Source organism: Triturus cristatus, chromosome 7, assembly GCF_964204655.1.
Source record: "Triturus cristatus chromosome 7, aTriCri1.1, whole genome shotgun sequence".
Taxonomy (NCBI): domain Eukaryota; kingdom Metazoa; phylum Chordata; class Amphibia; order Caudata; family Salamandridae; genus Triturus; species Triturus cristatus.
The window spans coordinates 1,211,840,492-1,211,984,670 of record NC_140590.1 but is presented as its reverse complement, the minus strand read 5'-3'; the positions used below and the strand labels follow the sequence as shown (position 1 = coordinate 1,211,984,670).

Here is a 144,179-nt window from a genome sequence, read left to right as displayed (position 1 = left end):
TGTGGCCCCAGGGAAAATGTTTGTGAGGGTTCACTGACAGAATATCGATGTAATAAATATAGATGTAAAAAATATAGATGAAAAATTATAGAATGCAAAAATATCGACTCCCTATACTTAAACAAGTAAGTACAAAAATATCAGAAACAAAATATTGATGTTAGAAATATAGTTGCACAAAATATCATTTTTTTTTATATATATTACCTACTGGAGGTCGCCAGTAGGTAGTTATAGTTAGGACATAGTTACTATAGGAAAATGGCAACATTCTATTTGCAATAACTTTGGCGCCGATTGATGAATCTTCGTGAAATTTTCAAAACTAATTCTTTGTTGAGATCAGCTCCTATGTTGAAAGTTTGGGGGTGATTCGTCAAGGGGGTCAGAGAAAAAAGGGGTGTCCCAAAACGTGTTTTTTCAATGTTAATTTCCGTAGGAAACTTTAGACAAGGCCACAGGTCGAACGGGTGAACGGAATTACCCCAGATTTAGCAGGGAGAAGGGTCTTGGTCTAGAAAGCACGCTTTTGTTTATTTGGTGTAAATCCATTCAGTAGTTTTTGAGAAATATCGCAATTTACAGATATCGATATTTGGAAATTCTGCCATCTGATTGGCTGAGGCGTTACGAGCACGAGCTTGCTGTTGAGTGGCTGCGAGCGCTGCAAGCGTTTGCAACTAGGAAGTGTTGGCCGCCATTTTGTGATTCTGTTGGAGCGAGTAAGGGGGAAAAAGGGCAAAAAATGTGGGAAAGAGGAGGGTAGGAGCACTGCAATTTTTGTGGAGTGTTAAGGGTGTGCTATATAGGGGGAGAAAAGTGAACTAATCATACCTACCGGTGTGAAAGTTCTAGGCTATGAAAATTAAGTGAGGTATTGGCTAGTGTGTGATGTTTCTAAGGTGAGCTTGTGCGCGACTCGAGGATTAAAGCGTGAGCCCACACTGTGTCTTATGCTGTGAAGTCATGTGCCCTGGCCGCTGCAGTACAGTTGTGGAATTAGTGTCAGCATGTGTTTATACCTACTAGGATGAACTACTGACCCGTAGTGGTGTGAAAGTCCTGGGTACGGAAAATATGTGCGGTATTGTCTAGAGTCTCATGGAAGGAGGAAGTGTTGGCCGCCATTTTGGTATTCTGTTGAAGCGAGTAAGGGGAAAAAAGGGCAAAAAAAGTGGGAAATAGGCGGGTAGGAGCACTGTAACCTCTGTGGGGTGTTTAGGGTGTGCCATAGAGGGGGTGCAAAGTGAACTAATCATACCTACCGGTGTGAAAGTGCTAGGCTACGAAAATTAAGTGAGGTATTGCCTAGAGTGTGATGCTGCTAAGGTGAGGTGGTGCGGGACTCGGGTATTAGAGTGTGAGTCTAAATTGTGAAGTCATGTGCCGTGGCCGCTGCAGTACAGCTGTGGAAGTAGTGTCAGCATGTGTTTATAACTATTAGGATGAACTACTGTCTCGTACTGGTCTGAAAGTTCTGGGGTACGGAAAATATGTGAGGTAGTGTGTAGAGTCTCATGCTGCTAAGCTGTGCTGCTGCCGGACTCGGGGATGAAAGCATGAGCCCAAACTGTGTGTCATATGCTGTGAAGCCATGTGCTCTGGCCGTTGTCCCACATCTGTCCAAGTAGTGTCAGTATGTAGTTATACCTACTCGGAGGAACTTTTGTTTCGAACATTGTAACATGTGTATGGTTTAGGGGGTGTTATACAGGGAGTGCGAAGGTAAATTTGCGCCTATCAAATCAATTTGGTATTTGTAAAGTGCAAACTACTCGCTCCTATGGGTCTGATGGCGCTGGGAGCGTAAGCTGAGCTGCTGACGGACTCGGGGTAAAGCCGGTGAACTACTGACCCCTACTGGTCTGAAAGTGCTGGGTACGGAAATTAAGTGAGGTATTGCCTAGAGTGTCCTGCTGCTAAATTGAGCTGCTGCTGGACTCGGGGATGAAACCGTGAGCCTGTGTTTGCTATGCTGTGAAGTCATGTGCTCTGGGCGCTGTGCCACACTTGTCCAACTTGTATATGGTGCTTAGGTGGTGTTGTACAGGGAGTGTGAATGTAAATCAATATGGTATTTGTAAAACGCAAACTACTCACTCCTATGGGGGAGTAGAGGTGGTGATCAAAGCGAGAGCTCTGTGCAGCAAAGTCAGATGGTCTGGCCGCTGCATCACAGCTGTGTGGAGCATAAATTTTGGCAAGGGTGCGGGAGTTTCCGTTACCTGGCCCTAAAATAGCGGGCCTAAGTTGTCAGTTATAGGGTGGCTCTAAAAAGAGCCCTTGTGTTGATTAGTTGGAGCTACATATAAGTGCGAATGCACAGATCCAAGTTATTCAGGAAAACTCGATTTCCGTGATCTGTGAAGTGTACTCCATCACTTCTGTAGAGATCAGCCATATCAAAACATATGTTGTTGTTGTAGATGGACCCCATTTTGTGGTCTCTGAGGTATGCAGACACAGCTTTGTTGAGTTTCTTCCTAGATTTTTCAATCTGAGGACAAAATTGTTTTGACCATTTCCACTTCTGTCTTACAAAGACAGTTTGAGGGAAAAGTAACATCAATTGTCCAAAGGTGTCCTTCATAAGCATTTCCAAACCTACCCCAGTCAATGTGCCTATGTCGTTTCCTCCACAGTGCACAATCATGAGGTCAGGGTGTTGGAGATGCAAACAGGTTTTAACCAAAGGCAACAATTGGTGCCACTTCAATCCGCTCTGTGCAAACCATTTAATATCCACATTTTGTACACCTAGGTCTAAGTCAATACTTCTCTGTTCTGCATATCTCTTGCACCAGAAAATATAGCTATGTCCTACAATCCACACTATGCATTTTGAAGGTATGGCTGGAAGGTATGGAAAGATGTCTGTAGCTCATGCAGTTCCTTGGTAGAATAAGAGATATGTTTAAAGATGGGGAACTACTTTTTATTGCCGTACAAAACTATAAGCATTCTTTTTTAAAAGTAGGGTGCACATTCGTTTTGTGGAAAAGCATCTTTGTGATTGGTTAAGAAAAAGCAGTTTCAACGTGGAGTACATATCATAGGATAAAAGTTGTCAACTCAACCACACCTGCTACTTGCATTTGGAAGGCACTGTTCGAACTTAAAACAATCGTGAACTTTTAACCTGCACGTGCCTTTAAATGTTCAAGAAAATGTGGCAAAAAAATATGGTTACGTTTAAAAAGATTGATGAACTTTTAACCTGCACGTGTTGTAGAATGTTCTAGAAAGTGTGTTGATAGAATACTTTGCCCTCCTGACTTCTATGTGTTGTTGAATATTAAAAAAAACTGTATATATGGAAAATTAAAAAGAAACCAAGAGAGAGAAGTTAAGAAACCTAAAAGAATAGAGGAACTATTCTAATTTGTTCTTTACATGTATTTATGTGTGGAGCAACACAATTATAGACAGAACAGCACCAGGAGGAGTAAGAAGCAGGGAGTGGGGGCATGGGGGGAGATGGGCAGAATGGCAGACATGCACAACTAAATATAGCACAAGTATAGACAAACAATGGCCAAAATGAAATACACCAACAAAGAGCACAAGTCACACAACTCGCCAGCATCACACCAGTGAACGAGCATAGAAGTGAAAACCACGCTGCATTCATAGAGGATGTGTACAAAGGCGGGTCGTTGGTATTCTGGGATGTCTGCGACCGTGGTCATCATGGATGAGATGCCCAGCACGTGGTTCATGGGCGAGTTCACTGTCTGTTACATTGCAAACAGCTGCTCCTCCCTCCCATGAGCTCCCACACTTTTGTACGGTGCTGTGTTGTATCTCGTGCACTCATACGGCACACCATTGTAATGCCTATTTGCGCATGTGCTGCTGCATTCCAACTACACCATCACAGTGCTGTTTGGAGGTGGTGCATGCAACTTTACAACATCGACTGATGCGGCTCTTGTGGCAGGCCACACCAGAACACAGAGACACACTTACCGCACTTCCTGTACACGGAGATGTCCGAGACACACTGTTCCCGTTGTCGTATAGACACACCCCTGCGCTGACCTGTGTACTCTGGACCAGCACACGCCGGTTGTGCATGCAGGAGGATGCATGCGTAGCTACATGTCCAGGTTCACTGCCAACGCTGAGGTGATAGCACACTGTGATGTTGCAGGGCTGGTGCCTATCATGCTAACACAATGACCAGAGGGACACACTTGCTCAGATGCGGGTTTAGGGGGGCGTTGGCGGTCCCAGAGTTGGTCCGAAGCGTCTTGTGGCCCTCATGGGTATCCCTGTGTCATGCTCATTTATTCTATGGCACCTGTGGGTGTTCTGGTGTGGCTCATGGCTGTGTTCTCTTTCATGGTGCAGGTAGTCGTCCTGCTTAACACCATCAGAAAGCAGGTGTAAAATCCCAGGTGCTAACGAGGCTTATCGCCGGAATTTGTTTCGCATTGCAGTTGGTGTGAAAGTTGTGATGTGATTTTTTGCGTGTGTAGGACAATATATGAACTGGGCAGTGTATCTCGTCAAGATCCAGCACCTGATGCCCGATTCCCAATCAATATAAATACAATGAGTTTTCGTAAATGATTTTGTGTGTACACTGTGAGTGCAGCCACTACGTCAGTGCAATTCAATACACGATTTTAGTATTTAGAATAAATCGCAAAGGTGCACCTTGTGTCTTTTTGCACGGGAACGGCTAGTCTGCATTTCATTATCAGCACTTTAATGGAAGTAAAGTTGAGATAAATCTAACACACTATTCAGAAGTTGGTAAAAACTGCAGACATCACCAGTATTCCGGCGATAATTTTTTTTTTCAAACTTAATTTTTTTATTAACATATATCAACGATAAAGTAATAAACAAAATGTATCCAAAAAAATACAAAATAACTGTCAGGACACTGATTCCTCTGAGCTTGCTCGATGTTAGAAGGGTCCACCTCCAGGCAGCTCCAACTCTGAAATGTTGTAATGACACAGAGTGTTAGAGTGGCCAGGTGGGAGAAAGGGTAGTTAGGAAAGGAACAGCGGGGAAGGAGATCTGCAAAAAGAACACACATATGTTAAGCATAAAGAACCACTTTGTTTTCTGGCTTTTTACTGATTCTAACAACACCTTGAATATATTTATATATATTGATATTCACCTGTCAACCCTACTGTGGACCAACAGCTTGCACAGAGGAGGTACTACAAGATAGAAGCGTAATAATTAAACACATTCATCAATAACAATAATGTTACATCAATCTCTCTGTGATTCAAGGAATTATTATCATACCAACGCTGGCCTTTCCAAAAGATTTCTTATTTTGAAGTGTTCTGAAATTGCTGGACCAGCCACGCAACTTTTCAAAAGGGAAAGTTCTTTATCTCCAAAGATTGTCCTTCCTTTTAGATCGAAAATTCACCAGAAGTGCTCAATCGTTTTTCTATCTTTATAATCAGAATGTCAAGTTTCGTTTTTCCAGAAACGTGTTAATGTCCCCAAAAAGAATCAAACGATCTCAGCTCCTGTTTAAATGCCTGAGAGAAGCCTGAGAGAATAATGAGCTTTCCAAACGTCGCTGTTCATTAAAAGAGAGGCTTACCCTGATTCAGAAGTTCACCTGTTCTAATGCTTGACACCTCTCTGGCAGAACGTTCTGCTTCTCGCTGCCTGGAAACGACGTGCGATCTCTGACGCCCTTCACCGATAAAGTAGGATCAGGATTCTTGATGCAGGTTAAAGAATACTGAGCGCGCTGCCTTGGGTGTGGTTTTCTTTTATACTAGCGCCACACCCAAGGACGCGCTATACGTAAGAGACGTTTTCCGAAGGACCGCTTGAAACGTCACTTACACAATGCATGTGTTCTTGTAAACAAAAGCGTCCATCTCTTGTAATACCTACTGCGTGTGTTGGGAATGGAGTTCACCATTAAAGACAATGCGTGCTGAGCATATAACATCGGCACATTAGCGTAAAACTACAAACAGCGCGCGCGTGGCATAGTGTGAGAAATCATGAGAACAATTTTTGTATTAAAACAAAACGAAAAGGCAATACTTGTGCATAGATAAAGATACCATCAAAACAAAAGACAAATAAAAGCAATACAGTTGTACCACAACTATATATGTGAACAATGCCACCAATAGCGCGCTAACGGTTTAGCGCTTTGCATTTTGCCACATAAGATGCGAAAGCGTGAGCAGGAGTTTGTGCCGCTAGAGCCGCCGCCCAGAACCATGACAATAACAAGGTGGAACACTGCTGTGGGGACCATGGATGTGGACGACAGAGCCTGGAAAATAAAGCACAAAATAAGGACGTGTGTAATGCGCATATCAAAGGAGAGAGACATGGAGAAAAAGAGAAGGAAAAAAAAAAGCCAGAGAGAAAAAGAGAGGGAAGGAAAGAAAGGGAGTGAGAAAGGGAGAAGGAAGAGAGAGTTAGAGATAGAAGTAAAAGAAGGAAGAGAGAGGGGGAGAGAGAGAGAGAGGGAGAGGGGGAGAGAGAGAGGGGGGAGAGAGAGAGAGAGAGAGAGAGAGAGAGAGAGAGAGAGAGAGAGAGAGAGAGAGAGAGATACACTGCCGCCCATGCGCATCTATGAGCAAATAATTACCTGGTGCTACCAGAGTGTGCAGCAGTGGGCACTCCACATGCCTGTTAAAACTCCACGCATCCCGGATATGTCGCTGAGTCATGAATGGCAGAGACCACATCAGGTGCTTGACAGATCGCACAGATGTCGCTGAGTCATGAATGGCGGAGACCATATCATCTTCTCCACAGCCCGACAGATCTCACACATGTCACTGAGTCCTGAGTCATCAATGGCGGAGACAACATCAGCTTTTGGGGCCGCTAAGCCTGTGGAAGTTAAGTTTGTGCCACATGGTGGTAGGCCCCTGATGGCCATATGAGCTTCGGGTGGCACTAAACCTGTGCATCTGAAGTCCGCACCAAGGGGGTGGTAGGCCCCTGAGGGCTATACAGATTAGGGTGCGAGTAACCTTCTGCGGAAGTTTTGAAAGACTCTTTATGGTTGAGACACGTGGAGCGTCCGGCATCTAGTCAGCACCAGCAATAAAGGATGTGACGTTGTCGATCTATTATATTTGCGTGGTCACATGGCCTGTGACGCATGTGCCGGACGGGTGTGATGTGTGTGCAAACCTGCCCTCAGGGAGTGGGCGGGAGATGTGGAGAACTAGACCACTGACCTGCACACCAACAGCGAGTACTCCTGCGACAGGTAGCTATGTGGGACCATCGTCGGAACATAATCTGAGTGGCATGGCGTGGCGTGGCGTACGACGGAAAAGGGCAGGGATAGCTACAATGGCGTGGACAGCTCATAGTACTGCCACTGTGAGTGGAGTGGACGGGCCACAGTTGTCCCTCTGCGAAACTGTGTGCGTACTGTTCATAACTCACACTACATAAGTATTGAAAAAACATTTTGTGATTCAGTCCGTCAGCTAGCATTTGTCCGAGGTATTTTTGAAAACATATCGGAGTTCTTTCTGTGATAGATACCCCTTTGACGCTGCCCCTCCCCACATCAGCAGGTAACGCACCCTCTTCCCACATTACCATCATACCCCCAACAACCTTCTTGGACCCGGAAGTATCCCTGTGCGGTTGGACAAAGAAGAATCTTAGACATGTATAGATTTACATATAAAAAAAAGTATTTAAAGAAAAGAACAACAAATAAGACTGAAGGGAGTCTGGTGCTGTGGTTGCTGGCATGAAGTTGGGGTGACTGCCGTTCAGGATACAGGACACAGTTACTCATGTGGGATCGGTTTGTGTTAAAGAGGGTTAGTGGCATGACGTGCTGTTGGCCTTGCATATGGAAATATGCCTCACTGATCAGAGGGAGTCTGGTGTTGTGGTCGCAACCACGGACTTGGGGTGACTGCCATTCAGGACTCAGGACACAGTTACACATGTGGGATTGCCTTGTGTTAAAGAGGGTTAGTGGGAGTACGTGTCGCCGTCCTTGCATATCGAAATATGCCTCACAAATCGCAGGGAGTATGTTGTGTGGTTGCTGCCTCGGACTTGGGCTCACTGCCATTCAGGACTCAGGACACAGTTACACATGTGGGATTGGCTTCTGTTAAAGAAGGTTAGTGGCACCAGAAGTATTGAGAGTGTATGAGCCTGTGATGATGCTTGGTGTGGACGGGCCGCACTGGGAGCAATTTGTCTTGGCTATAGGACTGCGTCATGTGGAATCACAACTCTATCTGAATTGTGAGGCCTGCTGATCGTAGTGTAGGCCAGAGATAGCGGTGAGCAAGGGCCCACAGCCACGTGCATACGTTGGTGGCATCACCGGCCTGCATAGTGCAGGTTCAGTGGCACCACTTGTCGCCAGCCTTCAATATGAAAATACTCCTCACTAATTGAAGGGAGTGTGGTGGTGTGGTCACTGCCATGAAGTTTTGGGTCACTGCATATGGAAATATGTCTAACTGATCAAAGAGAGTTTGCTGCTGTGGTGGCTGCCATTGACTTGGGGTCACTGCCATTCAGGACTCAGGACACAGTTACACATGTGGGATCGGCTTGTGTTGGTCAGTGTTAGTTGGCACCACGTGTCCAAAAGTCAAATTGTGAGGTCTGCTGCCGGCAGTGTAGACTGCTGAGTGTTCATTTGTACTTGAAAATGAATTTGGTGATTGTACTAAAGGTATAACTGATATAAAAAATGTTCAAGAAGAAAGGATACTAAAAGGATATTATGTAGATTTGAGGCCTGTAATAGTTACTTGCCTAGTGACTCTGTAGTTAATGATTGAAGAAATAATTTGCATTGGGAGCCCTAGTGAGTGCAGTGTAGGCGTATGATGAAAAGATGAAATAAGTATAGAATACCCTGACGAAGTGTTGTATTTTCTGAGTACAATCTTGTTGTTAGAAATTAGCATTTAAAAATGGAATTGCGAGCTGTACTGCCTGCAGTGTAGACTGCTATTCCATTTTAGTTTTCATTTGAAGATTAATTTGGTCATTGTAGTAAAGCTATAACTGATATAAAAAAAAATTCTTGAAGCAAGGATACTAAAAGGATAATATGTAGGGTGTAGGACTGTGATACTTACTTGCCTACTGGAGTATGCAGTTGCATATGGAAATACCCCTCACTGATCATAGGTAGTGTGGTGGTACGGAGTTGGGGTCACTGCCATTCAGGACTCAGGACACAGATACACTTATGGGATCGGCTTGTGTTAAAGAGGGATAGTGGGACTATGTGTCGCTGGCCTTGCATATCGAAATATGCCTCAGTGATCGAAGGGAGTGTGGTGCTGTGGTCACTGCCACGGACTTGGGGTGACTGCCATTCGGGACTAAGGACACAGTTGTGGGATCGACTTGTGTTGAACAGGGTTAGTGGTAGTACATTTACATTCCTAGTTTGAATTTTATAATGAGTACGTCGGCAATAAATAGAAACATAGTTGGGATTTTCACCAGAAACTACTTTAAACTTTGCTATTTCTTTTTCAAACTTCAGAACAGTATTATCTTCCATTTGTTGATCAACACCGAGACATATCCAACTGTTATTTTCTGTACAGTTCTCTTGACTAGCAAAGAAACGTAAGTCTACATCATCACAAATTTGTTTTATAACATTTATATTAAAACTCGATTTCATGCCGCAGGAAACCTAGACTTATCCAGATGGTTCCTGTTGACTTTGAATATAAACTTACAGATATCTATCGATCCGAACATTGGTAGGATCCAATTTCTCGATGTGAAAGTATCTTCAAACTGAAGCTGTACATTTTTTTCCTGAGTGTCTTCTCCTGTGAAATTTCTTCCCACATTTCTTTCAATTCTGTCTTCTCAGAGTTGGTAATATATGATGTGACATAGTGAGAAACAGCAATTGAGTTATGTGCATCATATTGTATGTTCATATTTGCATTTCACATCTTCAAAATCTCCGTATTTTAATCATTATTGTACTTCGATGCTTCTGTTCTTTTTAAATTATAAGTATTTTTGGGTGATTTTTGAGTGATGGTATGTCTCATTGCTGACATAAAACTGTTCACTCTTCCTTTGGAAATTACTGGACGTGAAAAGGGAAATCGACAGTTTGTGTAAAATGTATCTTTTGCGTTAACTTTTCGTCTGCAATACTTTCGACATTGATGACTTTGATATGCAAATACGCCACACTAATCGAAGGGAGTCTGGTGCTGTGGTCGCTGGCAAGAAGTTGGGGTCACTGCCATTCAGGATTCAGGACACAGTTCCACATGTGGGATCGGCTTGTGTTAAAGACGGTTAGTGGTACCATTTGTCGCCGGTCGCCCACAGTGTAGGGCAGAGGTAGCGGTGAGCTAGGGTCCACAGCCACGTGCATACATTGGGGACCCAAACAAACCATGCGTAGTACTGGTTCAGTGGCACCACGTGTCGCCGGTCTTCCATGTGGAAATACCCCTCGGTGATCGAAGGGAGTCTGGTGCTGTGGTCGCTGCCATTGAGGATTCAGGACACAGTTACACATGTGAGATCGGCTTGTGTTGAAGACAGTTAGTGGTATCATTTGTCGCCGGTCGCCCACAGTGTAGGGCAGAGGTAGCGGTGAGCTAGGGTCCACAGCCACGTGCATACGTTGATGACCCAAACAAACCTTGCGTAGTACGGGTTCAGTGGCACCACGTGTCGCCGGTCTTCCATGTGGAAATACCCCTCGGTGATCGAAGGGAGCGTGGTGCTGTGGTTGCTGCCATTGAGGACTCAGGATACAGTTACACATGGGGATTGGCTTGTGTTGAAGACGGTTAGTGGTACCATTTGTCGCCGGTCGCCCACAGTGTAGGGCAGAGGTAGCGGTGAGCTAGGGTCCACAGCCATGTGCATATGTTGGTGACCCAAACAAACCTTGCGTAGTACAGGTTCAGTGGCACCACGTATCGTCGATCTTCCATGTGGAAATACCCCTCGGTGATCGAAGGAAGTCTGGTGCTGTGGCCGCTGCCATTGAGGACTCAGGACACAGTTACATATGTGGGATTGGCTTGTGTTGAACAGGGTTAGTTGGCACCACGTGTCACCGGTTTTCCAAAGTGTAGGCCGGAGGCAGCGGTCAGCAAAGGCCCACAGGCAGGTGACGTTGACTTGAGCTGCACAGATTGCGAGCATTTGGTCTTCTTAACCCATTATAGTCTCTTACACAATTTGCGTCGCTACTAATGTTGAATTGTGAACCATGTAACTCTAGTGTAGGGCAGAGGCAGCGGTCAGGATGGGCACACAGCCACGTGGCATTGAGTTGAGCTGCATAGTTAGTGGCACCTGGAGTACTCAGCGCGTGCGCACCCTGCGATGAGACGTGGTCCCGGCAGGGCCGCACTGGGAGCAATGTGTTTTGTCTAATGAAGTCTGCGTTGATAAGGCCACGTGGGGATGACTTTTGGTGCAGTGAGTTAGTAGCACCTGAAGCACACAGCGTGTGCACAGCCTACGATCATGCCTGGTCCGTGCGGGCCGCACTGGGAGCAACGAATGTTGCGAACTGATCTGCGACACCTACAATCGCCACTGCATCTGAATTGTGAGCCGTGCTGTCCGTAGTGTAGATCAAAGGCAGTAGTCGGTACAGACAAAATTCTGCGGTGCTGTGCCGCTGGGTTCGCAGGGGCCCTGTGTCGACGAGGCCACCGGTTATGGTGGCTGCCATGTGCCAGGGTGAGGGCTGTCATTCTGACAGACTCATTGGTCTTCCCACTAGTGAACCACGCCTAGGGCCTGGTCTATTTATTCATACTCCTACGCTGGAGTGGCGTACGTTGGAGCAGCGCACTCTGCTTCTGCTTCCAGGGGGGGACAACACAGCTACATGACCGAGATCTTCCACACTGCCTGAGGTAACATGGTTGCGTCCACTGTGCACTACAGTACAAGTATCAATAGTATATCTCCACATGGAGAGGTTTGTGCTTTGCATAGTGAGGTCTGTGCAGCACATGAGCATTACACTTGGCATTGTGTGCTTTATCAGTGATGGGTGACTTGCCTCCTTCATATATAGTTGGTTGCTCATCTCCCAACATTCAGCTATAGTGTGGGTGAGGGGCATGGCATTTTGGGAAGGTCCGTTGTTCTGTTTTGTGCTGCCTCAGTGGTAGTAGGGGGGGTGGTCGGGGAGAGGTTCTGGTGGTGGTGGGGCTCGGTGGTGTGGCGTTATTGGATGTCGGAGCTGCATGATAAGTAGCTGTATCACGTGTTGGTCTTTAGATGTGGCTGTGAGTTGGGTCGTAATAATGGAGTAGATAGTCGACCTCCTTAAACCAGTTAAAGGTTGATGTTAATTTATTGCTGCTAACTCAGCTTATCGCCTGCTTTTTGGATCGCATTGCAGATTTGGCTGGCCATTGAAAATATGGGGAAGTGGTGTTTTCGTGGTTTTTTTGCACGGGAACGCCTAGTGTGCATTTCATTAGCGTTAGATGTGGCTCTTGTTTGTGGCGATTTTGTTGGTGTACGGTATTGATGGAAGAGTGGTGAGATTTCCAGTTTTCACCAAGTTGAGAATGGGATGATAATTAAAAAACATAGAAAAAAAGATAGGTTTAACTAACGTTATAAATAGAAATTAGCATTTAAAAAACCTTTGAAATTCACTGGAACAACCATAGGTTTCAGGCACGTTATAGTTAGAAATTAGCATTTAAAAAACCTTTGAAATTCACTGAAAAAACCATAGGTTTCAGGCACGTTATAGTTAGAAATTAGCATTTAAAAAACCTTTGAAATTCACTGAAAAAACCATAGGTTTCAGGCACGTTATCGTTAGATATTAGCATTTAAAAAACCTTTGAAATTCACTGGAAAAACCATAGGTTTCAGGGACATTATAGTTAGGAATTAGCATTTTAAAAAAACCTTAGAAATTCACTGAAAAAAACATAGGTTTCAGGGACGTTATAGTTATTTGGACATTTGACTCACATAAAACCAGAGAAATTTGCCTGTTATAGTTAGTTGAGCTAACTATAACTCACCCCCTGCAATGCACTGCTGATGACGTCACATATTACATCACTCATGACATGGTCAGTGACATCACTGATGACATCACTGATGACATCTCAAATGACATCACTGGTGACATCATCCACGTGAAAATCAGATGCACCGGATGAGACCCTAATATAACACTTGATACACCCAGTCTAAAATACAGACTATCATTTTCGAAACTGTGAACACACCAATACCAGTTACTGCATATCCACTCTCTAATTTGTAGGTCTACACACATCCATTCATTCACCTATACACTCACTTATACATACAGTCAGCCATCAATACAGCATTATCATATCCAGTCACATATCTATACAGACACTCAGACACTGCCTCTCATTCTTAGAGTTATTCACACGCCTAGTCAGTAATGGAAATAATCAATAACACTTTCATTTACTCACCTGTACAGTTATACACATACCATGTCACTTATTTAAACATATACTAACACATATTTACACTCTAAGACAATAACTAATACAAGGACACACTGATCCATACAGGCACTCTCACAATCACTCACTCTCACATATAGTCATTTTTACAGTCCAACACTCATATATACTGCCTTTCACATATGGAGTTACTCACATGTACCACTGAGGGATCCAGTCACTCACCGAGACTCTCATACACACACTCACTCAGCCATACAGACCTTCACAGATAAAGACTTGAACACATATACCAAGTGAATTAGCCACTTACACATCTATGCAGAGAGTCACAACCCCACACCCACCCACGCAGACACTCAGGTACTCATACAGGTACTCAGACAAGCAATGAATAGCTCATATAGATCCTCATGTAGTTGCTAACCAAACCATGGAACTGCTTACACACCAACTAACAACCTAAACTGTGTGAATGTCTATATCAGTCACTAACACATGCATTACACAAGACACAATTAATTAGTCACTTATACAGTTAGTCACACACCTACTTAATCAACCATCCTGAGTCTTATACACTCATTCATTCTTCAATACACCTTGGCATATATATATTTATAAAACATTTAAACTTTACAGAAACACACATTCACTGGATGATGTCATCAGTGATGTCATTTGAGATGTCATCATTGATGTCATCAGTGATGTTACTGACCATGTCATGAGTGATGTAATATGTGACGTCATCAGCAGTGCATTGCAGGGGCGCAAGTTATAGTTAGCTCAACTAACTATAACAGGCGAATTTCTCTGGCTTTATATGAGTCAAATGTCCAACTAACTATAACGTCCCTGAAACCTGTGGTTTTTTCAGTGAATTTCTAATGTTTTTTTAAAATCCTAATTCCTAACTATAACGTCCCTGAAACCTATGGTTTTTTTAGTGTATATATATATATATATAAAAATGTAGGAAATCAGTATAAAAAAAATCAATATAACAATTAAGACATTTAAAAATTGTCATTTACAAAACCTTTGAAATTCACTGACAAAACCATAGGTTTCAGGCCTGATATAGTTAGGAATTAGCATTTAAAAAACCTTTGAAATTCACCGAAAAAACCATAGGTTTCAGGACTGATATAGTTAGGAATCAGCATTTAAAAAAACCTTAGAAATTCACTGAAAAAAACATAGGTTTCAGGGACGTTATAGTTAGTTGGACATTTGACTCACATAAAACCAGAGAAATTTGCCTGTTATAGTTAGTTGAGCTAACTATAACTCACGCCCCTGCAATGCACTGCTGATGACGTCACTTATTACATCACTCATGACATGGTCAGTGACATCACTTATGACATCACTGATGACATCTCAAATGACATCACTGGTGACATCATCCACGTGAAAATCAGATGCACCGGATGAGACCCTAATATAACACTTGATACACCCAGTCTAAAATACAGACTATCATTTTCGAAACTGTGAACACACCAATACCAGTTACTGCATATCCACTCTCTAATTTGTAGGTCTACACACATCCATTCATTCACCTATACACTCACTTATACATACAGTCAGCCATCAATACAGCATTATCGTATCCAGTCACATATCTATACAGACACTCAGACACTGCCTCTCATTCTTAGAGTTATTCACACGCCTAGTCAGTAATGGAAATAATCAATAACACTTTCATTTACTCACCTGTACAGTTATACACATACCATGTCACTTATTTAAACATATACTAACACATATTTACACTCTAAGACAATAACTAATACAAGGACAAACTGATCCACACAGGCACTCTCACAATCACTCACTCTCACATATAGTCATTTATACAGTCCATCACTCATATATACTGCCTTTCACATATGGAGTTACTCACATGTACCACTGAGGGATCCAGTCACTCACCGAGACTCTCATACACACACTCACTCAGCCATACAGACCTTCACAGATACAGACTTGAACACATATACCTAGTGAATTAGCCTCTTACACATCTATGCAGAGAGTCACATCCTCCCACCCACGCAGACACTCAGGTACTCATACAGGTACTCAGACAAGCAATGAATAGCTCATATAGATCCTCATTTAGTTGCTAACCAAACCATGGAACTGCTTACACACCAACTAACAACCTAAACTGTGTGAATGTCTATATCAGTCACTAACACATGCATTACACAAGACACAATTAATTAGTCACTTATACAGTTAGTCACACACCTACTTAATCAACCATCCTGAGTCTTATACACTCATTCATTCTTCAATACACCTTGGCATATATATATTTATAAAACATTTAAACTTTACAGAAACACACATTCACTGGATGATGTCATCAGTGATGTCATTTGAGATGTCATCATTGATGTCATCAGTGATGTTACTGACCATGTCATGAGTGATGTAATATGTGACGTCATCAGCAGTGCATTGCAGGGGCGCAAGTTATAGTTAGCTCAACTAACTATAACAGGCGAATTTCTCTGGCTTTATATGAGTCAAATGTCCAACTAACTATAACGTCCCTGAAACCTGTGGTTTTTTCAGTGAATTTCTAATGTTTTTTTAAAATCCTAATTCCTAACTATAACGTCCCTGAAACCTATGGTTTTTTCAGTGAATATATATATATATATAAAAATGTAGGAAATCAGTATAAAAAATCAATATAACAATTAAGACATTTAAAAATTGTCATTTACAAAACCTTTGAAATTCACTGACAAAACCATAGGTTTCAGGCCTGATATAGTTAGGAATTAGCATTTAAAAAACCTTTGAAATTCACTGAAAAAACCATAGGTTTCAGGCCTGATATAGTTAGGAATCAGCATTTAAAAAAACCTTAGAAATTCACTGAAAAAAACATAGGTTTCAGGGACGTTATAGTTAGTTGGACATTTGACTCACATAAAACCAGAGAAATTTGCCTGTTATAGTTAGTTGAGCTAACTATAACTCACGCCCCTGCAATGCACTGCTGATGACGTCACTTATTACATCACTCATGACATGGTCAGTGACATCACTTATGACATCACTGATGACATCTCAAATGACATCACTGGTGACATCATCCACGTGAAAATCAGATACACCGGATGAGACCCTAATATAACACTTGATACACCCAGTCTAAAATACAGACTATCATTTTTGAAACTGTGAACACACCAATACCAGTTACTGCATATCCACTCTCTAATTTGTAGGTCTACACACATCCATTCATTCACCTATACACTCACTTATACATACAGTCAGCCATCAATACAGCATTATCGTATCCAGTCACATATCTATACAGACACTCAGACACTGCCTCTCATTCTTAGAGTTATTCACACGCCTAGTCAGTAATGGAAATAATCAATAACACTTTCATTTACTCACCTGTACAGTTATACACATACCATGTCACTTATTTAAACATATACTAACACATATTTACACTCTAAGACAATAACTAATACAAGGACAAACTGATCCACACAGGCACTCTCACAATCACTCACTCTCACATATAGTCATTTATACAGTCTGAGGTTCCGTGTAAGACGGGACGGCACTTTTTGAGTGGTGACGAATATGGACGAGTGTGGTATCTATGAACCGCAAATGACGAGTACAGTGGGTGTGCGAAGTTTCGCAATACACCCATGTATGGTTCGTCTCATTTTTGTGTTTGTTCATCTGAACCCTCGGGTTCCATTTTAGATACGACGTCCATTTTGTTTCTTGCCCTCAAGTAGCCAGCGAACGGGCTTTTGTCCGCTTCGTGACCCTGGGACTTCCAAGATAGTACGAAGGACACGTGTTTCTTTGAGGTGACTTTACGATGAGGGGAATGACACGAGTAAGGCAGATGGCCCCGCTCGAGGCTCATCTTGCCGCTCCGGTCTATTGTTTCAGTCACGCATACATTAGACACGAGGTCTTTGATCCCTCTATCGAGTTTCCTTTATTGCCCTAACACTCTTTTCTAACCTGTTGCGCATCCTCGCTCTTTCCTTACATTCTGTTCTCCGTCCTTCCTTAATGTGTTTATGGTTGAGAGGAAATGTGTTTATTGCGGAGGGAATATGTTTTTACAGTTGGGAACCGACAAGGTTGATTGTGATTATGTTCCGGCCTCCTGAAACATGAACGCGACCCTTTTTGGAGTTTATTGTGGGAACTGAGTTAAACTTTTGTTTGCCATACTGTCCTATGACAAAAATGTGTATAAAAGGAGCGACCCACTTCTACGAATTTGAAGCAGTCTCCGAGAACCTACACGCTGTGTACTTCTTGTGACCTCTGTATCCCTGCAGTAAATAAACGCTGATCTCTGACGTCGCTGGAAGTGTCCCGTGTCTCTGTGTTTTGTACGCCAGAACAGGTAACCCACGAAGGTTTCAGGTGTTGTTCCCTGGCACCGCTGGGCCCTAATAAAACCCAGTCCTTCAGTTGGCGCCCAACGAGGGGCGACATCAACGGTACCGGTCCAAAGCCCGACGATCGTGAGGAACTTCGTGTGAAATCTCCGAGGGAAGGTGCACCCCGCTTCATCGATCCAGTTGTCGAAATAAGTGGCCCGACGTCCTTTCCGCGAAGATCCCCGCTCCCTGACGGCTGCGACGGACCGATGCCCTGACTGTCGACCTGTTCGGTGCCTGGCGTAGTCCTTTGTACGGCGAGACGATCGACGGGCCTTCCTGGTGACGCCATTGTTCTCTCAGTTAAGTATTTGTGGGTCGCTCCCAGTGTTCCTTTGTTGTTTGCATGGTTCCATTGCATTTGTTGGTTCTTAGTTGTTGGTTCTTAGTTGTTGGGTTTTATTTGACGATTGCAATTGCCAAAAACCGAGGGTCTTGCATTTTTTGCGAGGACATCGTAATTCGATAGCCCTTGAAGTTTGGAAACTTGGCTAGTGTGCACGATGCCTGGCCGTAGTACTTTGTTTGGGTTTCTCAGATGTTGCAGCATGGATTCCCGGTTGGAGGATTCCTGCCCGATTCCTCCGGTTGGAACTCCGGTTTATGAGCTCTATAGTCGCCATGGCGTGGGTCCTATCATATATAATGAATATTGGGTTCGCTATACTAAAAAGGATGGTGTCCTTAGTTGGCCACCTCATGGTAGTTTCGAGACTGCCATTTTAGATAACTTAGAAGCGAAATTATTTAAGAAGAAAGCTAGGCCGGCCATGTTTGATTCCTTCCGGTTATGGCGGAAAGAGGCCAAGCAGAAAGAAATCAAACAGAATAAGAAAAATAAACGAGAAGGTGTCATTTCGGTGATGCGTAATGCAGAACAATACCAGTTAGATAAAAACGAGAAGGAGCAAGAGGTTAGTGCTCGGCTTCACCATATGTCGGTGGACAAATGTTATCCGACGCTACCTTCTGCGATTGATAAGACAGGAGACGAATCAGTGGAAGATTCGCTTTTGTCTTACTTAATGAAATCACCACCTCCTTATGCTCCTGATGTTATGGGTCCCGTTAATCCCCCTCTTCTTCAACCCGCTGTTTTGGCGGCTGCTGGTCAGCCTGCCGTTCCTCCTGTACTTCCGAATCCCCTTGGGCCACAGGTCGTACATCCCCTTGTTCAGGCTTCTCTCCCTGTTGCGCCTGTCCAAGTCCTTCCTCAGTCTATTGTTCCCGCTACTCCTGTTGCTGCATCTACCTCTACTGTTTCTGCTCCTATGGCTGCTACACCTTCGTCTTCTTCCTCCTCTCCTTCTGTTCGTAGTCGCCTCTTGACTGCTGTTGCTTCTCTTTATTCTCCGTTCTTTGGGCCGATACTTGGCTCGACTCTTTCAGATGTCACTCAAAGACGCAGTCAGCTTCCCGATGATAGGGAACGTGAGACGTTGGTAAAGACTGCGCGTAGATGGATTCGCAATCCTGTTAGATACACCCCACGTGTAGTGTTCGAAACATTTTCTCAGTTTAATGCTCCCACGCAACGATTTGTGTTTGAAGAATTGTGTAAGGCATTAAAAGAGGAGTGGGACGATGATATGGCTGACGATCTACCACCTGAGGTTTCCGAGCTACAGCTGCGGTTTTCCGCGGGTGTCATTGTAGGTGATAGAGTTCGAGAAGCTCTGGAGCGCTTGCTATCCTTTCGGTGTACAGTACAGCCACGTGCACTGTTTAAGGACGCGACTGCGGAATGGATGGCACAACCTGGTCAGTATCCAATGCGAGAAGTTCCCCCAGTGTGGATGCCAGGTGATGCTGCCGCTAACCCTCCTGTCCCACCGCATTTCCAGAGAGTGTGGATACACCTCCCGTGGAAGCGATCGGAGGTTTTGCAAGTGAAGCAATCTCTACCAGATCCTCGTAAGAACCCTGCGGGTTATTATAAGGAGCTGTCCCAACTGGTGGATGCTACAGTTATGAATCTAGCCGATATTGATATGCTGTTCGGTAATGTGGTGCCTCAGCCAGTTTGGACGAAAATCCGTCATGAGAATCATGTCGCCGAGTTAGGCGGTGACTGGGCTGCCCTTACAGCGGCCGATGCCCGACAGGTTGGTGGGGCTAAACCTGAGCAGATTATTGCGGCTTTGCCCCAGAGGATAATTACCCTCATGAAGACGCTTATGCCAGCGATGCGCGTCAATTGGGATAAGTTATCAGCATGTAGGCAAAAGAAGGATGAAAGTGTGTCTGACTTCTTTACTAGGTTCGAGGAAGCATTCCTTGATCATAGTGGTCAGGACATGGGTTCTGAGGGTGGTCAGCGATTGTTCGTTGACAAATTTGTATCGAATTTGTTGCCCGACTTGAGCAACAAGCTGAAAAATTCTGAGAGTGCGTGGGCTGTTTCTACCACTGCCCAAATATTGGCTACGGCCCAATATTATGAGAATAGGGGAAAAGAAGAAAGTGAGCGTGCAGAAAAGAAAACTAAGGATCTCAAAACTAAGGTCTTGTTGCAGCAAGCTTATCCTCCTCGTTCGAATTTTAGTGATACGCAGCAGCCGACTAGGTCGCAACCACAATTTTCTAGATCACAGTCGCGCAATGCTTCGCCTGCGCCTCGCTTTGTGTTAGGAGATAATCAGTGCGCATATTGTCGTGGGGAAGGCCATTTGAAGTTTAATTGTCCGGTTCTCCGTGACAAGGCTAATGGTGTGTCGGCTCGGGGAGGACGTGGTGGTCCTCAACAGGCTTCTCGCGGTAGAGGTCGCGGGATTGCCCAGAATCAGACCGAACGCTTTGTGACGTCTTCGGATTCACAAAATTGTTTCGATCGACGCGAACCATTGTCCGGTCGGTCGGCACAGTATCATGTGGATGATCATTATGTTGAATATGATGTTGATACGGATGGTATCTACTAGGACAGCCATAGACAAAGGAAGGGAGAAGTATCAGTTCCGGTTGATCAGAGAGGGCCTTATGTTGCAGTAGCCACTTTGGGCGTTGTTGAGCCTTTTCTGTTGGACACTGGTGCAGCGAAAAGCTCCATCATGCATTCGAAACTCCCTGGCGCGCCTTTGTCTGGCTTAACGAATGTTTCCGTTGGATTTTCTGGCGCCCCTGTTAGCAATCCGGTCTCTAGCCCATTGCCCCTTACAATTGGGTCTCATGAGCTGGAAGCTCCTTTGATTCTGACTACTGGTTGTGGTGAGAATCTATTGGGTTTAGATTTGTTGAAAAGGTTACATGCAACTTTGTACTGTTCCCCTACGGGTGTGGAGCTCACGTTGGGTAAGAGCGTGATTTCCCCTATGTATTTGTCGCTCGACAAACTTCCCCCGGAATTGAGATCTCTTCCAGGTTCCTTGTGGGCAACAGGTCCCCACGATGTGGGCCTGTTGGATATACCACCTTATGTTGTCCAACTAAAAATGGGTGCGCGTTTGCCGCGTATACCTCAGTACCGTATCTCCCTTGATGGTGAAAGGGCATTGTTAGCGATCATTTACGATTTGATCGGCAAGGGTGTTATTGAGGAGACACGAGGTAATGTGTGCAATAGTCCTGTGTTGCCTATTCTGAAACGAACAGATCCCTCCAAGCCTCCCGTGTATCGTTTGGTTATCGATTTGCGAGAGGTAAACAAAGTCGTTGTTCCACAGTTTCCTGTAGTACCAGACATTACGGCTTTACTGACTCTGATTCCAGCCACTGCATCATGGTTCTCGGTCATCGATCTGAAGAATGCGTTCTTCAGCATTCCGATCGCTGAGGAAAGTAGAGACTTGTTCGGTTTCTCATTAGGTGGGCGTAGCTTCAGATTCAAACGCGCTCCACAGGGCTACTGTGAGAGTCCATCGATCTACAGTCAAGCTCTTAAAAGTCAGCTTGACGCATTTGTGTTACCGGCTGGTGCAGCCTTGATTCAGTATGTTGATGATCTGTTAATTGCTGCTGACACTGAACAGCTTTGTCAATCTGCTACAGTGTCTTTGTTACAGCATCTTTGCGACTTACATCATAAAGTGTCACCTTCCAAATTACAATATTGTTGTCAAGAAGTTACCTACCTCGGTCACTTATTGTCAAAGGCGGGAAGAAGGTTGACCCCTGAAAGAATTGCAGCAATTGCTCGAATGACTGTGCCAACAACCCAGAGAGATGTACGTGCCTTTTTAGGTATCACATCGTACTGCAGACAGTGGATCCCGAACTTTTCACTGTTAGCGAAACCATTGGTAGCTCTCACGTGCAAGGACGTTTCGACTCCTTTGCCTTGGACAGAGGAGTGTCAGAAAAGTTTTTCTGAACTGCGTGATGCACTGTGTTCGGCTCCTGTGTTAGGTACTCCTGATTACAGTAAGCCTTTCACATTGTACGTCCATGAGAGGGACGGTTGTGCGTTGAGTGTTCTAACGCAACAATTTGGTGATAAGCAGCGTCCGTGTGCATATTTTTCCTCGACCTTAGACCCAGTAGCTAGAGCGTTGCCAAGTTGCTTGAGGGCAACGGCGGCAGCTGCGGCGTCTATTAGGCAGTCCGCAGGTTTGGTCATGGACAATATGCTCATAGTAATGGTTCCGCATGCAGTTGATACGCTCTTGAATCGGACAAAGACTCAACATCTAACGAGTGCACGGTTGTCTGGGTATGAGCTTACCCTTTTGGCGAGTCATATACAAATCAAGCGCTGTAATGTACTGAATCCGGCGACATTGTTGCCGATCAATATGGAATCAGATAATGTACTGCCCCATGATTGCTATTTACGAACCGAGGAAGAAACGAAAGGTCGTGTGGACCTGAAAAACACTCCTTTGTCAGATCCCGATGGTTCTTTGTATGTGGATGGCTCTTGCTTTAAGTTGCCGAATGGTGATGTAACGACTGCGTATGCTGTGGTGACATTGAGAACGGTTGTGGAGACTGCGAGATTGAACCAGAATTCCGCACAAGCGGCAGAATTAATTGCATTAACGAGAGCGTGTGTTCTGTCGAAAGGAAAGCGTGTGAATGTGTTTACCGATAGCCAGTATGCATTTGGTGTTGCGCACAACTTCGGAAGATTATGGAGAGAAAGAGGATTCATGACATCGCATGGTACGAAGATCCAGCATGGGCAACTAGTGAATGATCTTTTGGATGCACTTACATTGCCTAAACAAGTGGCGATTGTGAAATGTAGTGCGCACCGGAAAGTGACGGATGATGTGGGTCGTGGTAATGCATTTGCGGATGAGGTTGCTAAAGAAACGGCTAAGAATCTTGCGACTCGAATGTACGTTACGAATTCAGTGAGATGGCCGGAAGAGACTGGTATGTGTGAAAGCACTGTCGAAAGTGTGAAAGAAATCCAGAATGGAGCTACTGAAGCTGAAAAGACAAAGTGGAAAGAAAGTACAGGGAAGTTGGATATGCATGGATGTTGGGTTGATCTGACGGAATGTCAGAGATGGATGCTTCCAGATGCATATGTGTTAGCTGTTGTGACGATGGCTCATGGTTTGTCACATATCAGTGCGAAAGGAATATGCAAGTTTTTGTCTCCTGTGTGGAGGAATGATAGTATTGCTAAATGTGCGGAGAGAGTGGTTAAGAATTGTATGGTGTGTTTGATGCACAATCCCGGAAAAGGTACCCCCACTCCACCTGGTCATTTCGCTCCTCCTACCTGTCCCTTTGAGGTTATTCAGCTGGATTTCATCCATATGGAGAGATGCAATAACCTAAAGTATGTTTTGGTTGTAGTTTGCGCGTTCTCCAGATGGATCGAGGCCTATCCTCTCAAGGATAATACTGCCCTGTCCACAGCGAAAATCTTATTGAAAGAGTACTTCCCTAGGTATGGAATGCCGCGGGTTGTGTGGTCGGATAATGGAAGTGAGTTTGTGGGAAGTGTAATGCGGAGTGTGTGTAAGGGCCTTGGAATTAAGCAGAAATTCCACAGTGCCAACCATCCTCAGGCAGCGGGTTTGGTTGAAGGGTACAATGGTACCCTGAAGCTGAAACTCGCTAAGATTCAGGCTTCGACTGGTCTGTCATGGCCGGATGCCTTGCCTCTGGCTCTCCTATCGACCAGAGCGACGGTACACTCTCGAGTAGGGCTCAGCCCGTATGAGATTGTGTTCGGTCGCCCTGCGAATATTTGGGGAGTCCCGAGACCTAGGGCTTTTGATAGTCTCGAATATCCCATGTTGATTGATTATTTGTATGATTTGACCACTAAACTACGATTAATTCATCAACAGGTCTTTGAAGCTCTACCGGCGCAGACAGAGGGTCCTGGACATCAGCTCCGGCCAGGTGACTGGGTGGTCACCCGCAACTTCGGCCGGAAGCGTAATCTGGAGCCAAGATTTGTTGGACCCCATTTAGTCTTATTGACGACGAGGACAGCGGTTCGACTGGCGGGCCGTAGACATTGGGTCCACGCCAGCCATACAAAGAAAGTACCGATTCCCTTACCAACCGACGGTTGGGTGAGAACTGGGATTCCGGCAGAAGAAACTGAGACTCCTTTGCGTTTCGTGCCATTCAGTGACGCTCAACTTGTGGAAGATTCATTGCTGCCAGATCCACAAGTGGAGTCATCAGTAGCAGAGAACCCAAGGTCCGACTCGTCATCTGCCTCATTGAACACTGATGCGCCACCTGAACAATTGTTCCTAGAGCAAACTCAACCTGGAAGAAGTCGATACTTTCTTCGCCCAAGGAATTCAAGGACTAATAAAAATTGATAGTATAGTGGTTTTGACGTTACGAATATTATGAACAATTGCATCCTTTCTTTGTGAAGTTTCTGTGTTTTCCACTGATAAGAGACTTGTAATAACTTTTAACCTCGCCATCTGGGTTACCGTAGGGCCGTGCGGGTACTTCTTTCTGTTTAGCAGGTTTCTGACGCTAGGTTGGTTACTTTTGTCGATTCCTGGGAACTCCTGGGGATTGATAATCGCTGCTCAGAACGAAGTGCGTCAAGAACGTCACGGACGGTTTGTAGAGGATGGCATTCTCGAAGTTGGTGGAAGAAGAAAGGGTATTGGCGCAGAGATCAGAGTTATTAAGGGTCGCACGAACGAAATGTTTTTTGGTTCAGGTGTTCTTGTTATTCCTAACTGTATCTATGTTATTGGTGGGCGGAGTGTATTTTGGGGTATCGCAATTTATGCCTTCTGTTACACCTACCCTTTCTCCTAACCTAAGTTCCCTTACTACTGTTTCCCCACATTCTTTTCATCCGTTGCCTCAACACGAGCAGGTTAGACGTGCGGAATTTAGGAATAATTCCTTTGTTCAACTCCTACATCAGCATCAGTTAGTGGTGAATACTACGAATTGTTGGGTATGTGGGTTAATGCCACATACCATGGATAGGGGTATTCCGTACTTGGTCCTTCCGTACAGCTCCCAGGGTTCTGCTCGAGCATTCCAAACAATGTTTCGTAGCGCACTAGACTCCTACCCCAGTCGAGAGCCACGGTCTGTTAAGTCTGGTCCTGGTCCGTACCACAAGCCTCTGGCGATAGCCATAGCAGATCTGGATAGAGATGTTTTCGATGCATCGCTTATTCCAGACGAAGAAGTGCAGGCTTATAAGGATCTGAGTGAGGCTGAGTATGGTACGTCAGTGGGAGATAGACAGTTGAAGAGCTCGTCCCCTATATGGATTGTACCGCACCTTGGTAATTTCTGTTTGCAAGGTTTGGGTCGAAATCCGAGAGCACAACTTGGGAACAGTGCTTGCACTGAAACGTATGTCCTACCAATGCTCTCCTCCCCTGTTTTTCTGACTGCCAAGGGCACCTATTTTGTGTGTTATGAGCGCGCATATACATGGTTACCCCGCGACTTCTCGGGTACCTGTTATATTGCGAATCTCTTACCTCCGACTTTCACAGTTGCTTCGGATTACCACAAAACTAGAGTTGTGAGAGGTGTAATTAGCAAAGAGGATACTGCTGGTCAAGAAGCAGGAGACTTCTTTAAGGGTTTCCTGCCGTTCTGGGGACCTATGGTTAATAGTAGGAACCTAAGACAGTTGACCCGAGTGGTAGAGTCGACTGCTAATATTACTGCAACTGCCCTCGGTAATCTAACAGCGGAACTACAGGCGGATAGACTCATGACGTTGCAGAACCGCATGGTTCTAGACGTGGTCCTTGCAGATCGAGGGGGTGTGTGTAAAATTATCCATTCTAGTTGTTGCATTTTCATCCCTGATAATGCTCCGACTGTATATCAAGCCATCTCGAAGTTGCATAAGATTTCCGAGTCCATACACGTGGACGAAGGTAATTGGACGCTTCTAGGATGGTTTTGGGGTCTGATGTCAACTTGGGGTTGGAGTATTCTGATGATTGTAGGGGCTGTTGTAGCGTTTCTGTTCACGTGTTGTCTTTGTGTACAGTGTGGTCCTGCCTTATGTGGCCTATGTGCTACGACGTGTATAAGGAGACCATCTGTTACCAAGGAGACATTGCTGGATAGAATGATGTTTCAGCAGCATCTGAACGATCTGATGAATATCGATATAGATTCTGATCTAGACTAGTGCTTGCCTACATGAGGGCAAAAGGAGCGTCTGAGGTTCCGTGTAAGACGGGACGGCACTTTTTGAGTGGTGACGAATATGGACGAGTGTGGTATCTATGAACCGCAAATGACGAGTACAGTGGGTGTGCGAAGTTTCGCAATACACCCATGTATGGTTCGTCTCATTTTTGTGTTTGTTCATCTGAACCCTCGGGTTCCATTTTAGATACGACGTCCATTTTGTTTCTTGCCCTCAAGTAGCCAGCGAACGGGCTTTTGTCCGCTTCGTGACCCTGGGACTTCCAAGATAGTACGAAGGACACGTGTTTCTTTGAGGTGACTTTACGATGAGGGGAATGACACGAGTAAGGCAGATGGCCCCGCTCGAGGCTCATCTTGCCGCTCCGGTCTATTGTTTCAGTCACGCATACATTAGACACGAGGTCTTTGATCCCTCTATCGAGTTTCCTTTATTGCCCTAACACTCTTTTCTAACCTGTTGCGCATCCTCGCTCTTTCCTTACATTCTGTTCTCCGTCCTTCCTTAATGTGTTTATGGTTGAGAGGAAATGTGTTTATTGCGGAGGGAATATGTTTTTACAGTTGGGAACCGACAAGGTTGATTGTGATTATGTTCCGGCCTCCTGAAACATGAACGCGACCCTTTTTGGAGTTTATTGTGGGAACTGAGTTAAACTTTTGTTTGCCATACTGTCCTATGACAAAAATGTGTATAAAAGGAGCGACCCACTTCTACGAATTTGAAGCAGTCTCCGAGAACCTACACGCTGTGTACTTCTTGTGACCTCTGTATCCCTGCAGTAAATAAACGCTGATCTCTGACGTCGCTGGAAGTGTCCCGTGTCTCTGTGTTTTGTACGCCAGAACAGGTAACCCACGAAGGTTTCAGGTGTTGTTCCATGGCACCGCTGGGCCCTAATAAAACCCAGTCCTTCAAGTCCATCACTCATATATACTGCCTTTCACATATGGAGTTACTCAAATGTACCACTGAGGGATCCAGTCACTCACCGAGACTCTCATACACACACTCACTCAGCCATACAGATCTTCACAGATACAGACTTGAACACATATACCTAGTGAATTAGCCACTTACACATCTATGCAGAGAGTCACATCCTCCCACCCACGCAGACACTCAGGTACTCATACAGGTACTCAGACAAGCAATGAATAGCTCATATAGATCCTCATTTAGTTGCTAACCAAACCATGGAACTGCTTACACACCAACTAACAACCTAAACTGTGTGAATGTCTATATCAGTCACTAACACATGCATTACACAAGACACAATTAATTAATTAATTAGTCACTTATACAGTTAGTCACACACCTACTTAATCAACCATCCTGAGTCTTATACACTCATTCATTCTTCAATACACCTTGGCATATATATATTTATAAAACATTTAAACTTTACAGAAACACACATTCACTGGATGATGTCATCAGTGATGTCATTTGAGATGTCATCATTGATGTCATCAGTGATGTTACTGACCATGTCATGAGTGATGTAATATGTGACGTCATCAGCAGTGCATTGCAGGGGCGCAAGTTATAGTTAGCTCAACTAACTATAACAGGCGAATTTCTCTGGCTTTATATGAGTCAAATGTCCAACTAACTATAACGTCCCTGAAACCTGTGGTTTTTTCAGTGAATTTCTAATGTTTTTTTAAAATCCTAATTCCTAACTATAACGTCCCTGAAACCTATGTTTTTTTCAGTGAATATATATATGTATAAAAATGTAGGAAATCAGTATAAAAAAATCAATATATCAATTAAGACATTTAAAAATTATCATTTACAAAACCTTTGAAATTCACTGACAAAACCATAGGTTTCAGGCCTGATATAGTTAGGAATTAGCATTTAAAAAACCTTTGAAATTCACTGAAAAAACCATAGGTTTCAGGCCTGATATAGTTAGGAATTAGCATTTAAAAAAACCTTAGAAATTCACTGAAAAAACCATAGGTTTTAGGGGTGTTATAGTTAACTGGACATTTCACTTGTACAAAACCATTGAAATTCCTCCAATATAGTTAGTTGTACTAACTACATCTCGCGCGCCCGCAATCCACTGCTGATGATGTCACATATTACATCATTCATGACATGGCCAGTGACATCACTGATGACATCTCAAATGACATCACTGATGACATCACTGATGACATCATCCAGTGAATGTGGTTTGGTTCGTTATTTAAATATGTATTATACTACCTACTGGCAGTCGCCAGCAGGTAGTTATAGTTAGGACCTATTTTCCATAGGAAATCCGCAACATTCTATTTGGAATAACGTTGGCGCCGATTGACGAATCTTCGCGAAATTTTCCAGACATTTGGCCAGCTCCGGTCTGCTCCTATCCTGAAAATTTCACGGTGATTTGTCAAGCGGGGGCCGAGAAAAAAGGTGGGTCCCAAAACGCGTTTTCCCCATGCATTTTCCGATAGGACCTGTTGACGCAGCTACAGCCCGAACTGCTGAACGGAATTACACCAAATTTTGCACAGAGGTAGTCCTCAGTTCAGACTCGTGCCTTTTGCTTAAATGATGTAAATCCGTTCAGTAGTTCCTGAGAAAATTAGAGTTAAAAAGATAGATATATCTGGGCGGAGCCTAACCACATTGATTGGCTGTCAGTACTTCATCCAAGAAGTGTTGGCAGCCATCTTGGGACCAATATACATGATAGCACCTCATTAAAAAGCATTGCAGTTAATAGAAGGTGTTAAGACTTTAATTACATTATAAATCATTTGTTGATGGTACCATACTCATTTTAGGAATTGTGGTGTGTTCTAAGGTGATTTTACCATGTGAAAAACCCTTCTGCTGTGATATCATGAATCATGTTTGAGAGAAAACTATTTTCTCATGCTTTTCCCACAGAGGTTTGGAAGGTGATCTATAAGCTAAACTGAGAGGATATTTTCTGTAAATTCACATTATCTTTCTCAGTCGTGTGAGAATGAAGTCTGACATTCTCAGTAAAACATGTACATCCAACAAGGGTAGAGACTGTCAGTTGATTCCTTTGTGTTCTACTGCAGCTTCCCAGAGTGTTCTAAAGAACAACTGGAGCGCCAACAGTCCTACTTATGACAAACATATTGCACACCTGAAGCCATCTTGATTGGAATAAAGTGGTAACTCTTAAAACATTTAATTTAAAAAGGAACAACATGAGGGGGTTCATTTTGCCATAGAAAGTATGATTAGTGCTGCAGAAAGAAAAATTAGGGCACATTTTGAGTGACTTCTCAAATCCTCTTCTATTTCATTAAAAAATTCTGACATGCAGACTGAAACATGCACTTTCAATACCAGCAGCAGACTTCCCTGGTGAGAAGTAGCTTTACTACAGTGATCTAATAAGCAACTAGAGTGCTAACATTCTGAATTTATGGCAAATGTGTGACACATCTGAATGCCTTCTTGATGGAATCAAAGTAAAAAACTGAAAGTATTTCCTACTGAGTAGACTGTAGTAAATGAGGAAATTAGGAAACTTCATAACAAATAAATCTCCCAAGATGGCCACCAGAGACAAAAGAGCCCAAATGTAGCCCAAATATCACCCAGATGTAGCCCAAGTATAGCCCAATGACAGAATGTCCCAGAGTGTTCTAACGAACAACTAGAGCGCTAACAGTCTTACTTATGACAAAAGTATGTCACACCTGAAGCCATCTTGATTGGAATAAAGTGGTAACACTTAAAACATTTAATTTACAAAGGAACAAAATGAGGGGGTTCATTTTGCCATAGAAATTATGATTAGTGCTGCAGAAAGAAAAATTAGGGCACATTTTGACTTCTCAAATCCTCTTCTATTTCATAAAAAAATTCTGACATGCAGACTGAAACATGCACTTTGAATACCAGCAGCAGACTTCCCTGGTGAGCAGTAGCTTTACTACAGTGATCTAATGAGCAACTAGAGTGCTAACATTCAGAATTTATGGCAAATGTGTGACACATCTGAATGCCTTCTTGATGGAACCAAAATAAAAAACTGAAAGTATTTCCTACTGAGGAGACTGCAGTAAATGAGGAAATTAGGAAACTTCATAACAAATAAATCTCCCAAGATGGCCACCAGAAACAAAAGAGCCCAAATGTAGCCCAAATATCACCCAGATGTAGCCCAAGTATAGCCCAATGACAGAAGTGTGCAAAACACTTATTTTTTGTGTATTTGCAGTTTTATATAGTGCAGACCTGTCAGGTATTGGAGTGCTTTACATGAGCATTGGTTACATCACACAAGATCAAATTCATTTTGGTTGTAGACATGGGGAGATTAAGTGATTTTACCAGAATCACAGAATGTTCAGCTGAAGCAGAAAATCCAACCTGGTTCCCCAGTTGCAGAGTCAGCAGCTCTGGAAGTAGCACCACATCGTCTCCCCAAGGTGCAACATTTAATCAAGTGATCAACTGGATAAAGAAACATAAAGATTACAAATAATTTAAAAGTTCTTTGTCGCTATTTGAAAACTCAGAAAATATGCCCTCATTTTAGTTTTTTAGAGCACTAACCATAATTTTGATGCAGATAAGACCCTCTCATACATGTAATTTCTAAAGGAAATGCTCTAGGTATTGCAGTTTTGATTACATCAAGATGACGTCAAGCGTTCCACACTTTTGTAATAAATATAGAATGTTAGCAATCTAGTTGTTCATTGGGATACTGTTGAGAGGCAGAGGCCAGTGGCACAGACTCTGAAAATTGAAGGCAGGTAGGAGAGTGCAGAGGCAACAATTTGACCACACTGGACAGGCAGGAAGGGCAGTGGCAGCACAACAGACTATGGAGGACAATGGAAAGGGGGGCAGGGGCAACAAACCAACAATACAGGACTGGCAAGAGAGGCTGTGGCAATATAATAGACCATTGTGGGCAGAAGGAAGAGGCAGTGGTAGTACAACCATACATGCCAACAGACCCGTTTCAGCCAGGAAACGTCCAATGTTTTTAAGCTCAAATGGGCTTTATTTGATCTGTCTCCTGTCTACAATCTCCTCTTTTGGACAGTGGGAATAATATTATTACTATCCTGCATGTTCTGTTTGTAAATGGCATTACCGCCAGTGCCTTACACACAACCAAGTTCCATGCTCCAAATCAGAGGTGTCGGGCACTCAAGGGATGCAGAGCTTATAACTTATATTTAGGTAACATCAGACAAACAGAATGCGTTGCGGCTGGAAGCCAGCCTTCGTCACACTGTGAAGTGCCATTTTGTTCATGTATAAATACTCTCAGTTATAAACATAGACAAAATCTAGTCAACGCCACTTTGGTTTCTTAATATGTCTTACATAATAAACACATAATGTGGCAAGAAAGTTATACCAAGATACCCAAATAAAAAAATACATGTTAATGGATTGAATCAAACAGAAATAACAAGTGGGATCATGAAATTAAGTGTATTGACCTATATATAAAGTTACTTTTGCAAGTCATTCGGGTGAGGTATTTTGTTTCTTGAGAAGTACCTAAGAGGCACTTCTGCCCAATATCCCCACGCACCACTTTCTCCATCCTCCAAAATCAAAACAAAGGCTTGTTGAGGCTTACACTGATGTACTGGGGCATTTTCAAGCCCAATAATGAGCATCAACTGGTTAGAGTTCTCCAAAATGTGCTAAAAAAATCCTCTCAGTACAGAGGTTTTAAGTTTGCCTTCCCTACCACTGTGTGCTATCGGCTCTTCACTGGGTGACCATGTATAGGAGCCAATATCATGTGACACATGGGAAACATACGCGTAATCCGGCTGGTCCTGGCTTGGAACGTAGAGGCACGGTTGGTAATGGAATGTATTTAGTTGTTTTCCTGTTTTCCTCACCTTCTTTATATGCATGGACATCGATAGGGAGGTGAAGTGAGTGTCTACTATGTAAGCACTTTCTGGTATCGAACGTATGACTCACAAAAGCAACAAAACAAAATGACACAAAGACTACAGTGTAATAAACCCTGGGACCCCCCCCCCCCCCTTCAAACCTTTGACTCGTTTGGGACGCAATTGACACTACCTGAGGATTGTGCAAACTGACGGGCTGCTTCACTAAGGGACTCAGAGTCCCAGCCTGCATCTAAGGAGGTGGGGCTACCTCCCGCAACGTTGCACCAACAGCGCTATAAAGCGCTTTTGTCATTGCCAGGAAGAGGCAGGGCAGGGCCACCCCTCTTGCTTCTGCTTGCCCACTGGTCTATTGCTAGTGTGTTTTAAGCAAGACCTTCGAATCAGATCGAACTGCACCAAATTGGACAAGAGCTTAAGGTTACAAAAACAGGTGTTGTATTATCCTACCTAAGTTGTATTAATGCTTTGGGCTTTGATGTAGTTTCTATTTTGTTAAACCCATTTAAACGCTTGAACCCATGAACTGGAACATCCATAAATCGGGGAAGAGCAGTGACTGATATTTCACCTTTTCCCTTTCCTTTGTCTTCTTTTGAAATGGGAAAAAGAAAGGCTGTAATATATTGAAGAAGAAATCACTGGGGAAAGCTTGTGCAACGCCAATGACCTACACTACAGGGGCGATGGAAGCAATAGGAAAACAAATACTAACTGTCGAAGAGACTTTGAAATCTGGAGGTGGTAATAGTACCTTCTGTCCAAGTGCAAGAAGTAGACCCCATTATTATAGTAGTGAATGGATCTAGGAACAGACAACAAAGTCAAAATGGGTGTGTCCAATTGGTTTCTGAATCCATCTCCGTTAGTGAGCTTGACTTGCAACCACAATCAAAACGCCCCAGAAACCCAGAGGCTAGCCCTAAATTGGGTCCATCTGGGGTAGGAAGATCCTGCTTTAAACTCAAACCCAAATCCATCGTCCACCCTAGCTTCAGAGATAATAAAAAGGAAAATACCAGCAAAATGTTCCCCCAAATTACGTCCAAGTGATATATTTATGAGAACGGCAATGAATGCACTATCCACTAAAGTTGATTGAATAGAGGCCATGTTTAATACCTGTATGGAAATGATGGAGGTGAACCAGGTTCAGTCTCCGACGCAAAAGCAAGTGGAATTATGTGGGACTACCGTCAGTGGGGAAGAAACAACCAGGATAGCTAGCCATATGGGCCATACTAGAGATATGCCAACCATAAAAGGGACTTGCAAAGAAAATTAAAAAAAATGCATTAACAGGTAATACGAGATCTTCATCGCATCTTAATCCTCCAGTTACGATGGTTGAGAACAAAATAAAAGGTGGTGAGCCTTGTCCTATTAGGAATCCACTTTATAATACAAGTAATCCTATACAATCTAGGTATTTGTACTATAAAGATTGTTTGGATCTGCCACCAGCTGCAACTTCTTATGTAGTGGTATCAAATCTGGAAAACGAATCTTGGACACTTTGAGGAATAAAGCTCTACACTAGGTGGGAACTGAAACAGGGATAACACTGGCCCTTTTTTTTGACATAAAAATGGTCCATAGAGTGAGTTGGGTAGGAAGGGGCGGCAAAATACTACGAGGCTGTGTTGTTCTCTCATTTCAAACCCCACACCTGGTAGAAACCCTCATTAATAAAGCTAGTACTCCTACGGTTTCCAGCCAAAGTGTTAATTTATGACCACTGGGCTATTTTTAGCAACCACCATGTAATGTGGAGCTAACAAAGATTAGAGGTGATGTAAATAAGGGATGTGGACATATGGTCTCGTACAACATTCCAGTTAACAACCGTTTTGAGTGTTTGCCAACACTAGATGGTGTAGACTGACTTACCGCAGGACATTCTACTATGTCGGAATCTAATAGATGCAGACTTGATACAGGCCTTCCCTCATTCATGCAACAGGCTGACACAAGGGAAAATTCAGGAAATACACTTATGGTAGTAACTCCATCAATGACATGTCACAGTCTCTGAACCCCAAATGGTATCCCAGATATAGGCAACAGCACAGATGATCAGTGCAAGGTACTATTCTTGAACAATGCAGGATTGTGATCCAAGATCGCATTAACAGAGTGGGTGGACTTCATTAGCAACTTTAGCATTTTCTGCTTACAGGAAACCTTGGCGGTGGAACCACTTCACATCAATGGGTATAAGACATTTCACACTACAGCTTTACCGTCAACATCTGGAAGATCTAAAGGGGGGATAAGCACATATATGTCTAACTATATGAACATTACCAAGATAAAGCTGACAGCATCCAAAATCTACTACCAAGTTATTACTATCGAAATTGCTCTAGACAGGTTGTTAGTTGTGATATATTATTATAATAATGCATCAATTAAGCAGATATGCCTGGCCCTTGGACTACTGTGTAAACACCTATTGCATCTCCAGAATGGTACAGTAAAGGACATGTTCATACTGTGGGGTGGGGATTTTAATACTAGCCTGTGTACAAGTCATGCATGAAAAATATGTGCCATAACAATAGATGGCGTAACAGGTCATACCCATTTCCCTCATACGCCTAATGGAAATAACCTGAACGATATTCTGTTTATGTTTGATTTAGGATTTGCTAAGAAATGATGCACTCCATCAGTACCATTTGACTGCACTTTTTATGGGAGAGGTGCAAATACTATAATAGATTACTTGTTAACATCAAATAGATTCTCAACTAGCGTTAAGGGTTTTAAAACACATAACAACCCCTTAGGAGACCATTTTCCTCAGAGTGTAAGTTTTGTGTTATCTAGTGAAGTAATAAAAAGAAAGGGTAAGAACCTATACGTGGTTAACATTACACTTGATAGAATTAATGGTTACTCCTTACGTTGGTCTCAAGTTGATCCTGTCAATTTCACTAAGCAGTTAATGACTACTCATTACAAAGCCTTTCTAGGCTGCATGGATTATACTTTGGGTCACGTTAAAATCTTAGAAGCCTTCCAACTGATCAGAACAGGGATTAAAGAGGGCTTATAGGTTCAAAATAGAAAAGAAAATAAGCAAAAACATGGATGGTTTGACACAAGATGCACCAAGGCCTATAAGAATCTGAAAAATGAGCGGCATAGGCCATTGAAGTCCAGGCAAGAAATAAAAGTATGTAGACTGGAGTGTAAACAAGCCCTTAGAGAACGTAGAAAGGGCATGAAAGGGGAGGCATGGAAGGGCTTGCATGAAGCAAGTCTAGTTAGAGATAACAGTGCATTTTGGCGGACAGTAAATGATGCTTTCTTGAAGCCTTGGGACACTCCAACTATAGAGATCGCGATGAGTGAAGAGGAATGGATTACCCACTTCTCTAACATGTACAAACTACCATTGGAAGATACAGGAGCCTGCAGCACCCCAACAATAATGATTGTCAACTCCCCCCTAAAGTGCCGATTAACATTCTGTTTACATTAGAAGAGGTAATCAATCCTAGCTTTAGAAACAAGTAAAGGGGGAAAAAGCACCTGGTCCTGAGAGTTATGTTATGTTATGTTAATTTATTTTTATAATGCGCATAGCTACCCAAAAAGGGTTTCCCGGGGCAGAGCTAGAAGGAGACTCTAAGAAGAAAGCATAACGGAATGAAATATGTTATTGATTAAACAGCCAAGTTTTTAGCTGTTAACGGAAGTTTACATACAAATATTCCTTTCGCATCAAGAGAGGAAGAGAGTGCCACAATCGTGGGCCAAGATAGGAGAAGGAGCGGCCGCCCATTCTTGCTAGCCTGATCCTGGGAATCTCAAAGACTTCCTGAGTGGACGAGCGCAATGAACGGGCGGGTTGATAAAGGCGTACCAGATTTTGCAGATATTTAGGTACAGTGCCATTCTTGATTTTAAACATATAGCTCAGGGCCTTGAACTTTGTTCGATTTTCCACCCTGAGCCAATGCAGATCTCTCACGGCATTAGAGACAGAAGACATTCTAGGAATTCTGCAGAGTAGTCTCACTGCAGAGTTCTGTACCGTCTGAAGCTTGCGCATTACATCCTTGTCGATACCCAAAAAGAGAATGTTTCCATAATCCAGTCGTGAAGTTACCAGTGCCTGGACTACAGTCTTTTGGGTAACAGCAGGGAGCATCCAAATGATTTTTCTTAACCATCGAAGAATAGTAAAACAGGTGGCTGCAGTTTTTACTGCATGTTGTCTCATTGACAACTTATTGTCTATGAGGAAGATTGCGAACCTGAGAAGAGGGCACAGGTAGAGGCCCCATTTCAACAGGCCAATGTTGCGAGCCCCAGAGATCTGTGATTTTTCCCAGAATAAGGACCTCCGTTTTTTCCCCGTTGAACTTGAGCAAATTAGATTGCATCCAAGATGCAATATTGCGCAGGCCCACTTGCAGGGTAGACGGTCCAGAACTCTTTTCAGCCGTTAAGGAAAAGATGATCTAAGTATCATCGGCATAAGAAAAGAGCGACAGCCCCACTTCTTCAGCAATCACTGCCAGAGGTTGTACATAGATATTGAAGAGAAGTGGGCTTAAAACTGAACCTTGTGGTACCCCATACGACGAGGGATAAATCTTGGAGGAAGCCCTAGAAGAAAATACTTGAAATGTGTGGTTGGCTAAAAAAGAAGACAACCAACCAAGTGCCAATCCCGAGATGCCTAGGGATCGTAAAGACTTAATTAATACGGTGTGAGAAACCGTATCAAATGCGGCACTTAGGTCAAGCAATAGCAATGCCACTGTATTTCCTGCATCAGTATACCAGTCGACTTCTTTAAAGCTAATATTGCTCTTGGGCCCCACTATTGACACAGATCTTGGCAGCGTGTTGTACTATAGGTTTCAAAGATACCTGGTCAGAATCCGTTTTGGTACCGATTTACAAAAAGAAGATCGTCTTAATCCCGCTTGTTACTAGCCAATCTTATTGCTTGACTTATTGGTCAAGGTGGCCGGACGTATGTACCGAACAAGCTTCAGGACTGGGCTAAAGCCAACAAAATGTTATCTGAGTTGAAATTCGGCTTTCGAGCAGGTCTTGGGACAGTAGAGCAGGGACTCATTCATTCATTAAACTTTATTCGGTCATTACTACCATTAAAGTGCGAATGCTTGCAATACATTAATCCATCATTACACATTAAATAAACCATCATTAATCAATACATATATGTTAAAAGGATATTAAACTCCACTGATGGAATAAAACATGTTCTAAAAGAATAAAATCCACGTATTTAAGAAAGGGATCAGAAGATAAACAGATTTGGTCAATTTGCAAATAGTAGCAAAACATAGGTATTATAAGCATAGTATAACTCTTTTATAGCAATTACAGAAAGCAGATTATCGTGTCATGCACGCAAACCTTCGGATTATCCACATTTTACCCAAAAACTTTGCAACAGAATATGCTACAAAAGGCCTACAGTCTGACTTAAGGATGCGGAGTGCTTCCTGATGGCAACGGGTTCCTAATGACCTGCAAACCGGGGATAGCCACTGAAGTCTTGGATAGTTACAAAGTGGACAAGCAAAGAAAACGTGGCCAATTGTTCCAGCCTTTGCAGCACAGCTCGGACAATGTTGGGTAGTGGACGAGAGCTGGCGCCAAGTAGCTCTGAAGGAATTCATGGGAAGACAGCCTAATCAAAACTGAATGTACAGTATCCTATCCTGCGGGATGGCAATAAGATCCAGGTAGGCCTTAAAAGTGCTTTGTATTTTTAATTCCATGAATTCCATTGTACAGTGACCCACTGATGACTGTGCAACAGAGGATTGTGCTACCCAACACCAGTACTGAGATTTAACCAATTCTTTACTAGGCAATTGACTTGTGTCTCTACCATCCCAAGCACTTCTCAGGCCTATCGCTATTAATAGTGATCTGACTTCCTTAAACCACCTAATCTTTTTAAAGTGCTCAAGGGGCATATTCTCAAGGATCTATCGCTGACTTATCAGCACTTAATCGCAGCCAAATTCACGATAAATTTATCGCTCCATTCACAAGCTGGTGTTAACAGCCAATACCACCAGTTTACCTGCAATAGCATCCACAAAAAACATCGCCACAGATGACCCCAGCAACTATCACTAATGAGATGCAGAGTAGGCGTTCCCGAGCAAAAAGCCACGACAACACTACACTGCGCTGGCTGTGCTGCACTGTTGGCCTCTGGGACAATTTAACCAATAACCGCCAGAGTCGGAGGAGTCTCACAGCCAGCCCTATCCAAGTTCCTCAAACCAGCTTGGTACCCCAGTACCTATATTCCTCCACACTGCGCAAGAACAGCAGGAGACCAAGCAACGCTTCTACGCCATAGCTGGATTTCCGCACGTGTTGGGGGCATTTGACTGCACACATGTCCTACTTGTGCCCCTTGCCGACACAGCACAAAATTACCGCAACAGAAAGCACACGTATTCCATCAATGTGCAAGCAATAGTGGACCACCGGGGACTCTTCACCAATGTCGTCACCAACTACCCAGGCAGTGTGCATGACTCATACATCTTCTGACAGTCCATCATCAACCGGCGCTTCCAGGATGGCACCTACAGTGCTCGTTGGTAAGTACCAAATGAACACACCACACACCTCAACTCCACAATCATGCAACTCACAACTCTGGGAATGCACACAATATAAACTCACATACAACATGCCAAACAACATGCCCACCCATCATACATGACAGCACAACGTACTGCGGTAACCTGGGCTAGCCATGTACATGAGCCATCAATGGCATGGCACCTCACCAGACAATAGCAGAATGTGGGGAGAGGTGGGAACCAGGCATGTGCGAAGGAGGCAAGTGACCCATGAATGAGAATGAACACAATGCCAAGTGTGGCGTGGATGTGCTGGACAGACTGCAATATGCAGACCTCAGACATATCCATGTCGACATATACTGCTGGTGGTGTTAGTGTTGTGGACAGTGGACGCAACCATGTCACCCTTGCCAGTGGGGAAGATCTTGGAAATGTAGCTTGTTACATCCCCCCTGTAAGCATGTGCGGATTGGGCTGGCCAGGCGTACGCAAGGCTAGTGTAGGGGTGCAAATAAAAAGCACATAGCCCTGGTTGTGATTCTCTTCCGAAATGGCCAACGTGTCTGCCAGGGTGGCACCTCTCATCCCACCAGAAGGCCGACGCCATGAGCGGTATTGCCTGTGATCCTGTGCGCCTGCTGCACCCCAGGCCGCTGGTCCCCAAACCTTGTCTTGCCCGCCCCTGCACACCTGCCGACACCGCCGTGTCTCCAAGAGGGCCCACCACGTGCCGGTGCAAGCTCCAAACCCGAGGCCTGCGACCTTGGCAGCCTCCTCAGACTATCACGGACTCCGCGACACAAGCCTGCAGTACTCCTTTCTCGTTGACGTACTCCACCGGCATACACAGTGGACAAGTAGGTCACAAATTTGGAACAGAGTCTTGATTACACAGTACATATTTTATGGCTGAGTTTATGTCACTATACTCCCTTCGATGTGGTGCCACCAACTCTGTGGATAGCAATCCGACCGCACATGTCTGTGGGCCCTTGCTGACCGCTGCCTCCGGCCTACACTGCGGTCGAGTAGGTCAAACATTTGGAACTGAGTTTTGATTATGCAATGGCAGAGTACACACTTTATAACAGAGTTTATAACACTGTACTCCCTTCGATGTGGTGCCACCAACTCTGTGCATAGCATCTGCATGACACCTGTTTGTGGTCCCTTGCTGACTACTGCCCTCGGCCTACACTGTGGTCAAGTAGCTCACACATTCGGAACTGATTCTTGATTCCTGTATGGCAGAGTTCATATCATTGTACGCAAGGAGAGGAGTAAGAGGAACACGTGGTTCAGTCCTGAGCAATGTTCCCTCTAATTTTTTCCCTCTATGTGCGGCAGTGGAGGGTCTCTGTGCACTGCAACCATGGCTATGGGCGCCAGGAACAAAGACCGCGTGTGTGTGTAGCGCCAAATGTCACTCCAAACGTTTACTTTAAAAAGTGAAAAGATGGAGCATTTTCACACATACAGTGCCAGCCTTGCTTGAGAAAAAATGGTGCGGCCTGTAGGTTTCTATCATAATCTTATATTTATTGACTCTTAATTGACTTGAATATTGAACAAAAATATCCTACACAATCCGAATGAGTCAAATAATTGCAAAAATCAACGATTCAGAGTGGGTGCATTTCATACATGATTAGTAAGTGCCAGAATAATCGATATATGACCTATGGAATTAAATATGTGCGTATGTTATTCATACCACCCGAGTGTTAAGTATTCAGGCCGGGCAAGGGTTTGGGTAGTGTTGGGGCAGGGATGGGCCATTTGTAAAATTACGTTTATTTTTAATCGAATCTTCCTGCTGCAGTTATGTGCACTGAAGTGGCAAGGAACATGACAAAGCCATTGTATCAAGAGACATGAACCTGAACTGATGTAAACCCCAACTTTTTCTGAATGCCAGGTCACTTAGATTCTCCCTGAACACCAACATCACCCTCAAGGAACACAGCTAAGAAAGCAAAGAAAGCCTGGTAACAGGTGCCTCTACTAAAGAAAGATAAATCGTTCTCCCTGAAAACATTTCTAGAACAGCTGTTCAAACCATTGTATAAGTGCATCTGGATGGTGGTTGTGCACACTGCAGTGCTTCAGTGACTTTTGGTCAGCAGAGTGAGGGGCCCACACTCCGCTGACCAACAGTCACTGAACCATACCATAATAGGTTTTATCCCTGCTCCCGTAGGCACATTACAGATTAATACTAGTGCAGGCGAGAAGAGTGCAGGCGTGCGCCGCTGGGCATCTTTTCCTTCATGAAATTAAAAGTAAAGGCTCCCTGCTGGTCCACTTTACTCAGTCATTTGTAATTTCGATTACTTGGAGGTGAATTAAAAGATGTTCCGGCGCCCCCAGCAGTCCGTGAAATAAAGAGCTCACCAAGCCATCACCGGCGGGGCGGCTGAGGGGAATAGACGTTTGCTACAAGGGAGGGCATCTCTTAACAGCTTACACCTTGTCCTTTCAATCCTCTGCTTCTCCGGAATGTGCCCTCCTCCAGAAATTGTTCTAGGAAAATGATGATGATCATCATCATAACAACAACCATAAACCAGCATTTTTTTTGTTGTGTTTTATTTTTTTTAGGTGCTCAATGCTGAATGCCACTTCAAGAAATATAGAAACTGCCAGGTCTTGATTATACCTCATTCCTCCTTCGACCACCCTACAGTTTTTGTATCTTTATCTACTCTTGCCGGATCTTTCTTTATCTCCGCTTTCTTCCCAATTCACACTACACAGAGGTCACATGCATAATCATGGGCACTGGAGAAAGAAGGGAAAGCTATAGGAAGAAACGGTAGAAAGATAAACAGGGGCCTGTACTTTGTCTCACTGCTGCTTTTGAAGAAAGACAGGAAAGGGGCAGAAATCAATACTTAAATAAAAGCCCACAATTAATTGGTTTCGCATCCGCGCTTCACTAACAATAGAGTAGAGCCTGTTTAAAAACACAGCGTGTACTTTCTGAAAGTACACGCTGTGTTTTTAAACTTGCTCTACTCTTTTATTAGTAAAGCGTGGTGCTGGGACAATTGTGGGCTTTTGTTTAAGTATTGATGTTAATCAGAGCCCCTTCACGGGCTGTGTTTAACATCAATACTTAAACAAAAGCCCACAATTGCTCTTGAAGCTGCGCATTACTAACAAAAGAGTAGAACCAGTTTAAAAACACAGCGTGTAAAAGTACACGCTGTGTTTTTAAACTGGTTGTACTCTTTTGTTAGTAATGCGCGAGCAACTGTTAGTAATTCGAGAGCAATTGTGGGCTTTTGTTTAAGTATTCATGTTAATCACAGCTCGTGAAGGTCTCTGATTAACATCAATACTTAAACAAAAGCCCACAATCTGCCCCGCACTTTACCAACAAGTGCGAACAGCCACATGCCGACCAGTCCCCAAGCCCCCCAAGGTCCCAAGGCCCACTTACCTGGACTCTGTCCCGACTCTTCCTCCGGCAAGCGCATTTAGAAAGTGGCTGCTTTTTGCGCCGCTCGCTTTTTTAAAGCATAGCGCAACTCTCTCGCACGATGTCCTGGATGTGTGCGCGCTCCACACATGGCAGTGCGCGCTGATGTCAACAGAGGTGCGTGCGTGCGCGCACCTTAAAGGGAACGTAGGTCCTTAGGAAAAAAGGATCCTCGTTCTGGAGGTGATTGAACACTACCTGCTATGGTGCCACTAACTGTGTGCATCGCAAGCTAACGACACGTGGCTGTGGGCCAATGCTGACCGCAGCCTCCAGCCCACACTGCGGTCCTGTAGTTCACACATTTGAAACTGAGCCTTGATTTATATATGGCAGAGTTGATATCATTGTACAGGCTTCATCGCAGACTGCATCCCCTTCCAGCTCTGGTGCCACTGACTCTGTGCCACGGGAGTCAGGGATACTCTCTGGTTGAACTTTGGTGGCATCTGAGTCTATGGTCTGGGGCTTGTCTTCATCATCATGTAGCTGATACTGACATGGTGGTAAAAAGGAGACTGTAGCATTCAACTCCTCCATGTTGTCTGTTTCTGCTTGCTTCTGCCCTGTGCATCATGCCCTGGATGGACACCTTCCACTGTCCCCATAACACTCTGCGACATTCTCCTTGGACATCAACGAGGACCCACTCAGCTCTCGTGGCCCTATCTCTGTGCACCGCAAGTCACCGTCCCCTGCGGGTGTGCCTGTGCCGGCCGCAGTGCATCCGGGGCCACTAACTCTGTGCAGCTCAAGTAATGGACACTTGCTGTTTGTACTTTGAACTTCTGATTGTCTGATAACTGTTGTAGTTGTTGCCAGCACCAACCAAACCCTGAGGGGTGGCTTACACTACCCAACACCCATCCAGCACAGGCTTCACTGGACGTGTGACCCTGGCAATTAAAGGTGCCGGGCGCACGTGCCCGTAGCCAGTTCCACAAATTATCTCAGTGTGTTCGTGTGGTCATTATGTATGCATGAGGGCCCCAGGCCATACAACATTACATTGTGCTGTGTACGGCGTGTGCAACCTTGTCACCTCAGGCAGTGGGGTACACCTGGGACATGCATCTGTGTCAGACCCCCCTGTGAGCGTAAGGCGGTGGACCGGCGTACGGAAGTATGGTGTAGGGGTGTGGTCCTTCAACACGTGGCTCTGGGTGTGGTTGAGTTTAAGGCCTTGCCAAGGAAGTTACTAATGCGTGTGTCTCTGGTGTAGTGTCTGCGCCACCTGTCACGCAATATACAATGTTGCTATGTAGCATGCCCCCAGAGTACGGGCTCGGCCGAGGGGTACAAGAGGGTGCGCAAGCCCGCTCGGGGTCAGTGATCAGACATGCCAACTGTTGTGTGTGTCGCTATTTCCTCAGCATAAGCCAAAGGTCTACCCTCAACTGCCTTGTCCTTACCATAGGCCTACACACACATGGCCGCCCACCTTCAGCGCACAACATCACTGTGTCATTGTCAGACTTGTGGACATGCGCAGACAGGCATGACAATGGTGTGCTGTAGGGGTGCAAGTGATGCAACCGCGCTGCACACACTAGTGAATAGGCTCGGGGGGGGGGGAGCAGCAGTGAAGCTACGTAATACACATTGATGCCGCTCATTTGCAACAAGCAGTACATGTCATACAGAAATCGTGGAACGCACATTCGACGTGTTGAAGTCTCGTTTCAGGTGCCTGGACGTCACAGGTGGAAGGCTCCTGTACAGCCCAGACATCATGTGCAAGATCATGGTTGAATGTTGTGTGTTGCACAACATATGTGTACGCAGCAATGCCCCATGGATACAAGTGCCAGATGCACCGGATGATGATGAGGAAGATGAGGCAGGTGGACCACACCCCACTGCAGCCGCAGAAGGAATAGCCCTTCAGAACATCACCATTGACAATTTCTTCACATGAGCACGCCACATTGTGACAGTCCTTAGGAATCATGGGACAGTACAACATTACCACAGGCACAGCATGTGCAAATAAATGCATTCCAATAACACATTCTCTGAGTGCATGTCACTCATCTGTACAGACACATCACTCAGACAAGTGTGAGTGTGACATGTGTGTCACCTCTGTGCAGAGAGGCTGTTTAGGGTGCCACGTATTCGAAATGCCAGTTCTGTGTGCCACAGTTAGTAGGGAATCCCACTCTTTGGCGTTTCACATGTGTCCAAATTCATTCCATTTTGGCTGCTATTTGTGACCTTATGGTGAAAACAGGACTGATTTGGGGGTTAGATATGTACCCGTATGTGGCACATAATGTTGTCACCTCAGCGTGGGGGTTTAGAGTTTTCTTATTTCTATACATGCTGAGGTGACCATTGATCCGGTATCTTCATCGGTACGAATGTTTTTGTGCTGAGAGGGGAAGTATGGGGGTTAGAGTCCCCTTATTTCTACACATGCTGAGGTGACCATTTATCCTATGTCCAGTCACTTCTCTGTTGCTGCTTGTACTATACGCCACTTTTTATCTTCTTTACAGAGCGCTGCCTCACGCCCTGAGTTGCAACCAGGAGCGGCAGGCGCAGTCTAATTACGGATAAGACTGATATGTAGCAGTTCGATTGGCTGATTTGATGTGGGCCTGAATCTGTTTGATATTCATTGCCGAGTCATTAATTACTACTTATGTATGTTTATTACTTTATCGATGCAGGTACTTACCCTCTTGACCGGTAGGATCCCAGAAACGTTTGAAATTGATCCTGCGGTACAAGGTTGTATCGTTCTGTTATCATTGAGACACTAGGTCACGTGAGTGTTATATACACTCCTTTGTAGTTGCAGTAGTTTGTCGTTTTGGTCCTGATGAAAGCCTTGATCGTAACTTGTTGATCGTGTTAGGCTGAAATATGTAGACCGTTTTCTTGGTTCATTGTAAGCGCATTTGGTGAATTGGCCAGGTTGCGCCGCTACTCCGTTTTTAATATTGACACAGGGATATTCCTAATAAAAATTCTTGAAGTTCCCGTAGTCAATTTTAGTCACTTTTTTTCTACACTGCACTTAGTTTTTCACCTGACTTAGGCTATCTTCATCGATCTTTAGGAGATCCCTTTCCATCAGCTTAGATTAAAACATCCGCGAGCTCCTCCCTTAGTTGTACATTGGGAGTAGTAGCTCCTCAGCCAAACCAGGTTTGGTTGAGAGGAGATCCCATATGATGAAGCATGCCACTTCGGTGGGTGATGGGATTATGTCCTCTTTTTGAGGACTTTCAGACTTGGCTCTAGAATATTCTCACTCAGGTTCTTTGAGTTTCACCGCCTACCTGTGTTGGTTCGTTGAGTTTGTCGTTTTTTGTCGTTTTATACCCCTGGACTCTTTTGTTTATTCGTTAGATATGTACCACCATGATGCAGGGATTCCCCCTGTGACTCAGGCCCACAACATGGGCAACATGTACATAAGTGGGAGTCACTGCCCCTACATTCGTCCACGACTTCATAATTGATTGATTATGGTCATGACACATCTGTGTGCAGGAGGGGTTGCTTGTCCCTCTGCAATGTGAAGGGGAGATGCGGTTTCACAGTGTGTTCCATGCACGTTTCAGCATTGGCGCAGTTTACATGCAGACTGCATGTCAATGTACATTGTGTCTGTGAGGAGATGCCTATTTGATGCGGGACAATGGTCATTTGTTCTACGTCATGGATGTGGGGTTGTGCTCGTACATTGTTATCGCACCGTTTTTTTAATCTGCTTTTATGGTGCCTTTTCCCGCATGGCGCGTAGGAATTGCAGGCCTAGCACTGGTTGTCGCCTATTTTTGTATCGCAATTGACCTCATCGCAACTTTTTCCACGTTCGTGTTTCGCACTTTTGTGGCATCCCATTGATATTAACACGGTCATTTGACGTGTTATCGTGGGACTATCGCATGGTACCGCCGTGTTGGGAATTTGACGTTAACCCGGAGATATTTTCCCGCGATAGACCGCGATGTGAAGAGTTGTGTTGAGCAAATTTTACGGTAGTTATCACACATTCTTGAGAATATGCCCCCAAGTTTGTAAACCTCATCAAGCGCTGCCATATAATGGGAAAGCTCAGGAGTTTGCCTGAGACGCAACCAGAATAGTAAATGACGCAGCCTAGCTTTGTCCACAATTGTGCGTCTACCCATATCAAGTCGCAAAGGATGAAGCAGTGTGATCTGGGGGAGTAAACATAAAAATCTTAAAAATGTGTTTTCGGGGGGCATGGCTTGCAGCCGAGCAAGATGGCCGCAGCCTAGTTGGGCTCCGAGGGTGAGATCGACTCCCCTGACATCCGTGCATCATCCGTGAAGTGATCCGGCTCCAGGGTCCTTGTACCAACGGCGGAAACGAAGCGACGCCGAATGATCCGATCCCGAAGTTTCTCGGGCACCCAGGGCGCGAACAGCGAGGTCCGGAGATCCGCGGCCTACACCAGCACTGAAAGCCGGGGCCTCGAGTGACGGGGGTGCCCCGGTCGGAGCGCGGCCGTCTCTGGGGCGGAGGCGGCGTGTTTGCGGCCCCGGGCGGACCGTTGCCTGAGCGGATGGGCGAGGCCTAAGCGATATCACAGAGGGTGGCCCTGCGGGGGCGGAACCATCGAGCACAGAGATCCTGATCGGCCCCTGCTGCGAGGAAGAGCCGGCAGAGTGGAGCCGAGGTGCTGCCCATCCTGGCTGCCTGCAGCACAACTCTGGGCGCCGCGGCCTGGCGCCGGTGAGGCCCCCCGGAGGGGAGGACTCGGGGCTGCCCGGATACCACAGGCGAAGACGACGCAACGCCGGCTGATCCGATCCGGAGCTTCCCGGACGCCCAGAGCGTGCACAGCGAGGTCCGGTGAGTTGCGGCCTGCTTCGGCGCTGAAAGCCGGGGCCTTGAGTGACTGAAGTGCCCCAGACGAAGAGCGGCCGTCTCTGAGGCGGAGGCGGGGTGTTTGCAGCCCCTGACTAACCGTTGCCTGAGTGGAGGGGTGAGGCCCGAGCGATACCGCAGCGAGTGGCCCTGCGGAGAGGTAACAATCGGGCCCGGAGATCCTGGTCTGCCCCCGGCTGCGAGGTCCGACGAGTATAGCGGAGAGGGGGTGCTGCTCGCCCTGGCTGCCTGCAGCGCGACTCCTGGCACTGCTGCCTGGCACCTGTGAGGTACCCCGGGACGCCTACTACTTCCTGTGACCGGAGGGGAAGACTAAGGGCTGTGCGCCCGCCTGGTGCCGGATTTCGCCGAGACCTGGGCGCTTCGCAGTGTTGCCTGAGTTGGATGTTGCCCGGTCGGGGAGGCCCATTTCACCGGCTCGCCAGTGACGAGCGGGAGGGAGAGTGCCGCCTGCTGTGACCATGAGCGGGAAGGGGCCCAAAGGGAATCCGCAGGGCAAACTTGACAAATTCGCTTACACCAAGGACTCCACGCCGCCTGACCGTGGCGGGCGCACCGAGAAGATGGCGGCGGACAAAGAGACGCCTAAAGTAACGCTGGAAGACATCATGGCTGCCTTGACACAAGTACAGACGACGGTGGGGTCAATCTCCGCGGATGTGTCTCTTCTCCGAGCAGACTTCCAGAAAATGTCCGCCAGGGTTGCGGATGTTGAGCAGGTGACGGAGACCCTGGCAAAAGACTCGAGTTATCTCCTACAAAAGGTGTCCCAGCTGGAGATGGACAACAAGCGCATGGCGGCCAGGCTGGACGATCAAGAGGGGCGCTCTCGCCGCAACAACGTGCGCATTACAGGGCTCCCCGAAAGCGAAGGGCACCCAGCCATGGACCTTTACATTGAAGACTTGATCAAGTCCAAGTTGCAGCCCAGGGGCCTGTCAACCTTCTTCTCAGTGGAACGCGCCCATAGGGTGCCCGGCGGCCGACCGCGAGTGGGTGCGCCCCCGCGGCCTGTCCTGGCCCGCCTGTTCAATTTCCGCGACAGGGATGCCATTCTTCAGGCGGCGCGGGTGGCGCCGCCCATCCGTCTCCAGAACTCCACGGTGTCCTTCTTCCCAGACTATACGGCGGCGGTGGCGGCACAGCGCCGAAGCTTCCTGGAGGTCAAAAAGAAGCTGAGGGCCCGAGAGCTTCCCTACGCTATGCTCTTCCCGGCGCGACTCCGTGTGGTGGCGGATGGCAAAACTGTATTTTTCAACACACCGGAGGAGGCTCACGACTGGCTGGAGGGTTGGCGCCCGGCTGCGGGTGGTGGACGCTCGGCCCGCAGGACGAGGCGCATTGGGAGTGAGGAGGACTCTGAGGGCCGCGACCGGCGCGCAGAGGAGACTGAGGGGGAGCCCACCGGCTGATGCCGTGGCGGCGGCGTGAAGCCGGAGACTAATATCTGGTGCCCACCGATGCTGGACTGGCCTACGTCCTATTGCCATAGGGTGTGAACGATGGGACCTGGGGACAGGGGATGTCTTGGTCTTCCTCGGACCCCACGCTCCTTACAGCGCAAGTACTGGTTGGGGTTTTGGGAATGGAGCACTCTGTTGAGTTGGGGTGGCGGGCAGTTCTGAGTCCGTGTGGCAGGGAGGCAGGGAGGGGGGGGGGGAGTGGGGAATGTTCTACAGTTTTGTTGTTATGTTGAGGTTCTGTAGGACACGGGCCTTTGACCTAAACTCACCGCGTTTACACTGCATGACACATGCATCACGCCACGCTATCCGCACCATGCTCCGTCACTTTGCCCAACCACCGTAATGTCCGAAGTGCAGCGTGACCCACCCCCTGCCAGCGCTCAGACTCCGGCGCCACCCCTCTCTTTACTCACATGGAATGTACGGGGCTTGGGAGATAAAATTAAGCGGGGCCTGGTCTTGCATAGTCTCAAAAGATGCTCCCCGACAGTGGCCCTGCTCCAGGAGACCCACCTCACTGGCTCCACAACTAAAGCGCTTGACAGATGGGGGTATAAGATGGTGGCGCACTCTGAATTCACCTCTGGGTCCCGGGGGGTTGGTATCCTGCTGCGGCGCCGGTCCCCCTTGATCGTACTTAGTGTACACACGGACGGGGCTGGGCGCTTCGCCGCAGCGCACACACAATGGGAGGGCCGGCCCCTCAACATAGTGTCTGTCTATATCCCACCCGGACTGCACGCTTCGGCGCTCCCGGCACTCAGTGAGTTCTTGCTCGCACTACCGGAGGGGGAGGTATTATTGGGTGGCGACTTTAATGCGGTAATGGACGATCTCACTGACCGGTCTCCACCAAGGGGAAAGGTTGGGGGAGTGTCCCGCCTCGCGGGCTTCGTGACGGCAATCGGATTAACGGACATATGGCGGCTGCATCATCCGACGGCACAGCATTACACGTATCACTCCGGGGTGCATGACAGTCTCACCCGCATTGATTACTTTCTAGGTTCCCCCGGTTGTCTCCAGAATGTTGACAGTATAGACATTCAACCCAGAGGCATCTCTGATCACTCCCCGATCCTCTTGCAATACACTAGTTATCACCTAATGCGCCGTCGCGTTTATCCGATACGCCCTAGCTACATTCGCCTCCCAAAGATTAGTAAATCCATAGTGCAAGCGACGAAATTCTACTTCCAGGAAAATGCCACTTCGGTCGACTCCCCTGCGGTTCTCTGGGAGGCGTACAAAACGGTGGTGCGGGGCCGGGCGATGGCCGCCATTTCGGAACACAAGCGCGAACAGGTAGCTGAACTACAGTCGCTTGAGCTCGAGCTCCGGGCGGCGGAGGCCCGCCAAGCCGCGGCTCCCTCCCGTGCAACCTCGCATGACCTGCATGTGGCTCAGACGAAATATAAAGAGCACCTCGCAGAGCGAGTCAGGCAGCGCCTTGAGGCATCGAAGCACACAGTTTATGATGTGGGGGACAAAACTGGTAGGTTGCTGGCGTGGCTTGACAGGCGCGATAACGGCGCCAGGGGGATTGCGCAGCTGAGCACTGATGAGGGATTGGCAGTAACAGACCCACGAGTAATAGTGCACACTCTGGCGGAGCACTTTCGCGAAGTATACTCCTCCAGCTCGTCCATGACGGTGGAGATGGCACTGACTTACGTCAAAGACCTGCAGATGCCCAAGCTCTCCCCTGAGGCTCGAGAGACGCTCGAGGCTGAGCTCACGGTGGAGGAGCTCCAGGCGGCTATTGGCGCGCTGCAGCCTGGTAAGGCGCTCGGACCGAATGGCATCCCAATCGAGCTTTACCAGCGACTCTCCGAGACGTTAACGCCGCACCTGCTGAATATGTTCACACATAGCCTCGAGGTGGGAGAACTCCCTGAGGACCAGCGAACGGCAACCATTGTGGTAATTCCGAAGCCGGGTAAGCCGATGGACCGATGTACCTCATACCGTCCCATTTCGCTGATCAACGCGGAGGCCAAGATCCTCGCGAAGGTGTTGGCCGCCCGGCTCACACCTCACTTATCAGACATTATACACCCGGATCAATCCGGTTTCATGCCTGGCAGAAGTACGTCTCACAATCTGAGGCGGCTGCATGGTGTGCTGGCCCGAGTGGAGCGGTTGCAGGAGCCGGCTGTTATTCTCTCCCTTGACGCACGAATGGCGTTTGACATGGTGGAGTGGCCCTTTCTTTTCGCGGTACTCCAGCATCTGGGGTTCGGACCGAGATTTTGTGCCTGGGTCCAGCTCCTCTATACTAAACCTCTAGCCCATGTTACGGCCAACGGACACATGTCGGAGGACTTCCCATTGACACGTGGCACGAGACAGGGCTGCCCTCTGTCGCCTCTGCTTTTCGCCCTAGTGCTTGAGCCGCTGGCGGCTTGGATCCGCTGGGAGCCCATGATGCGGGGCCTCCGGTGGTCTGCCGACTGGGAGGACCGCGTCTCACTCTACGCGGATGACATACTACTCTATTTGTCCTCCCCGAGGCGTTCCATCTTGACGCTATTGAACATCTGCGAGATTTTTGGCCGGGCGTCTGGCTACACGATCAACTGGTCGAAGTCGGTCCTCCTGGTACTAAGGGGCCCACTCCCGCGGCTACCGCCGAGTTGCCCGCTCCGGGTGGCGGAGGGGTCGTTCAAATACCTGGGGATACACATCGCGCTGGATCGGACGGAATTCTTCAAGCGCAATCTAAGCCCTCAGATGGACCGCCTTCAGCGGGACGTGCAGTATTGGGGAGCGCTGCCCCTGGCCCTGGTTGGGAGAGCGGCGCTCTTCAAGATGATGGCTCTGCCGCGGTTTCTATATGTACTAGAGAATACCCCATACCAGGTGCCTCCGGCCTACTTCCGTGCGATAGCGGCACAGGTGTCCAGCCTGCTCTGGGGCAACAGGCCGGCGCGCATAGCGCAGTCTAAGCTGGTTTGCGGGTGGTATGACGGGGGAATTGCACTCCCGGATATCCAGCTTTATTACTGGGCGGCGCAGCTGAAGGTGATTAACCAGTGGCTCCACACGCCTCAATCTGACCCGGCGTTCAAGGCGGATAGGGACGTGCTGGGTGAGAGGGGTATGCTGTCCCCACTGTATGATACCCGACTGGCCTCGAGGATGATCGGCCCTTTGCGGCAGACTCTGTCCATCTGGCATGCTGCTCAGGCCAGGTTGGGATGGCGAGGGGTCTTGACTCAGCTAACACCTCTGTGGGATGCCAAGAAGCTGGGACGTCTGAGGGACAGCAAGGGCTTCGACGCTTGGGATAACATTGGAATATCGACGATAGGCGATGTGTGGCAAAAGGGGGAGGTTGTCCGGTTCGCGCGCCTGCAGCAGCAGTACGAGCTGGCCCCCTCGGAATGGTTCAGATACCTCCAGATGAGGCATGCCTTAATGACGCAGCTGGCTCCTGGAGCGAAGGTTCCGGAGGCGTCCCCGCTGGAGGACAGGTTGCTGACGGAATATATGCCAAAGAAGGCTACTTCCTTCACGTACCGCAAGCTTGTCAACAATCTACCGGACCCTATGGGGATCCTGCGGGAGCGGTGGGCTGATGAGCTCGGCGATTTTGATGACCCAGAGTGGCGTGAGGCACTGGCCTCGCCGCGCGAGGCGGGTATTCCCTCGAGGCTGCGACTGGTGCAGCTTCGTATCTTGCATCGCTCCTACTACACCAGATGCTTACTACACAAGCTGAGCAGGGCGCCACATCCCTTCTGCTTGCGGGGTTGTGGGGAGGAGGGAACCTTTTACCACACTATCTGGGACTGCCCAATCATTCAAGACTTTTGGAAACGAGTGCTGCGTACAATGTCACAGGCGTGTGGAATATCGCTGTTGCCGGAACCCAGACGCTGCTTGGTAAATGTGTGGGAGCCCAATGACCTCAATCGTCAGACGCAGGGCTGGGTGACGCTGGGCATCATGACGGCCAAAAGGAATATAGCCCAAAAATGGGGTGCAGAGGAGGTGCCACTGCTGTCCACGTGGCGCAGGGAAATGGACGCAGCCATGTTTGCAGAGCGTTCTGTATTCATTAGACGGGGATGCCCTCGCAAGTGGGCCAAGGTCTGGGGGGCATGGAACAAGTACAGGGGAGAAATATGCGATCCGCCGCCTCTTTCAGATGAGGACTCCTCTGACTCGGATGGTTAAAGGGACCTGCGGGATGGTGGGACGGTGGGGAGCCAGAGTCTTTCGAACTGCAATAGAAATTGGGCTGGTTGAGGGATTGTGCAATGGGGTGGTGCTCTATCCAGGGATATGTATACAAGGTTCGTTTCAATGTCCTACTGTTTTCACTGTTTTACAAAACAATACAATTCTTTAAAAAAAAAAAAAATGTGTTTTCAGTAAAATGTAAATTTTCTGTATTTTCGAATTCCCAGAGTTCAGCCCCGTAAAGGGCAGAGCTCACTACCTTTTGCTCATAAATCAGCAAGGGGGCAGCTATTGGCCTTGTTTGGGAGGTTCTGTGTTTCTGAATCAGCGCCCCAATGGTTTGTCTCTGCTGGAGGTTCCGCTTCGAGACTTGATCTTTCCATACCATTTTCTCTGATAGGGTGACACCCAGATTTTCAAAGGTAGCCACTCTCTCAAGCGGTATCCCCCCAGTAGCATTTTTCCCCTGACTGTTCTATGAGGGTTTATTACCAAAGGTTTTGTTTTCAAGGTCTTAACCTCGAGGCCTCTTTGGTCACAAAAGGCCTTAAAATTATTCAAGAGCAGTTGTAAACCACTGGGTGTTTTAGACACTATCAATGTGTCATCTGCAAACAGAAGAGTAGTTACCTTTACTTCCCCCAGTGCAGGGGGCCTCCACTGATAAATATCGGACAACACCGTTAATAAATAGTGAGAATAAAGTGGGGGCCAGCACACACCCCAGCCTGACTCCCCTTTTCACACTAATTGGGTCCGACAACTGCCCCTGATCTCCCCAGCGGACCCTTGTGCAGTTGCCCTCACGGAGTCAGAAAAGCATCGCCAGGAGTTCTGGAGGGAGGCCCAGCTCCTGTAAAACACACCACAGCTTATATCTGGGGATTAGATCGAAAGCAGACTTCAAGTCTATAAAGGCAATATATAAGCCCGCCTTTTCACGGTTTTACAAGCCAGTAGACTAAAACGAAAGACCTGGTCGATCGTACTAATCCTCTTTCTGAACCCTGCCTGGAAGGGAGACAGAATATCTTCCTCCTCCATCCAAGTGGTAATTTTAGTTAAAAGTGTCTGAGAAAAGACTTTCTGTGCACTATCAATCAGACTGATAGGCCTATAATTAGTTGTTAATGAGTGATCACCTTTCTTGAAAACTGGAATCACCTCGGCTCCCTTCCACATAGGTGGAATAGGAGCCCCTGCACCAATGCCATTTGCCAAAGCCAGAAAGTATTTGGACCAATTGGGAATATCACTTAAGAAGACATCACCAGGGATGCCATCAGGCCCTGAAGCCTTTTTCTTTACAATAGATTTTATACTGTGTGTAATATCTGCTATGGAGAATAGACTTGAGGTCCGATGGCAGCTATGGTCAATAGAGAAGACCTCATCAATCATATCCTTGAACCAGTATATACTGCAGTAAAATGGTCATAGCAAGTGGATATGGAAATATTATTGGATGGTGGATTTGGTTTTTCTATCCCCCCCTTGTCACAAGAAGCCAGAATTGCAGAGAGTCTTTCCTCCTACATGCATCACTAATCTGAAACCAGCGGTCTTCCTCCCAAGCCCTTTTCGCCTTGATTAAAGCAACCATATAGTTTCTCTTATTTCTTCCAAAATATTAGCCCTAATTGCATTTGCTAATTCCAATCTTAAGGCCCTACATTCTTTGTTAAATCAACTAAAGCCAGCTGTGTTAGTTTTAGGCTTACCCTTAGGCCGATGGGGCATGATAAAATAAGACGTCAGTTGTTTAAAAAAAGTTGAATGGCACTCCATGATCTTGTGAAGCTCATCCTGCTGCTCAAGTACATTTCCCAGTTTGCTGCAACTATCTAATAGTTCAATCTGTATTTTTTCAATTTTCACTGTATCAATAGCGACTCGCTCCCATTTTATTCCCCTATTGTTATTCGAGTGATACATTTTCTTAGACATAAGTTGCCCACTTGAGGCTATTTGGGCCAGTGACCACAATGAGGACATTGTGAGCTCAAGAGGGTTATGATCACTGTCAGTGGTCGCTCCAACCACCATATCCGATACTCGAGGCCATAGCTTGACATCTAATAGAAAATAGTCGATACGACTCATACTAGCTGACCTATTAAAAGTATTTGCGCCCTTCCTATCTGACCTCGTCTGACCATTTGCTGCCCTAAGCCCCTATTCAAGCGTTAGTGCATAAAGCTGCAACGCTGTGCATGTCCATCTTTTGACAAGGTGGTAAGTCAAGCCCCAGTACACACCATAGCTCATCGATTTTACCACTGTCTGTTAAATCCTCTACACCCAATGGTTCGTAGGTCACATTAAAGTCACCTGCTACTATCAATGGGTCAATCGTTTCCCTCCCTTCTAGACAATCTTCTAGCAATTGCATAGTACAAGACCTATCACCAGCTTTAGAACCTCGAGCATAAATATTAAAGAGATCTAAACCAACACCATTATGGCCCCTGTGGGTGGCTAGAATATCCAGGCTATGAGTATCGATCACACGTAAGGTTAGTTGGAGATCTATTTTCACCCAGATCAATAGCCCTCCGACAGGCCGCCCATGCGTTTTGTTAAGTGCTTGGATGGCAAAAAGTTGTATACCCATGTATAAAGACTGGAGCGGTCGACCAGGTTTCCAGTAGAATACATATATCATATTGTTCAATGTATTGTATCCAGTGTGCAAGTGTCATTTTGGACCTCACACCAGCTATATTCCAGGAAACTATCCTGAGCACCATTGGGGAGCTTTGTTAATAAATGCTGAAGACTACTCCCTTCCGAGATTCAACTTAAGTGTGAGTCTAGAATTAACTTGTGTGGTAAGCAGAGGCTATCTTTGGGGACACCAATATCTGTCAGTGATTGGTCATAATAACCTTCTCCTGAACCTTTCGCTGAAGTTGGGCTGGGATTCAATATAGGCCTGGCGTTTTCATAGGGTAGTCAATCAACAGTAGCAAGTGTAGAGTCGGAACCCATTAGAGTGTTGTTGCCACTGTTGATTTGTGACCAAAAAGAAGTTCGAGACCTATATTTTATTTGAATACTGGTCGGCATCGGGGATCTCGTCTCTAGGGCCACAAGATTGTGGGCAATATTCTCATCTTTAAAAAATAGCTCAATGCAATCCAATTTTGAAATGGGGTCAGCTTGTCTTTTAGCCCATAGAATATCCTCTCTGGTTACTGATCTGCATCCTCTCACCTTACAGGTCCAATGTGTTGCTTTGTTGATTAAAGAATCTTTATCTTCATAACCCATATGTGAGATGTTTTTGGGCACATTGATCAAATATACACTCCTACCCTGGGTATGAGCCTGGTGTCGATTATAACTCGCTTTTAGGACATTTGGAGTTTGCATTCTGCCTTGGTTTTGCTTACTATTCTTTTCAAGGCTAGAACCAGGAGGGTGTATGGGGATAGACATCAAAGGAACTATGGGTTTTAAATTGGTAGCTGATCCTAGGGCACAAACTGTTTCTGACTTAGAATGGGTTGATAAAGGAGTGTTTCCCTCTTGGAGGAGCTTAACTTGGTCAATAAGTGCTGCTATAAGTGTCTTACGTGTAGTAACTTTAGTACTTAGACCTAGCACAATTAAAGCTAAATCCTGATCCCCTACAGACAATACATCTAAAGTGCCCTTGTCTCTATGATCACTTGTTCTTTCACTCAAAGCATTCCCTATAGATGAAATGCTGCCAAAATCAGTTACTCCATTTTGTATATTTTGGGCTATATTCTGTAAAGGGAGAAACCTATTTGACAAAACGATATTGGAGTCAATTATTGGATCAGTATTATTAGCCGTGTCTGTAGTGCCTATAGTTTTATCTGTAGAGTTAGAAATTTTAGTGTCAGTGGATGATCCCCTATTCTCTGGTGCTTTAGATACTACCGTAATGGCACTAACATTAAGATTAGCTTGGGTGCCTAACGAGGGTTTCTATTGCTACGAGTATTCCGCTTTGCAAATATAGCCGGTACACGTCTCGCATGGATAGGAGGAGAAATAGGGGAAGGGTTGGGATCCAGGAGGGGAGTGGCAGAGGAAGATGCATTGTTATAATTTATGACCCCCACACAGGGGTATAGATTAGCTAGAGTATCAGGAGGAGTAACAGGGGTCAAGATTTTCTCACATTCCACTAAAAGGTGGTCAATCCGATCTAAAACACCATTAGTTGCCACTGATTTATGGGCCAGTTAATGGCCTTCGGGCAATGACCACCACTCCCCCCTCCCTCATTCATAGACGATTTCCTTTTGCCCATTAATTTGGAAGTTTGTGTTACAAACGGCAAAGAATTTCATAATGTAAAAGAACAATAATACTATAGAAAAAAAAAGAAATCAATTCTATCGTTAGAATCAATATCTAGAACCAGTAAGCATATCAAAAACCTAAAAAAACAACAACAAAAAGATATAATAATTAAGACTCAAAAAAGCTGTAGCAAAGTCACAATAGGAGTCCAATAGGCAAAAGTCCAGTGTGTTAATACCAGAATAACAGACAAAGTAAAGAGCCAGGAAAATACTACCAGAGAAATTTACATAAAAAACTCACAATAATGTCCTCGGGGCGCAAAGCCAAGAGAGGTGGCCCTGCCCTGCCTCTTCCTGGCAATGATGGGCTGCGGTGATAGTTGCTGCTTTTTGTAGCGCTAGGAGAAATGCTCCCCCCTCCCAGGAGCAAGGTACTCTGTGACTTGGAGTCCCCCCAGGTGGCGGCAGCAATGGCAGGGCAGTGCGGAGAAGTGAAGCAGCGTTCCACGCTGTGGTGATTGTTGGCGCTTTTTGTAGTGCTAGGAGAAATGCTCCTCCCTCCTGGGAGCAAGGTACTCTGGGGCTTGGAGTCCCCTCAGGTTGCGGCAGCAATGTCAGGGCATTGCGGAGCAGTGAATCAGCGTTTCAATATTTGATTGTTCAGTCAGTGCTTTTTGTGTGTCCAAGAAGGCAGCCAAGTAGCAGCGGGACTACGGACCTCCCCCACCTGGAATCTGTAACAGGCACCGATGGAGCTCTATAGTGATCTATCTTGCCCCCCCATCGTTCCAAGATCCACTGTGGAGTAAAGTAGGAGTGGCGGGCGCCCTAGGGGTGAGTGAACGCCAGTTCAGTGCCTGGAGGCTGTCCCTGCTGCGGCGCTGAATGCTCAAGATGGCGGTCGCCGGGAGTAGGCACAGATAAGGATAAGAGGACGTGACTGTGGAGTGACGACAGCCACCCCCTTGACACGTCAGAAATAGCGGACCCCCACCCAGCCAACAAAGATGAAGTCAGCCGGTTGTCGGCAGAAGGGGCCCCATGTTGGATGCCTAGCGAGCTGGGATCTGGAGGAGGGTGCTCGGCCCACCGTATCTGCCTCTTGCAAAATCAGGTAAAGGGGGGGTCCTCAACAAATGTTGATTCTAGCCATGTTTCAGCAAAAGAGTTTCTCGAGCGCAAGACAGCAGGGACTCAATTTGAATTTAATAATTGGGAAACATACGCTGACCAAGCAGGGTAGCCTTGTTGATCTATCTTCTGCCTTTCATTGTCTGGTGCATAAATTGTGGATTATAATGGCCGATTTAGGTATTCATCCACCATTATTAGATTTTCTGAGGCAATTATACACTGACATCAGAGCAAGGGTGCGATATGGGGCTAAGGGAGAGGGCACTACATCATTCAGCATAGAGAGAGGGATAAGGCAGGGATGCATTTTGGCACCCTTCCTCTTTACATTATATATTAATAGTTTGGGCCACACACTGACTGATCAGTTTTGGGATCTACGACAAGTTGGATACCGCCCAATACCTGCCCTCCTCTATGCTGATGAGTCTGTGCTTATTGGACGCACTCAGCTGGGGCTCCTACACTTATTAATAAGTTTCACTACTTACATGCAGAACTTAAGTCTGCAAGTCAATAAATCCAAGACCTTCAAAATGAAGTGCGGGAAAAGGAATTTAAAGTGTAGGGATATCCTCATAGAAAATAAGAAGATCGATTTTATTAAGGCATTTTCTTATCTGGGTATTCTGTTAGACCAGAATGGTACATTGAGTCAGGCAATCAAATCAAGAAAGCTACTTTTTTTTAAAGCCACAACGGCTTTGTCTAATTTTTCAAGGGAGCTGGGCAGAAAAACCCCTGTAGAATTAATAAATATATACTAGGCGAAGAATGTATGGGGGTATTCTGATTGCCAGCCCTTGCAAATGGTGGAGAATGCCTTTCTAAGATCTCTTTTGGCAGTACTGGGTAGTTGTTCCACCTATGTTTGCCATGCGGGGTTGGGTCTGCCTTATTTATTTGATTTAATTAAGATACAGCCAATTCTTTTATGAGATAATATCTAGTCCTCTGAGAAAACTTCCCTTAATAGGGATATTATAAGGGATTGTTTTAAATGACATCGGGTACTCAGTATACCTTCGCTGAAGTACATTAAAAATGTCATGAGAGCTCTGGGTCATAAGGAATTTTATGATCACCCAGAATCCCTAGATCATATTAATAGAAAAAATCTTAAAAAAGAGTATATGATATTACTGGAGAAAGTAAGACTGACCTCGGAACTGTTAAAGCCGAGGGTTTGTAATAATCAGATGATCTTGGTCAACTATGACATACAACCATATTTAAAATACATGGAGGGGAATCAAGATATATTTGTTTTAACACATTTTAGACTGGGCATCTCTCACCAACTGACAAGCTTCTCAAATATAAATGACTAGTCGCAATGCCTTTGTAAGTACTCCTGTGATGGAAAGTCCCAGCAGACAACATTTCATACTGTTTTCTTTTGTAACTTTTTATGAAAAACAGAAAAAGATTTGAGTTTTTCCAATATTAAAGTCACTTGGGTTTAGGCAATGTTGCACAGCATTTTTGTTCCTTCCGTCGTTATCCAATGAGTATATAATGTTGTCTATGGCAAGGCTTTTAAAGAATGTCATTTGCTGTAGAAAGACCATTATATCATGATTTCTATGGTGATGTAAAAGTGGTTTGTATTTTAAGATAGGTTCTTTTTTAAAGATAGTAACTGATTCAGAAATGTTTTTTTATTTAAATAAGACTATTGTACATATATTAATTGTTTTACATGTATGTTCTTTTATGGTTTTGTGTGAGGAATTCGAATAAAGCTTATTTTGATTGCTTGACTCGTTTGATCTGTCTGCATCAAAATAGGTATTGTCATTCCTTACATTTCAAACTCAGTATGCCCCAAAGTTGGAGCACATTAGTCAAGGTAAACTGACAATATTAAGGGTGCAACACAGGATTTCCTATGGAGTGAGGTCTTAATCACAAAGGTGAAACTTCACCTCCATAGTTAATCATTGAGTTTTAACTAATATTCACGTAGTGTTAAACATTAAAGGTAAGTCATTACTAGTGACATGTTTGGCCCAGTGAATAATAACAATGTAATGTTTTTCTCACATTTCACTTCATTTGTGACATAGGAATCTGTTTTAGGTGAACCAACACATATTGTTTTTGAACAGTTCATCAGTTATTTATTTTAGTCTTATTGAAGACCCACAGAAAATGAATTGTATGTTGAAACAATCATCAACTCCCTTCACTGTTCATTCTTTTTTTGTATTGTAATACATTGCACTACTTTACATTTGCCTGCTTCATGTTTTGTCTTACCAGGTATTCTCCGAGAGTATTAATGATCTGAATAACAGTATGATCCTAAATTATGGATGTGTTGTACTATATGGGAAACAAAAAATGGTTGCAGCCCCATAAACACCATTTAATAAATGGTATAAACCTTAACTATTGATCTATGTGTGAATATCATGATACTGAAAACAAGGAATATGCTTTCCCTAAGCACGTTATTGTCACACTGTGATTAAACAGTTCGTAGATTATGTCAGGGTGATCACTTACCATTTATCGCTGCACTAAAACATATACAAGTTGTGATATTGCAATTACCTATCAGAGATGTTTTTAGGATAGTGTTTACTTCCCATACCTCAGCATTTGAAGGGTATCCCTTTTGTATTTTAATTGATAGCTGCACTGTCGGCACCAGCCACTGGAGAGCTTCTACTCCTTACAAATATGACAAGTGCCACAACTAACATGAACTTTCACATCACTGTAATGCAATAACTTGCCTACACAGATGTCAACAAGATCACTTTTAGCAGTGAGGGCAAGGAATTTTAAAAGGACTATGGAATCGTGAAATTATCCGGCAAAGGAAATTATTTCAACCATTTGAGAATTAGCCTCTGCACATTAAGTTAGCACTTTAATAAACAGGAACAAAGTATTGTAACTGCCCCATTTTTAAAATTGTAAACTTTCCTTTACTCTTTCAGTAAACTGTGGTTATTATAGCACTTAAAAACAAAAAAAAAATTCTTATATTAATCAATGGTTTGCACAATACAATCATCGTGTTTACATCTTTGGATCTGGTGATGAACTTTATCTTTGTGGTAGAGTTAGAATACAACAAAAGAATACAAATCAACATAGAATGCAAACTCCTTGGAAAGAAAGGGTATTCAACCCTGTTAGGCACCAGCGACTGCAAGGTGAAGCTTGGTGAGTTGAACTGCTTTAGATACTTGAAAGGTAATCTCCTTTTCAAAGATTATCCTTAATGTACTCATGTGTTTTATGCTCTTAAAGAAAGGTATGTATCTCAAGAGTGTTGGCTAATGGCTCCTTTTCATAAACATCTAACAGTTAAGGCCTGGGAATCCGAGCTTTCAGTACTTTATGGAAAGGAAATGCCAGTTCCTGTGGAGGGTTGTACAAGGTGTGAATGTAGTTCACATGTGGAAAAACTATGTTTTGGTTAATACTTTGTTTCCTAACAGAACTTTTTACTTTACCCCACCTCAACAGTCAGATTCACGCTGCGGGAGAAATATTGGAGGTGAGGATGAAAAGAATGCAGGGAAAGGTGTTTCAGTGACCTTATCCACCAGCATTGCTGAAGAAGGGATAGTCACAGAAGACTTGTAGGTAAATGATGGTGCTTCGATGATACATGGTCTGATAATGACAGCTGGAGCCCTCAATATCTTGATATCTGAATGGCTATTACATTCGAATTGTATTTTGTCACAAATTGTGCTCTGTGTGGAGTGCTTCTGCTCACTCTTGTCCCTGTTAATCTTCATGTCTTTTTCTACATATTCAATGTCATCATTCTTTTCCTCTTGGCTGCCCTCCACTGCTCCTTCATCCTCTATGCAGTGGAGATCTTGCTTGACGCTTCTCTCGCTCTCCGAGTTGAGTGTTTTAGGTTGATTGTGAGTGTGTGTTTTCTGGTGCTTAATAAGATGGGACTGCAGAGTAAACCTCTTCTCACATTCAGTACATGAAGGCCACTTATTATGGACTCTTTGGTTATGTTTAAGATCTTTCTTTGCATTAAAATTATCATCACACTGTGAACCAGAAAAGCATCTTTGGGTTAGTTTCTTCTTCTTTAAGAGACCCTCCATATGAATTTTCTGATGAATATGAAGATTTTCTTTCTGGGTAAATCTCTTTGTGCAATGGGAGCAGGAAAATAGTTCATTTTTGGTGTGGATCTGTTGGTGCCTTTTAAGATTGCCACTCCGAGTGAAGTTCACCCCACAAACACTACAGATGAAAGGTCTTTCTCCAGTATGGACTCTCTGATGTCTTATGAGCATGGACAAGTGATTAAAACTCTTTTCACACATAGCGCAGGAAAGGAGTGCCTCTTCAGTGTTTGTTCTGCAGGGGAGCAAAGGTTTTTCATTAAAACGCTGATCGCTCTCTGCATGACAAAGGTGTCTCTTGTTTTCAGAGGTAGTGTCTGCATGGATTTTTTTCTGATGCCTTTGGAAATTTCCCTTCTGAGTGAACCTCTTTCCACACTGAGGGCAAACAAAGGGCTGCTCTCCAGTGTGAACTCTCTCATGAAGTTTCAGTAGAGATTTCTGACTGAAGCTCTTTTGGCACCAAGGACAGGAAAATCCTCTTTCTTTCTTAGGATCGCCTTCATCATGGATTTTCCGGTGCCTTCGAAGATTACTCCTGGTACTATACCTCTTTTTACAGTGAAAGCAGGTGTACAGTCGATCTCCAGTGTGACTTACCAAGTGGATACTTAGCCAAGACTTATAATTGAAGCCCTTCTGACACTCAGCACAGTGGAAGCGCATTTCTCGCATAGACACTCTCCAATACCATTAAATATTTGTCTTCACACAAAAGTGCGTTCCCTCTCAGCCCATGAAAAAGGGCTTGTTCCTTTTCTAGATGTTTAAGGATTCTGAACGTAATCCTTCATTGGAAACATTTTTTGCATGATGTGCAGCAACAGGATCTCCTTGCAGTGTGGATTTTCTGCTGTGATACTTAGTTCACTTTCATGCAAGGCAACATTCTGATTCTGTTCATGGATCTTCCTCATTAATATTTTGATTCTGCTGGCTGTAGTCCACTGCAGAATTAAAAAATAATGAATTAATGTAAACATCAACCAGAAAACCCAAGATTAAAAACACAAAGGGCTTAATACACACAAGCCAGACTTCGCTACAAATAACTGTTTCTTAGCACAGCACTTTATACTTCATTGCTGCTCTTTCTAATCACCACAAAGAAGAGATGTTAAGAGTTATCCATTTTATTGGTAATCAGTGTAACTGCACCAGAATGATGGATGCTGAGTAGTTTGTTCTGGGATTCAAGCTCATGACCTGCAGATCGCCAAATGTCAGCAGACAGAATTTAACTTACTAAGCCATCTAGCTGTCAACTGTAGAATATTACTGTTTAGTATATATTTAAAGAGGATGAGGCAACACATTTACAGCAAATGGAAGGCAGGTACACCCACCAAATTGAGCAATGCTCTCTCCAAGTGCTTGGTCACTCAGAGTTAAACAAGCACCACTGTGTTATTCCATTCACAAATTGGAGCCAATGGGTGCAATGTATGTAAGTATTGGTGTAAATAAGGCATAGGTCAAATTAATGAGAAACAAAAACAAGAAGATTCCAAAACATACAGTATTTCATTAGTTGTATTTCACTGATATATAACAATCCACATTAATTCAAAACTCATGGGACCTCACAATCCTTAAGATGAAACTGGGTAGCGAGAGAAAGAGTCTAAGGTAGAAGTAGGCAGAAAGAGAGGAGGTTGAGAATGAGAAATAGAAAAATGTATCACTTTCCTAAGGGGGCCCTAGGCAATTTCTCACTTCACCCTTGCTTTATAAAGTCTCTGCTTAGAAAACGTATTAGTTATGTAGGGGTCATTTAGAGGCTGGGAGATGTAGTACATCTGCCATACAACAGTAAATGCCCCGTGTGGCAACTCTGTGATTCCTCCTTCATCATACTGAGATGTTGGAACCGCTGGGTTTTCCCCAGAGGGGCCGCAACTGACTCTATTGGTCGAAACCCTTCACCCGGCAATATTTTAGGCCACAGCGACAATCACAGAACCCTATTTAGGATGAGGCAACAAGCCATTGATTTTTCCAGCCTGAGTCTGCCATGTGAGGTATAGGAAACTCTAGCTTGGAAAACAAAGAATGACCTTGACATGCAGGAAGAAAACAAGAAAACTCAGTATGCATCAAGACCTTAGCTTTTTTTTCTGAAACAAATTCCTGATTTGATGGTTAGTTTCAGTGAAACAAAACCATTTGCAAAGATGGGGCCAAAATAAAATGGCTAATGCTTGATAAACTAATTCACCTTCAATAGATCTACTGCTTCGGATGAGGTGCTGAAGGTAAACAGAACCCCGCCAGGGAAGTGAGGATTTCTAATCATGATGAATTATCCTCTATCAGGAGAGTGGAGGCTAGGCTCTCCAATAACCCAGTGAGCTTGCAGGATGCCAATTAAATTATAAATGCCACCCTTAGTATTAATCATTCCATGCATATATATATAAAATGATGTGAAATGGTGCTAGAAAACCGTCAGGAAGTCTGATAGCTAGGCCTCAAACAGTGAAGAGACATGGAAGTAAAAGTGCTAGAGATAGTTAAATGCCAAATAGGGCAGAAAAGCTCAATGGTGTATAATCCCAGCAATATTCCAATATTATGAACCAAAGGATTGGAATCCAGTGTCAAACAATAAAACTATAGACAATGGAGGGCCAGTTCTGTAACTTAAATTAGGAAGATGTCGCTCTATTTAATCATCAGTAGTGCAAGTGCAACCATGCGTTCTGAACTAGACAGAAAGGGAGGAAAAAACAGAAGTAAAAAGCATTGGCAAGTAAGCATGACTAGAGACACGAATTGACTATCTTGCTAATGCTCAATATTTAGACAGTCCTAGGAAGCCGTGATATGAATAGTCCCTTAATAGTCAGAATAACCATTAACGTCTAAGTATGTAAACATGTTGGTCTCGTTACCTGGGACACTAACACTACATCACAGGACCACGGAGTCCAGGATCCCAATGTGTGTACAATAAGAAACTGGTATGTTTTCTTTTATAGCAAACACCACTTATTTGAGGAAGTACATGGTGACACAGTAAAAGGGTTATCAATGTGGGTTTATGTATCTGCATACAGTAGCGGCTGGCAGGCAATGAGGGTACTGGGGAGGGGTGGGGCGGGGGGACAAAATAATAATCAAATTAAAAAAATACCTCTTCCGCCGGCCACGTCTCTTCTCCGCTTCTACTGAACCAGGAAGCACCCAGGCTCCCTATAGCCAATCACAATGCTGCAATGCAGCATTTTGATTGGTCTGAGCACCATGGATCAGCACTCAGATGGGGACCGGGGCCTTGGCATGTTCCCCACCAGGCTGTGTAATGCAGCCTGTTGGAGAACATGCAAAGTGGGCCTGACTGGTTGGACGGGCCAGGACAGTCGGCCAAGCAGTCATGATCAATTGGAGTGTGCAAACCACTCCTCTCCTGTGCCTCCAGCCCCGTCTCATCCTAACCCTGCCCCGAACCTACGAAAAATAAATTGACAATAACTATGGTATTATCATTTTATTTTTCCTGGTCAAAGAGCAGTGGGGCGAAGCTCCTCTGCCTTAGCGGAGAAGCCACCCCTGTCTGCATACCCATTTGCATACAGATATCATGGCACTGGCAGAATAACGGATGTTACCGAACACAACCTTCTGCCTGTTCTTTTCCTAGTGGTCATCTTTAATGCAATTTTATAAAAACCTTCTGTCAAAGAAGCCACCAATAGTTCATGGCCCTGAACATTTTCCAGAGTCCTCTAGAATAATGTGCCAATGACAGATCATCATACATGTGTGCTACCCTAGCAATATATCAGCCTGTATTCAGGAGATGCCAGAATTTCCCGACCTGATCAGCTCGGAGAACATAGTGCCCCTTCACAACAAGGCGGAAAGCATGACTAAAGACCCACGCCTATGTAATACAAGAGTGATATAATAAATGCAATTTGTAGAAGGGTAGGAATAGAACATCAAGCAGTCAACCAACATTGATCTAAGCATTACCGGAAGTACACACTGAAGTCTGACAGAAGATACTCATTATGTTCAAGAAACAGCATTCAGTCTGGGCCAACAGGATTCATGAGTTAAAGTTTGACTACAAAGTGAAAACCCTTTCAGGTCTTCCCTGTCCATTTGGTGCATTTTGGAAGAAATAGCACCAATCTTTGATAGCTGGTGTGGTATAATTTAACAAGACTAAAAAAACGTATGCTCTTGTTGTTTTCTAAGTTCTGGGAGACACAAACATATAGCACTCATGTGTCACAAACACCCAGATCCTCCCTACATATCTCACTGCCAGTGCTTATAAACCACCAGAACCCACACCTTCCTCCTCATGCTTATCATACTCTGTAGTTCTCTACTCCCCTGACTTTGCATCATGCACCATTAAATGACAGCGTTTTTCACTTCAGAAATATGCCTTATGCCCATATACATCTTAGATGTCCTCATTCCCATAGCCATACGCATCTAACACGCCAACAACACACACAAGATAGGCTGAAGGATCACAGTGATCCACAAATACACCTGGTCTTGCACCCTTATCAGACAAGCAACATTCAAGTTATTTGAGCTTCTCTCTTCTATTTCTATATCCAAACATCCAAGGCAGCCCTTCAACCTTTTTTACATACAGCCTAGATGCAATTTGAACTTCTCTGAAGAAATCACTGACCACCTGAAATCCGCTACCATGCAGAACACCCATCTCACATTTTTTGGAGACATAGGTCTCCCTGAAGATTCAACCACCAAGAGAACAAGGGACTCACTTAACACATTCCTCAAAACAGTGGACATCAATCAACACATTCTCAAGCCTATAGATAAAGACAACACCATGAGAACTTTATCATAACTGCCTTACTCAATCCAGTGCAAGTCTCCGATATCCTTGGGCTGGACGGATCATGTCTCTATCTCCTTCTCAATCCACCATCTCACATCAATGCAGCAACATCAACCAGAAATAGAAAAATTAACTTGCTGCTCCTTCAAGGACATCTCCATGGACTCTCTTCAAGATGAACACACATTCTGTATAAACTCAATCCAGTCTACATAATCGGTCAAAACACTCCTCTGCATATAAAACAATGACAGGAACAACCATGTGGGCTAAACGTATCACTCAAAACATAATCCTTCAAACATAACCCATCAGCACCATGGTAGTCACAAAACCTGTCACAGTACAAACACTCCATTCAAAGAAAAAAAATAGAAAAGCAGATGAACCACCACATTTTCTGCAAGCCTCATTCAATTAAAAAACTTCAGTTTACATGCAGATCACTCATCACCACACCAAAACATATGTTCTACAAGACCACCAATTGGTGGGCAAACAACAGAAGTAAAGCATTATTGCAGGCAGCTCAACATTACGCTAGCCCCTCCCAGAATCTTCTATCCAACTTTAACACAAAAATGTAATACCATAAAAATCATTAGATGCTTCTACAACGTCAACTAAACAACCATACTCTCTTCGGTGCCCATGTGCTCTACTTCCAAGTGGACTGCCTTCAGCACCAATCACAGCATGAACTCACCAACATCCTCAATTGTCAGTTAGCCACCACCAAGAAAGACAATGTTCTACCATCATCCACCATGTAATCACTCTATAGAGATGCTCTCAGTACTGTCAGGACTTCACTCACTCAAGGAACCTTTACAGACAGCCTCAAAAACAGGACACAGGGCCAAATTACGACTTTGGTGGTCTTGGGACCGCCGTTGCATCAGCGTCAGATAAACCGCCTGCCAACTCGGCAGTCCAACAGCTGAGTTTTGATGTTGTCGGTCCCACCGACGAAAGACCGCACCCCACCAGGATTTCTCTTCCTGAATCAATGGCGGACACAGGCAGCAGTGGCTTATAGAGTGAGTCCAGTCTCTCTTCCCTTCATTGAGATTATGATGTGCCTTACCTCCAAGTCGACTGTGGCAGGTAGACCTCCACACTCGACCTGGCAGAAACGCAAGATTTGAGGAAAAAACGCATCTTGTCGTTTGTTTCCACTCCTCTGTCCATCAAGGAGACCCTCGCCCAGGTCTCCCCTGTCCTGCAGACTCTTGTCCACAAGGGAAATCCATACCTTTGTTGCCGGAATCACAGGTAAGTTTCTTGTCTATTTGTCCAATGTTGTTCTGGCTGTGGATCCATGCTGTAGGAGAAGGTTAGTTTTTCATTAGTGTAACACATATGTGTATTTACAGACTTGTTTCATGAAAATACACACATATGTTTTTGGACTGTGGCAAAAAACCTAGCCCGAAGGTCCTCCTTCATCAGAAGATCACTGCTGCGAGACCACTAGCACAAAGGTAACATCATAATACAGCAGTCGGAAGACCACAGGCTCAGCAGTCTACTTGGACCGCCGAAGTCATAATCAGGCCCACAGTCGATGTTGAGGAAACCTACCCTGGTAACAAATGATCCAATAAATTATTGTCTCATCACCCAACTTTCATATGCAAAATCATCAAGAATACTAGCTTCATTCACTTACAAGATCTGACCAGCAAGAATAACCTCCAACAAAACTACCACTCTGGCTTCAAACCTCGCTGCAGCACAGAGACTTTTGTCATTCAGAAAGATAATGTTGACCTCCTGATCACTGGCAATTACCAACCCTGCCTCTTAATCCTAATTGACCTCTCTGCAGTCTTTACCCAGCTGACTTCCCAGCACTGATCCACAAACTGTAAAGGCTCTTGGCTTCTTTGATACACCGTTACATTTCCTACCTTAAACGCCACCAAAATGTCCAGATAAGACGCTCAAGATCACAAAAGCTACTAACCTCATGCATAGTACCCCAGAGGCCAGTCATGTCTACCATCATCATCAACCTATAAATGGAAAACCTTGCCTCCTAAGTTACCAATGGCAGAATCAAATTAATCAATAGACCAATAAAACACAACTCTACCTGAAAATCTCCACTGCTCATGACATAAATTTAAAAAAAACCTGCCTTAATATCATAACAACTGAATGTTACCTGAAACTCAACCTTACCTGGCTGAAATCCTCCCATTGCCAGCAATAACAATCACAAATCCAAGCCTGTTTCTCTGAAATTCAATTTGATGCATTCAGCTGCTAGCTGGCACTGTAAGCAATATGATGGTTCGCCCTTGACACCAACATCTTTCAAAAAACACATTGCCAAGAAAATTAAGATGGCATGGGACCAACTCTCCCTCCTGAGGAAAAGGAAACCCTACTTTCAAAGAATAATTTCAAAGCAACAGTCAAAGCATTAGTCCTCTTGTACTTCGATGGAGGCAACAGCCTGTTTTCCGGTGTCCATACGTCACACTGGGTCCCCTGACAGGCAACCTGCTTGCGGTAGCACATTACATCAAAGGCCTAAAGAAGTTTAAACATGTCAATCAAACACTGAACAAACTGCAGTGGACCCCTCCAGGCGGGGAACAACCTTTACAACGCAACTTTTACAACGCACTACCATTACAATGAAACTGTTACAACGCGAGTGCATTGACAACGCAGGACATTACAACGCAAGTCTTTACATCGACTTGCACTAGATGGCGTGCTAACATTAAAAATAGTGTAGTTTACTATCCCAACACCTTCCCTACTGTTACGTGGACTGGAGTTGGAATAGTAAATTACACTTTTTTAATGTTAGCACGCCATCTAGTGCAAGTCGATGTAAAGACTTGCGTTGTAATGTCCTGCGTTGTCAATGCACTCGCGTTGTAAAACTTTCGTTGTAACAGCATGCGTTGTAACGTCATACATCCCTCCAGGCCTGCATCATCTTCAAAATAAGCTGCATCACAAAAAAGGCCCCAAACACTGCTCAATACATGATACAGAAATGTACTACCTCAAGTGGGCAACACCACACCAGAATCCAGGTCAACATCAGACTGGAGCAAAGAAACTGCAAATAAAGAGGTAATATGACAACTTTCTTCATATATGTTTCCAGGGCCTGCAACAACAACTCCTCAAAATCACAACTGCCCCAACCCTTATGCAATGCAAAAAGGAACTGCACACATACTTCTTAAGAGAGTACTACATCTGTACATGACAGGAATCTCCCTCCACTGTGTTGTAAAATATCCTAAATCGCACACCAGGGCTCCCATCTCTGTTTAGTGCACTGTTGCTCACTGAGATCACACTCTGCGGATACTTGTTTATACCTAAATTCATAGACAACTAGGTAAACAGTAAACAGGAATCCAACTCCACCATCCTCCAGTAAGAATTGCAACTCACAGAAGGGTAAGTGCTATAAATCATGAAATGACAGGATAGGACAGTTATGACCACGCCTCCTGCTTCTATGGTAGAAAGGGTATGGGCCTCCACAGTTTTGATGAAATAACAACCAGAAGATGTCCATAAGTAGAGTATAAATCACCAGAGAGGACAAAAGGATTAGCAGACTTGTGCTCCATGCAAACAGTATCTGGCAATGTACATACAAGTTCCGACTAAATACCACAATGTTAAAATTTCTAACTGAAATAAATAAGTGGATTCATTATCTGTACCTAAAAAGAGGGAATGTTTCTCATTACAGCAACAGTGTCATTAAACCACAACTTTCCTTGCATGGTGTGAATTCCCTTCCTTAATCAATGACAGGTCTCATTGGTGATCACATAATATGATAAGTTAAGGGACATGTGGAAGGATTAATTTGGTGTGTCAATGGGTTCTTGGAGATGATGTGGTTTAGGGGGGTCTGACAAACAGCTTTTTAATTGTATTAGTAAATATATGTATCTTTTAATGGATGTGTGGTGCGCTTGTTATTCTATGTATCTTCTTGCAACCCTGATTTAGTTCATATGTGGAGAACAAAATACATTGGTTGTCTTTTCTTATCACCAAAGAAAATAAAGACAACTTGGAATACATATAATTTTGAACTGGACTTGTGTCTAAAAGGACTTTAACTTTTCAGTGCACCACCATTTGTGGAATTTGTATCTATGCCATGGTAATGTATCGTTGACGAAAGAGTTCAAAAACTGAATTGTTGCAATAGAGTGACATATAAATGTTGCGTATAGTGCACAGTGACAGAGAACAAAGCGCTGACGTTTGTAAAGTATTAGTTTATTGTGTTTGGCAGTTTAAGTGTTTAAGTGACTTTGGTAGATTGATTTCATATATATATATATACACTGAAAAAAACATAGGTTTCAGGGGTGTTATAGTTAGCTGGAAATTTCACTCGTACAAAACCATAGAAATTCCTCCGTTATAGTTAGTTCTACTAACTATAACTTGTGCGCCCGCAATCCACTGCTGATGATGTCACATATTACATCATTCATGACATGGTCAGTGACATCACTGATGACATCTCAAATGACATTACTGATGACATCATTGATGACATCATCCAGTGAATGTGGTTTGGTTCGTTATTTAAATATGTATTATATATATATAGCAATCTGCATTGATGAATGAGTGGATATATAAATATCTGGATGGAGGATATAGTAGCACTGTGATTGGCTGTTTACTTGAGTATTATAGTGCATCTAGTTGGCCCCCAGGGACCCTCAAGATCAAAGAGGAATTAATTCCTCAACTTAAAACGCACCACAGGGCACGTTTGCACAATGGTGAAGGAAGGGTGCGGGGCCTGAGGTGACATGTCTGCAAACACACCCTGTGGCACGTTTTAAGTTGGGGAATTAATTCCTCTTCAATCCTGAGGTCCCCTGGGGGCCAACTAGCCCACCAGGTACCTCCAGTATGTGCCAGGGAGCTGCGTTGCAGAGAGGTGTTCAGAGGCCACACTTGTGGAACCCCCTGAGCAGGCCTAGGGGGTCAGGGTGTTTCTACCCTGCCCCCTTTTTGCGTTCTGCATGTTTGTTTTTGTGCTTTCTTGTGCCTTACCGAGGCACAAGATGGCTGCCAACACTTCCGGGTTTGGAGTGTTGACAGCCAATTAGCATCCAGCTCGTGCTCGGCAGGGTGCGCGGATCCACTGCGCCCATAGATATATCTATGATTTTACTTTTGATTTTCTCAGGAACTAGTTAACGGATTTACACCATTTCAGCAAAAGGCACGAGTATGAACCAAGGGCTACCTTTTTGCCAAATTTGGTGTAATTTCGTTCAGCAGTTCGGGCTGTAGTTGCGATTAATGGTTCCTATGGAAAATTGCATGGGGAAAACACATTTTGGGACCCCCCTTTTTTCTCAGCCCCCGCTTGACGAATCACCCCGAGACTTTCAGGATAGGAGCGGAACGGAGCGCTTCACCAGTTTTAAAAATTTCGCGAAGATTCGTCAACCGGAGCCAAAGTTATTCCAAATAGAATGTTGTGGATTTCCTATGGATAGTAGGTCCTAACTATAACTACCTACTGGTGACCGCCAGTATGTAATGTATATATATATATTCACTGAAAAAACCATAGGTTTCAGGCACATTATAGTTAGGAATTAGCATTTAAAAAACCTTAGAAATTCACTAAAAAAACCATAGGTTTCAGGGGCGTTATAGTTAGCTGGACATTTCCCTCGTACAAAACCCTAGAAATTCCCCTGTTATAGTTAGTTCAGCTAACTATAACTCGCGCCCCCGCAATGCACTGCTGATGACGTCACATATTACATTACTCATGACATGGTCAGTGACATCACTGATGACATCTCAAATGACATCACTGATGACATCATCCATTGAGTATGTGTTTCTAAATAGTTTTAATATGTTTAATATATATAGGGAAAGGCCTGTTGAAGAATACGTAGGTGTACAAGTGTGTGAATGGATGATTTTCTAGGTGCGTAACTGACTTAAGTCAGTCATTAAATGTATCTTACTGCAGACTAGTGACTAAACTGTGTGAATGTCTGTATGTGTCTGTGTGTTGGTGTATAAGTGGCTGCATGGTTTTGTGAATAGCTATATGAGTGTCTATATGGGTTATTGATTGGTTGTCTGAGTATCTGTATGAGTGCCTGAGTGTTTGTGTGGGTAGGGTGTGTGTGACTCTGTGACTAGATGTGTGAGTGGGTGATTCAGTGGGTGCATGGTTTTAAGAGTGCATCTGTTATGGCCTGTATGGTTGGGTGACTGTATGTAAGGGTGTGTTAGTGATTGCATGTATATCTCAGTTGTACATGTGTCAGTAACTACATATGTGAAACGCAGTGTATATGTGTGTAAGAGTATATAACTATCTATATGTGAGAGTGTGTGATTTTGGGAGTGGCTGTATGCGCCATAGTGCAAGGATATCTGTGTCATGTGCTGTTTGTTTTTCTGCAGGAAGACACAGAATTTGTTAGTATTTTTATGAGTAAGTGAACTTGAGTGTGTTTAACTGTATAGGTGAGTAAATTGGACTGTGATTAATTATTTGCATGACTGACTAGATGTGTCAGTACCTCAATGGATGATTGGCGGTGTGTGAGTGTCTATATAGGTGAATAAATGCACAGAGTGACTGTAAGTATGAGTGACTGTACAGGTGAGTGAGTGGACATGTATGTAGACCTAAAAGTCAATGAGTGGGTGTGTAGTTATTGGTATTGCAGTATCTATGGTTGTCAAAATGGCCGTCTGAAATTTTGAGTCGGTGTATCAAAGGTTATATTAGGGTGTGAGAAGGTGCACTAATTTGTCACATGGATGACGTCATCAGTGATGTTATCAGTGATGTCATTTGAGATGTCATCAGTGATGCCATCAGTGATGTCACTGACCATGTCATGAGTGATGTAATATGTGATGTCATCAGCAGTGCATTGCGGGGGCGCGAGTTATAGTTAGCTGATCTAACTATAACAGGGGATTTTCTAGGGTTTTGTATGAGGGAAATGTCCAGCTAACTATAACGCCCCTGAAACCTATGGTTTTTTTCAGTGAATTTTTAAGGTTTTTTAAATGCTAATTCCTAACTATAACGTGCCTGAAACCTATGGTTTTTTAAGTGAATTTCACAGGTTTTTTAAATGCCAATTTCTAACTATAACGTGCATGAAACCTATGGTTTTTTCAGTGAATTTCAAAGGTTTTTTAAATGCTAATTCCTATCTATAACTTATCTCTGAAGATATCATGTTTAATGATTTTGATTGGATTTCTATATTTTTCAAATTCAGTGTGTCAATTTCATTAATTATCTTTTTTTTAAAATACTTTTTTATCACCATTTTTTAAACTTATTTTTTTAATTAATTCTTTTAAAAATTTAAAAATGTTATTTGAACTTAATAGGTTTTACAAACATATTTTTTTATATTTTTCAAAATATTTTTTTAACTATATGTTCAAAACTGTATTTTATATATTTTTTTCAATGTTTTTGGATCCGCGCACCCTATGCGCACCGTTCTCGATCCGTACGTGATAGCATCCGCGCATGGTACGAGTTGGGTACGTGTTTAGTGCATGATCGCAATGCGACAGGTACGCGACTCCCAGCCTATACGCGACACGTTCGATGTACGTAACGCGACGTTTACACGCTTCCGCGATGCGTCATCTGCGTCTATGACGCGGTGGGTGCGCGGATCCCGCGAAATATTTAACATATAAAAAAACATATATATATATGTATTTCATGTGAATATTAATTGAAGACAAACTCTAAACTAGTCTTAAAAGTAATATATTTTTACATCTAATCCTATATTTCTTTTTAATTCAATTTCGCGGATGTGCGCTGGGTGCGTGCTGCGTATGCGCAGGGTGCGCGGATCCCATGTGACCTGCAAAAAAAGAGATTTGATTGGTTCATTACACTTCCTCTTCTAACTATTGAAAGACCCCACCCATTTCAATCATTCTTCTTTGACCTTCTTTAGAGTACCATCTCTTTGGAGAGAAGAAGATTTTTTAGACTAAGTTTACACTTAGCTCTAACTTTTTTCAACCAAAAATGGCTTCAGGGCAGCAGGCATCACCTGCATCACCTCATACTTCTGAGGATGAATTTTTGCCGGAGGCACCACCCAAAAAACGTTTTTCTTCAGTGGTGTGGAAATTTTTTACTTTTCCCGAGGGGCAGAATAAGACCAATGCCACCTTGGTCACGTGCAAGATTTGCAAAAGAGTCCTATCGAGAGGGAATCCTAACAAGAAATACTCTTGCGGCATGGGAAGTATGATGAAGCACATGAGGACCCTTCATCCGAACAATCTTGCACGAAAAGAGTGCCGACGGATGAGAAACACTCCTGCTCCTGCGCCATCCACCTCATCGCAGCCGAGCACATCAAGAGTGCATCCATCAGCCCAAACCTTGGACATCCGTCCTCAATTTCAATTTTTAAAAGTGCTTTGCACTAAGTGCAATAAGACTTTTTGCTATGGTGAGCAGTCGATCGATCTGATCTGCCGCCGGCAAGAAAGTCACATTTGCTAGGTTTTTTTTTTTTGTTTTATTGTTCCCTGAAGTTCATTGTTTGGTTTCTCCTGTTTTGTTTTTTGTTTTGTTTTTTGCAGAAAAACCAAAAAAATGTAAAAATTGTTCAGAAAACCCCCCAAAAAATATAAAAGAAGAAAGAAGAAGAGCTTTCCTGGTTTAAAAAAAGAGCTAAATTTCTTTGTTAATTTTAGTTTAGATGAATGTATGTGTAGTATGTAATTGACTGAATGAATGCATTAGTAGCGTATGGTGAATGTGTAAGTGCAGAACTATGAGGAAGTGCTGCAGCATCACACAATAACCTCTTTAACTGCAGTGTGCTGTAGTACTTCCGAAGCACAGGGATGCAACATATGTACATAAATATGTTGCAAATCTATGCTTCTCTCTGCACGGCTGCTTAAACTGCAGCCATGTGGTGACACAGGCACCCTTGCACCATAGTGCAAGGATATCTGTGTCATGTGCTGTTTGTTTTTCTGCAGGAAGACACACCTTCCTGCACAAAAACAATGAGAAAATGCATTTTTCTTCTTCAATGTATGCTGAACATTTCAGCATGCATTGAAGATATAAAAATGTGGAGAAATTAAAACAATTCTCCTTGTTGTGCTTTCCTACACCAACTTTAGAATGTTGCAGCATTCACACACATATCGAGATTTATGATTCCTGAAAAATCTAGACATGTGTCTTGTTCTATGAGTATTAAGTGCAATCATATACAACAACACTTATAGAACACCCTTTCGACACAAAGTGGTGTGCATGATGAGGTTATATTTACATGGAGTATAAAAAGTGCACAGAGTGCCTTTTCCTTTCTTTGTAAATATAAAAGAGTATATTGCACAATAACTATGTTACAAAAAGTGACAAATTTAAGTTTTTAAAATTCCTTGCGAATGATAGAAGTTTTGTCTGCAAAGATGTTCAAAGAAGAATGATTGAAATGATTGCGGTCCTTCAACAGCTAAAAAGGTGACATATTATGAACCCCTCAAATCTCTTTTTTTGCAGGTCACATGATATCTGATTATGGTCAGATTTCAAAACTACATTAACAGAGTGTTTTTAGAAACGTGTTTCAACTTTGTAGCTTCTTGCAGGCCTCTTCATTCTGCATATTGAGACTTAGTTAAACTTACCTTCACAGTAATAGGAATAAAAAATGGTATACATTTTTTTCTGTTTTTCATTCAAATATAAATTCATATAAATTGCTTATTTTAAAATTTGGATCTGTGAAAGAAAAAAAAAAAAAAATTATAACATGTAATAATACATTTTATACAACACAGCATAATTTCCACAGAGTAATTTTTTTGCCTGTTTTGCTGTTCTCAGAATATATTAAATTTCACTAAAAATAGTGATTTCAATCGTACTCATCACTTAACAGCGGGCAAAAAAAACACAATCTCAAAGATTGTTAAAAAAAAAAGCAACATGCCATTCTCAAAATACAAATCACAGAAATATAAAATGCACATAGCTAACACAATTTTTTAACTTTAACTTACAAAAACTGTAAATGATGTCGCTATAAAATATTCACCAAATCTAAAGTTGAATTTTTGGAGGATGCACCACGCCCACAACGTTTTCCTTCAGTGATGTGGAAATGTTCTACTTTTCTCGAGAGCAAACAAAGACCAATACCACCTTTCTCATGCACAAGATTTTCAAAAGAGTTCTGTTACGAGAAGATCCTAAGAAAAAATACTCATGCGGCACAGCAAGTATGATGAAACACCTAAGGACCCTTCATCCAAACAATCTTGCACGAGAAGAGTGCAAACAGATGAGAAACACTCCTGTTCTGTATCTGTAAAAAAGAATCAAAATAAATGTATATTAATAACTTTCAAAATTATACTATTCCATTACTGTACAAACACATTTTATATAAATACTGACTAAGAAACTATGGGGCATATCAACAACAACCGGCGATAATTATCTCTAAGCGCACTTAGCGCTAGGATAATTATCGCCGGCTAGCGTGAATTTTTATCACTGAGATAGCGTGCTATTAGCAACGCTTATATCAATAGCGATAAAAATCCTCACGCTAACAAGCTAACGTGAGATTATCTCTGGAAACCCAGCGATAATCTCACGTTACCTTGTTGATAGGGACAGGCAAACTTAGCCATGATATCCTCCTTCCATAGGATATCATGGCTAAGTCAGAAAAATACCAGACGTAAAAAAGCAGCGTTAACCGCGGTTAGCGCTGCTTTTTTTGTCTCTAACAGGGTTAGCGACATTCTTGATAATAGGAGAAATGTCGCTTAGCGACATTTCTCCTATTATTTTACTCTGGAACGCCCCCTTTGCATCTCATTAGAGATGCAAGGGGAAGCGTAGAGTAAAAGGGTGCTACCATGCAAATTTGCATGTTAGCACCCTGTTGTTGATAGGGCGCTAGTTTTATCTCTCCTTTTTTGGCTTTTAAAGCCAAAAAAGCAGAGATAAAGCCCTTGTTGATATGCCCCATTGTCCCTGAACCACAAGTGTGACGATGGTTAAAACACTACATGCATAGTGCATACTACTTTGAAGCAGTTCATGCCCTAAAGCCTACCTCACTAAAACTCTACATGGTAACTGACTAAATGATTACAGTACTATAAGGAGACACACTGGGTGAGTGACAGGGTGTTTGCTAGAAGTGTATGAATACTAACTAGGGAATTGAAGGCAACTGTGTAGGTGATTAGAGGACTGCATCCATACTGCATAGGCATTTAAAGCAGTCCATGTGCTAAGGCCTGGCTCACTGCATGACTACTTGGGTACTGACTGAATGATTAGAGTACAGCAAGGAGAGTGCCTAGGTGAATTTATAAGTGCTAGGCTTTTCGCACAGGGAATTGATTAGTACTTGGTACTGAATGGGTCACTAGAGGAGTGCAAAGGCAGTGACAAGATGTTTACTGGACTGTATGGATAGAGACTAGGAAATTGAAAGTGTGAAAAACAAGTGTCTAGGTGGTTAGAAGACTGCATACATAGTGGATAGGGGTTTGAAGCAGTCCATGTGCTAAGGCCTGAATGATTAGAGTACTGCAAGGAGAGTGCCTGGGTGAATTTATTAGGGTTTGGCGCAGTGAATGGATTAGTACATGATGCTTAATAAGGTCACTAGAGGAGTGCAAGGGGAGTGACAGGGTGTTTGCTGGAAGTGTATGGATACTGATTGGGGAATTGAAGGTGTGAAACACAAGTGTGTAGGTGGTTAGAGGAATGCATGCATAGTGGATAGGGGTTTGAAGAAGTCCATGTGCTAAGGCCTGGCTCAGTGCATGAATACTTAGGCAGTGACTGAATCATTAGAGTACTGGAAAGAGAGTGTCTTGGTGAATTTATAAGTGTTTGGGTTTTGGCACAGTGAATGGATTAGTGCATGGTGTTGAATGGGTCACTAGAGGACTGCAAAGGGAGTGACAGGGTGTTTGCTGGAAGTGTATGGATACTGACTAGGGAATTGAAGATGTAAAAGACAACTGTATAGTATGTTAGAACACTACATGCATACTGCATAGACATTTGAAGCAATCTATTTGGTACTTAAAAACTGACTAAATAATAAGACTACTTCTAGGACAGTGCTTAGGTAAAACTTTTAAATTTTCAGTTCTGCCACAATGAACAGAATAGTACATGGTACTGCACCTTAGTGTCAAACCCTGACTCATTTTATCAATGCATAAGCAAAGACTGGCTTCTAATGCTACTAAAACTTGACAACATGACCGGTTTTCAAACAGTTATCTGTCAGCAAATACACGATGTTACCAAATGCTTCTCTCACAATCCTTACCCAAATGCACAGAGACTCATAGTGTGATTTTAGACAATCAACACTATCCTAGGAGTTTACCAAAACTCATTCACTAGTCTAGAAGAGTTAATGGAACTGAACACAATGTACATTGTTAAGTACAGCACATCAGTGTCAAAGCATGACTCATTTAATCAACGCATAAGCAAAGACTGGATTCTAATGCTACTAAAATTTCACAACATGACAGGATTTTAAAAAGTTATCTGTCAGAAAATACACAATGTTACCAAATACTTCTCTCACAGTGGTTCCCAAATGCACACAGACTCACAGTGTGATTCTACACAAGCACCACTATCCCTAGGAGTTTACCAAAACTCATTCACTACAGTGGAAGTGGTAAGGGAACTGCACACAATCTACATATTTCACGACTGCACTTTAGTGTCAATGCCTGACTCATTTAATCAACGCATAAACAATGACTGGCTTCTAATGCTACTAAAACTTGACCACATGACAGGTTTTTAAAGAGTTATCTGCTAAAAAATACACGATGTTACCAAATGCTTCTCTCACAGTGGTTCCCAAATGCACACACACACTCACAGTGTGATTCTACACAAACACCACTATCCCTAGGAGTTTACCAAAACTCATTCACTATAGTGGAAGTGGTAAGGGAACTGCACACAATCTACATATTTCACGACTGCACTTTAGTGTCAATGCCTGACTCATTTAATCAACGCATAAGCAAAGACTGGCTTCTAATGCTACTAAAACTTGACAACATGACAGGTTTTAAAATAGTTATCTGTCAGCAAATACACGATGTTACCAAATGCTTCTCTCACAGTGGTTCCCAAATGCACACAGAATCACAGTGTGATTCTACACAAACACCACTATCCCTAGGAATTTACCAAAACTCATTCACTACAGCGGAAGTGGTAAGGGAACTGCACACAATCTACATATTTCATGACTACACTTTACTGTCAATACCTAACTCATTTAATAAAAGCATAAGCCATAACTGTCTTCTAATGCTATTAAAACTTGACAACATGACATGTTTTAAAACAGTTATCTGTCAGCAAATACACGATGTTACCAAACGCTTCTCTCACAGTGGTTCCCAAATGCACACAGACTCACAGTGTGATTCTAGACAAGCACCACTATCCCTAGGAGTTTACCAAAACTCACTCACTACAGTGGAAGTGGTAAGGGAACTACACACAATCTACATATTTCACGACTGCACTTTAGTGTCAATGCCTGACTCATTTAATCAACGCATAAGCAATGACTGGCTTCTAATGCTACTAAAACTTGACAACATGACAGATTTTAAAATAGTTATCTGTCAGCAAATACACGATGTTACCAAATGCTTCTCTCACATTGGTTCCCAAATGCACACAGACTCACAGTGTGATTCTAGACAACAACCACTATCCCTAGGAGTTTACCAAAACTTATTTACTACTATGAAAGTGGTAAGGGAACTGCACACAATGTGCATATTTCAAAAGTGCCCTTTTGTGTCAAAGCCTGACTCATTTAATCAACGCATAAGCAAAGACTGGCTTCTAATGCTACTAAAACTTGACAACATGACAGGTTTTAAAAGAGTTATCTGTCAGCAAATACAAGATGTTACTAAATGCTTCTCTCACAGTGGTTCCCAAATGCACACAGGCTCTCTGTGTGATTCTAGACAAACAACACTATCCCTTGCACTATACCAAAACAAATTTCTTCATATACAAGGAGTACTACATTTTACCGCAGAAACATAACTCATTTCACAAATTCATAAACAATGACTGGTTTCTAATTCTACCAAAATATAAAAACTGCATATTTATCTGTCTACAAACACATGAAAAAAACAAATCCTTATCACAGAATGGTTTCTACATGCACACACACTGTCAATAAGATTGTAGAGAAAAAAAGTACTCCCTACACTTTAGCAGAAGAAATACATTAGTCTGATTAAAATAAAAATAGTCTACATACATCCCCTCACAATTAAATAACTCACCTTTCAAGATGTTTTGTAGATTAAGAAGTATATCAGTCACACACCAGATATCAGTCACACATCAGATTTTCTTATACAGAATCTCTGCACTGTGCACCTGTCAGCAGAACCAAAGAATGGCAAAGTTTCCCTCTCATTTTCCACACATATACTTGTAAACATCAAATCACATTCCTTCCCACATAAATTCAAAAGCAAACACACATTTCTATTGGTTAAACATTTCAACCCTTTCCAAATTACATAAACTTCAACCCTTCCCCCAATCTGCCTTCTGCCCGTTACCATAGAAACAGGTCATGGAACACTGTACTGAGCACACAGGTCACAAGTTCAGCACACACAATGTTGCTAATCAAAACAGCAAGTGTGCTTGACTTCTCAACATATCAGCTTATCATATATAATGTTCCTTACAATCAGTTTTTGTTAACCAATAAGAATCATGCATTTAAAAAACTGAAATATGCACCCTACCTTTCAGTGTAGAAGGTTGTCAAACAACAAATGATTTCTTGTCTTTTTTCGAAATTGCATCTTAGCCACCATTTTAGAAACATCTTACTTTCCAAACTGCCATTTCATTTACAGAGACCATCTGAGTGCATCCAGACCTCTTTACAAGATGCTTACAGTGTGGATTGTGCAGAAAACAAAGGCATTCACAAAGACCATGGTTTGCCAAATGTAGACATTAAATGGATTGGACAGAGAGGGTTAAAGTGGCACCAATTGATGCCATTGGTGAAATCCTTCATGCAAATCCAACACCCTGACCTCATAATAGTGCACTGTGGTGGCAATGACCTAGGCACTTTGACTGGGGTGGGTCTGGAAATGCTTATGAAGGACACCTTTGCAGAACTGATTTCACTTTTCCCTAAAACTGCCTTTGTGTATTCTAACATATGCCAAAGGCAGAAATGGAACTGGTCCGATCATTTTTGTCCACAGATTGAGGAAGCTAGGAAACATGTGAATAAATCTGTTTCTGCTTTTCTCCAAGACTACAAAATGGGTTCCATTTACAATAACAATCTGCGCTTTCATATGCAAGAGATGTATAGGAGAGATGGAGTACACTTTACTGATGAAGGAAACAGAGTCTTCCTCAACAACTTTAGACTCTGTATAGGTACTTACTTATAAGTACCAAAAACTCTCAATGAACACAACGGCTCTTTTTAGAGCCACTCAAGAACAAAACACTTAAGCTTAATCTTTATCTCCCAACAATGTAATTTTTTTTCTCTTGGATCCGCGAATCCACCGCGAGAGAATCCGTGCATCCAACGCGATAGGATGCGCGCAACGTGCGCGCATTTCGCCGTTTTTTTAAAAAAAAGGGGGGCCCCAGGGGGTCCTTCTGGGACCCCCTAAGCACCTCTAGAGGGTCAGAGTATTTTCACTCTGCCCCCTTTACATATTTTAATCACTTTTTCCCCTTGCTTCTTCAGCCTTGCTTCTACCGAGGCAGAAAATGGCCGCCAACAGTTCCTGGTTTCGAATGTAGACACTCGACAGCCAATTAGCATTCAGCGCGCGATCGGGAGGGTGCGCGCTCGGTTCGGGGAGGGTGCACGTACGGTGCATGTACGGTCCGCGGATCCTGCGCAGCCATAGATATTTATGTACTTTTAACTCTAATTTTCTCAGGAACTACTGAACAGATTCACACCATTTATGCAAAAGGCACGAGTCTGAACTGAGGACTACCTCTTTGCCAAATTTGGTGTCATTCTGTTCAGCGGTTCGGGCTGTAGCTGCGACAAAAGATCCTATAGGAAATTGCATGGGGAAAACGGGTTTTGTGACCCCCCTTTTTTCTCGGCTCCCGCTTGAAGAATCACCACAAAACTTTCAGGGTAGGAGCAGAGCGGAGCAGGCCAAATGTTTGGAAAATTTTGCGAGGATTCGTCAACCGGTGCCAGACTTATTGGGAATAGAATGTTGCGGATTTCCTATGGAAAATAGGTCCTAACTATAACTATCTACTGGCGACCGCCAGTAGATAATATATATATATATATATATATATATTCACTGAAAAAAACATAGGTTTCACACATGTAATAGTTAGCTGGACATTTCACTCGTAAAAAACCATTGAAATTGCCCCGTTATAGTTAGTTCAGCTAACTATAACTCGCGCGACCGCAATCCGCTGCTGATGACGTCACATATTACATCACTGTATTCACTAAGATACTGAGAATAAGTCAGTTATACAATTAATTTTACAAAAAAAACCATCCATTTAGACACTTATTTACCCATTTATTCTTCCATTAACCTTTAGATATACATATATAAAAAATATTTATTTTTCAGAAAGACACATATTCACTGGATGATGTCATCAGTGATGTCATCAGTGATGTCATTTGAGATGTCATCAGTGATGTCATGAGTGATGTCACTGACCATGTCATGAGTGATGTAATATGTGACGTCATCAGCAGTGGATTGCGATCGCGCGAGTTTTAGTTAGCTGAACTAACTATAACGGGGAAATTTCAATGTTTTTTTACGAGTGAAATGTCCAGCTAACTATAACATGTGCGAAACCTATGGTTTTTTCAGTGAATTTGCAAGGTCTTTTAAATGATAATTCCTAACTATAAGGTGTGTGAAACCTATGCTTTTTTTAGTGAATTTGTAAGGTTTTTTAAATGCTAATTTATGTATGTATTATTATATTTTTTATATATTTATTTTACAATAAACTACCTATGTATATAGTTATAGATTGACTGTATCCTTTAATATGGAATTTGGATAAAGTTGAACAGCATAATTAATATATTCTATAAACTTATAAACAGTTTAAAATGTTTATTTTTTTAAGGGATTTTCACGATGCGCGCACCCCGCGATTTTTTGAAAAAAAATAAAATGTTTTTTCACCCTTCGGGGTCCTTCAGGGACCCCCTGACAAAGTCTAGGGGATCAGGAACTCTCTACCCTGCCCCCTTTTCACGTTCTCCACCTTTCTTTTTCACTGTCACACACAAAATGACGTCCGACACTTCCTGATTTCGACCGATTCGAATGTTGACTGACATCTAACCACCAATCAGAATTACGCTCGCGGACATTTGGTGCGCGATATAGATATTTATGTACTTTTATCTGCAATTTTCTCAGGAACTACTGAACAGATTGACACACCATATATGCAAAAGGCACATGCCTGACCTGAGGACTACCTCTTTGCCAAATTTCAAGTAATTCTGTTCAGCCGTTCGGGCTGTACCTTCGACTAAAGGTCCTACGGGAAAATGCATGGGGAAAAGGCGTTTTGGGACCCCCCTTTTTTCTCAGCCCCCGCTTGACGAATCACCCCGAGACTTTCAGGGTAGGGGCTGAGTGGAGCGCCCCATTAGTTTTGAAAATTTCGTGAGGATTCGTCAACCGGCGCCAAAGTTATTCAAAATAGAATTTTCAGATTTCCTATGGGAACTCGGTCCTAACTATAACTATCTACTGGCGACCGCCAGTAGATATATATATATATATATATATATATATATATATATATATATATATATATATATATATATATATATATATATATATATATATATATATATATATATATATATATATATATATATATATATATATATACATATATATATATCCCAAAGTAAACGTCGCTTCTTCTGGGGTGCTGGGACCCAAGGAGGGTGGCATACATGCCGGCGAAGCACACCGGTACATTCAATGTCCCAAAATTCCGGTAATACGGTATGCTCTCAGTAATAAAGGCACAGCAAATCCGTAGTGCAGGTCAGAATCTTTATTACACAACGCGTTTCGGCGAAAGCCTTGATCACGTGTAACAAAAGGCACAAACACTCAAGATTAAATAAAGTTGTAAGTGAGAAAGGAGGTGTCATGGAAATCAACAGAGGACTTAGCGATGGCTAATGAGTTTACCTAGCAGGGTCGCCATCTTGGAAAGGCAAAGTATTCACCAAAAGCATATATGATACATAACTGAAAAACGTTCATATCAAAGTTGTACAAGATGTTTAACATAGTTATGTTTTCCAGATTATGCAGAGTTCCAACAGAGATGTAACTAACATCACACGTTAATGGAACTTAAGGAATCGGCAAGATGTTGGTTAAAATGATAGAGATTTGTCTAACACGCAATTATTTCCTATTCAATAAGGAAATATTTCAACAGCTGCGCGGAGTAGCTATGGGAGCATGCTTCTCCCCCAGCTACGCATGTTTACATGTGGGCTGGTGGGAGGAGCATGTACTGAAAACTACCCATAAGAATATTTTTGACCAACACGTTCTTCATTGGTGGCGGTTCATTGATGATGTCTGTTTAATTTGGAAGGGTTCCCCGGAATCAGCAGCCAGCTTTGTAAAAGATCTCAATACCAACATACAAAACTTAAAATTCACATCAGAAATTAGCAATAAAAAAGTGCAATTTTTGGATGTAGAAATCTTTATTAAGGAGAATAAAATTCATACAAAGTTACACAGAAAATTAACGGCTGGGAACTCCGTACTACATGCTGGTAGTGCACATCCCCAGCATCTTATACGAAGTATTCCCTATGGTGAATTTTTAAGAATCAAACGTATTTGTAGTCATGATGATGATCTAAAAGAATGTCAGGCAGAAGCCTTTAAGAGATTCCTAAGTAGAGGATATAAAGCCATTGAATTGACAAAAGCATTAGACAAAGCGAACAATACAAATGACATTGGTTATGATTCTAAAATTTCAGAGATTCCAGCAACAGTTGTGCGAATAGAAGAGAACACAGAGATAACTACTATGGAGACAGTGGATAGTATAAGACTGATAACTAATTTCTGTAGACAAGAACGACAGGTTCGTAAGATTCTTTATAAAAACTGGCCAATTATTCGGTCTGACATGACAATGTCACGAATCTTACCAGAACTACCGAATTTAACATTCAGAAGAGCGCCGTCTATGAGGGATGCTCTTGTAAGAAATAGTCCAGAGGTGATAGTCCCTAAAACATGGCTTTCAACTAGAGCAGGGTTTTTTAAATGTAGTTCATGCCGTGCATGTAAGTTTGGTAAAAATACTTCGGAATATGTCACAGCTTTTAGTCCAGAACCGGTTAAAATAGAAGGGCATTATACTTGCAGAACTGATTATGCTATTTATATTTTAGAATGTACGTGCCACTTATTATATGTAGGAAGTACCAAACTGCAAGTTTTTAATCGGATATTGCAACATCTTAGAGCTGTGGTTAATTCCGATCCTAATTATCCAGTAGCTAGACATTTAAAACTCGTTCACAAGAATAACCTCAATGATCTCAGATATTATGTTATCAGTTCGGTACCAAAAAATATTAGAGGTGGCAACAGAGAAAAAAGATTAAGACAAGTAGAATCAGAATTTATTATGCTACTTGACTCTAGGATGCCAAATGGTCTCAACAATAGTGATGATTTGCACAACTTTCTTTAAAAATCTTTAAAAATTTTCAAATTTAAAATACAAATTAAATATTATCAATTGCTGATGAATCTTATTTAGGCTTTGTCAGAAATGGGGGTTTTTATTCTGTTTCTATGGCTCGTTATTTTATCTGGTTTTTCTGGATTTTTAGCGGGGTATGGGTGAGAATATTGCCGATTTTTTTTAGCTTTGACATTTTATCTGTATAGAAAAACCTTTTTTATAGTGATTTTTACTATATTTATTTATTTTTCTAGATCATTAGCTACTATTTGTTATCTTGTAACTTTATGAAATTGATAAATCTTGCGGCAATATTCTCATTTTACTTGATTGTATCTAAGGTTTTAGATTTTGTCAGGTTGGCGGGGTTCTTGCCGGCTGATTTAATTTATTTTGAGTAGATCATCTTATAAAATACAATTTAAACTCAAATGAATATTGAGGAGTTTAAAATTATGGATTATTAGTCTCCAATAAGACATGATGTTTGAGTACTAAATTATGACTTTAATATTTTTTAATTTGATCAAAAAGCAAAATTGCATTTTTTCTCTTTTTTATTAGATTCACGGATTTATTTCAAAAAATCATCAAAAAAAACCCTTGAAAATGAATTAAGATCTATTGTAAGAAAAGAAGAATTGGAGGGGCATCTCTTCATTTATGCTGCTACATGGTGTTATTATTATGTATATTGTTTGGTTATATGGTTTATTTATGCACTTGCACTTTATTTATATCTTGGCACATATTGATGTATGGATTAATTGTAGTTTTAAATGTCGTGACTTTTATATAAAAAAGGCCAATTACAGAGAGTGTAGATATTAATGGAATTTGAAGTTTATTTAAACTTAATATAAGCATTGGGCTATTTATGTTACAAATTCACATTAGATTGTTATTGAGAATGGAGGATCTGATAATTCCTTAATATTACAGTAAATAACATTATGGAGCACTATGCCAGTATTGTTTCGTTGTATGAAATAGAATATACAGGAGAGGAAAAATGACATGAAAATTATATGTATATGTATTGAGCTGTTGGCCTTTTAAATCGACATGCACTGTGCCTTTAAATCAATCACAAATTGAATACATCATGTGATTATGTGCTTTTGGTTGGTTCCACACTATATATTCACACTGATAGGTTCAGCGCGTCATGTGATCAAGACTGCCGGTGGGCAGTCGAAACGCGTCATGCTGAGCACTTGCTTTATTTATAATTTTGCACAGAAACCTTTTTATCTGCAACAATAAAAGAAGAACTTTTCCCATATTGTGGTCCGTACCTGCTTTTTCGATCGGAAGTGGGATCGCTTCAGGATTGTGCTTGTCATATATATATATATATATATATATATATATATATATATATATATATATATATATATATATATATATATATATATATATATATATATATATATATATATATATATACATATATATATATCCCAAAGTAAACGTCGCTTCTTCTGGGGTGCTGGGACCCAAGGAGGGTGGCATACATGCCGGCGAAGCACACCGGTACATTCAATGTCCCAAAATTCCGGTAATACGGTATGCTCTCAGTAATAAAGGCACAGCAAATCCGTAGTGCAGGTCAGAATCTTTATTACACAACGCGTTTCGGCGAAAGCCTTGATCACGTGTAACAAAAGACACAAACACTCAAGATTAAATAAAGTTGTAAGTGAGAAAGGAGGTGTCATGGAAATCAACAGAGGACTTAGCGATGGCTAATGAGTTTACCTAGCAGGGTCGCCATCTTGGAAAGGCAAAGTATTCACCAAAAGCATATATGATACATAACTGAAAAACGTTCATATCAAAGTTGTACAAGATGTTTAACATAGTTATGTTTTCCAGATTATGCAGAGTTCCAACAGAGATGTAACTAACATCACACGTTAATGGAACTTAAGGAATCGGCGAGTGCTCAGAAAGTATACAGGCACATACGCCACAGTCAAAGTTCAAAAGCGACATCGACAACTGAATCAGCATGGAATATGCATTAGATCACAGGAACGTGATGCAATATAAGCACAGTAAAAGAGATCAATCTCCAGTCAGGCCAGGTAACTCAAAATAGATTCGCCGTCTAAACAGGTCGAGGTATGGTATCATCTAGACAATTGTGTTTTCAACGTGGTGTTGCTAGAACCCCAATAAGGAGAGTCAAACATTCTATGATACATAGTGTAAATAGATCACATAGATAATGCTATTCATGCTAGAAAAATATTATCACTAAAATCGGGGAACAAAACAAATTCCAAAGCAGTTAATTGTCACAAATGCGGCAGCAATTTCAATAGTTTAAAAACATAGTGTTCATTCTGAGCCACATCAAGAATCAATTACAAAAAACGATGACCTGAATCCAAGTCTAATCTCGACTAAACCAAGAATACCATGAAAGAAATACCATATCCCAGTGCACGGAGGTGTGAGTGTAGAGCAGGAACGGAGGAAAGGGTAGGATGCCCGTGTCGGTGTGTGCCAATGTGGGGGCTCCTTCCTTCACTCCTGTGTAAAAAACATACAAAATATTCACATTAGAATCTAATGTACGTACAAAACTACAGCCTAAATGGAGGACAGAAAGACAAGCAGTATAGTTGTAATAACATAATGCAAGCAGTTAAAAAGATTCATTGGTCCGTACAGGACCCTTAATCAGCAAACCTAAGTAAAAGCATACAATCCAGATTACAGACACCTCAATATCCGAGGGAAAAAGGTCATATCTTCAAATGTATGGACAGTTCTTCATCTAAGTTCAGCCCCCTCGGACTCTTGGTAAGGAATTCAATGATATATCTTGATTCACGTTGTCTCAAGGCCAGCACTCTATCCCCACCTCAGGGATTCCTGGGGATTTGTTCCAAAATCATGTAGCTCAAATCCGCGACCTTAGCAAAATGTCGTTCATTAAAGTGACGAGCAACCGGGTATTTGGGATCATTATTGGAAATAGCTCTAAGGTGTTCTAATATCCTTTTCTTAGCTGGGCAGATCGTACTTCCTATATACCACAGTTTACACGTACATTCAATCACATATACTACAAAACTGGAGCTACAGGTCAGAAATTGCGTAAGTTTTTTGCTGATCCCATTGTACTCTACGGTACTCTTAAAATTACTGTGTCGACACGCCTTGCAGTGCCCACAAGGGTAAAACCCTAGCAAACCATGTCCGTCATTGGTGGGGTATTGAGTTATGTCATGTTTGACTACCATATCACGGATGTTTCTATCTCTCCTATAAGTGATAGTAGGACGGTCAGGTAGTGTATTACCCAAGATGCTATCAGCTTTCAAGATACTCCAGTGTTTTGTGAATATGTGTCTGATTTTTTGTGCCTCAGAGTTAAAAGTTAAGATCGTCCGTGTCCCTGCCATATCATGGTCCTCCTCAGCCAGAGGTTTATCTTTCAAAGTGTCACTGCGCTGTACAGTATTGACTTGTTCTATCGCCTTTTTAAGAACCCAGCTAGGATAGCCCCTGCTCAGAAATCTGTTGGTAATAATTTCTTGTTCAAGGCAGAAAGATTCAAGGTTGTTACAATTCCTTTTTGCCCTCAGCAGTTCCCCATAGGGTATGCTCCATTTGAGAGCTTCCGGGTGGCTGCTGAGGGCGTGCAGGATGCTATTACCTGCTGTCTCCTTGCGGAACAGTGAGGTACATAGTTTGTCCTCCTTAATCTCCAAACGGACATCAAGGTATTCAGAACAGCTGGCATGTATGGTTCCAGACAAGGAAATGTTGTATTTATTGGTGTTAAGTTTCACCAAAAAAGATTCAGCTTCCTCCTGGTGTCCGCTCCAGATGATAAATAAATCATCTATATAGCGCAGCCATATGATGACTTGCTGGAAGTCCTTCTGCAAGGTGGTGCTAGCAAAGATTTCTTGCTCCCAGTATCCCATAAACAGATTGGCGAAACTGGGAGCAAAGCAAGAACCCATCGCAGTACCTTGTACCTGCCTATAGAGGGCGCCGTTGAAAGAAAAAATGTTATTCTTAAGGCAGAAATCAGTCATCTCCAATAACATTAGACTATGCTCACGATATTTGAGAGGTCTGTGCTTCAAGAAGTGTTCACATGCTTCAAGTCCTTGCGTATGGTCAATAATCGTGTACAGTGATTTAACATCTAGTACCAAGAACAGATAGTCAGACTTCCATTCCAGATTTTCTATCTTGGAAAGAAAATCCTTTGTGTCTCTAAGGTAACTAGGAAGAAGGATGACAAATTCTCTCAAAAAATGGTCAATGTACTTCGAGATGTGCTCCGTGGCACACCCAATCGAAGACACAATAGGGCGTCCTGAAGGTTTGGTCCTACATTTGTGCAATTTGGGGAGAAGGTATAGAATGGGGAGTTTCGGATGATCTTTTTTCAAATAACAGTATTCTTCCCACTCAATAAGACCTTTGTCTCTCCATACACTAAGTTTCTCCCTGATATCGGTAATGCTTTGATTATATACATTGATGGTGATATGTATATAAAAATTATTGTCTCCTAGTTGCCTCATGGCCTCACTGATATATTCATCCCTATCCAGTACCACCACATTACGATTATTGACCATACGCATAGCCTAACTGGAGATTGATCTCTTTTACTGGGCTTATATTGCATCACGTTCCTGTGATCTAATGCATATTCCATGCTGATTCAGTTGTCGATGTCGCTTTTGAACTTTGACTGTGGCGTATGTGCCTGTATACTTTCTGAGCACTCGCCGATTCCTTAAGTTCCATTAACGTGTGATGTTAGTTACATCTCTGTTGGAACTCTGCATAATCTGGAAAACATAACTATGTTAAACATCTTGTACAACTTTGATATGAACGTTTTTCAGTTATGTATCATATATGCTTTTGGTGAATACTTTGCCTTTCCAAGATGGCGACCCTGCTAGGTAAACTCATTAGCCATCGCTAAGTCCTCTGTTGATTTCCATGACACCTCCTTTCTCACTTACAACTTTATTTAATCTTGAGTGTTTGTGCCTTTTGTTACACGTGATCAAGGATTTCGCCGAAACGCGTTGTGTAATAAAGATTCTGACCTGCACTACGGAGTTGCTGTGCCTTTATTACTGAGAGCATACCGTATTACCGGAATTTTGGGACACATATATATATATATATATATATATATATATATATATATATATATATATATATATATATATATATATATATATAACAAAAGCCAGTCCCGATAAAGACGAAGGCTGTCTGTTAGGGCGGTCCGTGTGGGGGTAATCGGCAACCCCAAATATGAAACTCCTCACACTTCTTCTCCAGGAAGTATACACGGACACCAGGGAGATTTGCAGTTTTCAAAATCGGTTTAATGGACTGCACAAACAACGCGTTTCAGCTTTCGCCTTGTTCACGTTACATCAACGTTTTTTTTGTGTAAAGTTAAATACAATTCATGAACACAAAATAAACAACAGACTCTTCGCAACAAAGGATGTGTAATGTAAAGGATTGGTAAAAGTGGCGGCCATCTTAGCCTAGTGCAAAAATTCACTCAAAGGGTATAAATTACCCAGTAGAATATCTAAGAATACACTACATACATAGTAGTCTGTATAGAATTACATCAATTATCAAAATGACTGTATCCAGTACAATATTAGATAAGGGGTGCAGACTAAATCGCGCTGTCATATTGTCAGTCCTCAATACAACATAAAGTAATGTATAGACATTTAGCCCCAGTGGGCAAACCTTCCATGATGTTTCAACTAATGTTATTAGTATACACCCCATCCAAATTGATAACCTTGTCATGGATATGCCACAATATCGCCCCAGTGGGCATAATGAAAAAATAAATTGATGTTTGAAATATAAATCGAAGTTCTGCAGTGCCACAGCATGATTCAATACCACTCTCTGAAAAAACGAAATAAAATAAGATTTAGTATATTACAAACAGAACCACAGTAAACACATAATGGCAATTCCACATTTTACTTATGTAAGTGTACAGATAATTCTTTACTGGAATTCAGCCCTTTAGGGAACATTGTATCGAAGTCCACGATGTATCTAGACTCCAATTGTCTGAGATGGAGCAATCTACTACCCCCACGTACAGTGTCAATGACAGCATCAATCACCACCATTTTCAACAATCCTTCATTCTGTGCATGTTGTTCAAAAAAGTGTCGGGCAACAGGATATTGTTTGTTATTGTGGCGTAAAGCCCTTATATGTTCTAACACTCTCTTTTTTGCGCGATGGATTGTGCTGCCGATGTATGCTTTATTGCATGGACAGGTTAACGCATAAACACAGTACATGGTATTACAAGTTAAAGCTTTCTTGATGATAAACTTGCTATTCATACTGGAAAATTGTACCTCCATGCAATCCACACTGTTTCTACAAGCCTTGCAGTTTTTACAACAGCGGAATCCTGGTCGGCCAGCAATCTTTAGAGGTGTTAAGCTAGTTATTACATTGGGACTTAGCTCATCTCTCAAAGAGTTACTTCTCTTAAATGTAACTTGTGGGTGGCTAGTCAAGTATTTTTTGAGCTTGTTGTCAGTTAATAAGACATGCCAGTGTTCTAGAACACGGCGCACATCATGTGCTTGTCCTGAGTATGTAGTGATAAAACGTAGACTCTCAGTTTCCGGTGTTCGTGGCACAGGATGCAGTAAATCATTACGTGCAACATCATCTACTTTAATACAAGCTTCTTTGATCGTACGTGGATTATAACCCCTATCTTTGAAGCGTTTTATCATATTGTTTTTTTCACTTTCATAACTGCTCTCCGTACTGCAGTTGCGCTTAGCACGCAGTAATTCCCCATATGGGATGCTGTATACTAGCTTGCGAGGATGGGAGCTAGAGGCACTCAAAATACTATTCCCAGCGGTCTTTTTTCGGTACAGATGTATGTGCATAGATTGGTCTTTGATCTCCACAGTAATGTCGAGGAATTCAACAGAGGTCCTACTGACGTGTTCCATGAACACCAAATTATATGGATTGTCATTCAATGTGTTCACAAATGCAGTAGCAGAGTTTAAATCACCATTCCAAATTAAAAAGATGTCGTCAATATATCGGAGCCACAGGACACAGTTGGAGAAATCATCCAGCTGTGTGGCCACCTGCTCCTCCCACCAGCCCATGACAAGATTGGCATAGCTGGGGGCAAAGCAGGTGCCCATCGCTGTGCCCTGTGACTGCCGATAGACGACATCATCAAACAGAAAAAAATTGTTTGTCAGGCAGTATTCGATCATAGCCATGATCCTTTCTGAGTGACGCAAATAAGAAATGGAACGGGTCTTAAGGAAATGTTGTACAGCCTGCAAACCTAGCTGATGTTGTATGCTAGTATACAGGCTGCCAACATCCAGGGTAACCAAGGTGTAATCAGGTTCCCAATGAATCCCATCAATGATAGTTAAAAAATGGGTAGTGTCGCGCAAATAAGCCGGTAAAGCAACAACATAGGGACGTAAATAGTGATCGATATAACGGGAAGTGTTTTCCAATAGAGACCCAATTGATGACACTATGGGTCTACCAGGGGGATTCACTCGGTCCTTGTGCAATTTGGGAAGTAAGTATAGCAAAGGTATCCGAGGGTGAGGGCAACTAAGATAGTTGTATTCCTCCCACTCTAGTAACCCCTTCTCTCTCCATTCTACTAGAAGTTCCCCGTATTTCACGTTAGATGCTGCAATGGTCCTTCTGTCTGACACTGCATAACATGTCTGGTCACTCAGTTGTCTAACACCCTCACGCAAGTAGGCTGATTTGCCCAAAATCACAACATTGCCACCTTTATCCGATTGACGGATAACAATGGCATTGTCAGTCTTTAAATTTAGCAATGCTTGAATTTGATACCAGTTTAGATTTTTCTCACAAGCTGGAATCTTGCCATATCTCATTTTCTTAAGGTCATTTAAAACACCCCTCTCGAATACTTCGATGGCATCACACTCAATATTCGGCAAAAACACAGATTTGGGTTTAAAATGACTGCCTGGATTAACATTCATATCAATTGCAAATTCATCTGAATTCAAACAATGATCAACATCATAATTCTCCATATTAGATATTGCATATAAAACCTCAATATCGCCAACATTGAGGTTACTCAGAGGCATGCTCATAGGTGTTATATCAGTTTTGTTGTGTTTAGTTTCAAACCATTTCTTCAGTTTTAACTTGCGTGAAAAATAAAACAAATCAATTCGTGTTTGAACTTAGTTAAAATTGGAAGTAGGACAGAAGGACAAACCTAGGCCAAGGAGGTCTCTCTCATCTTCAGATAGAGAACGCTTCAAGAGATTGATGACAGTCATTGTTGAACTTTTTTGCCCCTTGTCATCATTCCCATCGGGCTTCCTGCTTCTTTTCTTCCTCCTCTGTTTGGCCTGTTTGTTCCTCTGATTTTTCCTCTGCCGCCTCGCCCTCTGCCTCTCTGACCAGTTTGGTCTTGGTATTGCTCTGTCCGTCCCTGGTTTAACATTTGGAACTGGGCTAAAAAATTCTATTTTTTTGGAAGATCTTGACTGGCCAGGCTGGCAGCCACTGACAAAGGGATATCCGATAAGCTGCCATCTGACACATCACTCTCAATGATATCCACAGCTGCAGATGCTGTTGGCAGTGGCATGGACACTGCTCCATTTGTATCAAATAGGTGGTCATATTTCTTGTGGAAAGTCAGAGTACGGCCCGACTGGTAATCCTTGAAGTCTCTTAAGAACTTCCGCTGTTTTTTAGCCGTGATCTCCTCCTCTAGTTTATCCATTCTTAATAATAGAGATTTAGTAAAAGTCTCCAATGTATCTTTCGCCACCAATTTTTCAAGTTGGGCAGTTACCTGATCGATTTCTGCCAATAATTTGCTACGATCTTTTAATGCAAATTTTACTAAGATACGCATCATAGTTATAGAGCAGGCAGCAGAGTTGTTGGACCATTCCTCCAACATCTCTGGATCAGGGTCCTCATATGTAGGAATGGTGAAGATACGCAGTCCTCGAGGCACTCGGGCTACATCAATATATCTCTGTAGGGACTCTGCTTCCCACCATTTGGAAAGTTCTTTTTTGTAAAGTTTTTCTAGTTGAGCATAAAGTTGCTGAACTTTTATTTCTTCCGTAATAGCAGTGGCTGGGCTGATCATATCACCACTTACATCACTTTGTGCAAAGAAGAGTCTGTTGGCCGTTACTTTGCGCTTTGCTTCTAAAGCTGCAGCCATGTCAGCAATTTAAACTTACTCCAAATCTCCCACGCTGACAAAACGAAACGTGTAAGTTCCAGTATCAAGTCAGCTCCCTTCTCATCAACACCTCAATGCGTGATTGACGCGATTATCCCAACACCCGAAACGGATCAGAAACTCCAGCCACGAAGCTGTTCGTAAAACGAACTGCGCCTCAGTAGCGCAGAGAATCAGACACTCGGGTGAAATGAGACCTCTCAGACCCTCAAGGATATCAGGAGAGCTCTATACAATGCCGTGCTTACTCACCGCACAAGAAATCAAAAGCGCGGCGTTACAGAAACAATCCCGGTGTCCTACGCAGTAACACAATCCACGTAGATCAGCACAAATGGCAAGGGAGATGGATGAGGTCAGCCTTCCTCCACATTTAATCAAAAGCCAGTCCCGATAAAGACGAAGGCTGTCTGTTAGGGCGGTCCGTGTGGGGGTAATCGGCAACCCCAAATATGAAACTCATCACACTTCTTCTCCAGGAAGTATACACGGACACCAGGGAGATTTGCAGTTTTCAAAATCGGTTTAATGGACTGCACAAACAACGCGTTTCAGCTTTCGCCTTGTTCACGTTACATCAACGGTTTTTTTGTGTAAAGTTAAATACAATTCATGAACACAAAATAAACAACAGACTCTTCGCAACAAAGGATGTGTAATGTAAAGGATTGGTAAAAGTGGCGGCCATCTTAGCCTAGTGCAAAAATTCACTCAAAGGGTATAAATTACCCAGTAGCATATCTAAGAATACACTACATACATAGTAGTCTGTATAGAATTACATCAATTATCAAAATGACTGTATCCAGTACAATATTAGATAAGGGGTGCAGACTAAATCGCGCTGTCATATTGTCAGTCCTCAATACAACATAAGATTGCTGGCCGACCAGGATTCCGCTGTTGTAAAAACTGCTAGGCTTGTAGAAACAGTGTGGATTGCATGGAGGTACAATTTTCCAGTATGAATAGCAAGTTTATCATCAAGAAAGCTTTAACTTGTTATACCATGTACTGTGTTTATGCGTTAACCTGTCCATGCAATAAAGCATACATCGGCAGCACAATCCATCGCGCAAAAAAGAGAGTGTTAGAACATATAAGGGCTTTACGCCACAATAACAAACAATATCCTGTTGCCCGACACTTTTTTGAACAACATGCACAGAATGAAGGATTGTTGAAAATGGTGGTGATTGATGCTGTCATTGACACTGTACGTGGGGGTAATAGATTGCTCCATCTCAGACAATTGGAGTCTAGATACATCGTGGACTTCGATACAATGTTCCCTAAAGGGCTGAATTCCAGTGAAGAATTATCTGTACACTTACATAAGTAAAATGTGGAATTGCCATTATGTGTTTACTGTGGTTCTGTTTGTAATATACTAAATCTTATTTTATTTCGTTTTTTCAGAGAGTGGTATTGAATCATGCTGTGGCACTGCAGAACTTCGATTTATATTTCAAACATCAATTTATTTTTTCATTATGCCCACTGGGGCGATATTGTGGCATATCCATGACAAGGTTATCAATTTGGTTGGGGTGTATACTAATAACATTAGTTGAAACATCATGGGAGGTTTGCCCACTGGGGCTAAATGTCTATACATTACTTTATGTTGTATTGAGGACTGACAATATGACAGCGCGATTTAGTCTGCACCCCTTATCTAATATTGTACTGGATACAGTCATTTTGATAATTGATGTAATTCTATACAGACTACTATGTATGTAGTGTATTCTTAGATATGCTACTGGGTAATTTATACCCTTTGAGTGAATTTTTGCACTAGGCTAAGATGGCCGCCACTTTTACCAATCCTTTACATTACACATCCTTTGTTGCGAAGAGTCTGTTGTTTATTTTGTGTTCATGAATTGTATTTAACTTTACACAAAAAAAACGTTGATGTAACGTGAACAAGGCGAAAGCTGAAACGCGTTGTTTGTGCAGTCCATTAAACCGGATGTATGTCGTTACAACGCACACTTTTACAACGCATGCACTTACAACGCATTTTTTACAATGCAAAATCCATTACAACGCATTCCATTACATAGCATGACACTACAACGCATTTTTAAAAACTACCTTTACAACGCATTCCATTACAACGCATACTACCTTTACAACGCATACCATTATAACGCATAATATTAAATTGCATTTAAGGTAAGTGTTGGATAGTATAGGGGTAAAAATTACTATTCTAACTCCAGGGGGTGCAACAGTAGGGTAAGTGTTGGATAGTATAGGGGTAAAAATTACTATTCTAACTCCAGGGGGTGCAACAGTAGGGTAAGTGTTGGATAGTATAGGGGTAAAAATTACTATTCTAACTCCAGGGGGTGCAACAGTAGGGTAAGTGTTGGATAGTATAGGGGTAAAAATTACTATTCTAACTCCAGGGGGTGCAACAGTAGGGTAAGTGTTGGATAGTATAGGGGTAAAAATTACTATTCTAACTCCAGGGGGGGCAACAGTAGGGTAAGTGTTGGATAGTATAGGGTAAAAATTACTATTCTAACTCCAGGGGGTGCAACAGTAGGGTAAGTGTTGGATAGTATAGGGGTAAAATTTACTATTCTAACTCCAGGGGGTGCAACAGTAGGGTAAGTGTTGGATAGTATAGGGGTAAAAATTACTATTCTAACTCCAGGGGGTGCAACAGTAGGGTAAGTGTTGGATAGTATAGGGGTAAAAATTGCTATTCTAACTCCAGGGAGTGCAACAGTAGGGTAAGTGTTGGATAGTATAGGGGTAAAAATTACTATTCTAACTCCAGGGGGTGCAACAGTAGGGTAAGTGTTGGATAGTGTAGTGTAATATTATGCGTTGTAATGGTATGCGTTGTAAAGGTAGTATGCGTTGTAATGGAATGCGTTGTAAAGGTAGTTTTTAAAAATGCGTTGTAGTGTCATGCTATGTAATGGAATGCGTTGTAATGGATTTTGCGTTGTAAAAAATGCGTTGTAAGTGTAGTGCGTTGTAAAAGTTGCGTTGTAAAGGTTGTTCCCCCATTAAACCGATTTTGAAAACTGCAAATCTCCCTGGTGTCTGTGTATACTTCCTGGAGAAGAAGTGTGAGGAGTTTCATATATATATATATATATATATCAACAAAGAGCGCAGCACTCTTGAGCAGGCTTTTGCTTGATTTATTATCTCGTATCACACTCCACCAACACGTTTCAGCCTGACTCTGCTTTTCTCACAGTTAGTGAGTCTTTCCTGACTTACACTTTTATAATGCCCACTTCAGCCTCAAAGTGGCATTGTGGTAGTTGTAGTGTATTCAAAACATATTGAAAAAACTTTGTACATATTTACAAGAAAGACATTGCGCGTCATTTCAGCTATTTACGATAATCATTGGTTTTTCATGTGGCATATTATGTAATCCATTTTATACTTTGTATGTCTGTTCAATGTAATTCAATTATTCTCCCAGATGGACACACTGTTATTTGGTATAGTACCCTTATTACTACTCTAGATGCATTCTAAATTTATTTTGCATTCATAATTATAAAAGCATTATTAGCGCATAAGTGCTTTCCATTAATGCGAGCAGCAAGTGAACCAAATGGAAAGATTGTACAAGAAGGAGGTTAAAAAGAGTTGGGAAATTATAGCACTGAAAAACTATATTGAAGTAAAACTTGTTCCCAGAGGGCTAAGGATTTTTACTATGCCAACAAACCCAGACACTAAAGTTGAGCTGCAGGAAGAATGGGTTGAGAACAATTTACAATGCTCTCTTAATATGATGCGACTATTGATTAAGCATGCCAGAATTGATGTAATTGAAGTTAGTAAAAAATTAGAAAAAGTGGAAGAAATTTTATAGAATGAGGCAAATCAAGGAGAAGTTTCAAAATTAAGAAAAGAAGTGGATACCAGGCTTGAAAAATATGAAATCGAAATACAGGAGCGAAAACAAGGGAAATTCAAACGAGATGAGCAAGACTATTTACAAGGCAGAATTTTAACATTTGCAAGACATTTTGACAGCTTAAAAAAGAACTATCCAATGCAGTATTCTAAGCCAATAATAGTAAGCACAAGTGAATCGGACATGAGTGAAGGTGAGACACCAAGGGACGCAAGTGGAACATCTAAGACAACTTTTTTAGAGGAGATGCGGTTAATGAACCTGGACAAGACTCTGACGAGAGGGGTAGGTCGAGGAAGGGCAGCAAAGGAAGTGGGACAAAAAACACCTCGCAAGCACAAGAAAAACAAGAAGGGCCAAACGAAAGAAGACAATATCCATTGCGCAGCCGGAAATAGAGAATGTCAACTTAATTGTGAATGTTTCACAATATCAACCAACACAAGAAGAAATATCATTGTTAAATAAAGGACTATCATTCTGTCCAGAATCACATTTTAACTACACACAAGTACGAATAGATCTATATAAATATATTCGCAAGCTGAAATTAGCTAAAATTCATGCCAATAAAGGAGGAATCACACAAAGCGAAAATATACCTCCAGAAAACATTGACAATCCTGCCATTACGACAGATCAAATGTCTGATATAAAAAATATGTTTGACATCTTGTATGACTTGGAAGATGAAGCAATGATGGATGAAGAAATACTCAAGCATCTGAATATAGAAACAAACAAAAAAACAGAGAGTGGACTAAAGAAAAAATCAAATATTGCCCTGTATTGTCCCCTGTCAATAAAATAGATCTCTTTTCAGATGGAATAATTGAAGAACTGGAAAGAATGCCCAAAACACGAAATCTGAATCAAAGAGAGAACTTAACAACCAAGGAGAGAAAAGAGATTGAGAGTCTGGTGGAAAATAAAGAAATCACAATAAAACCCGCCGACAAAGGGGGAAATATTGTGATAATGGATACAAGAGATTACATTCAAGAAGCACTAAGGCAATTAAATGATGTTTTCAATTACTGTCGATTACAAACCAACCCAATAAACAAAATGACGATGGACTTGAAACAACATCTGCAGCTGTGGTATGAGAAAAATCTCATCTGTGATGATGAAAGGAAATTTTTAAGTAAGGATTTTCCAGTAATACCATGTATATACTTTATGCCAAAAATACATAAGATGCTCGAAAATCCACCTGGGAGACCTATAGTCTCCTCTTTCAACTCACTCTATGAAAATTTGTCTCAATCTGTGGATAGATTTCTGGCACCCATTGCACAAAATATGAGTTCGTATCAGAGACACAGGAGATTTCCTTAGAATCTCGACTGGAATAACATGGAGCCAACAATATCTTCTAGTCTCAATAGACGTGGTATCGCTATATATGTCCATTAGGCATGACATAGGATTAACAGCCTGCAGATATTTTTTGAAACAACGAAACGTCTCAGAACTTGACCACACAGAAATGCTCCTCAAAATGATAGAAATTTGTCTCACTAATAAAAAAATTCTTTTTAACAAAGAGGTCTTCAAGCAAGTGTGTGGAACAACTATAGGCATTTCTTTTTCCCCAAATTATGCGAACATCACATTGGGGTTGTGGGAAAGGACCATAGCATGGAGCACAGACAATCAGAATGATCTCGAGCAGATCATCTTATGGGTCCACTATATAGATGACCTATTTCTTATTTGAAATGGAACTGAGCAAGACTTCCAGAAGTACTATCTAAAACTCAATTCGAATGAAGTTGGTCTATCATTTAGAGGCACTATAAACAAAAGAGAAATTGACTTCCTAGATACCAAAATCTATATAGAAAATGGACACATATACTCAACACTCTATAGGAAAAAGACTGCAACTAACAGCATCCTGCATGGGACAAGCTTCCACCCCAAACCATTAATAAACAGCATCCCCTACGGGGAATTCATGCGCATGAAAAGAAATTGTTCGAAAGAAGAAGATGCAGAGAAAAAGATCCAGGAGACTATAAACAGACTCAGAGTGAGGGGATACAATGAAAAGATGTTAAACAAATGCAAAAGACGAATTAACAAATCAAGAGAAGAAACTTTGATTGTAAAAACCAAGGTCATTGAAAATCAAGAACAAGAGCTCCTCAATTTGTAATCATATACAGCAAAGAAAGTGGAAGAACCATTAACAAAATGAAAAAATACTGGCATCTAATTTCAGGTGATCCAGACATAGGAAAAATCTTGGGTACAAAGCCAGTAGTTACCTATAGAAAAACTAAATCTGTGAAGGACCTACTTGTCAGAAGCCACTTCCAGGAAAAGCAACAAACCAACTGGCTAACAGACCAACACAAAGGCTTTAGAAAATGTAACTCATGTAAAGCCTGGAAAATAGGAAAAAATGTGGCCACCATCATTGAACCATATGGAAATACAATCACCATCGACCAAAACATTACCTGCACATCAAGATTTGCAATTAACATCATAGAGTGCAAATGTGGGATGAAATATATCGGCAGTACAACATGTATGCTCAAAAAGCACATCCTCAAGCATATTTGTGCAGTGAAGAATGGTGATATGACATATGCCACAGCAAAAGACATGAGCAAATGCCAAAAAGGTGATTGGAGAGCGATGACCTACTATGGAATCAAAATGATACCTCAAGGAGAATGTGGTGGAGACAGAGTCAAAATGCTACACCAAATGGAATCCCGCTTCATTACAGGACTCAGAACAAAGACCCCCAGAGGCATCAACGATGATGAAGAACTTTTTGTACATCTTGAGTAATAATGCTGCACTTATTTAATTTTCAATAACTCTGAAAAATGGACATAAAAATTTCAGATGCATCTTGAAAGATGGGTACTATACCAGATATACCAAAAGAGTATAACATGTTTATAGTTTTTTGCTTGCATCAATGGAAAGCACTTATGCGCTAATAATGCTTTTATAATTAATAATGCAAAATAAATTAAAAATGCATCTAGAGTAGTAATAAAGGCACTGTACCAAATAACAGTGTCTCCATCTGGGAGAATAATTGAATTACATTGGACAGACATACAAAGTATAAGATGGATTACATAATATGCCACATGAAAAACCAATGATTATCGTAAATAGCGGACATGACGCGCAATGTCTTTCTTGTAAATATGTACAAAGTTTTTTCAATATGTTTTGAATACACTACAACTCACACAATGCCACTTTGAGGCTGAAGTGGGCATTATAAAAGTGTAAGTGAGGAAAGAATCACTAACCGTGAGAAAAGCCGAGTCAGGCTGAAACGCGTTGGTGGAGTGTGAAACGAGATAATAAATCAAGCAAAAGCCTGCTCAAGAGTGCCGCGTCCTTTGTTGATAAAATTGAATAAGGGCTAGGATCCGGCCCCTATGCTGAGCACCCGCTGGAGAGCGCTTTCGAAATACGAGGATCACTTTGTGGAAATATATATACATATCTGTATATATATAAAATCCACAAAGGTCCTCCGTCGACTCACAGGACTAACAACACCCGCTTCTCCCGAAAAAAGGAACCACGAACCACCAGAAATGTAGGCAATTTGAATATTTATTCTTGTTTCTCTCGAATGTATATATATATATATATTCACTAAAAAAAACATAGTTTTCACACACGTTATAGTTAGGAATTAGCATTTAAAAAACCTTGCAAATTCACTGAAAAAACCATAGGTTTCACACATGTTATAGTTAGCTGGACATTTCACTCGTAAAAAACCATTGAAATTCCCCCGTTATAGTTAGTTCAGCTAACTATAACTCGCGCGACCGCAATCCACTGCTGATGACGTCACATATTACATCACTGATGACGTCATCCAGTGAGTGTGTGTTTCTGTAAAGTTTAAATATGTATAATATATATAGGGAAAGGCCTGTGGAAGAATGAGTGGCTGTACAAGTGTGTCAATGGATGATTTTCTAGGTGCGTAACTGACTCTATAAGTGAGTCATTTGAGATGTCATCAGTGATGTCATGAGTGATGTCACTTACCATGTCATGAGTGATGTAATATGTGACATCATCAGCAGTGGATTGCGGTCGCGCGAGTTATAGATAGCTATATTTTTTTTATTAAACAAAATGTTTTTTTTTATTTACGAGCTCCTTTAGGGACCCCCTGAGAAGGTCTATGGGGTCAGGGACTCTCTACCCTGCCCCCTTTTCACGTTCTCCATTTGTGTTTTAGCTCTCTTCTGCCTCTAAAACTCAAAATGGCGGCTTTTGAAAAAAAAAAATGTTTTTTTCACACTTAGGGGTCCTTCAGGGACCCCCTGACAAAGGCTAGGGGGTCAGAAACTCTCTACCCTGCCCCCTTTTCACGTTCTTCACCTTTCTTTTTCACTGTCACACACAAAATGGCATCCGACCCTTCCTGATTTCGACCGATTGGAATGTTGACTGACATCTAACCACCAATCAGAATTACGCTCGCGGACATTTGGTGCGCGCACCTGTGCGCGCATATAGATATTTATGTACCATAGGACCTTCGACTAAACGTCCTATGGGTAAATGCATGGGGAAAACGCGTTTTGGGACCCCCCTTTTTTCTCAGCCCCCGCTTGACGAATCACCCCGAGACTTTTCAGGGTAGGAGCTGAGCGGAGCGCCCCATTAGTTTTGAAAATTTCACGAAGATAAGTCAACCGGCGCCAAAGTTATTCAAAATAGAATTTTCAGATTTCTTATGGGAACTCGGTCCTAACTATAACTATCTACTGGCGACCGCCAGTAGATAATATTTATATATATTTGCACTAACCGTATATGATATTTATAGCATCTAGCACTATTCTCTAGAGCTGTAGCAAAAAAAATTGTTTTACAATCTGGGCATTTATGCCACGAATTTTGTTCTAACCATTGGGTTTTTTTTTACATTGTAAATAGATGGTCTTTTATATCGACTTATTTATTTATTTATTGTCTTAAAAATAACAGCGAATATTGCACAACAATTTGGTACATTCTTTACAAATTATAGATTGGATTATTACGCATTTTGCACTTAACTACATGAGTGGAATAGTGTTTTTTCCATGTCTATAAACACAAATGGTCACATGTTTACAACTTTGCATTTTGAACCTTGTGAGCCTGCTATTTATTGGATCTTTTTTAAAGCTCACGTTGTCATGTGAACAAGGCTCTGCCGAGCCGAAACGTCAAGACGACATCTTTAACGAAATAAACTACGCACTTTAATGAAGGTCCGTGTCCGCCTGTGATTTGGAACTGTGACGCTCATCGTCTTCCTTGTGCCTAGGGGTAACTGGATATATGTGGCGGTTTGGTTTCGGAAAGCCACAACACGGGACCCTTTCTTGTAACGGTCAGCGCCGTCAACTGAAGCCTTATCCAGGTTTACTTGGATTTAAACCGCTCCGGAAGGCGTTTGACCCCCCCCCAGTACCTGGAAAGCGGTAGTCACACGGAAGCTGAAAACAGCCTACGAAGAGCCGAGTCGGAGGACGCGGAGCAACGGAGGAGGTATCCAGCAGTCGTGACACCGAAGTAAGCAGGTTCGTATGGGGGATGAAAGCCAGTAGTGCATAGGCGCATTTCAGAAACTGAGGGGTTTAACTGACTCTAAGTCGCCTAACCATATTTAATCGAATTAAGAGATGTTGGTTGACAACGTGAGGGACCGGGAAACAGCCGCGTCATCTATGTTCTCAGACAGCCTCCTGATCCCCAATCACATACGTGGAAGGATTAATGAGGAGACTAACACTACTAACAAATCACTCAAAGACATTTTTAAACTATTGGAGAAGAAATCTAAAAGTGAGCAAGCCAAATGATGGGAAGCTAAATCCTTACAAGGCTATATAGAAGTAAATCGCATACCGAGGGGTCTACGCATAATGATAGCACCCAGCTATGAGGACCCGAATCCAGATCTAATGAGGGAATGGGCTGAAAGCAACTTAGACGCTTCTCGTCGTTTAGTACTCATCCTCATCAAATATGCGGAAATAGACCGAGCCAAACTACTTACGGAAATGGCATCCCTACATGAGCAACTCGAAACTTTGGGCACCAAGGAAGAGAAAGACAAATTAACCATTGAAATGAACTTACGCCTTAAGAAAGAAGAGGCTAAGATTATGGAAAGGAAGGCCTATAAATTCCAACGGGACAGAAATGATTACGATCTAGGCCAAATTTTTACTTTTTCAAAGAAATTCGATACACTCAGGAATCCTGATAATACAAGCCAAGTGAAAATGAGAAATATTAGAAAAATCAATGAAACAGAATCGTCCGTGTCAGAATTGAGCTCAGGGGCTGGCACAGAATCAGAAACTGAGATGCGCGACGAGACACAGCTAAGGCAGAGCAACAGACCGTCCCCTTGAAGAGAAATTGTTTTTTTAAACCGGGAGAGACTCCAGACGCTCAGACCTCGGACCCAAAAACAGCACGGAGAAAATATGTCAACTACAAATGTAGGCGGAGGCAGAGGGCGAGGAAGAAGCACTGCCTTTGCAAACAGAAGGAGGGGCAGAGGTCAATGGATGACCAAGGAGTAATGCCCTCTGTTGTAAATACTAATGATAAAACCATTATCAACCTCAGCTCGTGCACACTTACTAAAGCAGAAGAAAATATACTTAAGTTGGGTCTTTCTTATGTTCCCCAAAGCAACATGAACTATACTAATACAAGATGTGATATCTACAAGGCAGTAAGGAAATTGAAACTTCGCAAGTTTTTTGCTCTTAACAAAACCTTGGATAACACCAGACTTACTAATCAGCCCCTTACCAGCAGCGATTCCTGTGAATTATCGCCAACAGCTGTGCTCTTGGAATTATGGGAAACGGATGGAACTGGCTATGAGCACAACATAACAGGAAGCAAGCCAGCAAAAGCACCTTTCAAACCTCCATCTGTGTTCAATCCCATCATGCCACGAGATGCCATAGACATCTTACACGAAAATACGGTCTGTCAAATAAAAAAACTTTATAAAAAATCAGCAACACAAAAAAAGAAATATGACAGACAATCGTTTGAATATGATACGCTTATGAAAAAACTTGGTGCCAACAAAAATACAGTAATTCGACAAAGCGACAAAGGTGGCAATGTGGTACTTATGGAGCGGTCTGATTATGATAAAGAAGCTTATACTCAATTGAATGACAGACATTGCTATATAAGAACCAATGCAAGCGATCTTAAAATCATGGTACAAGATTATCATTTGAAACTCACAAAGTGGAAAAATAAAAGACTTATCACTGAAGCAGAATTTAAATTCCTCAAAGTGGATAATCCGTTAACTCCAGTCATTTATTTCATCCCAAAGGTTCATAAAGATGTAAATAAACCCCCGGGCAGACCTATAATTTCAGCCAGAGGGGGGTTATTAGAGAAGACTTCAGTGTATATAGACTTTTTTCTCCAGCCTTTTGTTAAAAAACTACCTTCTTACATTCAGGATACAGGAGACTTTCTGTGTAAGTTACAACAAATCAAGTGGATCGAAGGATATTGGATGCTTGCCCTGGACGTCACAGCTTTATATACCAGCATTAAGCATGACAATGGTCTAAATGCAGTAACCCATTATTTGATCCAAAGGGAAGACCAGGAGAAAGAGCATAACATCATGTTACTACAAATGTTACATTATTGCCTGACAAATAATGTTTTTATGTTTAATAATCTCTTGTATCGCCAACTTCAGGGAGTTGCGATGGGGGCCAGTTTTTTGCCGAGCTATGGCTGCCTGCATATGGGCACTTGGGAAGAACTGGTCCTCAGGGTTCAATTCAAAGATGAGGTAGAAAAACATGTGGTAGCATGGTATCGGTTTATAGAGGATTTATTTGTGGTTTGGCGAGGTAATGTGAAACAAGCACAAAGATTTATTCATGATATTAACACCAATGAGTATAACCTTACGTTTACTGCATCTATGAGTCAGACATCAGTGACTTTTTTAGATACTGAGGTATATATTCTTAACGAATCATTAGAAACTAGATTATATCGTAAGAAGACAGCTGGCAACACACTCTTACATGCCAAAAGCTCACATCCGGCTCATTTAATAGCAAGCATCCCCTATGGGGAAATGTTGCGCATCAGAAGAGTATGCAGCAATACCACTGACTTGGCTTCTGCGCAACTTTCTAGCAGTAAAAGATTCTTTGAAAGAGGATACTCTAAAAAGACCATAGAAGGTGCTATCAGTAAATCCATGCAACACACCAGAGAGAAACTTTTGAGTACCTATGCCCACAGCCATGTCAACATCGATGACACTCAAACTATCACCCCATCTGTGGCTACTAACACTTTCAGAATTATTACAGGCTATAGCAAGCAACACAAGGATTTATATAAAATTATCAATCGCAATTGGCCTGTTGTACTTAACGATCCTGTTATAGGCTCCTCTTTACCAACACGTGCTTCTCTTACCTTTAGTAGAGCTCCGTCTATGAGAGACTTCCTTGTAGACACCAACCCTGAGATTATTGAGAAAACCACATGGCTACAAACCAACACGGGTTTCTACAAGTGTAAAACAGGTAAATCATGCCTCCATGGAGTGAGTACTAAATCATACCAGGATGGCTTCAGTAACTTTGAACATCAAATCAATAAGTTACTCACATGTAAAACTGAATTTGCAGTTTACATTTTAGTTTGTCCATGTTCTCTGAGATATGTGGGCAGCACTAAATTAGCTGTACACAAACGGATTCTACAGCATCTCAGAGCTATAACGAACCAGGACAACACATACCCAGTGGCCAGACACTTCAGGGACTTCCATCACAGTGACAATCGTCTTCTTAAATTTTATGTTATTGATGCTGTCAATGCCAGTAGACGAGGAGGCAATAGAGAGGTAAAGCTCCGTAAGTTGGAAACCCATTATATTTTGCAATTGGACACTAAACACCCGAAGGGGCTCAATGTGACTGAGGATTTATATACCTGTTTACCGTAATTCAAGTATATTTCAGTGTACATTGGCAGTTGATTGAACAGACAATGAAATAAATAGCAGTAGTAATCCCTCCAATACTTATAATGATGTTGATTTTTAACTTTTTAGCCGGATGGCTAAGATTATTATGAGATTCATATTTATATATTGATCTGAATATGTGGGATGTTCTGTATTTTTCCTCTGTGTTTCTATTATCATGTTTCGGATTTTACCTATTCAATCCTTCAAATGTTTTAGCCCTTTTATTTGTCTTCTCTATCTATTTGTCTATGATTAGCTGAAATACTCTTTCTGTCATAGTGATTACTTTACACCTGTATGTTTGACTTTAATTAGACCTTAGGTGTCCAATCATTACTCATTGCTTGCCACAATTGGATATGAATGCCTTCCCCTTTCCTTCCTTTTGGTATTTACATTTGCACAAACTTTGCACTTATTTTGATCTATTTTAGCTTAGGCACATATCATGAGATTTGCATTTGACCATACGTCTTTGTGACCAATTATTTGTTGTTAATAGATGTGCATTTCAGAGTCATTTTGCTGTTTACCATATCTGTATATTTTATCATTTTTATGGGATGTTTGGTGCTACAGGCATTTAAGCCATTATTTTTGCACTAACCGTATATGATATTTATAGCATCTAGCACTATTCTCTAGAGCTGTAGCAAAAAAAATTGTTTTACAATCTGGGCATTTATGCCACGAATGTTGTTATAACCATTGGGGTTTTTTTAACATTGTAAATAGATGGTCTTTTATATCGACTTATTTATTTATTTATTGTCTTAAGAATAACAGCGAATATTGCACAACAATTTGGTACATTCTTTACAAACTATAGATTGGATTATTACGCATTTTGCACTTAACTACATGAGTGGAATAGTGTTTTTTCCATGTCTATAAACACAAATGGTCACATGTTTACAACTTTGCATTTTGAACCTTGTGAGCCTGCTATTTATTGGATCTTTTTTAAAGCTCATGTTGTCATGTGAACAAGGCTCTGCCGAGCCGAAACGTCAAGACGACATCTTTAACGAAATAAACTGCACACTTTAATGAAGGTCCGTGTCCGCCTGTGATTTGGAACTGTGACGCTCATCGTCTTCCTTGTGCCTAGCGGTAACTGGATATATATATATATATATATATATATATATATATATATATATATATATATATATATATATATATATATGTATATTTTTGCTTTTGAATATATATATATATATATATATATATATATATATATATATATTACCTACTGGCGGTCGCCAGTAGGTAGTTATAGTTAGGACCACGTTTCCATAGGAAATCCGCAACATTCTATTTTGAATAACTTTGGCGCCGGTCGACGAATCCTCGCGAATTTTTCGAAATAGGTGGGGCGCTACGCTCCGCTCCTACCCTGAAAGTCTCGGGGGGATTCGTCAAGCGGGGGCTGAGATAAAAGGGGGGTCCCAAAACGCGTTTTTCCCATGAATTTTCCATAGGACCTTTAGACAGGGCTACAGCCCGAACGGCTGAACAGAATTTAATGAAATTTGGCAGAGAGGTAGTCCCCAGGTCAAGGAAGTGCCTTTTGTAGGTTTGGTGTAAATCTGTTCAGTAGAATCTGAGAAAATAGCCTTTAAATCAATATATATATCTGTGGCAGCTTACGGTGCGCTTACGGTGCGCTTACCGTGCGCGTACGGTGTTGTGCGCGAGCGCGATTCTGATTGGCTGTTAGATCTTACTAAACATTCGAATCGGTCGAAACCAGGAAGCGGCGGCCGCCATTTTCTCTCTCGCACTCTGAGGGGGGAGCTGATAAACAAATGCCAAAAACATATAAAGGGGCTGTTTAGACAGCGCCCATGCACATAACCATGTTAGTTGAGTCTTCAAAGATCCCCCAAGGCAAAAAACGGTAATTTTTTATTTTTCGAAAATTTCGCCGATTACGCTTACCGTACGCTTACCGTACGCGCACGGTAAAAAAATATAAAAAAAAAAAATCCACACTCTCTCCACCCCGTGTGCAAATGGTGGCCGAAGGCCACCATTTGTGCATGGCATTTATGAGCACAGCATTTCCCAAAAAAATTTCAAAAGATTACCTATCACAAGGAAGCGCATAATATGTCCTCCATGTGCGCACGGTGCGCGAAGCGCATCGTGCGTACATGGCCCATCTGGCGTAACGTGGGCACGCGGTGCGCGTAGCGCACCGCGTGCCCACCGTGCGTGCACGGCACTAACTGCGTAAAGTGGGCGCGCGGTGCGCGAAGCGCACCGTGCGCGCACGGAACGAACTGCATTAAGTGGGCGCGCACACCACGAATGGCGTAAAGTAACTTAGCATTTAAAAAACCGTACAAATTCACTGAAAAAACCATAGGTTTCACACACGTTATAGTTAGGAATTAGCATTTAAAAAACCTTGCAAATTCACTGAAAAAACCATAGGTTTCACACATGTTATAGTTAGCTGGAAATTTTACTGATAAAAAACCAATGAAATTCCCCCGTTATAGTTACTGTAGGCAACTATAACTCACGCGACCGTAATCCTGTGCTGATGACATATGTGTCTTTATGAAAAAAAAATATTTGTAATATATGTATAGCTAAAATTTAATGGAAGAAGACATGGGCAAATAAGTGTCTAAATACAGTATTAGCATCAGCAGAGGATTGCGGTCGCGTGAGTTATAGTTGCCTACAGTAACTATAACGGGGGAATTTCATTGGTTTTTTATCAGTAAAATTTCCAGCTAACTATAACATGTGTGAAACCTATGGTTTTTTCAGTGAATATATATATATATATATATATATATATATATATATATATATATATATATATATATATATATATAACAAAACCCTTTCAGGCATAGAGTGATCCATAAATTATGCACAAAAAGAAGCAGAGAACTCTGGGTAGTTCTCAAGTTTAGGTGGAAAGCACCTTCAATATAGAGCACTCTCAACACCAGTGACACTCTAAATGTGCTCACCTCAGATGTCTGCTTTTCTATCAAAGTCTTTAATCGTAGAATTAACACAGTGCCATCCACACCGAGATAGAAAGGGACAAAGTATTTTGCCATTTCCACAGCAAAGTCTTTAAGCATAGGATTAGCACAGTGCTATCCTTGCCGAGCTGTAAAATGGCCAAAGCCTTTTACCACTCCAGGCACAGTATTACAGCATTGGATTGGTAAAACACCATCTAAGCCAACCTGAAATGAATAAAAGCAATCCCTGACACGTGTTTCGCTCTCATTGGAGCTCTTCAGAGAGGTATAGCTTTGTCCAGACACAAGAGACTACCCAGTATAAGTAAAAAAAAAAAAAACCTTTCAGGCATAGAGTGATGCATACATTAGGCAAAAAAAGAAGCAGCAAGCTCTGGGTAGTTCTCAGGTTTAGGTGAAAAGCAGCTCCAATATAGAGCACTCTCAACACCAACAACACTCTAACTTTGCTCACCTCAAATGTCTGCTTTTAAATCAAAGTCTTTAACCATAGGATTAACACAGTGCCATCCACGTCGACATAGAAAGGGACAAAGTATTTTGCCATTTCCACAGCAAAGTCTTTAAGCATAGGATTAGCACAGTGCTATCCTTGCCGAGCTGTAAAATGGCAAAAGCTTTTTACCACTCCAGGCACAGTATTACAGCGTTGGATTGGTAAAACACCATCCAAGCCAACCTGAAATGAAAAAAAAAAAATGTGACACGTGTTTCGCTCTCATTGGAGCTCTTCAGAGAGGTATAGCTTTGTTCAGACACAAGGGAGCACCCAGTATAAGTCAAAACAAAACCCTTTCAGGCATAGAGTGACACATAACTTATGCAAAAAAAGAAGCAGAGAACTCTGGGTAGTTTTCAAGTTTAGGTGGAAAGCAGCTGAAATATAGAGCACTCTCAACACCAGCGACACTCTAAATTTGCTCACCTCAAATGTCTGCTTTTCTATCAAAGTCTTTAATCGTAGAATTAACACAGTGCAATCCACGCCAAGATAGAAAGGGACAAAGTCTTTTGCCATTTCCACAGCAAAGTCTTTCAGCATAGGATTAGCACAGTGCTATCCTTGCCGAGCTGTAAAATGGCCAAAGCCTTTTACCACTCCAGGCACAGTATTACTGCTTTGGATCTGTAAAATACCATCCAAGCCAACCTGAAATTAATAAAAGCAACCCCTAACACGTGTTTCACTCTCATTGGAGCTCTTCAGAGAGGTATAGCTTCGTCCAGACACAAGGGAGCAGCCAGTATAAGTCAAAACAAAACTCTTTCAGGCATAGAGTGACACATAAACTATGCAGAAAAAGAAGCAGAGAACTCTGGTTAGTTCTCAAGTTTAGGTGAAAAGCAGCTCCAATATAGAGAACTCTCAACACCATATAGATATATATATTTGGTGGACGTGAGGCATTAGCCTGGACTACATTGTAAAATCATGTTACCTGAATAAAGCACTTGGAATTTGAAATCAACGAGTGCTCCGTCCCTATGTTGCAGAGTGGAGTTTGCTGTGCGCATAGAATTGGTTGACATATATTTATATCCAACACCCCATAGAAAGTGATACACAATATCTGAAGCGCGGTGATCTGAGTCCCACCAGACAATACGGTCACAATGAATCACGAGTCGGGTTCTCTGTACCTCCCTGGAAATGAGGCACAACGTCTGGTGCATGAGGATCCGAGTCGCGTAAGACAATCCAGTCACAATCAACCCATGGTTGGGTTCCACATACCTTCCTGAAATGAGGCACAACATCTGGTGCACAATGATATGAGTTGCACCAGACAATCTGGTTACAATCATCCCACAGCCGCATTCACTGTACCACCCTGGAATGAGGCACAATGTCTGGTGAGCGATGGTATGGGTCGTGCCAGGCAATCAGGTCCCACACAAACAGTCGCAAGTTCAGTAGTATTGCCCAAGGTAGAATGAGACACTACTATAGTTGTGCCCTCCCTCTGATGGTCGCAAACTGTAGATTGAACACTGCACGCAATGAGCATGCAGTTGGCATGCTACAGAAGAGAGATGTGGTACAGACAATAAAGTGGGCCATGCTGAGTCCCGCAACCGGCGAATCCACTCCAGACACAATACTTAGTCCCACGATCACACCGCGCATGCAGTTAGGCTCCAGCAGACAAACTAGGCGCTTGAGAAGGCACACCTCTCCAGGTGAAACACGTAGATGGTGTAGATCCCTCAGGGGAGGTCTTTGATGTCCCTGATACCTCCAAAGAGAACAGGGGGCAAGCCAACAAGCCCTTGTAGAGCACACTTTAGGGTGCCACACAGCAGCAGGTAGTCAGCTGAGGTAAGCCACTATTTAGACAGGGTGCACAGTCCCTTTCAGTGGCAGTCTCCTCCTTGTGCACAATAGATTCCTCTGGCAGTGTGCACCACACATTCCAGGGTGTCTGGTCCCACGTCCCCACAAGTGAATCTCTGCCCTGCTGAAGTATGGCATGAGTAGTTATACTGTAGTGTGCCTTTGAAGTTGGGGGTGGTTCAGAGGGCTCCTCTTTGAACCACAGATGGCTCACCTAAATGTTAGTCCTGTCTTCCATGAGGCCTTGGAATGCAGATTTTAGTCTTTAGTGGGGCCATGAACTGGCTTCCCAGAGGCCAAGTGTCAAAGCCTCTCCCCCCAATCTATCCAGTCAAGTCCTAAAATAGCAGAGGTCTGTTATTCCAGCTGCATGCCGAATGTTTATGGCTGTCTCTGTGGAATGCACAGATGTGCTTCCCCCAGCACCCATTGTGAACCGCAGTCAAACTAATAGGCACACAAAACAGTTTTAGTGCAGAGAAATGCCCACATTCTAGATGTGGCATTTCTAAGCTAATAATAACAAAGCCACATTTACCACAAGGGAAGATTTGTCATTGTGAATCCAATTATACCAAGGGCCATATGTAGGAAGGCAAATACCGGTCGGTAACGGCCGATTTTCGGTAAATATCCCGTTACCGACCGGTATTTAGGCTTTTGGTATGTAGGGGGCATATTTCAGGATTCGGTAATTTACCGAATCGGTAATTTTACCGATTCAGTAAATACCGAATCCTGAAATGATATGTAGGGGGAGTGTGTCGTTGGTGTGGGGATTCGTTATTTACCACCAACTAAAAGTTGATGGTAAATGACGAATACCTGTAAAAAAGCATTTTTTTTCCATTTGAAGTGTGCAATGTGGCAGACATACATGCCCTTAGGGCATGTATGTGCACCACATGTGCACACATGGACGAATCAGGGGTGCAACAGGGTGTCAATGTGACACCCTGCCACCCATGATGATGCCTCCCCCATTACCGATTCGGTATTTACCGATTCGGTAATGGCAACTGGCTTCCCATTCATTCCTATGGGCCTCCAGGCCCATAGGAATGAATGGGATGCCAGTTGCCATTACCGAATCGGTAAATACCGATTCTAAAATACCGACATATACCGAATCGGTAATTATTTACCTACATTACATTTACCGATTCATAAATACCGAATCGGTAAAATTCGGTATTTAAGAATCGGTAAATGTAATTTACCTACAAATGGCCCCAAATGACATGAAGCTGCCCCACTGTAAGCCACCACTGCAGCTTACAGAAATCTCAGCCATTCCCCCATGTTAACCTATGGGAGAGCAAATCTCATAGGTAGTGAAAACACACGAGGTTTCTTCACTACCTGAGCAAAGGAACACACGTGTATCTGCCCTGCTTTTAACCTATCACCTTTCCCTTCCCCCCTCTCCCCGCTCCAGGGCTCACCCTAGAGGTGCTCTAGTGTTAGTGAAAGGCACTCTCAGCATTGGCCAATGATTTTGAAAGGCCAACTTGAGCATAAGGGCAAATGCACACCCACAGACCTGCAATGGCAGTCTTGAGACATGTTTAAAAACGTCAGCTAAGCTCCACTTCCTAACAAGTGTACGGAGGGCGTCTGAACTTTCACACTGCGTTACAGTGGGAAAGTGTCCAGATTACAAAGGCCACAAAAAGATAAGCGGCAAAACCCAAGAGGAAAAAGCTAAAAGTTCAGGGAAACCCTACCTCAAGAGTATAAGGTCTAACATCAGGTAGTTATAACTGCTGAATTTCTATGGTTTTGTGCATGCAAAATCAGAACCTAACTATAACGTCCCTCTAACCTTTGTTTTTTTCTGCGAATGTATATATATGGGAGAACTCACTTGGCAGGGGCTCTGCTACTCTGCTTTAAGCCTGAGGCCTCACTCAGGCTGCCACCGTAACTGTGGAACTGGGTACCTTGCTGAGCAGTGAGAACTGGAGACTTTTTATACTTTTGGAGGGATCAGTCATTCCTGACTCTGTGACTTGTGGATTTATGTATCTCCCTAAGATTTCGCAGCAACACAGCATTATGTACAGTATAAGAAGTGGTGCTTCCTGGCAGATTAGGTGATATTTAAGCTTCAGCATGTGTGAGACTGTGCCACTCATGTTCAGATTTTTTGTTGTATGAAATAGCAGAGACGGTTCGGCATTTTCTTGCAGTTTGAAAATAAAAGGCGACCTGGCGCTGCACATAATAAAAAATCACCCCATGTGTTTAAATGGACTATTAATCAGTGCTTAATTGGTGCTGTGGTTTCTGGTGCTTACCACTGGCACCTTTTTATTAGGGCCAGGTCTACACTTCCAACTTGCATCAACTGCACTGCAGTCTGTACGTCATGTGTCAAAGTAAATTAAATACAATTGCCTTACTGCAGTGTTGCTCACTTCACACTCTGTTACAGTTTCAGACAGTCTCTAGAGTGCTTCGGTGAAGAAGAGTGTTACTCTGCAGTGCTGCTGAGAGAACACAGTGAGCCCCATAATAAATCCATATCCATTGTGCGATCATGCGAATCAATTCTCTTTGAGTTTCAGTGTTGCAGGTGGGCATGCAACTGATTGGGTCACATTTCGTTCTATGGGGGTAGAGGGCTACGGTGGGCAGTGTGTGCCGTGAGTAACCTTTTTCCTTCCACGGACGGTGGACCACGTCCCTGCACACACGCACAGCAGTGGACGAGTAACACCAGACCAGTTAGCACGACGTCGAGGCGGAGGCAGGCACTTTAAAGCAGCAGCACAGCAGGCCTCTTAATAAAGGCAGTGCCACCAGCAGTAACCAACAGCAGTAAGTAATAAAAAAAAACAGCGTTGCTTTTTTTTGCACATGGTGACGGTCACCTCCTGAACCGAGTCAGAGGCCCGAGCAATCATGCCACTGGGGCCAGGCGGAGCACTGTGTGCAATGGTCTGGTCCCCGGGACAACCTGGAATTACTTCAGGCTCTGCACCATTTGATGTTCCAGCTGTGATAACTTACCCCCACCTGGACTGTGCATGCTAATGTGTTTTTAGCCTTGGTCTTTCTGCTTTTTCCATCTTTGGTATTCATGTTAACTGTGTTTGTGTTCCTGTCTGCACTTCTTCTGTCCTCTGGGTCTGGATGTGGAGTTGCAAGTAGCGCTTAGCTGTTTTGCCCTTTGGTCTATGGTCCTCCTTTAGGGAGTTTGCTGTGGGGAAGCTCACGCTGGCTACAAATCTATGAGCCCTGGACCCATTGCTTAATTTGTAAAATATGAAGTCCAGATGCAAATATATTTGTCAGAGGCCACACCCACTTCTGCCCTGGCTCCACCCACACACTCCACTGGCTCCACCCAATTACTCTATTGGCTCCGCCCACATCCTCAACTGGCACTGCTGAAAGTCAGATGTAATACCCTATCTGAATTTCAGCAAGGAAGCCTTCCTCCAAGTAAGGGTTTGATAGAAGATTCCCCTGCCCTGTGAACATTTTGAAAAAGATTAAATCAAAAGTTCATTTAAAGCACAATAAATTTGGAATAAATTGGCTAAAATGACTACTGCATTGAAAAGGTACACGTAAAACATTCCAGTGCTCTATGTGCTGATTTGGGGAAAGGACAATACTGGGGTATGTCATTTTTAACAGAGTTTAATTGTGTGTCATGAGTTCACAGATACAACTTTTACATATCTTATGTGCCAAAATAAACCAAAATGTTCTGAAAATACTCTAAACAGAAAAATTGAATAAATTCATGCAATACACTTGAATGAGCCACTTTGTCACTTCCAGTGGCCGAAGGGAGTTTGGTTCATAAATAGTAGAGTAATCTGTTAAAGCGATTCATTTTAGAGAAACAATTAAAAAAAGATGATTACCAATTGGGCTTGTTACTATAACTTACTCCAGCTGGAGCAATAAATGTGCATTTATAAGTCATTAAGAATAGTAAAAACACATGGAGATTTACTGGAGTTTCCATATGTAGCTCTGTATCACACAGACAAGACAGAGATTACATAAGAGGCATATGTTCAAAATATTACTTTTTAGTAAAGGTTCATATCTTAACATAAAGCAAAGAATAATGTCATCTCCCCAAAAAGTCCTAGAAGAACCGAGGCCAAAAGAAGAGGTAGTGGTTGGGCAGTTTGGCTTCGACCATATCTCAAGTCATGCCTATTAGTGCAAAATGACCACAATGCCATACAAAATATAAATAAATAAAGACAAAAAACCTAAAAATAAAATATAGATAAATGCACATAAATACATGTTCTAAAGTGAAAAAAGAAAAAGCTAATTAAGTCTTATAAATACAAAATATAAAATAGAACCATAAATATAACATCCAAACAGGGAAGACTCATAAAAATGACAAAATATTAACCCTTTCCGTGCTCATGACGGAAGCACTCCGTCATGAGCCACGGGTGCGCTGTGCTCATGACGGAGTGGTTCCGTCATGCTGCGGCCGTTGGCGGCCGCTCCGCCCACGCGGCGCTAATTCCCCGCCTGTGCGGGCGATTAGCGCAGTGGGCGGAGACGTGACGGAACCACTCCGTCATGAGCACAGCTCACCCGTGACTCGTGACGGAGTGGTTCCGTCACGAGCACAGCGCTACCGCAACTGCCCCCAAACCCCCCCAGCGCCGCGGCGGAATTCCTGCCGCGGCGAAGGGGTTAAATACATTGCCAGTGTCAATAAAGTATTATAAATGCAAATAAATAACATATATAAACTAGAACAATAATCAGATATCCAAAGACAGTAAAGCCTAACTTCTTAACTTATTTAATACATTGCAAAGGCACGTTCTGTCAGTTGGACTGGGCTAGCATCTATTTTTCCAGAAAAGCCCAGAAACAGTATAAATTGCTTGGGCATTCCAAGTCTTCCTCTTTCCTAGCTTTACTCCTAGTGTCATCAATCGCTCTTCATCCTTTTGCAAGCCATGACTGAAAATAGGGGATGGGGTTGAATCTCTTAAATGGTGGGCCAACAAGATTTACAAACATTAAAGATGTTGTTTCAGTCAGCTATGATGCTCTTGTAGATGTGCATATAAGATTCATTTGAGCCCCACTCACATTCTGCAGTACTAATAGAAATAGTGTGTAAGGCCATCAAAAGCTCCTTGAACTTCCTTTTAAGTTCTTTCCCTCCAGATTCCTTATACTCTCTGTAAGCACGTATGGTTTCTCGACTGGCAATGTTGAAACTTTTACACAGAGACTCAATATCACTTTCACCATAAAGAGTAGGTAGTTCATCAGGTCAGTACTGTTTATATAAAACTTTAATTTTACTAATCAGGATATCATACTCAGCCTTTTTGTCAGTAGAATTAGTACCCCCTGTACACAACAAACAATGTCCTAGATTTTCTGCAAGGCAGCAAAAAAATGTTCCCTGTTCAATTATTTTGTCAGTGGTCTTTCCTTTCTGCAGCATCACACATTGGAATATATTTTCTTCTATGGCCTTTTTTACACTGTGAAAAATGGTTCCCTTGCCTGTCTACCATGACTTCAAACACTGCTATTTGCAGACAAATAGCTCTATGAGCATCAATGATTGTAGAGTCACGTGTCTGTAACTCAAGTGATAACTCTGATAATTCCTGAAGAGCCTCATACATGAGGCCATGATTAGCAACAAACTGTATAGGTCATAACCGCCTTCCTAGGCCTATGTACATATTTCGTGCTGAACTGTCACTGGAACCATCATCAGCTGCACTAGTAAAGTGCTTGTAGAGAGCAGGATAAGCATTCCAAATAGCCTCCACTGTTCTGAAGCTTGATGCAACCCATCGAGTATCTAATACTCAACCTTTTCTTTAAAGCTGAATGTCAAAAATTTCTGCAAATTCTTTTAGCTCCAAACGGTTGTTAACAGATGTAGCAAATAGAGAATACAGCTTATCAAGTACGTTTTTGAAATTATTGGTAGCGCCAATATCTTTCATGACATCATGAACTGCAAGTTCCAGACAAAATGCTGAGCAGTGCCAGGCTACAATACTGGGGCAGATTTTTTCTTGCAACCTCTTTACAACACCACTGTGGTGGCCAAACATCACTGAAGCTCCTTCACAGGCAACTGAAACCAGGCATTTGGAGAGAAAGTCCTCACTTATGTTAACTGGATCTTTTTTTAGTGCCGATAGTAGACTGTTTACTATGCCGTCAGCTGACAAATCACTCAGCTCAATGAGGTCAACAAAAATATTAGCTGGGGAGTCCATGCCAGGTAGCTGCATTCGTATGTACACAATTAAAGAACTTTTCCGATTCAACGCAGTGGCTTCATCTCGTAAAAGACTTACTTTTGGGGAAAGTTCCATTATTTTGGCAAATATCTTTCTCTTCATTTCTGAGGATATATGGTGTTGTATGTTTGAGCAAGCTACATTGGAGTAAAAAATGTGCCCAATATCCAGTCCATTCAACTGGTGGCTGGCCTGTTCAGCTTTGCTTCCATTTAAGCTACACTGAATATTCTGGCTGTTGCTGACATTTGTACAGATTAAGCTTTTGCAGTTACTTGCAATAAAGGATATTTTTTAGCATTCTCTAAGATTTTTAAAGTTGCAACATGAGCCTTGGTTTATGAATATTCTGCAATCTTTTTCTTGAATGATGTCTGCTGTTGTTCTATATTTGTGTCAGATGCCTACACAGTAGACTCAGTCCATTCTTTACACAATTTCATTCCCCTGGATTTCTCAGCACCAAGATCACGGACTTGGCAACACACAGAACAGCCAAGGTTAGGGCATTTAACAATTAACCATGGATACTTGCGTTGGACATACATTTATTGGTCATGTTTCCAACCTTTAGGAAGAATGCCTTTCCTAAAAACTCTGTCTGAATGTGGCTTAAGTGATAATGTGTCAAACTGTTTGCTAGTGCTTGGTGTTTCCTCTGTCTCAATCTCCACAGCATGATGCTGCTCATCTCTAAGAAAACTATTTGTGTCTTTCCTTCTGTAAGGGTGATAACAATACCGCTAGTAGTGGCGTAACTGTCTAGTGCTTTCTCTCGCACTTCATCATCTTCCTTGTTCCCTTTATCCATTGTAAGTATATGATCTTTTCTAGCAAGTTTGCTCACAGGCTCTTCATCAACTTTGGGCTTAAATGTTGTGAAGTAACTTGAAGTTTTCTTCTGCCCAGTGTGTGACATTCTAGGGAAGCAAAGTGAAAGAAAGCTGGCTAGACATGTGTAAAGTGTGATGTCAATTCATCTAATAGGCACAGTTTTAAACAAGCACAATATTTATTTGCAAACTTTGCACCATAGGCATTTCTGCATCTGCACATCTATTACCATGACTGATTACAAGTACAACCCAAATGGATCCTACTTTGCCTACCCAAATTCACACCTTTTCCAAATCTTACCCCTGCTCACTTGAAAGACACACAAAGTCTTTACTGTTTGGCTCACTTTTAAGCTTTGGCTTCCAGTGTTACTACAAAAGCAGAGTGTGGTGGCACTGCGATTCACAACAATTATTAATTAATTGACACTCAGTGTCAGACTGGGAACCCAGGCAGGTTTTGTTAGACCATCCCCCAAACGGTGTGTAGTGATCGCAGCGAGCCTAATGACTGCTAGAAGAGTTTGGGTGGGATTCTCCCCTCAAGAAAAATTTGTAAAAAGAAAGACCAAAATGGTACACAACACATTTTTCATTACATATTTAACCGTATTAACTTTGAAAGCACAGTAAATGATGTTCTGACACAAGCACCCAGGCCAGAAAGCATGGAAATGTCACACATACGTGACCATGCCATAAACCATGGAAATGTCACACATAAGCACCCAGGCAAGAAAGCATGAACATGTCTAAGAAAGGCATTCAGGCCAGTGACGCTTGGACAATTTTCAGAGTGTTAGTGCTGCCCTAAATGGTACATCACTGAAGTCGGAGGATTGTGAAAAATCCAAACATCACACCTAAGAACAAGAACAAGTTACCAGGTGCAATAAATATAGCACCTTTATTTTAGAATTGGCAATCGTTTACAAGAGTAAAAGGTCTGGTGTTTAATGGGACTGTGGGACATGTGGGTGCTTGTGCAGTAAGCAAGCACCAACATTTGCATGTTCCCTCAAAAGTCAGCATACTAGCATGGGTGATAATTAGCACCTTTGATAAATTCCGACCACCTCGGGTCAGATTTTTTGGGATGTGAGAATTATCACATCTGACACCGGACACTTGTAATGAGGCCCATGGGCTGCTAAACAATACCAACCTAGTAAAGGGAGCAACTGGGTAATGTTCGTGTTTAAACTGCAAAAAAAGGTTTTATTTAGAGAAGGCCCTGTGTGCCCCAGGGGAAAATGCACAAGGCAGAGAGATGCAGTGAAATGAATATAGTGATGCCAAATGGGCAGGAATTGGACTTGATGACATGACCAGGAGCCAGGTCCTTTACCAAAGGCAGGAATACTCCCTACTGATATAGAATACACCTCAAGAACGAGTCATGAAGTGGAAGAGACGCATGAGCTCAAACTACATAATCTTTAAAGGCTCGGATTTTACTACGCCAGGCCGAAAGAGACCAAAATAACCTGTTCAGCTCTCTGTACTTCCCATCCTTTCTCTTCGCATGTGTGGTGGGACGAATGAAACTCATGCTTTCGTTCACAACTGCCTCACTCCATTTCCTCAGCTCTTGAGCTGCTGAGCACAAGGTCAGAATCTCCTGCTCTCGACTTCCTTTTCCCAGGATGTCATGCGCGTGCTGTTTACACAGTCTGTCATCACTTCCTGCGATCATTAGGGGACATTACCGTCTAGCACTGGATTACTCATGAGGAGTGAGAGTAATGTCTGTGCCTGTCCAGGTGTGTCAGAACCTGTCTGATCATCTCAGGGTTTCTAAAGCATCGCACATTCCACATCATGCATTTCAGTAACTGAGGGCTCCTAATACTAGCCATGGTCTGCGATCATATTTATCAGTTGATATATATCAGTTGCTGTCCATGTATGTAAAGCAGTATATAACAACTCCCACCCAAACTTAAGTCAGGACTGGAGGCGAGGATTATGCTCATCTTTCTCCCTTTATTTTGACTACAGAAGCTTCAACATTTAACAAAAAACTATCTTTCCCATGAACCACCAGGAATTGAAGTCAAACACAACTTAAACCAATCAGAAGACATAATGTGCCATAATAGTCCTTGTCTCTCATCAATGCTCCTCTTTCTAGCCCCAGTAGAGCACAGATGAGTCTCTTAGTTAACTTATCCCATTGAGGTACTGTTCATATTTGTGCTTATCCGTCTGTCATTGCTTTATGGTCATGTTGCGCCCACAGGTTTGCCTATTTTTTGGATTATCACATGAGGGAACGCACTTCAGCAGTCTATTCGAGGTGTATACTTTAAAGGCGTCGGGACAGCGTGAGCGGGTTATTGACATATCCCCACTAGAGGGCACGCAAAGGCCATAAATAACATTGGGAGCGCAAGAAGCGCGTCTCGCTGCTCCCGATCGGCGCACGGGTACTCAGGGCCAAAGGAATTCCAGTGCAGATTCGGAGCACCGGGCATGCCTTTTATTGTCTGGCGGCTGGCCTGAGTCACAAAGTTATTGTGCAGAAAAACCTTGTCAAACTTTGCTGAAAGTGATGAATAGTACTGGGGCTAGTGCAGTCCCACCAACAGGCATCTGCTGTCACACCGAGGAGAAGGGAGGGAGACAGAAACACCAAGAATAGACCCCACCAGCAGGAAGCATCACTGTCCCAAACCCTGCAAACAACTTGACACCAGCTCCAGAAAAATTGAGCAAATGGCCTACTAGGGAACCAGGGGACCCAGGTGTGGGCGAGTCCATCACACAACACAGCGAATGCTTGCAGAATGTGAAGAACAAAGTTAAAAAATGAGACACTGAAAACTGAGGTACCATTCCTGGGGTCCCCAGGTAAAGACTCCCATGTCCTCTAAGCCCAGAGTCCTGAGGCAGGTCAGAGCTGAAATCTGAGTCCAAGGCCAGAGCCCAAACCTCAGGAAACAAGCATTTGCAATGCAAAGGTCTCGCATTTACGCGAGTTTGAGCTATTCACATTACAAATAACAATGCCTTTTATTTTTGCTCTTGTTTTTATAACTTAAATAAAAGTCATTGTCATTTACAATGCCAATAGCTTAAAATTGCGTAAATGCGAGACCTATTGCATTGCAAATGCTTGTTTATCAAAGGCGTGGTCTTGACTGCCCTTGTCTTTTTGTTTCCAAGGGATAGCTTTAACATCAGTCTGCCACACCCTTCTTTTTGGGGATTCAATGATTCAGGATGTTAGGCAAGCCCTGTGCAAGGCTTGCTATGTTTGACATGCTGGCGAACAGTGACTAAAAATGCTTCCAATATATTGGTGAAATGATACTGCTACGCTAGGTATGTTGTCCTTTCCCAAATTAGGTGCAAGTGGTATTGTTGCAAGAGGAGCAACTCATAGCTATAGCATCAATGATCACTAAACTGAAGTCACTATATATAACCATGCTGGGTTGTGAGAGACCAGTGCAGTACTTTCTGTGCAGTGGAACTATAATCAACCCCAGGAGCAGTATGAAAAACCACCAGCTCCACAATGGTCTTTCCACATGAATTGGGGAGGAGGGAGACAATTGTGTGTAGTTCATGCATCAAAAGAAATCAACAGGTAGTGATGATTCAGTGGGGTCGATCAAAATTATCTCAACTTCGGTAAGAGATTGAATTAAATAAATGAATCAGTGAATTGGTAACCTTTTAAATAATTAAGTGCTAGATTTCGATAAAAGCCAAAAAGGTCGGTTCCATAAGGCCGGTGGCTCATAAGCTTCCATCCGTGGTGTATGCTTTCACATTTTTTTTCATATTTGTGGCACAGTAGTGCTGAAAGCAAGCAGCTTAAAGAGTAAAAGCACGGGACATGGGTCCGCACCTCGAAGCCGGTGCCTGAGGGCCTTCAAAGGGCCCCGAACAGGATGGGTTACCTCGAGGGCTTAAAAAACTGACAATTCATGTAAATCTGGCCTGAGGCCACCCCTGTCACATCAGGAAGTGATCAGGGCCTCTTGACCAGCCAGAGACGGACTCTTCCGGTTCCCAGTTAATTCACCTGCCCTTGACGCCTCATTCACATTTGGTCGCTGCCAGCCCCCACCCACAATCGGCGTGTTAAAAACATAAGTAATGTATTAGCTAATTCTGAACAAAAAAAAGGAAATATACCACCTTCAACAGAAATAATAATAGGTGCAAGGGTGTCAACTGCTGAAACATCATTTAAAAACACAATAAACACGTTGTAACATATTTCAAGGAGAGTAGGATCTGCCTCTTATGGTTACCCCCACTTTTTGCTGGTGTTTCACTGTTTTTCGACTTTAGTCTGGCTGGGACCCTGCTATTCAGGGCCCCAGCCTAGCTGCTTCCTCTCTAAATTGATTGCATGTACTTTAGGTACACCACAGATTGGATCCTGAGGTACCCTTGTGAGTCCCTAGTATATGGTATACTATGTACCCAGGGCATAGGTACCCCAGAGGCCTACCAGGGGCTGAAGCATGTATTATGCCACCCCTGGAAAGCCACCCAAAATAACACCACAGGTCTGCTACTGCAGCCTGGGTAAGGTGGTGCATGCACCCCTTACTGGGGTATAGGTTCACTATGCCTCACCTATCACTGCACATACAAACCTATCAGTCACTCCTATGGCAGGCCTTAACAATCCTGAAGGCAGAGTGCTTGGTTATATGTGAGAGGGTGCCCAGGCATGAGCTGAGCCCCTCTGTAGCCACTGGGGTTGTCAGTGGTGCAGCCTGACCATATACTTTTAAGTGCATTATATCTTAAACGGTTAATGCTAACTTTGGACTGGCTGCACGGAAACACGTTGTGTTTGGTGTCAAACACCTTGGAATCATACCCCACATCAGTTTTTGATATGAGGATATGATCCCACCTTTCTAGAGGGAGAGACATGGCAGTACTGGTATACTCGGTAGAAACCTAACAGAGCCCTGGCATGACAAAATGGATGCTGCAGTCACAGACACAAGTGTGGCCTCTCTCTGCTGACCGAAACGCCATCAGGGGACGCATGGACAATAGGTTTCCTGTCACAGGGAGGTGTAACCACCTCCCAGACAGGCTGATGTGTATTGGGGCTGGGTGGGAGCACTCTCAGAGTGCTGTGATGTCATGCACTGGGGGCACATTTGGGGACCCAGTGCATAGTCCAGCTCACACTGGTTCAGGGGCTTCCAGCCCCTGCTCTGGCGCAAAACTGGTCAAAGGAAATGGGTGTACTCTCCCATAGGTGGGTCCCTAGAGCTAGTCCAACCCCTCCCTTAGGTGTAAGTAAGAAACCTCTGTAAACAGAACTTTAGATATCCCTGGACAAAACTCTGAAGCTGAATCCTGGAACTTTGACGCTCTACTAAAGACTAGAGGACTGAAGAAATCTCCTTTGGTGTCAAGGAGTGACTCCCCTGCTTGGCAGGCACCAACGAAGCATTTTGCAGGTCTGCATTTCCGAAGCTCCCACCGGACTCCGAAGTGTTTGCAGCCCAGGAAGAGGATTTACATACATCTCAGAGGCAAACCCGAGTCCCCAGCAAAGCTGAGACCTGCAGCCCTCATGAGTAGCGTGGAACCGGAACTCCTGGTCACCGTGCACTTTTGCAAGTGCATTGACTTTTCGATGTCTCTTGAAGTCGTGCTTGGGGTTACTTGTAGCTCCCACCTCGAGCAGAGAATCCACCAAAGATTGTCAGCCTAGTCACCCTGAGTGACCCATGGGCCGCCATTTTGAGTTTCCTCTTGAGGTCCCTTCGCGATCCCTGGTCCGTCGACTGGTGGGTCCCTGTGAAGGTAACTTTGATTTTCCTTGGGCTTCCCTGGTTGCTCCAGAAGTGCCCTGACTCCCAACCAAGTGGTGAGTCCCTCAGACCTTGCTGGTCTGCACCGAAGCATCTTCTCCTTTCTGCGTGGGTTGCTGTTGCCAGTGCTTGTTGTGTCCAATCCCGGCACCGACGCAGCAGCACTCGACATCCTTTGTGGGACAGCTCGAATCCAGTGCCTGGTTGTCCTGGACTCCTTCTGGTCCTCGTGGCTGAAGAGTCAAGCTTCCCCTTCTTCACCTGAAACACCCGACATCGGTGGGCATCCGCCTATCCTCTTCCTGGTCACTGGCAAGTGACCCAGAATCTGTCCCTTCTGCTTTCAGTTTCTTCTCATCTTCGATCCAGGCTTGGATCTCTTCGGACACTTAGCATCTTCCCGGCAGCAGCACTTCTTTGCCAGCTCCCATTGAAATCGACGACGCGACCCGACACCATTTGACACCTAGGCACCCGGCTTCCCTGGGAGAGGTAACACGAGTACTCCGGTGCTCCCATGGGTGTTGGCCCTAGAAATTCCTAAGTCCCAAGGGGTTTGGTCCTAGTTCGTTCCGAAGTGTCCTTAATCTTTAAAAATGTAACCGCGACTTTGCCCATAGAAGCTAACAGGAGCTCGCTGCTGTGTTCTCACACTGCACACGGCCCCTGTGGGTCCCCTGTTTCACTACCTTGGATGGTTCCTTGGGGTCCCAGTGATTCTACAGGCTCTAGGCCTTGTGTCTAGTTAAGTCGCCCCTAGGGCCTGACGTGTATGTGTGCTTATTACTGTCATATTTGAAGTGTAACTTATGAGTTTTGACCTCTAGCCTCATAAAGAGACTAGGAGGGTGTGTTTAGAAATAAATACATATATTTTATATATATACCTGGTGTGATTGTTTTTCATTTAGGCACTCAAGAGATTATAGACTGGTAAAACAAGCTGCTTTACATTCCTTCAAGACTTAGCCTGAAGGCTGCTCTCCATAGCTACCACTAGGATAGCTTTCAATAAAGGTTGTCTTTAACCTATAAACAAAAAGGGGTTGTTTGGACTGGTGCAAGGTGCCCACTATAACTAGTGGACAGCATATACCAGGCCAACTTCTCACAATAGTTATAAAGGTGGGCTTTCAACCATATGTCGGGTGAGCATTTTGTTCCAGCCTATAAAGGCAGTCTGTAGGCAGACAACCCTCCAGCTCTGGTGATAGGAGGATTGCTGCTGGTGCAATCCATCAACTGTTTACAAGTGCGGGCTCATAGCGTGACCTCTGACCTACAGCAGGGGCGCGCTCTGCGCTCGCGGGCCAGACCTAGCTGCGAGCACTGCCCCCTCCATCTACTGTGGGCCTGGAAATACTTAATAAGATCAAAACTTTCCCCTCTGCTGCAGAACAAAGGCAAATGTTGAGACCGGGCAATCGGGGCTTTAAAATCAGAACTACAGCCAATTTACATTCCATTACTTTATTGGGGGACCGATCAAATAATTTCCAACAGGGCTATATAATGTTTAATAAAACATCGAAACTGGCTGGGTTTTAGTTCTGGACTAAGGCTTACATGTTGTACTTGAAAGGCAGCGGGCATTTTCTCCGAAGCAACAAATAACAAGTATTTACAATGCTATAGGTGACGCAATTGCGAGTTTGTAACCTATGGCATGGTAGACAAGAGTAAACAAATAGGAAAAAAAATGGCAGGCCACTCTTTTTTTCTATTTGTTTACTTTTACTACAATCGCGGCACCCGCGCTTTACTTTAACATGGTAAAAGGTAAAGCGCGGGTGCAGCGATTGCTGCAAAAGTAAAGAAATAGAAAAAAAATCTATTTCTTTACTTTTTCAAAAATCGTGGCACCCGCGTTTTACTTTAGTTAAGCGCGGGTGCCGCGATTGTTGAAAATGTAAATAAATATATATTTTTTTCTATTTCTTTACTTTTGCAGCAATCGCGGCACCCACGCTTTACCTTTAACCATGTTAAAGTAAAGCGCGGGTGCCGCGATTGTAGTAAAAGTAAAGAAATTCATTTTTTTCTATTTGTTTACTTTTTCAACAATCGCGGCACCCGCGCTTTACCTTTAATCATATTAAAGTAAAGCGCGGGTGCCGCGATTGTAGCAAAAGTAAACAAATAGAAAAACATCTATTTCTTTACTTTTTCAACACTCGCGGCGCCCACGCTTTATCTTAAAATGGCTGACGGTAAAGCGTATGTGCCGCCAAAGTGAAAAAAAAGTAAATAAAAAAAGCATTAGAAAATATAAAAAAACAAGTGCTGTGCTATAGCGCGGTACATGGCGGCCGGCCCGTGAAGCGCAAGCGCCCTTGCTAAAGCAGAATGAACACAAAAGAGTGCTTACCCACTAATAAAGGAGACAGTGTAACGCCGCAAGTGAAAGATCCAGTCCGGATGGGCTGTCCCAAAAGGAGACAGGACGGTAACAAGGAGGGACTAATAAGCCTCATTGTCAATCAAAAAACAGCGTTTACCATGGACGATGATGCAAGCCAATGAAAACAAGGGGCGCGGGTTCCACTCCACTTCTAAAACCTATCCTACTACAATATGCCTTGCAGAACGAGCAACGCATGCGCACTGCAATGCTAGGCGAGACCTAAAAAGCAGACCACAGTAGGAGCCTGTGCTGCCGCTAGCTGGAAGGACATACAGCCCACAACAGAGGTCGGATGCGGGCTCCCTGAAAACACAGAACTTGGGAGGGAATCTGGTGGTACGCCAAGCAAATCACAAGGAACCCACAACAAGCGTGGAGAAGCCATGATATATGCAGAACAGCCCAGGTCCCACAGGTTAACACAACGTGGATCAGCCAGCAAAGCAAGGACTAGAAGTCTAATCACTTGTTTGGAAGAAAACAGCATGCTTGTCTAGGGCTGCTTATTTTCGCTATAACATTCTTCACATTGTTGGTAACTTAATGAAATGTAAGAGCATTGAGAGAAATGGTGAAATTTAGTAGGATGAAAAATGTAGCAGTTACCGGTGAACTGCTTGACACAGTGTAGCAGTGCAGCTCGAGAGGCTCATGAGTGACAACGGCACGCTGCGCATGAAAACATTTTGTCTCGAATATCATGACTTCAATACCACCTGCTGTGAAGAATGGTTTTAATTAGTTTGGCAAGGACTAATTTAAATGGAGCACATTTACGTGGCAGGTTGTGTTCATCAGCTATGCTGGGCACAATCCAAAGACCATTATGGTCTCAATAAAGCACACAATGTAACCTTGAGTCCAGTGAGTTTGTAGAACAGCATCTATATTCATGTTGCAAGCACGAAGCAACTCCAGCAATGGTTAGGAATGCCTATTCCTAACATGCTGCGTCACTTCTTACGCCTGCTTCAAACAGGCGTAAGATTCTGATGCAGTGGCGTCGTAAAAGTGACTCAGTGCAATCTTGTAGATTTCGCTCCGTCACTTTTACAAGGCTTCCTTTCGACAGAACGCCCGCCCTACATACATTATACCTGACGCAGGTATAATGTAGCACAGGGCTTTACAACTTGACGCATCTCCCTAGACGCGTCACATTGGAAATATGTCGCAATGTGGCGCATTGTTTACGACGCAGCTGCGTCACAGAAGTGACACAACGGCAGTGTAAAGTCATCACAAGTGGCTTGAAAATCTGCCCCCCAGTATTGAATAATCACATCATAAGATAATAGGAAGTTCCCTCATAAATGCCAGATTAGACTAAAGCAACAGGATTTTGGAAGGACTACCCAATGGCCAGATCAAGTAACTCAAACAGTACCAAATATGGCAGCTCAAATAGTCCTTAAGTTGAAAAACTCCAAGAGCATTAGAGCTGCCTTAACTGCTCTTCTTTGGCTTTCAGTGGGTAGGGGTATTACATGCATACTGGCATGGCTTGTATTCAAAAGCCTCAAGGTGATATACCCCTAAATATCAAGGAGACAAGATTTCCCAATACCATCGATTGAAGAGCTTCATCTCATTAAATATCACACAGACTGAGCTGCACTGGAAATGGAACCTAAGGTTTTCAATTCCGGGGTCACAAATATGTGATTTTATACCAGAAGAAATTAAATTGAGCCCACTTTATCAAGGTTCAGAAAGGCATTAAAAACATTTCCTTTATTCAGTGAGTGTGAGTATTACAGATGACACCAATGAGTGTGAGCATTACAGATGACAACAATCACTGATGTGCAAATAGCCAGGTATTTCTTCCTCCCCTTTTCAAGAGGGCATCCCGAATTTGTAGAGTGAAATTGATTTTTTGTGCATAATAAATTAATATTTATACAATTATACAGAGCATGGAACAATCCATGTGAATTTCCCTGATGCAGGCAGACATGCCGGATGCTTGCTAAAGAGGTGCTTGGGATGTCTCACCATCATCCTTTCCATTACCCTCAATGTAGCATGAACCATGAATGCAGCACAAGGAGTGGGGCATTCTCAGGAATGACTGGCCAAACCCTGAGACATGCAAGGTGCAAGCTGATGGTCTGAAGGAATGAAAGACATCCCAAACCATGGTCATGTCTATCTTTCGGATGCTGAACATGACGGCAGGCTAAACCCCCAAACTTCAAAATTAATACTGTGATACTTATATGAAGAGTGAAGTTTTTAATGGAACTAGAGTTGAGGACAATGCTGTTGGCAAAGACGGAGATTGGTTAAACCACAATAGAATCGAGAGCAGATAAGAACCTGACCCCAATGGGACCCCCCCTGATTCAAAAGAAGAAAAAACACAAGGCACGTGACTTATAGGTTCAGTGGCTCCTGGGTACTCCACAAGCAGCTTTCACGGGTAAAGGAAATGTCAATGATTCTTACTTCATGTTAGAATATATGATTCACCTTAGGACTAAGGACCGAGTACCAATACCTGATGCAGCCAATTCCTCTTCAAACAGCTATGTATGGCATGCAGTGGACAGGGAAGGTATAAAGAAGCAACATGTAGGATGACAAAGGGCAAATTTAGACAACAAAGAGACTGACAGTCCCAAATTAGACCCGCATGCTTTGGCGTTTGTATCAAAATTAGGCCTGGGCGGTAAATTCTGTTCTGCTCGTGGAATTTGGGTAATTTTGCATTCCGTGGAGAACGCGGAATTGCCAAAAATTCCGCGATCCGCGGCTTTGTGGAATTTTTTGCTTGTTTGCGCTTTCAAAATGCATGTTCACGAGATATTTCCCCCCGAGCACGCAAACAGAGTTCGCGAACAGGAAAAAAGCATTGTGAATGGGCGGAACAAGAAATTCCGCATGATCGTGGAACTCTGCGTGCTCGCAGAGATTTTTTACCGTTTCGCGGAGCTTTGCGTAGCGCGACTATGCAAGTTCCGCCCACCCCTATATACAAGAGATCCTATAATATGGGCCCCTGAGTCCGTGTTACACAAAGTGCCCCAGGGGCGCAACAGGCATGTGGGTCTGCTTTGTGCACCACAGGGCACTTTGGTATTACAGAAGGGTCAGCATGCACTTGTGCAGCCCCTTCTGTAATACAGATAGCACTAGCGCACATGTAACGCTGGCGCTATAGAGAGAGAACGTTCCTTAATTTGCATGGGGGTGTGGCCCCATGCAAATTAGGGAATCAATTTGCATCTGCGCCCAAGCCATACTGCCAATATCGACGCAGAGACATACATGCCATTGGGAGGTCTTCTGAATGTGCGCAACAAAAAGGTGGCACACTGTCAGTGTGCCCCAGAGGGCAGCCTTCTCAAGAACTGAAAAGGGTCCCATGGACCCTCAGACATTTTCTTGCTGGTGGTGTCATCACTCACTGCACTCGCCTGCAGGGGGATCTCTAATCCCTTTTAAAAGTGCAGGTGACTGTCACCTGCACAAAGGGAGGTGCATTCTTCCTAATAGGGTGCACTTTCCTTGTACGCCATGGAGGAAACAGGAAAAGGGCGCCCTATCTGTAAAGGGGACCCTGGTCTGCTTTACAGTTATTGATGTTTTGTAATTCTCTGTGCTGTACAATTATGCGTCCGTTTTTTTCCCCTTACCTTCTTATGGTGCAAGTGTACCTCCTCCTGGTGCAAGTGATTGGCCTTGGAAGATGTCAAACCACAGAAGATCTAAAGAGTCTTACAGCCCCTGGAACAATTCTCCGAGGCTGTCGGTAAGATGTAGGTTGGTGGTGTCGCAAAAGGCAACACAACACTCATGCATCCTTTCCCACATTGCAATGATAAGTTACCAGTTACATACATTACCCTGGTAGCTTTGGAGCCAAGGGACAAGCATAAGTTAGTATTAATGTGAGGCAAGGTTTTCAATTTCACTCCCTGACGCACATGCAAGGGCCTTCTTTTGCTTCACTGAAACAGCAATCCTTGCAGTTCTCTCCATCAGCCGAAGTACAGATAAAACAGCTTCACTCTTAGTACCAGACTATCAGTGACTCTCTATACCACAATGTGAGACTCAAATGGTCCCTTTAATGCAACATTTTTGCAACAATCTATCTGATTTCTAACTAGATAATAATGAAATGGTATTAGCTTATATATATGTTTTGAAGTCTGTGCAGACCTAGCACAGCTTTACCACTTCTATAATAGGGTCAGAAGTGAATTACTTCAATCATTTTCAACAAGTTAAACCATCATGTTTGAGAACGAGGTAAAGAAACGTAAATCTGGCTTACCATTATATCCTTGGTAGGTTAAATGCAATTAGATTGGCCTGTCATATTGGCAGTGTTAGTTTAACTAGCTTTTAAGTCAATCACTGAGGGAGGGTAAGATCTCCTTTGGTTGGAAAAAAGGCAAAGGTTTACCAGTGGCTGAAATAGAAAGGAGCTGATCCAACCATACTGACAATTGTGTGTCCTACAGCTTTACTTCCTTTAACAATAGAATACATAGACTGCCTTGTGAATACACAACAATACAACTATTTAGAGAGCATTAGAGTTTTAGATGTTTTTCAAGCAGTCTTTAGGCCTAAGTTTGAGACACAAACATTTCTATACATGGTTCTTGATGAGCTGAGAAGAGAGATATGTCGAGATTTTGGAAGGTGATTAATGACCCCAGTTTCCAAGCACCGAATAATGAGAAGGTGGCTTGCAATGTCCTGCCTGAAGCATGGGTCTCTCATTTTAAGAATCTGTATAATCATGGCAGCACCATTGCCCGACAAATTACAGATGTGGGCATTTTACCAAGCTCTTGGTCGCAGTTTACAGTGGGTGAGATCAAAGATGGAATACACGCCCTGACACGGAATAAGGCCCCAGGGCCGGATGGGATCCCCCCCGACCTATTTTTGTCCCAGGTCGACCTGTGGGCACCTATACTCACGAGAGTTTTTAACACGGTAGTTGAAATGGGAATGCCCAGGTCTTGGTCAACTGCTAGCATTGTTCCCCTATTTAAAAAGGGCAACAAGTGCGACCCTCAATGTTATCGCCCGATCTCACTAATTGACGTGTCAGCAAAGGTTCTAGGGAAGGTAATCCTAAACCGCCTAATGGACTGGGCAGAGGAGAATGAAATCATTACCGATACCCAGTATGGTTTTAGAATGGGCCGTTCTACCTCGGATCAATGCCTTAATCTATACAACTTGGTGGCAAAGTACACCGTGGCAGGCGAGGGGACAGTCTTTCTAGCCTTCATGGACCTGACAGCAGCTTTTGACCGGGTTAACCGGGAAAAGCTGTGGGAGATTTTAGAGCTGTTAGGGGTCGATCCAGGTCTGATATTCATTTTAAAATCATTACATATGAACACAACAGCCCAGGTCAGATACAGTAATGAGGGGAACCTCACTGACCATTTCTCATGTACTAGGGGTGTGAGACAAGGTTGCATCCTGGCGCCCTTTTTATTCACGCTATATATAAATGGTTTGGACAAAGCACTTGGAGAGCTGGGGGTAGATTGTCCTAGAGTGGGCAACAGAAGCATACCTGTCCTCTTATACGCGGACGACGCAGTACTCCTGTCACGCACAGGGAGGGGACTGCAGTCTCTTATTGATGGCTTCTGTGGGTTCATGGCAAATTTAGACCTATCTCCCAATTTAACAAAATCATACGTTATGGAAGCAGGAAAAAGACCAACGAGGAATTTTATTTTTAAAATTGGGGGCCACAAACTAGAAAAGGTCGAGGTCTTTAATTATCTAGGGATAATTTTCGACAGACACCTCAATTTTAACACACTAATCTCAGAAAAATGTAAACAACAGTCGAGTATAATGGGCTCAATTATGAATCGAGCTACGAGATTAGGCCGCTGGTCACTGAATGAAATATTGAATTTATATAACGCAATCTGTTGCTCCAAAATTATGTATGGGAGTGAGGTTTGGGGATTCATGATACAATTGGAGGAAAATAAGTTTCTTAGAAGGATTCTGCAAGTCCCTCAAAGTATTCCGGCCCACATTGTTCACGAGGAGCTAGGGCTCCCTTACATTACTGATAGACTAAGCATTAAACCAATAATGTGTTGGATTAAAATTTGGACCAACCCTGAGGCTAGTCTAAGTAGAAAAATAATCAAAGATTGTATAAATAGGGACAAAGGACATAGGATACCGTGGCTCAAATATGTGAAGGATACGCTGAAGTGGCTGGGCTTTGCTAGTTCTTTTGATGAGCCCACGTCCTTGACGCCCCAGCTAAAAATAGTTATAAAAGCAGAACACCTCAGGCGTCTAGCCTGCGCCCGGGAAGACAGTGAATTATTGAAAGGGTCAGTGCGATCGCACATATTAACGAAATCTGTTGCAGGTTTAGAACCTTACCTGGCGCAGATATATAATAAAAATGATAGATTTTTAATGACCAGATTCAGACTGGATCTTTTACATCACATCTTAGCTGTCCCCGCAGGGTTCACAAGAGATATTGGATCAAAGGGTCCATGCGGCTGCGATCTGGGATCTCCGCAGGATACCCTCCATTTTATATTCTTTTGTCCATTATACGAATACCCGCGGGCAGTTTTCTTAAAAACCATCCTAAGAGTGAATAAATTTAGCCAAGTTAGGGTAGCACTCCTATACCTGAAACTCTCCTCGGAACCCCTTACCTTGTGAACTTTTTAAGATTAGCTGCAAAATTAAGGAAGTCTAGACGTGAGGCGTAAGCAACTTTGCTTGTTGGACACAGAGGGTTGGGTTCTATGATTAAAAGTTCCCTTTTAAACTTTGTTTACATTCTGCACACAACAGTAGACATTACCGAGGATGTATGTAAATTATGAATTGTATGGTACAGTGTATTTGGGATGTTTTAGGACGTTTTAATATGTTATAGCTTATTTTATAAAGTATTGTTTTAAACTGGCTATGATCATGCATTTTAAATAATTTTACTGTGTTGGTATCTCGTACTTTATAGATGTTAGCACCCTGCACTTTAAAACTCTATGAATTCGCAGCCTTTTTACCCGTGTAATCCTATTATTAAGGCCCCGGACAGACCCTGCAGAAATGACTTATTTTAATTATTTTAAGATTATTTGTTCACATTATTGTATTATGAAATGTGTAAATGCATTGTTCTTTTCTTGGATGTTTCAATATCCGAATAAAGATATTTTGATGATGATGACTTCTTATTTAGCCTTGGACAGAGATATGCCAGACTTTCTTTTGCTGCTTTTTTGCAGTTTTATATAGCGTGAACTCTACCCGAAGGTATTAGAACGCTTTACATAAGCACCAATTACATTATACAATGAAGCATTCCTTTTTGCTGTCTTTTTAGGCACTGGGAGATTAAGGGCCTGATAACAAGTTTGGCGGTGTGGTGCTGGGTCCGTACCGCCAAACCCGTGGTTGGGCCAATTGCCAGATTACAAGCGTTTCTCTATGTGGCGGGCTTTATTTTTTTACATTCCTACAGCGGTCGACTGAAAATGGGTACCGCAATGTGAACGCCAAAAACAGTTGCTGCCCAGCAGGGACTGTAAAGTCCATGCTTTGCAGAAACTGGGGTGCATTCATACAGGGGGGAACATGCTGTGCCCCCCTGCACCTTCCTACACAAAAACAATCAAATGAGGCTTTTTCCTCCTTCTATGTGTGCTGCTGAATGAAAGAAATATAGTAGGAGGAAAGGAAAAAATGAGGAAAAAGAAAGTTTTTTTTCCCTCATTGTGCCTTTCCGACGGCGTAGGCTTTTGACACATTCCCAGGTTTGCAGAGCATTGTAAATCTGAGAATGTATCAAATGCCATGGGAGTTATGTGGAAACACCCACCAGAACGCCCGTGGCACACCTCCCCAGCACAATGTGAGGCAACGCAACGACTAGCGCTGCATTGTCTCACACTATATATATAAGGCCATGGAAAGCCACGCAGATTGGCTTTAAGTGGCTTGTAGATATGGCACTGCAGTGTGTGCCACCAGAACATCAATACAAGTGACGTTCCAGCAGCACACGGGGCCTTGTAAATGAGGCCCTTAATATGTCCTTTTTAGGAGCCTTCAATTCCTCCTCCAAACAGATACTTTGTGCTTTATCAACTGACTTTTCTTTAAGCCTTGCTTTGTTTAATGTTTACGAGAACCCTTTGGCTATGCTCATTCGATCTGTTCATTTTGATTATCATGGCAAAAAATGTATTGTGCATTTGGAATGCAGAATACAGCTTGTCCAGAAGAAATTTAGAATGCCAAGATGGAACTGCAAACTGAACTACACATCACGAGCTTCAGGTGAAAGCAGGCATAACACATGTTCTTGTGGATGGTGGCAATGTCTATCTCCTGGTGGCCTGTTAATATGTGCCCAGACACAATAAGAAATATTGACTTTCTTTTTTACCAGAATTTACTTTAAAACTAAGCTCAACAAACAGTAGCCCTTTGCTTTTTGCATTACATCGCATGTAGGCTGAGGTAAGTCTCTCTATGTTTGCCTCCCGATGCACCTGTTTAAAAAACGGCAGGTAGTCCAGGACAATGAAGCTAGAGCAATCCTGGGCTTTCTTGCACACTTACCAAACCCAGTTTAGCTACCTATTGATGAGAACATTTGTTTTATAAAACTGTGAATCACCCAGTGGGCACGGCATTTTAAAGGTTTTTTTCTTCTGCAACAGGAATTTCAGAAATATATCTCATCTCATTTTTGGAGGTTGGCTGCTGTCTACTTTCTGAAATTTCTCTGGAGCTCTTGATTAGGTTGAAATATAAGTACACCATACATAGGAAATTTTCAGTGTAGGTAGCCAGACATCTGTAAATCTTTTTTCTTCAATAACTCCTAAACGACTGAACAGATTTACCCCAGTTTACAAAAAGGCTCTTTCTGGACCTAAATCTAGCTTTCTGTTAAATTTGGTGTAATTCCGTTTAGTGGTTTGGGCTGTAGTTGTGTCTAAAATCCCTAAAGAAATTGCATGGGGAAAACACGTTTTGGGACCTTTCATTCTTCTCAGCCCTGCTGACAAATCAATCCAAAACTGTCAAGACAACAGCTGAAGTAAGTGGCAAACTAGTTTTGAAAATTTTGTGAAGATTCGTCAAACTGCGCCAAAGCTACCAGCAAAATTAGAGAAACGCTCAGTCTATGAAAACTAGGCTCTAACTATAACAAGGCTGTAACTATGCAGTCACCAGTAGGTTTTTTAAATATAGATAGATAGATAGATAGATAGATAGATAGATAGATAGATAGATAGATAGATAGATAGATAGATAGATAGATAGATAGATAGATAGATAGAGAGAGAGAGATAGATAGACAGAGAGACAGATAGATAGAGAGATAGAGAGATAGATAGACAGATGTTCCTTTTCTACTGCTTTGCCTATCGATCTATCTACCACCCCCTCACCTCCCTCTGTGCGCCTCCATTTACACTGCCTAGTCACATGGTTCTTTCTATCCACCCTCCAACTTGGCTTGTTACAGACAGACTCCTCCCAATTCATAACCCTGGTCTTATTTTCGAAATTGCCCTCAGTCATTAGCTCACGCTTGCAGTGCACTCTTGCAGCACTGGGCCGACTGCGTTCATCGAGGCAGTCCTGCAGTGAATGGCAGGTGCACAGAGCGTGAAGCAGACCACACACCTCAGAGTTGAGCTCACCTTGTGCCAGTGCCACACATCTGAGGTTCGACCTCGCCCACTTTGTGTCGCCATCCCACACCTTTGGAAAATGCCTGCTATGATGATGAATTTTTGCTTGGCCCACAATACAAACGTGTTTTGATCCAAGAGCTGCTCTCATGGCCGTGCGTAAGCACTACAAGGGTGGTGCAGCCGATTCAGTGCAACTTCCAGAGCTTCTCTTTGAACAAAAGATGGTGCTTTTTGGCATTTGTCTCATTTCATGGATTTCACTGCTTGGTTTTGCTAGCAATAAAGTGTCATGCATAATGCAATCGAGTGTCACACCTAAGCAGGCTAAGACAATGAAAATGTAGCACATACGGCTCTATGTGGCAGGTAAGGACTATATTAGTCTCATCTCTAAACACCCTTTTAGCCAATCACGTGAGCCTTCCCACTTTCATCAAGAATTAGGTGCTGTCTCTCCTACCTCTGTCGTCGCTGCAGACAATGCGAAAAATAGTAATGGGTCACATTACAAAGAGCTCCTCCCCGTACTTCTGGCTGCATACACTGGGTGACGCACTTCGTGTTCAAATTAAAAACGTTCTGCTCACTTTCAGCCGGGCTCGGCCTTTGAAGAATCTGCTGCGATCAACAAGAAACTAACACCGTGCAGCCTAGCCTGATAACGGCCGCTCTTGGCACTCGGCTAGAAGACTTGTATTCTTGTAGGAGCTATAATATGGAACGTTGAGTTCCCAGAGGCGCGGGTCAGAATACCGTCCGCATTGGGAGATTCGTTAGTTCTGAAGAACCACTGGGTGACTTTTAAGTGGCAACATAGAAACTGAACTTGAAGCGACCCAAAACATACTGCTGTTGACCTGTGTTATATTAGATAATAAGGTGTTCTTTATTAAAAGGGTAAACTGCTTATTTGTGTTAATTGTTGGAAAAAATGTCTACTGGGCTTTCGTCTCTTAATCCAGTTCTGTGTTTTTTTTTTTACTCAAGTACTTTATAGCTTGGCTTTATTAGTCACACATGCAGAATCGCAATGATCACAATGCAATTGGAAACACAGGCTAGACTGAGGTACCTTCAGAGGTGGGGCACTCTGCTCTATGTAATTTGGCTCCACCCCATTTCCACACCTGTCAACCTCTTGTCTGGAAAATGTGCTTGGAGTTGTGCGTCTAGCCGTTATAGTAAATGAGGAAAGACCACGTAAAAAGCAGGTACGCTTTTAAAGAAAATGCAAAATGGAGATCAAAAACCTAAAGATCCCAGGCTGGTGAACTCCATTTTGATTAATTTCCAAGATGGAAGAAACCTCTTTCCTCAAAACATTTGGAGAAATTCCACAAACAAAAGTACCTGGAATTGGGACAAAAAAACAGCTTGGGAGAAAAAAGGGACAGAAGTAAATGGAGACAATAGGAGTATAGGTACTAGAGTTTAGGTAGGGCTAGAAATGCTATAGGCCCGGGTGAAGTGTTATAGTCTGAAATATAGGAAATTTGGTATATGTAGGGGTAGAAGTACTAGTGTTTAGGTACTAGTATCGAGGCTGGAGTAGGCATACTAGGTGTAGGACTTGGCCCTTTTTGGCTAAAGTTCCCTAAACTTTTTACTTTCCCCTAGACCTATTTCCTGACATGGTGTTGCCAACTTTGGACACTTTGCCCCTGCTAAACAGTGTCAAAATGCAAGTGCTCCCTGTGTAAGGTGTAATGGTAATTGGTAGGCCATAACTGGTATGTTTGCCTTACTAGTAAAGTCCCTAGTAAAGTGCACTATGTGTGCCAGGGCTGGTAATGCAAATTGTACTAGTGGGCCTGCAGCACTAACTGTGCCACCCACACAAGTGCCATTACAGTGCCTGCACGCAGTTTGTTAAACTGCCATGTTGTTCTGACAAGTGCACCCACTTGCCAGACCTTACCCTTCCCTGTCTATGCACATCAGACACCCCTATGGTAGGTCCAAGGTACCCCCTGGACAGGGTGCAGTGCATGTGAAAGGTAGGACATGTACTAAGGTGTGTACCATGTTCTGACAGCGAAATAATCTCCATTTCGTTTTTCACTGTTGAAAGGCCATCTTGCCCATAGGACAGAATGTAGAGGCTGTGTAATATGTTTTCCAGCCTATCTTCCCAAAGGCTTAATATGGAGAGGTGAAGTTTAGTATGCCTGAACTCACAATGCAATAACACATCTTTCTATGAAGGTGATTTTTGCACTGTGTGTTCAGAAGCCACTCTTTTAGAAGTGGCTGGGTTTTTGTGCTCTAACATTTCTGCTTGGTTGTGGATTGACTGTCTGGATTTGAAAGTGATAGGATCTGGGGAATGTCTTGAACCAGGGGAGGAGGTGAGACAGCAACAGGCTGACCTGCATCTGGAGTGTAGGGGGAGGAGTAGCCCCTAGAGGTGAAGAGGCCTGGGTTGCGGCTATAAAACAATTGTCCCATCTCCTACTGAGTGATTGAGAATCCAGGCCCCCACTAATCAAAGGAAGAAGGTGTCACTGGCAGGGAGGCACCCAGAACTGGTTTGAACAAGGGTCAGTGCCCCCTGAACACAAAAAACTTCAAAGCCATTGAGGGGTATAACTATGAGACTGAAGACACTGAACTTTGGAGAATGGCTTGATCAAGATTGAACAAGACTGGAGCTACTTCATGGTCAAGAAGAACCTTTGCCAAGGAAGAAACAACTGAGGAGACTGAAGGAAAAGGACTGACCTTTGCTGTGTGTTCTGGGGCTGGCCGGCAGTTTGCTGTTTTCACCAAGAAAAGCAAAAGGGACTTTGCTGCGTGCTGTGTCCCCCTGCTTGAAAGGACTTTGCTGTGCTCTATCCTGAAGTAACTTATCCCCAAGGGCCAGAGGTGAGCTGGCTCCCTGTTGTGGAAAGTCAGGATCACAAAAGTTTCCAGGAGAGTCTCAGCGGTGCTGTGTGCATGTGCTTGTTGCAGCCTGAGACCCTCTTAAGAAGTGCCCTGTGATCGTGGGCACCTGGAGTCCAAGCGAGGATCAGCGATGCTGTGTGTATGCTTTTTGCAGCCTGAACCCTTGATGAGGATTGTCAAGTTATCATGTGCACCGGAATCCATTAAGTCTCATCGACCCTGTGTGCGTGTGCTTTGTGCAGCGTGAGACCTTTTTGAGGATTGCCTTGTTATCGTGTACCCGGAGTCCAAGTGAGTCTCACCGACGCTGTGTGCTTTGTGCATTGTGAGACCTTCAGGAGGATTGCCTTGTTAACGTGCACCCGGAGTTAAAGTGAGTCTCAGTGATGCTGTGGGCGTGTTCTTCGTGCAGCCTGAGACCTTCGTGTGGAGTGCCCGGTGATCCTGCACGCGAAGCTCAAGGGAGTCTCAGAGACGCTGTGTGAGTGTGCCCTGTGGCAGCCTGAGATCTTCGTAGCAGTAGCAGCCCGGACCGGCAGCCCCGGAGGAGCTGAGCCGCCGGCCCGAGCCCGCCGTTGCCAATTCACAAAGATTGCATCCGAGGCCCAAGTCGCTGGACGAGGAGGGGAGAGTGAGTTTGCGCCCCCCAGGTAAAGTGCGTCGAATCCTGGGGTGGGTTCGGAGAGAGTAGATCTCGGCCTCTCTCTCATTCCGGCAGCGCAAACCTCTGCTTCGGCTCATATCGCATCCCATATTTCCAAGGGTGTGGCAGTACCGGGGCTGGATTGTGGAGCTGCACTTTTTGTTACACCATACCCGTGTTGGGGCAACTGTTGACAGAGGCTGACTGCGAGTCAGAAGGAGTGGGGGAGAGACTGCCTAAGGCACCGTGATCGGTGCCGAAGTGTATTATGCAATATCTTATTTCTGCATAACGGAGTACCTGATTGTCATATTACACATTGCATCCTTTCTACATAACGGAGTACCTGATTAGTGAATTACGCATTGCATTATTCCTACATAACGAGCTACCTGATTAGTAACATGGCGCATGGATTTATTTCTGAATAACAAAGTACCTGATTGTCATATGACGCATTGCATTGTTTCTGCGTAACAAACTACCTGATTAGTGTATTACGCATTGCCTTATTCCTGCATTACAACGTACCTGATGGTTGTATTACGCATTGCATTACTTTACATTGCAAAGTGCCTGCTGGTTGTATTAAGAATTGCATTATTTATGCATTGAAACGTGCTTGATTGTTGCGTTACGCATAGCATTATTGTTACATTGCAAAAGTGCCTGATTCTAGCATTACGAACTGCATAACATGGTATTAGGATTACAGTGGAATGTTTAGAAGTGCTCATTAATATCATCAGAACTTACAAGG

General features: G+C 42.9%; 1 protein-coding gene across 1 annotated transcript; it reads right to left on the bottom strand.

Annotated features, from left to right (window-relative positions):
• Positions 1 to 61,332: 61,332 nt before the first annotated feature.
• LOC146811625 (uncharacterized) lies at positions 61,333 to 140,473 on the bottom strand. The gene is made up of 2 exons (XM_085614516.1): positions 140,351 to 140,473; positions 61,333 to 63,468 (listed from the first exon to the last, which is right to left on the bottom strand). Exon 2 carries the CDS (start codon positions 63,194 to 63,196, stop codon positions 61,886 to 61,888), a length of 1,311 nt encoding a protein of 436 aa, XP_085470642.1. The 5' UTR covers positions 63,197 to 63,468; positions 140,351 to 140,473; the 3' UTR covers positions 61,333 to 61,885.
• Positions 140,474 to 144,179: the final 3,706 nt, after the last annotated feature.

Excerpts from the sequence above, each read along its gene's own strand:
- LOC146811625 (XM_085614516.1), bottom strand. The coding sequence starts at position 63,196 with ATGCGAGAAATGCGCTTCCACTGTGCTGAGTGTCAGAAGGGCTTCAAT.